This window comes from Phaethon aethereus, assembly GCF_964289735.1.
Source record: "Phaethon aethereus genome assembly, chromosome: 21".
NCBI lineage: Eukaryota > Metazoa > Chordata > Aves > Phaethontiformes > Phaethontidae > Phaethon > Phaethon aethereus.
Window position 1 is genome coordinate 1609920 of NC_138597.1, and position 138445 is coordinate 1748364.

The following is a 138445-nucleotide window of genomic DNA, read 5'->3' on the forward strand; positions in this document are numbered from 1 at the left end:
CTTCAGCTTGGACTTGCTTAGGGTAGCTGGCATTTCCACTTGCCTGCTTTGAGTAAAATAAATCACTACTGTAGTGCCAAAAGTGCTATATTTAAAAAAAAAAAAAAAAAAAAAAATCACAGCTTCCAGCCACTAGTCTCCCAGTGACCATAGCATCTACCTCATTAGCAATAAGGATCTATTTCAAATTAGAGTGTCTCTAGAAAAGCAGCAGCCTGTGGAGGCTGCTCAGTCCACAACACTTTCCTGCTCCAAGTTTCTCTCAGCTTCAGTGGCATTTCTAGCATACATTTGCTCCAGAACAGAGCTTATTTAAGCATATTCTTATTCATTTGCTAGGAACGGATATAAAAATGGGTGCAGTGATGAACAGAATACCCCTTGGAAAAGGGGAAATGGTTTGAAAAGAGAAATCTAACTGGGTTAGCCTTAAGGGTAGCTGTTGGAGGGGCAGCAACAGAGATCAGGTGTGAGGTGGTGTAGGGCCACGCTGGGAAAAGTACAAAGAAAAAAATTACTAGGAAGCTGATAAAAGAGATCAAAGGTGAAGTCTGGAAGGCCACAAAGAGGCAGGGAATATGCATTTTTGAGTTGAAACCAGAATTGGAGTGATTTTTGCACAGAATTACGGGAAATACAGGGCTGTCTGTAGGACTCCGCCACTGAAAAGAAGTGAACCAGCAACTAAGTGGAAAACTCTGGTTAAAGGACGTCACCTCAGCTCTTCTAAAATCCATATTTCTACTGGAGGTGTAAAGGGGGAAAAAAAATCCAGAAGTAAAAAGCAGCTGAAGCGTAAAGACAAGAATTGTGTGTGGGACTGCAGGAAGGGTGACACTGCTGCCTAACTTCATCACTTAATACTGCCATGTGTTGCAGGCAAAAGGCCCCTGAAGTTTGTGTGTGGCTCCACAAGTGCAAAGGGATGATGGATGCACAAGACCCACATTAATTAAATGTTTTGATTCTGTGATGGTTATGGGATCGTTATACTCTGCACCACTCCCTGTGCAAATCCACCACGTCAAGCTGAAAACAGCAGCGACTGTGCCCTCACAGCCAGGCACGCCACCGGCTGAACAGGAGCTTCAAGGCAGAAGAACAAGGGTCCTGCTCAAGCGATCCCAAACAACAGTAATTCTCTTTGGATACTCATTCAGGGATAAACAGGTAAGAAGCTTCTCAGGGAATATTTGATTTTTTTTTTTTCCCCAAAGCACAAGCAGCATCAGAATGTGAAGCTTTAGGGATAAAAGAACAAGGCGACGGGAAAGAGCTCCCCAGCCTGCTGGCAATTAAGACACAGGATGAAACAGAAAAAGGATCAAATTCTCCCTGAGCCAGGCAGACTGCAGGACAAAAATTTATAAAAGGCTTTATAAAAACAAATGCAAAAGTTGAGTTAAAAATGGAAAAACACTCAGGGTGATGGCACCAGAGACAAGGCCTAAATATAATCAGAGCTGAAGTTTGAAGCTGCACGCCAATATTAAAACAGAATTTGGCGACAAAGACACCACACTCACTTAGCTGGCAGGGTCGAGAACATTATCGACAGAAGCTAATTTCAATGTATAAGGTGCACAAAGGTAATTAAAAAAGGTAGTAAGTCTTGTGTTTTGTACCATATGTGGCAGGTAGCTGTTAAGCAACACAAGGGCAGTGCTTAATAAAAACGTTCACTTTAAGTAAAAAATGCGGCAAAATGGGGAAAATATGAGTTGGTGTAGGGTAAGAAAGTTAACAGAGGGGCTTGTGACCCCTGGAATGGAGTTTCTGTGACCAGATGTATTTAAAACAGAAGCACAAGTGGTTTCTTGTTTCTGACAGAAGAACAAGAACACACGGCATTGCACTGGATACGGGGTGGAAACAGTAAATCTCTTGACGTGCAAATTTTACAGCTACACCTTGGGAACAGTAGCAATATGTCTAAATGATCTGGTTTAAGCTGCACAGTACAGTCAAAACCCAAAGCTGCAGGCAAATTTGTAAAAGCTCCAGGGCTGCAGAAAGATGTAATCAAATTGAATGATTTTCAGGAAAAAAAAAATCCACAAACTAGTTGGAATCCTACTAGTGTACTGCACCGGGGAGGGCAGAAAGGCTAATGAAAACGCTTAGTAATTATTACAAGTGCTTAATACTCATTAAGAAGTATTTTATGATGATGCCAGTGCTCTGCACAATCACAGATCAACTCTGACAGCAGCCCCCCGCTGAAATAAGACTCCCTGGCACTGAATTTCCCTGTCCTGCACTGTTCCTTCCTCCTGCGCTGGCTCACAGGTTCCCACAGCTTCACTCCTGCCACTGTCACACAGTGTGCAGTGCTGAGAGAACAGGGAGTGGGACACAAATGACACAAGCCCGCACAAAAAAACAGGGCAGAGGAGATTGAGCAGTGGGTTTTGATCCCTGCTGCGGGATGCAGCTGCCTTCCCCAGGTGTGGTATTTTCTGCAAGAGCCCACCATGGTCAGGCAGGCATGGATTTCAAGATAAAAAGCAGGGAAGGCGAAAACAAAAGGTTTTCTCCTCCTCTGCTTGCATCTCAACATAGCTCTGTGGCTCAGCCAAGGCAGGTGCTGGGGTTTTGCACAAAGGTTTGCAGTGAGCAAGGAGAGGGCAGCTGGCATGATTTCATCTTTTCCTTCTTGGTGTCTTAAAAGCCAGACGGAAAGGAGAACAGTCCCTCTCGCTCCCCTCTCCTCCACCTTCCCATCCCTCCCCTCCTGCCAGAGAGGCACTGCAAGGGGGGAAAGGCCAAAGAACACATTTTTCTGCAGCTGCACGGCCCGCCGTTTCGCACTCACAAGCAAGGCAGGAATGTTTAGCAAAGTGGAGCCATCTGGCTAAGGCACTTCCCGGGCTGTTCGGTGCAGGAGACAAAGGACTGTACGAAAGCAAAGCATCACGGAGATAATCTGGAGTGGAGAAGATGACACTGAGCAAGGCCAGGCCTTGGTCACAACAGCTTGACTTTGCAAGGAGGTGCTCTCGGGTGTAGTATGCTGTTGCAGCAGCCACCTAAGGGGGGAAAAAAAAAGTCATAAAAAGCTTCGCCAAGAAATAGTCAAGGCACTACTGCAGAAACAAGACACCTCCACAGTGCTTTGAGTGGCGTGTTTCTAAAAGGTGCTTACAGCAGGGCTTCCCATCCACGGGACGGATAAAAGGTACCACGGTGTCCAGATAAATGCGTTAGTGCCCATAGAGTCTTCAAATCGTAAAAACACAGGTGGAGAGGGAGAAGTTGGCAGCAGACAAGTACGGATTATGTGCCTAACACAGAGATGAGATGTTGCCTGGGCAAGAGACTACAGCTGAAAAAATCAGTGGCGTATTTGGGGACAGCTTGCAGAAAGCATACTTACAGCAGTAAAGAAAATAAGAATAGGTAGGGGAGGGAATTGAGGAGTTGTACATTAAACTCAAGTGAAGGGAAAGCAGAGGGATTTGGGGAAAGGAAAAAAACCCCACCCACAGGCCTAGGCAAAAAAATAATGCAACCAACTTGGAGCAAGAGGTACACAGAGCAAGCTTCTGTTACTTCTCAGTGTACTCTGCACAGACCTGAACTAACCATGATGGTGAAAATGCCAGCATGGGTCACACCTCTGCTCTGCCTTGCAATGATAATCCTCACCTCGGGCAGCTGAGGCACAGGTAAAGCAGCTGGCTGAAACAGAGCAAACAGAAGGAACACCAAAAATGGGATACTTCCTACAAGTGAGAACTTGTTGACGTGTTTTGACAGAAAATTTCCAGCCTGCAGCTGGATCTCAGCGATGGAATTAATGTAATTGCGGCAGGCAGTAAATTGAACGGCAAGCTGGGTAAAGAGGCCGAGGCAGGAAGGCAGGCAGGCACTGGAGGACCCGCAAAGGGCGGGAGGAGGCCGGAGCAGAGACGCGACGCTCCAGCAGTGGGACGCCCGGGTACACACGGTTCCGACGGGGCGAGGGAAGCCGCGGAGCCCGGCGGGGCTGAGGTGACGGCCGGCGGCGGCCCTGGCCCCCTCAGCGCCCTCAGGAGGCGGAAGGCGGGAAACGCCTCAGCGAGGCGGCGGTGGGGGCGCGCGCCCCGCGCCCGCCGTTGTGTTTGCGGCGCGAGCGCGGAAGGTGAGGGGCGGGAGGACGCCCGCGCGGGCGGGACGGGACGGCGCCGCGCATGCGCGCACTCCCTCCTTCCCCCCCTCCCGCGCGCGACGTGGAGGCGGAGGGGAAAGGGGAGGGAGAGGACGGGCGGGGGGGCGTTCGAAAAATGCCTGCGGCCTCCCATTGGCCGGCGGCGCCGCCGCGGCCCGCCCCCCTACCGCGCGCCACGGCCACACCCCTCCGCGCTCCCGCCTCCCTCCGCCCCTTTGCCCCGGCCCCCCCACCCCCCCGCCGGTTCCCCCGCCGCCGCCGCCATTAGAGGGGCCGCTTTGTGTCCGCCGGGCCTGCTGGTGAGTCCCCCCCACCCGCCCGCCCACGGCGCCGCGGCGGGGAGGGGGAAAGGCGGCGGCGGGGGGGGCCGGGCCCGGTAGGCCGCGGAGTGGTGCGCGTGAGGCGCGGGGGCGGCCTGGCGGGGCCTGCGGAGGGGCCCGGGAACTCCCCTCAGCGCCGCGCCCCCTCCCTGACAGGCCTCGGGGAGGGGGGGTGCGCTGTCGTGACGGGTCGCGACACGCAGCGCAGACAAGGGTGTGCTGTCGCGGTGGGCAGCGCGGCCTGTTTCGCAGCCTCAGAGGCCCGCGGTGCGCCGGGCTCGCCCCCGTCCAGGCCCAAGGAGGCGGCGGCCCCGGCCCTTGGGTGCCGCCGAGCCCGAGGAGGTGCCCGGCTCCGCGGCCGGGCCTGACGGGCTGCGGGCCCCCGGCCCCTTGTCGTTTCTCACAAAGGGGGCGTGGGCGTCAAAACCGCCTCTCCCGTCCCGCTGACACCCGGTAAACACCGGCGGGTGTGCCCTGGGTCGCGGGGGGAAGGTCAGCGGCGGAAGGGGCCGATAGGGGTGCGGCGCGGTAAATAACCGCTGTTTATAAACTTAGGAAGTGCCTTGGCCCCCCGCGGTAGCCTTCCCGCGTTTTGCTTGCTTGGTTGCGTGGTTGGTTCCCCCCCCCCCGCATAAACTCACTTCATCAGAGGCTGGAGAAGTGCTGCCACTGGAGGAAAACCTCTGTCCAAGACTTCAGTGTGTCTCTGCTTCCAAAAAGAAGCTCTTTATCCCTCTCGGTGCTGCTAGAGATGGATATCGGCCTAAGTGTGAGACTACTAGGTGCTTCTGAGTTCCTCTCCGAGACCCTGGGGTGGCCACAGCCTGGTTAAAGAATGTTAATGACCCCTCTTTCCTAATTGCACACACTTCTCCATAGAGAAGGCTATTAAATTCCAGTCTGGAATGGGCCTCTTCCAGAGTGGCTTCCATTCCGGATTTGTTATCCTTATTGCCGCTCTGGACTGTGGTTTTGGGTTAAAACCTTGCAAAGACTTCAGGAGGGAGGGAGCAGTGTACCAAAATCTCAGCTGATGTAAATTTGTGTAGCTCTGGCCAGGGGGATACTGGGATACCGCCAGTGGGGCTCTACCAGCTTACAGTGCCAGATGACAGCTCCAAACCGGGGATGCTGGTCAGGACAAATCCTTCCTGCATATATTCTAACTATTTTGACAGTCACCGGTGTCTGCAAATCACAGGGGCCTGCTCAGCCTGTGTTGCAGGAGAAGAAGAGTTTGGTAATGTGGGATTGTGGGTGTGTTCGCTCCTTTTAAAGTGTAGCAGAGACTGACAGTTTGCTCATATCTGTAGCACTTCACAGATTACTCTTTTCAGGAGTCATACTTGGCCGCTGAATTATTTCTGGGTTAACAACTGTGTCACTTCTCGGTTCTTATCAGGCCCTTTGAGTAATAGTTGCACTCTGATTTCCAAGCATGTGACTTTTTTGTTGTTTGTTTTTACCATAAATAGTATTTTTAGCATATTCAAGAAAGAGTTGGCCAACAATCTTTGGCAAGCAGCTATCTTATTGAGAGGGGAAAGGTTCAGAAGTACTCATGTTTATAAACAATGTCACAGGATGAAGTTCCTCCATGTGAGGACAGTGTGCGTAGGGGGAATAAGAGGGGTAGAAGGTATCGCTGGTGAGCGTCTCTTCTGTTCAGTTAAAGAACAGAGGTGTTTTGATGGCGTGGGCAGGAGAGCACTTACCTTCCTCAGGAGGGATTTAAAGAGATGGGTGGATAGAGTAGGAAATCCTTGGAGATGAGGAATGGGTAGGGGAGAAAAAATACATGTAACTTCTGTTGGCGGGGAAGAATTTGGTGTATATGCCTTGAAAACATGTACTGGCTTTTGCAGCCTTTCTCCCCTTTACCTCCATGTGCCTCCTAATTAAGTAGCTTCTCAATGCATCGTGCACTTTCTGCAGGTAGTAGCTACTTGAATTATTTTTGTCTTCAGAATATCTTTTTCTCTTATGTTTTCCCTTTCAACAGAAGCTGATGTGTGAATCTTCTGTCAGTCATTTGTTACAAGTGACCCAGGGTGTTCCGAGGGTTTTTAACTTAAACGAGAGAGAATAAAAGAAGTTTTACATTGATGGGCTCTAATGTGAGGTGTCAGTAGATTTTTTTTTTTTTTATAGACTTCAAGGAAATTGTAGCTTTTATCGTGTATAGTCTTGTACTATAGAATAATAAGTGATGGCTGAATAAGCAAGAGTTTGGGAAGAGGATTTTAAATTTAATCCATATAAGCAAGGAGGATGTTGCCTATAAAAGGTTCTTACCCTGGTATATAAAGTTAGCAGCCTGAATTTTCATTCAAGTGTCAGTGATTTATTAAAATTCATAGCGTTGGATCCTGGAATTATGATATATCATCCAAGGCTACGAAACTTCCAGCAGTGGATTTTCATGTTGCTGTAGTTTTAAGTTTGTGACCTAAACCTGTTACAAACTTAAAGCTGAGCCCTGTGCACTTTAATATGGGCTATTTCATTCCTTAGTTGCCTGTGGCAGCGACAGTGTATGGAGAATCTGAATAGTGGACCATACTAGCCAAAAATTGTTCAAAACCTGTTTTCCCACAGAGGTTGTCACTGTTACAATCCTGAGCATCCTTGCGGAGAGGGATTAGACAGCTATGTAAGCAGAAATTCTGCATTGTGTTAATCCCTTAGCTGAAGTTTTTGTGAGTTTCTAGGTATGATGGTGGCATAATTTAAGTTGCACACTGCTTGGCTTTGGCTGTGTGTCTGGGGACATGAAGAAGAACTCCTCGGTGTAGGAAGAGAAGATAATCCAGGCCACAGAAATGATCTGCTGTTACAGTCTTCTGTATAGGTCAAAGATTGATGGAGAAAGAATCTGAAACCGATACTGTTTTTTATATTGAAGTAAGCATTCTTGGTGGTGAAGAATAGCGGAGGTGAGGCATGGGTTGTTACTTGTATTTTAGTAAACATCTGTTGTGGATGTCGGTCTCTTCTCCCAAGGAACAAGCGATAGGACGAGAGGAAACAGCATCAAGTTGTGCCATGGGAGGTTTGGTTGGGTATTAGGAAAAATTTCTTCACCAAAAGAACAGGAATTGGAACAGGCTGCCCAGGGAAGTGGTTGAGTCACAATCCCTGGAGGTGTTTAAAAGACATGTAGATGCAGTGCTTAGGGACACGGTGTAGTGGTGGACTTGGCAGTGCTGGGTTAACAGTTGGACTCAATGACCTTAAAGGTCTTTTCCAACCTAGATGATTCCGATTCTGTGAGATTGAGCTGACTTTGAGTTGCCGGTATTATATCCTAGCAGTGATGAGGTGTTGAGCTTGGTCCCAGGTGGGGAGGCAAAGCACCAATCTCACTGTAGTAATAGGCCTTTCCGCCCCCCCCTGTGAAAGCAGCATCTGTGTGTGTAGAAGGGCAGTACTTAATCTTTGTTTCACTCTCTAAAAGTCAACAGGATAGGCAAGGTGTAAGTGAGATTGCATTCGTGGTGTTTGGAGTCAGGGGTCCAAATTCAATGCTACCCTGAAAGGAAGATGTATCTTTAGACTTAGAAAAACCTCTCCTTTGGGTCTCTGTGCATAGGAATGCATTTGTTTGAAAACTAGAAGTGTGAAAGGTTTTTTGCTGTGCTCCCCTAATGTACTTGGGATTTGTTGTTCCCATCCTTAGTGCTGTATAGGGAAGGAGTGGATGGAAATAGAAACTGTAACACTAGTCAAGCCAAAGAATTTCTTGCCTGGCAAGTGGTGAGCTATTGGACCTTTGTATTGGACCACTATTCTTCTTTAATTGAAACAAGGTGGTTTATGATGCTTGTAGCAGCGTGGGGCTCAGATAGCCTGTAACAGATCTCTGGGAGGCTCAACCGCAAGAGAGTTGCAAATACAGCCCTTGTAGCTTAATCGGGAGGCACGCGATTGAAAAGTCCGCTTAACTAGGACACCTCTCGGGAAATCGATGCAGTGTGGTGTCTGTAAGGATCGGGACACTGACGAATGGCACCAAAAGTGATGGGAATGCCAGTTGTGAAGTAGCGCTCAGCCAGATGTGAAACAGGAGTGAATTTCCAAGCAGGTTGCCAAATAAGAATAAGTGGGAACTAACTCATATTCTGTATTCAGTAAGATATTTCATTCCTCTGCACGTTTTTAGGCTGTTTTAAATGACTAAATAGTACTGGTCTGACTTAATCAAGACAACAGGCAGCTCGGTGAACTGCAAAAACAAAAGGGAGATCAGTAAATGCTAGAACATCTTTGTGAAGCAGGCTGTGACAGGCGATCAGCTTGAAACCTTTAACAGACACAAAACTTTTAACAGACAGATATTGAGGGTTTTGCTAAGGTATCTTCTACGTGAGCTGGATTCTTAGGGAAGAGTTTTGAGGATTCCAAAGGGCCAGAAGTCTTGAAAACATTGGCCAGCTTGCAATTTAGAAGGTAATATTTTGTCGTGTTTGATTTGGATTTGCAATAATTTTAATGTTTCCTGTGCTTTTACCTGCAGCTTCCGAGTCATTTAAATTGCTTTTCTGCTCAGGACATTAAATAGTAGTAGATAATCACACAATAATCAATAGCCTGTTTTTGAAATCCAGTTACTTTGCTTTTTAAACCTTTCTGATAATAAACAGTCATCATTCTTGCTTGTGCTGCTTGTAAGGTTGGTGGGTTTGTATCCCTTGGCACCCTGGCTTCAAAGCTGCAAGAACATAAAAAACTTTTTTCTAGCCCTTTTTGACCTGACTTTTAGACTTGCATCGTGTACCGTATACCAAGTCGTGTCTAAGAGCACATCAATCACCGGTGTATGTGTCGTGTGACAGTAAGTGGACACCCTTAATGGCATGGGATTGGATATGCTTTCTCATTTTTCCATTGCATATTTGTTTTCAGTCCACTCAGCCAGTGCACCCTACTCTGTCCTTGTGACTTGGTATTTCCGGCAGCCTGACAGTCGGCTTGCCGTGTTCAAGACCTAATTTCATCCCAAAATATTTTCTCTTGAATGAGATGGAAGTCTGAGATAAGCTGGAAAATCTTATAAATCTTACGGCCAGCAGAAATTCAGAGAGTCAGCCAAACTATGCCTCAAGTTAACTTTTTATTTTTAGGTTCTCATGTCTGTTACATTGGTAGGGGGACTCTACTCTTCTGAACTGTTATCCAAAACGTGTGTGTCTTCCCCTGAAGCCTCCCTTTCTTTTTTCTTTTTTTTTTTTCCCCCCTAACAATGTGCTGATAGCTCATAAAGAAATTGGTATATTTTTTCATAATAGTTCATGGAAAGCTACCTGTACCTATGACTGTCTCTCGCCAGGCTGGGAGACTGGACGCTACCAACCATTCCCACTCATCTAGAACTCCAGAAAGTTGGGGGGTTTTGTTGCTTATCATCTCCTTGCTGGATTACCAGCTTTGAAATTACTAGTTCATGGTAGTTGGAGAACCTGTGAACCTGCAGTTCAAATGACCTGTAGGGAAATGAGTGTGAGTAGCTATGTGGGAGGTTACTATCTGCACTTTCGAGCAATTTTTTGAAAAGATTGGTGTCCTGATGTTTGTTTCATTGCTGCTGTGATTATTTTTTTCTGAGAGTCAATCAGATTTAAGTGTACCCGAGAGTTACCCAGTAACCACCTTGAGAACCCACATCCTCAGTTGATGGCCTCTTCCCACTTTATAAGCACAGTATTTGCTTGTTTGACATTTGTATAAATGCAAAATACAGTTACTACTTTTCAACTCTTTGTTATTAAAAGTAATGCTTGCAATCATAGCTGTGGTACTCATTTAAAGATGTCTTAGTATCCCATACATGAAATAGGGTGTCCAGGTAACAGCTGGTTTGGGCAACTTGATTTTTTCCATTAAATAAATCTACCATTTTATTTGGAGGGGGGAGCGAGAGGAGCCAGTTTTTCTGCATTGCTGTTGCAAAACCTGCTAGTCTCTATCTGTTTGAGAAACTAAATTCAGGCCTGTTTGTAGTTGACACTTCACACGTCCAGAAAACTTCTTTTGATCCCTCTTTGGAAAAAAATAGGCTAAGCAAGAGCAGTCCTTGAGCTGTGATACTTTCACAAGGTGGTGCTTGTGACTTTGCCCCTTGAGAACATCGGTGCTTTGAAATCAATAGGAGATTATCCTCCTGCTCCTTTGATTCCCTTGGCTTTTTGAGCGAGAGATGATTCACGTGTTGCAGAGGGAATCGCCAAGCTCCTGTTTGGGTTGCTCTGAATTTTCGCTGGATGATAGCTTACTTGCATGTATTGTAGGCACTGAAGTTATGAATTGTGTTGTGTTAAGGTTCACACTTGAGAGCAAGAAGACCTGAGTAGTTTATACTGTGATCTAAACAATGGGGTTTTTTAGAACTCGAGGAATTTCAAGTCAAAGTTGGGAGCACTATGTTTTCATGCATGTGACATGCAGGTCACACAGTTTAAAAATAAATAAAACCCACGACCAGGTCAGCCACAGTGCATGCTTGTATGTGTGTGTTAGTAATCCCAGGGAAAGTGTCTTTTGTAGCCCCCAACTGATTTCCCTGAGGATAGATCTGTAATTGGTTATTTTAGGACTCATTTCCAAATACTGGCATTTTTTTTAAAGAGCTTCAGGCTATGCTTGATAGGAAAACCATTTGATATTGAGCTGAAGCCTGGTGACAATTAGTAGTTTTTCCTCTCTCTTTCCACACTTGAGGGAGGAAGGTCCCATAAAATAGAGGGGGGGGGGGGGGGGGAAATGCTGGGCTGTAGTTTGTATGTTCCAGTTGGCCGTTAGTAGTATTTTCCCATCCTGAAATTTCATAAGAATGCTTCATTCATCTCATTTTGTTTTTGGCACGTGGTGTGTTTTGATTTTTCTGTTTTGTCTCAGAAGAACACATCCGGCACTCGTTTGCTTTTACTGGTGCCGAAACAGGGCTAGTTTACTATCATTTTTCAGAATGACTGTTCAGTGTCAAAGGAGAAGTCACAGATGTTGCAGAAGCAGATTGACTGCCTTTAGCTGTCAGAAGCGCCGCGTTTTGAAGGCGGCCAGCTAGATGAATGTCTTTTAGAGCATCTCCCCTGGAAATGCTGCCTAACGATGTGTCTGGTCCTCCTTCACCCATCAGACTGAAATGAAAGTCTCTTGGTCGGGTTGTGCCGTAGGTCTGTGCACCTGACGTGATGCCGCGCCCTACTGCAGCCGCAGGGGATTTAGTTTATTAATTTATCCGTTTATTATTTGGGGAGGAGATCTTGTAGGTACAACGATGTAGCCTCTTGCATCACCAGTCCTTGTGAACCATCGTATCTTAACACACATTCCCCTCGGCTCCTCTTTCACTGCTGCTGGTTTCTGGATGGAAACTACTTGTACAGCTCGGAGGTCTAACAAAAATGGGTTTTGGTTTGCCTGGGAAAATAACTGAGGAAGGGAGAATCCCTCCAATCAACGAGGAGTCCCCGCTGCTGCGTAATAAGAGGACTGTGCTTTTGGGCAAGAATACAGAGTAATAGGGGTGGTATTGATGTGGTACGGAGCATCCACCTCTGCAATGGAGAATGCAGTGCAAAGTGCTGAAACTGTGGTGAGAGTCATCTTGAAAACAGTGCCAGGAGTGATGTTAGGTCTCCATTCAAGAGGAAGACACTCAGGCTGGGGAAAAGTTAAAAGTGAAAATTTATGGTAAGTGTCTGCTTTCTCATCTGAGCAAAAGAAAACATCCAGAGAGGTAGAAGTTGGGAGCATTTGGCTATCCCTCTGTAAGGAAGGGAAGGCGGCAGTGCGGGGGTTGATCCTGCATGGAACCGGGGAGAACGGGTCCAGCCCTGGATTGCTAGAGGTGAGGTTTTGCTTTTGAGGTTTTTAAAGGGGGTGCTGAGAAGAGGACGTGAATGAGAGGTAAACCCTGTGTTTTGCCTCTCCTTAGGAGAGGCTGATGCAGGCGGATGGGCAGCAGGTAAGAAAGGCTGTAGAAGTGTAGTGGTAGTAAGGGGTGAGTCTTGATGAGGGTTAAACTAAGCTTAATCCATTCAGTACCTGTGACTGTGCAAGTGTTTGGAGGAGAGTTTTGCAAAGCTTTAATTTTTTTGTAGAAGGTATGGAGGCTGCTGTTTTGATGCTTATTTTCTTGTTCAAGGACTCCTTCATTTCTATAAATTGCATGGGGTTTAGTTTGGGAGGGGCATGGTTCAGGTCCCCAGTCTATGTATTTTGTGCCTAACAGATTTAATGGTTTAATTCCTTAGCTGATAGAAGCTGGATCAATGTGTCAGCTCCTGCTTTTACCCAAAGTGAATGACTTGACTAGTTACCTCAACGTCCTTAGGCACAGTGCAATGTCTGCTTTTCATTAATGCTTTCATGCTTTCTGTTTAATTTAAAGAGCCTTTTTATTCTTTCAGATATGTTTTAATGGAGCAGGCTGCAGGTCTGGCTTATACCTTTACCATTTCTGCTACATCCATAGCACTCAAGTTTCAAAGCATACATGTTTTAGTGTCTTTGTTGAATGCAAGTGTTGATTGTCAGTTATGTTAGTCATAAGCTGCAAGTCATTTATCCTTCTTTTCTTTTTAATCTTTAGTTTGTTAGATACATGGACGTAGATGTTTTTGTTTTGTTAATTTTCACACCACATCTTTTCTGTACTTTAGGTTGGCTCCTCACTGCACTGTGAAAACCATTAGGAAAAAGTCCTTGGGGTTAAAACCTGGGGCTCCACAGTGTTACCTGCACTTGGGGCTAGAAATTAATTTAAATGGCGACTGATCTGTCTGAAGCTGAACCCGTGCATCATAAGGCGCTTCCACTCTTAACGGGAGCTCAGCTGATCCACACGGACAAGTTAAGTGAGGTAGGGGCTGGCCCATTCTCCAAGCTTGCCCTTGGATCAGTCCTTGACTTCCAGTCCTGCTGAAGGTTACTCGGTACTCTTTTTCCCCTGCTTGTAGGAAACTCAATTGGGAGTCTAATAAACCCTCTAAGCACTCTCCTTCCCCATCCCTGCTTTCCCTGAGATGTTATATTTGTCAAAATCCTCAAATGGTCATCTCACTTAATTTGAAAAAAAAATTCTTTCTTTTATAACTAAAATGTGAAACTGTCCTCTCCTAGTATGCTTCGAAGAAGCTGGCTTGAGGGGTTATTTGTCTTTTAAAATTCTGAAAAATCCAAATGTAACCAGAATATTTCTACATATGCTGCTTGATTTACTTTAATCCCATTTCAAAGACTTCCTGATTCTTTCCAGTGTCTGTACTGATTTTTGTATACTTTTTCTAGAAAGTTGAAGACGACACAATGCCGATCCGTCGCTCAGTGAATTCTTCTTCCCGGGAAACTCCTCCCAAAAGCAAACCTGCTGAAGGTGAAGAGGTCAAAGCGGGTACGGTAATAGTTCTACAGTGGATTGTTAATGTATATCCAAACATAGCCGTGTGTTCTGAAACTCCTGAAAAAACCTTACTGCCATGATTGAAATATTATTAATGCTTAGCTTCTTTTCATAGGCTTTTCCTGGATAATTGGGAAGTTGTATTTTGTAGCCACTCTTTTCAGTGTGAGCCCATTTGTTTCGTCCTTCATATCCTGTGGCAAAGCTCCAACGCTCCAGACATGAAAATATATCTAAATATAGCCCCTTTTAAGCATGCATATTCTTTAGAGTAAAGGTAGAAATTCTGAAGTTTCAGTAGTGTCAGGAAGATGGGTTGAGATCAAAAGGTGGAGTTAATGAGTGGAAAAACAAAATATTTAATCATTTTTTTTCTTTCTTTTCCTGAACAAAAGGATTTTACCACAATGTGACATAAAATCTAGTCTGATATTAATGTGTCTTGCTCTGAGCAGCTTCACCTCAGTTTCTTAGAATGTGTCATTTCAGTGTCATATTCGGTTAGTTTCGTTGACTTTGTTCTCTTTGGTGTCACAAATAAATAACATATGAAACTAACTACTAATACACTGCGTATTTTAAATGCATGATGCATCCATGGGAAAGCTATGCACAAGAACGTAGCAGGAGTGCTTAAGCTTCTTCTCAGAGACAGAGAACCTGTCTACTGTGTGGTAGCCAGCTCTTTACCCAAAAAGTGGGTAATGGCAGTTTATATGCCTCTTATCTAGTAGGCAGTCCAGCTTCGAAGGCCTGTTCTCAGCTAAATATACTGGAGTTAATTTGCTTGATAAGTTGACTTCTGACTGGATTTGATCCTGCTGATAGACAAGTGCTTCTGCAAATGCATGTGCAATCTAAAGTTTTGCCACGTCTGGAAAAAATGTGATCGAATGGTTAAAATCTGTCAGGTACCACAGTGCGTGGCACAGAAACAGCGGTATCTGAAGACTAGTGGGTCATAAACAAAGCTACTTGTATGTATCTATCCAAATTTCTTGTAGAGATGTATGATTTTGCACCTTTCCGAGTTAAAAACATATAAACCTCAACTAGTGTTTCATGGTACTGATTTCCTCCTCCCTTCCCCACGCAGGCGCCTCTGGGGGATGATTGCAACAGGAACTTCTGGAGTTAAGAGGAGAAGACTGGGGGAATTAGTTCATTGTGAAAATGCTACGTGATGTTGTTTGGAGTTATTCTGGCATTTGATGGCTGATTGCACCTTATTGAAGCTCTTTCAGTAGTTTTGTTCACTTCTGAAGTTACATTCAAATCACCTGTTTAAATTAGAGAAATTGGGGGGAAATAATGGGGGGGGGGTGTTCTTAAGCTTTTTTTCTTTCCCCCCTCTGCCTTCATGAAGAATAGAGACTAGTTTTAGGCAGTCACTTGGTGCATTTTCACATCTTTTAGATGCAGAAGTCACTTCTGAGGAGTCTGCCTCTGTTGAAGAAGAACAAGAGAATGAAACCCTGCCTGCTGCATCCAGTGAAGCAGAACAGCCAAAGGAACCTGAGAATGAAGGGAAGGGGGAAACAAAGTCCTCAGAAGAAACCAAAAAGGAGTAAGGCTTGCTTAGTGCTGAATTCAGGAATTTGGGTAGGATTCTGAAGAAAGTGGTGTTCTAGAGATAGAAAAGATGGTGGGAGAGATGGGGAAAATAGGGTGGGTCCCTTAAGATGCTCATATTTCTGAGGAAAAAGCTACCAATCAAGTGTAGCTGCTGTTCTAGAACATGTGTGAGGCTGAATACCAAGATAGGATCTTTTTTTTTTTTCCTATTAGAAACATCAAAATGTTCTTTCAGTTATTTTCAATGTCAAATGTTCTGGGCTTTTTGTTGGTGTCGTTCTGCTTGTTGACTTGTTTTACAGTGTCTTTTGTCTTACTATTGCTTTGTATTTTTTCTAAGCGAGAAGGATCAGTCTAAGGAAAAGGAGAAGAAGGTGAAAAAGACCATTCCTGCGTGGGCTACTCTTTCTGCTAGCCAGCTAGCTAGAGCACAGAAGCAAACTCAGATGGCTGCCACCTCACGTCCCAAAATGGATGCTATTCTAACCGAGGCCATCAGGGTAAGCAGGAGACAAATGTTGCTTTTGTTCATCTGTCACAAAGCAGAATAATTTGTGTGCCTAAAATCCACAGTTTCGGCTTGCTGATGGTACAGATGATAGTGCTGCCTGTTAGCAGGAAGCTTACTGTGTAAGACGTGTATGCTTCTGCCTGGAAGCCCATGGAGCTGAAATGTGAGTCCATGGGGATGATGAGGGGCCCTGTAGGTTATTTCTTTGTTTAGAATGCTTCCCTCCCCAATTACATTATTAGAAACAGCTAGGATGACATAACCTGGTTGATTGCTGTCATCAGTTAATTTGGTGTGCCTTCTAGCCATATTTAACTTGATTTAGCTTGATTAATCCATCTATTTGATAGGCGCTTTTTTTTCAGCGTTAACTGATTCTAGTTCAGGACAGATGGAGATACTGTAAACTAACATTCCAGTGTGGTGTTGGTCTTTGTTTAGTGTATCCCTCCTGTTTGTAAGAGAAGACCTGTGCAGTTGTAGCTGGGCTCCTGCTCCCCCCTTGAGGCTTAGTTCACGCACGTCGCCTTCACAGAAGGCCTGGGCTCCACCAGCCTTAATAGCAAGATGGCCTTTCCAGCTGCTCTATCTTCAAAACATGAACTTAAACTTTGGGTTTTTTTACTAGTTTACTAATGTCTGTCCTCCATTTTCTTTAAAAAATAGCAACTTGTTCTGACTTAACGATTACTCTGTCTGACATTAGTAAAATGACTTACTGGTTGTGCAGTGTTGGTTTGCCAAAAGGGGGCTATATTTTGTAGTAGCATGTAGTGTTTATGCCATTACTTGCAAGTGCTTCAGAATTGGGGAGTAGTCGATCTGTGCTTGCTGTGCGCTTTTGTGTTGTCTGCCCTTCAGCTTCTGAAGGGGAAAGTTAAGTATTTTGTTAGTCATATCTTATACTCTTGAGTCATTGTGGGGAAAAGGCCAGCCCTGGCATCCCGTACTGATGTGCTGGCCTGTATGCATCAGTTCAATCTCTGTTCTTCCAGTCCCACAGCAAGATAATTTCAGTGCAGGTGGTTTCTACTAACCTTTTGCTTCCGTTTTCAGGCGTGCTTTCAAAAGAGTGGTGCATCGGTGGTTGCAATACGTAAATATATCATCCACAAATACCCTTCCCTGGAGCTTGAGAGGAGAGGCTATCTTCTAAAGCAAGCATTGAAAAGGGAGCTGGAGAGAGGAATCATTAGACAGGTAAGAGTTGCTTTGTGGAACAGCACTGGAGGGGGTATTACTGAATTACATAGGAGTTTAAGAAACCCTTAGCAGGTTTCTGGGGTGATCATGTTCTCCCTCGTGGAGGCTGATCACCCTCTGTCTCCACTTTGTTAGACACTGACAGAATTTCAGCATTGTTGTGTCAACCAGACGCTTTGTGCAGTTGTCTTTTGTGCAATTTATGACCGTTTCTTAGTGTTGTGTCATACGGCATTGCAGCAGCATGTGTCTTCAAACTGAGTCCAGCAATGTCACTTGCTGCAGCAGCATGTTTCTTTTAACGCTGTAATTTATGCCTGTGATATCTGCTAGGGTCTCCTGGTCAGGACAGCAGAGTATGTTGTTAATGTCTGGCTGTGGTTTCTGATCTTACTGTGTCAGTGGTGAAGTCTTAAGTGTCAGTGGGTTCAAATCAGGCTTCTGCCATAACCAGGGTGACGGTGCATTCAAAATCTGCATAACGATGTCAATTAGTCTCTTTCAGGTTGTCATTATTCTGAGTTACTTTTGTTAAAGACTGAAATGGACTTTCTTTCAAACTAGGTGAAAGGAAAGGGAGCTTCTGGGAGCTTTGTGGTGGTGTCTAATGCAGGAAAAACTGTTCCAAAAGCCAGAGACAGAAAGGTAAGATGGATCATTTTAAACAATACTCTGAAAAATCTTGCACTGAAACACGTTATCCTATCAAATGCAGCCTAACCTCAACCCAAACAGTATTCTCCTCCTCGCTGTACTTCTCCTCCCCAAGTACTGTAATTAAAACACCCATCCCACTAAAATCAGAATCAGAAAGCTAGTATGAGAAATTAAAACCAAGTAGAATAATCAAAATCTTCGTTTTACGATGTTTACGTTAAACCCCTAGGCTTTGGTTCAGAGGCAGAAAACTGAATAACCATGAAGTTCCTCTTCTGTCTTTACCTGGTAGAGAGAGATGCCTCTCAGGTATTGTAAGAGAGCTTCATGCTACTGCTGTTTCTGTTATATCTGTTGCGTGGATAAATGGAAGACTTCAGTCTTCAGGACTGTCAGATGAACATTTTTCCATCAGCTGTGAGGGCAGAGGGAGGAAGAAGAAAATGTCCTAAGGCTTCTGGACAAAAGCTGCTGATGTTGGGTGTATATTGTTCAGAGGTAGTAAAATGTGATGTGTTTTTTGAGCCTAGTCTTCACAATAGGTCGTGGTTCCAGCACCACTGTTCTCCACTCCCTGCTGCGCTGGGCATATGAAACGCATTTCTAACACTGCAGTTACAAAATGCTTAGCTGGAAATACCGATCCCCTTGCAGCTTAGACGGGTGAACCCGGAGAGTATTGTAATGCCTTGGTGCTTATCTCTTGGCTACGGGGGAGACCAAAAGTCCTAAAACTGAAGGAAACAGTGACGCACTTGGTGTGAGGGCACTGAAGGAAACTAATTGCAGTGTAACTTCTTTTTAAATAGAGCTCACTGGCTCCACGAGAAGTTTGAGCAAGGCACCTGATAACTCCTAACACATCACTTTTCTTGTCTGCATCATATCGGTGTCTTTGTTTGTATTTACTCTCTCTCTGTTGCAGCAGAACAAATAGCTTGCTTTTGTTTTGGTAAATTCAGCTAGCAGTCGAGCAGCTGTCTGGGTGAGCAGCACCCTCACCCATTTGCAAAGCTGCTGTTCAGCATCAAAATCATGAAACTTCAGCACATTTCCCTGCTGTCTTTTCTGTATAAAGAACAGTCTGGTTTTTTTTTTTTCTGATCATCCCCCCCCTCATAGTAACACAGGGATGGAGGAAAATTCAGGAGAAGGGAGTGTTGGCCTCAATCAAGATTTCATTCTGTCAGGAGAAAAAAAAAAAAAAGGCACTTCTGTTTAGCTGTTCATTTTTTGGGAAGATTTTGACCTGTGTGAATGGGTCTTGCTTTTGATGGCTTTTGTGTTTCATATCAACATGTATCATTTTCACCTGTTTCATTGAAGGGTAGCAGAGGAAAATGCCTGTAGAAAGAGGAAGGAATCCATTAAAAATACAGGTGTGGTTAAATACTCAGCAATTTATATTTGTAAAACTTTCCTAAGACTCGTATGAAAATTCCAGACAAATTTGCTCGATTTTTCCTTAAACTGCTACTAAACTTTTTAAATTGTTAATTTAAAGAGCTGCTTTACAGAACTTGATTTTCCAGATCCGTGGCCAGTGTCAGGAGCACTTCTGCCCACCTGTGCATTGCTAGTTCGGACAACCCAGAGTTTTAGGCCCCACTGATGCGTAAAAGTATGTGTATTTCAGAAAAGCACTTCCGCTTCGACTGCAGAGCAACAAGTCAAGCTGGAAGATATCCTGCCGCTCGCTTTCACCCGCCTCTGTGAGCCGAAGGAAGCTTCTTACAGCTTGATCAAGAAATACGTGTCTCAGTATTACCCCAAACTCAAAGTAGATATAAGGTAGGTGCAGGAGGATGCTTTTGCAAGCAGAGCTCCAGAGGGGCAGTGGAACGCAGCCTTCATCGGGCTTTGCCTCACTTCACAGTGATTCAATTCAGTGTTTCAGCAGACTGGCGGGGCTCTGCGTTGTAGAGCCTGCAGGAAAGGTCGAGGAAAAGCTGTGCCTTTTTCTGCATGCCTCCACACCTCATCTTTGTTCCTGACGCTGACATCAGCATTGCTCTAGGCATCTCCATCCTTAACCAAAACCAATCCCTTTAGCTGCATAGATGTGAAGGCCTCTCCTTGGGATCTTGTTCCACTTGGTTCTGGATGCTTGAACCAGCACAAGCTTACAATAATCCTTAACTTTGCCCATACGGAGCAGGTCAAGGCTTGGGGAGGAAGCAAATCTTGGAAAACTCTGTGCATCATCTCTTACAGGGGCTTGTACTCATTGCCCACCGAGTCCAAATGTGCTTTTCAAAATTAATAAATCCTTCCAAGCGAAGCTTGTCTGTTTCTGGATACGCAGTGACACCCAGAAAGCATTGCAGTTGAATTTCCACTAACATACATTGTTCTTCTCATGCAGTCAGCACTTGCTGACAGATCTCCATTTAAAATGTCTGTATGTAGGCAGATACCACTTGTAAGTACTGCTCTACTCACACTCTGTATAAAGCATTGTTTCTCTCTTTGTTTTTTAAGCTGTCAGTGTGTGTCGTAAAGCTTTATCCTCCTGTATTTCAGACCCCAGCTGTTGAAGAATGCCCTGCAGAGAGCTGTAGAGAAGGGCCAGTTAGAGCAGATCACAGGGAAGGGAGCGTCTGGGACATTCCAGGTCAGAGCCAGAGTTCATCTTATTTTGTTGACTGTACTGACCACAAGCCTCGGATATAAGTTAATGTGCCCTCTCCCTACCCAGTTTCATTGGGTACGCCTTTCTTTAGCAGCCTGTCATATTCAGGAGTTGTCACGCTATGAAGCAGTAGGACTCTTATTCTCCTCTTGGTCTACATTTCTGGAGCAGCCCCCTTCTTCCTTGCTTAGCATGCTCCACACTGCTTCAGCTCTGACTCACTAGCACAGTAGGGGAGATGGTGGGGTAAGCTTTCCTTTCCATCACTAATTGTAAGTGCAGTAGGTACCCCAGATGCCTGCAACGTCTCTTTCTCATGTCTGTGCCATAGAAGCCTCTTGGGTACATTTGGTCTGTGGGCTGGAGGAAGATCTGACTTAATTCCTTCCCTGAGCGATAGGCCCTTAGCTTGCCACATCCTTGCAGTGTATTTGGGGAGTAGGACAATGTGTTACCGATAAAAAGCACTCCAGACCAGTTGACTGAATAGGCCTGTCCTCCCAATTAAAGCTGGGAAAGCAGCGTTCCCTGTGCAGTGTTTTAATATAAAACATATCTGTGCTAATGCAGGAGCGCCGACCCACCTGGTGCAGAGGAGCTTGTCCTGACCTGGTTTGGGAGAATTTTGTCTTGATGCTTTTCTCTTCCTCCTTGGAAAATAGCTGAAGAAATCAGGGGAGAAGCCCCTGCTGGGTGGGACTCTGATGGAAGATGCCATCCTGTCTGCTATTGCGGCCATGAATGAACCGAAGACCTGCTCCACCACAGCGCTGAAGAAGTATATCCTGGAAAACCACCCAGGGACCAACTCCAACTTCCAGGGTAAAGTACCGATCCGTGAACCGCTTCTCTTTTAGGTGCTGAAAGAGAGTCCTGCAGCTGCAGATGTGTCTGTGCAGCACCTTTAAACTATTCTGTTGAGCTTGCTGCGGATCTGACAGCTGCTCAGCTCTTTGTGCTGCGGAGATGCTTGGTGTTTTTAATTCCCATTAGTTCCTTTCAAGCCTGACAAAGGCTGGTTTCTGAGACATAATGCATGTTTCTCTTGTCTATAGCATGTTCCCAGGAAGGGGGGATAGTATTAAAGTACTTTATTGTTCTTAAATCATCAAGTTGATTTCATCTGTCCTCTCTGTTTTGAAAGGCTACAGCTTGGCATAAATGCTGTTCCTAGTTGCTTTTTATTTAGAGAAGTTGCATAGTCTGACTTTCAAAAAAAAAAAATCGTGAGCACCCCTCTTACCGGTTTGTTTGAGGTCCTTCTTTGGCTCTCATTTCAAAAGGTCAAGCAAGTGAGGAGAAAAACTAATCTTGTTATATTTTGTAAGGGATTTGGCATGTCTTTGTTCCCAGGAATGACACTAATGTCTGTTTTGACTTTTGCATTAGCAGAAGCAATACTGACAGAAACTTTAAAGTAGAACTTCCAATAGCTTATTTGCATTATTTGGTCCGAGGCCTGATGCAGTTGTTTAGCTGAGGAGCTCATTTGAAGCAGGATGAGCTTGCAATGGTCTCAGCTGGAGTCGAACCTGAAAGTAGATCAGTTTGTTACTGTGGTTTCACAGTGCTGGTGCCATCCCTCAGGACATGGGGCCGGAGAGGAGGTTGCTGATCCTGCACTCTTCACCTGGAGCTGAAGCACAGCATCAGCACTGCTGTCTGAGGCAGAACTCGTCGAGACAGAAGAGCGCCGGTTCCCTCACAGCAGTGTGGGCTAAAGAAGTTGCCCGAGGCCTTTTGCCAATTAGAGACTGATGTCAAGCATGACTACTTAATCTTGGGGCAGGGAAGAGAGTTTCCAGGCTTGCTAAGCCCTTGCGTGATTTTATTTTCAGGACCACTGGAAATTACCCTTGTCCTTAGAGGCCTGTGTTTAGCCAGCCTCCAGCGCTTGTCAGTCTTGCAAGTCAGATAAGGAAATTTCAGCTTGCAATCTGTTGTTTTCTTTCTCCTTCCATTACATAAAAGGAATTTTGATGATCTCTGCTCTGTTTTAAGAGCAACCGGAGGAAGATCTGGTGAGATGTAAAAGCAGACGGGTACGCACTGCAGAGCCAAGTGCTTCGGCACTCCTCCCCATTTTATACCTTGTACTTATAACTGGACTTGACTGGAGTCAAATCCTTTACGTGCTGCTATTGATCTTTGATACCCAGACTAAAACAGCCTTATGTTTTACCTGTTGCTCCTGTTGATGAAAGTGTGGGGTTTTTAAAGAGCTCTTGAATTATGACGATCCTAATGTTGCCACACTAGTAATTTAATGGATACAATCAACTCAGTTAGCTGTGCAAGCTCTTCCAGTGCCATTCAAAGTAAAACATTTCAGCAGAGGTAGCCAGTAAGCTGGTGAAAATATGGCTCTGTCCCAAATGATTCTCTTGCTGTGCAACGTCAGTTCTTGATAAAAGCCTGTTTCGGGAGTGTTGAATAAGTGTCTGGAGTGGATACTCTTGCATTAATCGTACAGAATAGATTCAGATGACAGTTCAGCCAGCATGTTTCTTTGGATTTTTCTCTTTCCACTCCTCAATGTGGAATGTGCTTGGGGACAGGCCTTGCTTTTCCCTTGCTTTGGAGAAGACTAAATATGTAAATAGTCCCTCTAATTCAAGCTGAAAATGGTTTTGAACTTCAGCCCTTCGCCAGAGACAAAAATCCCCTGTACTTGCACAGTTTCGGTTACAATTCTTACACGGTGCACAGTGGGACAGAAGAGTGGAATCAGAAGTGCATTTGTCATATTTCTAGACCAAATATTTTTCCTTTTTAAAAAAAAAAAGGCAAAACAGAATGAGGAAAAATGCACTACATACTAAGTTTAAAACAGGAGGAAGGCAAAAACAGGGTGAAGACTTGTTTTAAAAAACACTTTGGAGAACAGGCTGGAGAAAACTGAGACTTGGGTTAAGTTTGGACAGAAGTAGTTACATGGCGCTGTTGAATGCATTTATAAAGGAGGATCCCTAGATCGTGACGTCAAAAACCTGCACTGTTCTTGACTTCTTCCTTTGGAGCATTTAAAGCCACGTTTACTAAGTGTTCAGGAACAACCACTTGTAACTTCTTTCTGGAAATTAACTGCGAGACAATTTCCCTTTAAATAAGACATACTAAAACTTCTATAATGCAGTGGTCTAGCTGTCCCCTACACAGCGCAGGTGCTTTTTGCTGAGTGCAGAAAGAAGCGTGCGGTGATGTCTTCACGAGTCTTGGGTCTCCAGTTCCAGGTCTCCAGGAACCTGTTTCGTTCCTCTGCAGGTGTCCTGGTCTCATCCTGACTCTCCATCTCTGATTTCAGAGGGCACTGCAGAGAGCAGTAAGGTTAGACAAGTGGATAAAGATAGTAACACGACCTTTCTCTGATTTTTTTTTTCTTTTTTTTTCCACAGTTCATCTACTGAAGAGAACCCTGCAGAAATGTGAGAAGAACGGCTGGATGGAGCAAATTTCTGGAAAGGGCTTCAGTGGAACCTTTCAACTTTGCTTCCCTTATTATCCTAGGTAAAGAGCTTGGCTGTAAAACCACGGTCAAGATGAGTGTTGCATTGGTCAGCCAGAGAGCAGTGCTGAAGTTCATAGGCCAGCCTCGTGATCGCAGGGAAGTTTGTGGAGGGTTTAATAACTGATGAACTGCAACGTTGTCACCCATACTCTAGATAATGACACTACTTGGGTAATGACTGTGAGTGAGCACAAAACTGACGTCATTAGCAAGGGAAGCTTTTAAGGGCAATAAAAATATTGGGCTCAGTATGACAGAGTACCTGAGAATGATGCACCTTTTTTTTTTGTAGGATGGGGGCTATTTAAGCATTCCCATGCTAAAACAAATTCACGTGAGCAGGTAGTGTGGTGGTGGTCTTAACATGAGGATGCTTATAACAAGTAGGACCCAGCTGTTTGCCTTTCTTGATGCCGATGTGGAGGAGAGGTGGGAGGAGGGAAGATGACCTAGATTAGCTACTGTGAGACTAAAACAGCCTTTCTTCTCCTGCTGTGAGCGTATGTTGTGCTGGGCCACGTGGAGCCCAGGGATGGTGACTTAGTGTCCCACGAAGAGCCAAATGGCAGCGCAGTCATTAAAATCTCTGCTCCTCATCTTCTTTTATTGCATACAAAGTCCTCAGTGGCTTCAGCTGCCTTCAGAGTCACTGAAGTCTGATCTTGTCCCTTTGTTGTCTGCCTTCCTGCGTTTGCACAGAAGGAGCAACGAGGAAGAGAACTGGAGAAGGGACAGCTTAGGGCTGGGGTGTTCCTGGTGACTTCTGCCATTGCAGAGACTAAATAATGTTGGGCTCAGACAGCAAACACAGAAGTCTTGGGGTATTTCTGGATTAGGCTTAAAGCTGTAACCTCACAGGCGGATGGGCAGCAGTGCCTGATGAGAGCCAGGGTTACCCAAGGCTTTCTGACCCTCAAGTTGTACCCTTAGGATTAAGTCTCACTCTGACAAGAACCCTCTTGTAGCCCAGATGTGCTCTACCCAGAGAAGCAGCAGGATGAGGACTCTGAGGAATCTGATGAGGAAGAAGAGGAGGAATCTGAGGAGGAAGAAGAATCTGAAGAGGAGGAGTCTGAGGAGGAAGAGCCACCACCAAAGAAGAGGTATGGCAGCATGAGGGATAAATGGGCTCCTTTGGATGAAATAAAAGTGGCTGTCAGAGCTGTAGAGCACACAGGCTTGTCTCTTGCTGTGGTGGTTTGTCTATAAGGCTGTTGCTCGGGAGGTGTTGGAAGAAGATGTTTCTAATTGTCCCTTGTTCCAGAGAGAACAATCTCCCCCATTCCATAATTTGAAGCTAACCTCTTTTTCCTCCAGATGTGAAGAGAGCTTGTATTTATTCTTTGTAATGCCGTTAGTCTCCTAGAGGTTGCCTTTTGCGCTTTACAAAAAGTGTGACATTTCACATGGGACTCTTTGTATTTAATAAGTGTTTCCTTAGGAAAACTTCCCTACAGCATTATTTGCAATTCCGTAGCCAGCTATGAAACCTGCCTTACTCAGAATGTGGGTTTAAGATAAGTATTGTTCATTAAGTAATAAAATTCCGTTTAGAGAAAAGAGAGTGCTTCGGTCTCTGAATTGTTCTGACGATTGACTTTGATTCTTTGTCATTATTTTTATGTTTATCTGCCTAACGAAGGAGTTTGAAACCTTGCTGGCAGAGCACTGTGTGGATTGAGAAGTGCTTAGTGTGGCCAGATCCACCAGAGGAATTCTTGCTCTTTTGGGATTTAGCTAATGAAATCCACTGCATAAAGGAACATCCGTGGTAAAGAACAAGGATGCCAAGATCTGCCTCATTTATGCAAATTGACGACAGCAGCTCTGCTCTGGGTAGCATTTGCGCCTCCACTGAGATCTTGTGCTGTCTCTCTTTCTGACAGGATGCAGAAGAGACCGCCTCCAAAATCACGGAGCAGGGCCCCTCCGATGAAGCGAAGAGAGTCCAAACCCAAGCCAAGAAAAACCCCCGCAGCCCGCCGGGGGAAAGCAAAGCCCCCTCCCAAGGTTAAAACCCCTGCTAAGAAAGCCAAACCAGCAGCCCCAGCCATCAAGAAACCCTCTGGTGGCAGCTCTTCCAAGAAACCAGCAGCCAGCGGGAGAAAGGAAGTGAAACCCTCTGCCAAGGGCAAATCCACCATGAGGAAATCTCTTCGGGCAAAAAAGTAAAATTTTTCCACTTGTCAGGGAATCCCATGGTCAAATCCACAATCTTGTTTTATAAGTCAACGTGCATTTGTATTTTAGTTCTGATGCTTAAACACTTCTTTAATTTTTATTTTTTTTTTTTTTCTTGAATGATGGGGAAAAAGCTGAAAACTAAATCAAACCAACCCGAGCATTTGTTAGATCTCGATGCTGTGCCTCGTGCCTGCCCCTCCCCTGGAACAAGTCATCTTTAGTTTCTGCAATAATTTTAGGACTTTTCTAGGACATACATAATCTGTACATTTTTATGGCGTTCCTCTTGGGTTTGGGGGGGAGGGTTGGCTTTTAAAAATTCTTCAAAGAAGATCTTTATATCTTCAGACAGCAGGAACAGGATGACTGGGGGAAATGTGATTCTTAATGAGAAGGTACAACGGCAGAAGAGTCCTCCCTAGATCCCCCTGCATGACGAGGTTCTTAACGCTTCTGTGAAGAAGCAGTGTATATACAGCACTTGCACTGAGTCCTGGAGGTGCTGCTTTCTGCTCGGCCCTCAGAGCGACAGGCTGAGGAGGCGGCGCGTTCGGCTCCTCCAGACCAGCAAGGTTTGTTTGACGGTGAGTCAGATCGTCAGTAAACGGAGGCTGCAGCGTCTGCTCGTCGTCTGATGCCCGAGGGTCTCCAAAAGGGGTAGTTCTCGGTTAGGCGGGTGATTTGAATTAGTGTTTCCATGCCACATCTGTTACCTTAAAACCAAAATATATAAAAGTCTTCTTGAATCCAACTTTCATATGTTTTTAAGAGATGAAGAGCCTGAGTTTTGTCACCTCTTGTTTACCCTTTTTTTAAAGAAAAGTTGGAGAGCTATACAATTGCTAATGTAGAGATGTTGATAAGTGAAGAACATGCAGTTTGCTAAAATAAAATGAAACTAGATTCCAGGCCTGCTTTGTGTGTCCTTTCTCTTCCTCGTCACAGCTTTCTCCTCCGGGAAATGTAGAGAGGAGGGAATTACAGTCACGGTGGAGTGCTGCAGAGGCAAGTCTTTGTTAAAAAGTACATTGCCAGCGTGAAAGACTGGGGCTGTTTTAGCCTGAGCCCCTGCCAAGCTCTGTAACTGGACGGACTTGTGACCTTTTTCTTCCCCATTTTCTCTGCTGACAAAGGTGAGCAAGAAGAAAGCTCAGTTTGAACCTCTTGCTGCTCCTCTTCTCCCTCTGCCCCCCATCAGTGGCCAGTGGGGACAAAAATATCGTCCCCGCTCTGCCCTGCTCAAACAGAGCAGTGCCCGCATTCAAAACACACTCCACCGCGTCACCAGCTCTCCCTTCGATTGGGGCAGCGTCGGTGATTCCGATGTGACCCGACAGTCTTTTCACTTAATCTGCTATTTGGAAAGAGCTTTGCACGTACCGTGCCGAGAGAAGTTACCTCACATAAAATGCAAAAAAGGAGAAAATAGCCTTACTGAAGTTGTTCTTTTCAGTTGCTGTCCCAGTGTGCAACCCTCTAACAACTGGGAGTTAAAAAAATTCTTACAGAAATGCCCTAAATTGTCCCCAGCCCTGTAACAAGGGTGCAAACAGCAGGTTAAGGAAAATTACAGTTGATGGGAAATTGAGAGTGAAAGCCCTGATGAAAGAGTAATCTGCAGGGATGTAAAGCAATTAGAAACATTAGTTAATGGCTCTTTCCCAGGGATACTTGTACTGAAACTGGGGGTTTTGTTGGCATTTTCCTGCAGGCAGGCACTATGGTGAGCCAAATTTGAAAAACCACTTCTCTCATTGACAGGATATTGATGGGGACGAGGAGTCCTTGCCCAGCTGTGGGGCATCACGCAACCTCCCTCTTCCCGGTACCATTCCCACACCACCAACCCAATGGATACTTGTTAAAATACAGGTCTGGCTAATAGCGGTTTTTTCGCACATGAGCATAGCTTAATTTTGCTGCAGGGCACCTCGAATTAGACAGTTGTGCTAAAAACAGCCATTAGCTCCCTTGGTCATCGCCAAACTCTTTATGGTTGTGGTTTTAATTGCTAATTAGGTGATTTCTGCACACCAAGCCAAAAAAAAACAGCCGCAGGTCTGGTTGCATTTATTCTGAAGGACCGATCCTCTCCACCGCGTCACGTTCCGGCGAGCAGCAACCGGGATGGAACGGGACAGTCTCCAGCCCACGTCGGCATTGCGGGCAGAGCAAGCGGCTGCTCTACCGCCCGTTTGGGAAGGTTCGTACCAGGTCTGCCGCTCGCTCTTCTCCAGTCTCTGCTTCCTGGCCAGACTGGTCTCCGTTACGTTATCTCTTCAGCCCCATCTGTCCTGATTTTTTTTTTCAGGTTTTTTTTTCCACCGTTTCTACGCTTTCGACTCTTCTGGCAGGCTCTGCTGGGGCAGCTCACGGCATCTCGAAGCAGCTGGCGCTGGCAGCGGCCCAAGGTTTGAATGCCGCCGTTTGGGACCCTTTTCCTCGCACGCTGGGGAGCACCGGGGCACAAGACAGGGATTTTTGGATGTACCCTGAGGGGTTAAACCCCATTTCCTCCCCAAACTGTTGCTTCACCTTTCCGGGAGCCAAGCACATCCGTGGGACTAGGGGCAGCTTTCGCTTCAGCCCCGTGGATTTAGCTGGCTGCAAGATTTTGGGGAGCCGAGGGTTTGCACGGCTGCTTTGCAGCGAGATCAGAGTCATCCCTCTTTATTTTATTTTTTTTTTTCTGATGAAAGCAGACAGTGGTGGGCAAAACTCCCCGGGGAATTCAGAAATTGGGGTGAAAAGGGTCTGAGCAATGGGGCAGGGGGTGGCGAGCAAGCGAGCGACCACATGTGTGCGTCAGGGTTAGAAGTTGCTTCTCCTCTGGGCACGCCAGAGGAGAGAGAGGGGAAAAAAAAAAAAAAAAAATCAGTTGCAGCCGCGTTTTCCAAAAAGCCCGAGCGTTTCTGCTCGCCGCCGCTTCCAAGAAACGGAGAAAACTGGGGAGATAAATTGCAGTGATTCATCGCGGGCAGATCGGAGGCAGGAAATGAGAGTTTGCTGCCTGCCCCGTGCCCGGTGTGGGCTCGGGCTCGCTGGGGCCTGGCTGGCGGCGAGGGCCTGACGCCCACGGGTCGCGCATCCCTGCGCCACGGCGGGAGCTGCCGGAGGAGCCACCCCGGGGAGGAAAACAACTGGCCAAGGCCGAGAGGAGCCTGAGCGGGGGAATTTTTCATCTGCGTTTCTCCGGAGCCATCCGAGCGAGCCGTGAGCTGGGGGGGGAGGGGGGTGGGCAGCAGGATGGGGGTCCCTGGGGATGGTTGGTGTCGCGCGCACACGCGCACCCCCCAGATTTTGGGGTCAGCATCTCTCCTTCGGCGACCTCCAGGGTGGCCGGTGGGCTGGGGGCTCCTTTGAGAAATGGAGCGTGGGAAAAAGGGGGCGGTGCTTGGGGGCTGCCTGGCCGCGGATTGGCTGGGGGGGGGGGGGGGTGACCCCCCAAATTGTGCCAGAAAGGAGAGGGGCAACCCTGAGCTTGTAAAGGGGATGGGGGCACCATAGGGCCCCCCCCAATTAGGATGTGCTTGGAGCAGCCGGACCCCCCCTTTCCATGTGTTTGCACCCAGGCAGCTGCGGCACGGCCTCGGTGACACGAGTTGCACTGGTCTCAGCCTGGCCGAGGGCTGTGGAGGGCAAAACCCCTTTGGGTGGCTGGAGAGGGGCTGGGCACCCCCAAACCTGCTGCCCACGTCACTGGTGTGTTGGGGAGCAGGGGATCACCCCCAAAGGGCAGCTTTGTCCTGGGACTCTTGGTGCTGCGTGGCTGATGGGGAGTGGGATGGAGCACTGGGGAGAGGCAGGATGGGGGGGACACCCCAAAATCCCACTGGGGTTCGGGGTGTGAGACTGCATGCTCAGGGCATGGGGACCACTTGCATCTTGCTGGGGGTCAGGACGTGGGGACACTTGGGTTTCATTTGGGGCCGGGATGCAGGGACAGCATGTGGGGTCGGGATTTGGGGACCCTGACATTGATTTTGGGGTCAGGACATGGGGACTACCTGCAACCTGCTCGGGGCAGGGACACGGGACCCTCGCACAGTGCTCGGGGCGGGACACGGAGACCCTCGCGTCGTGTTCGGGATCAGGATGCCAGGACCCCTGAATGGGGGTCGGGACACGGGGACCTTCGCACTGGGGTGGGGGTCAGGCTGTGGGGACCCTTGCGTGGCACTTGGGGTGGGGATGTGGGGCCCCCGGCATCGGCTTTGGGACCCTGGTGTTGGGTTTTGGGGTCAGGACTTGGGGACCCTTTTGCCTGGGGACATCTGCATCGGGGTCAGGACTTGGGGACCACCCTGGGGGGACCCCAGCGTCTCCCCGGGGCTCAGCGGGCTGGAAACGGGGGACGGTGGGCACAGGTTTTGTCCCTCCCGTCCCTCCTCACAGGGACGGTGACTGGGGGGGCCGGATCCAGGCTCCCACCTCTCAATCCCACTCACGCCACCCTGGGTGGTGGCTCCGGATAATTCGGATGCGGCACCGGAGCCGCTCAACTGCGTCCTGATCCAGCCTTCGCCCCGAAACCCCGCTGCCATGAAGAAGAAGCCGGCCAACGGGAGGGGGCCGGATCCTGCACCCCCCCAGCAGCGAGCCCGGGGCATCACCAAGCCGGCGGAGGTGATTTACCCACTGCGGGGGGGGGACCCCCGAGATGAGGTTTGGGTGCGGGTGCATCCCCGTGACCCTCCAAACCACCATTTCGGGGGGGGGGGGGAGGGGGTTTCCTGTTGCCTCGGGGGGGGGGCGAACCGCAGCACCGTGTGGGGGATTGTTGCTGACGCGGGTGGGTTTTTGCCCCCCCCCCCAGTACGTGGGCTCCTTCGCGGTGGAGGACTTGGACCTGCAGCAGCAAGCGGGGCGGCTGGAGGAGCAGCTGCGGGCGCTGAAGGTTGGGCATCCGACACCGCTCCCCCTCGCCGGGAAACGGGGCGACCCCGAATAGTGGGGGGGGGACGCCAGGCGGCGCAGCCTGGACCCCCCCAACGCTGCATCTCTCCCGGCCAGGACTGCCCCAGGAGGAGGTCGGTGCTGCTGAGGTTCAGCTTGCAGGGGCTGAAGGTCTACGGCGCCGACGGGGAGGTAGGGGTGCTGGGGGGGGGGTCATGGGTGCTGGGGGTACTGGGTGCTGCCGGAAAGGTGTTTTGGGGGGGGGGGGGTTGCGCCGCTCCGAGCGTTGCATTTTGCTTGGGAACCCGCTTTGCCTTTGGAAATAGGGTTGCAACCTGCCGTGCAAATAGGGGTGACCCCGGCACCGCTTGCACCCGGGGGGGACGGGACACCCAGGGGTGCCTGGTCCCAGTGACACACACACACACACACACACACACACACACACCCCCCGCCCGGTCCCGTCACCGCAGACGCTGCTGATGGCGCACGCTCTCCGCCGGATCCTGTACAGCACGTGGCGACACGCCGACCGCCAGTTCGCCTTCGTGGCCCGCAACCCCCGCAGCCCCGCCAGCACCCTCTTCTGCCACCTCTTCGTGGGGCCCCCGGGCGAGGTGCGTGGGCCAAACCCCCTCCCACACACCCCACCCCCCAAAATACCATTACTATTATTTTTTTTTAATATTTGCACGCAGCTTCCTTTGCCCCCCCCCAGGTCCAGACCCTGCACCTCCTGCTCTGCCGCTCCTTCCAGCTCTGCTACCTCCTGGCGCACCCCGAGGAGCGGGCGGGCGAGGGGGACGCCCCGGGGGTGCTGCGGGAGCCGCTCAACCCCGAGGAGGTGTCGCGCAACGTCAACGCCCTCGTCTCCTTCCGACGCCTGCCCGCGCCCGCCGGCCTCGGCTCGCTGGGCGCAGGGGTAGGCGCGACCCGCCGGGGCGCCGGGTGCTGCTCCGCCGGCCTCTGCGCCACGCGTGCTCGCGCGCCACGCGTGCTCGCGCCCGGCGTTTTGGCGCGGCCTCCCCTTGCACGGCGCGTTATCGCGCGGCGCGTTGTCGCACGGCGTCTTGGCCCGGCCTTTTCTTTGCGCAGCATTTCCGTCACGGCCGTACGCGCGTGGCGCTCGTCGCGGGGCGGTTTCTGGCGCGGCGGTATTTGCGTGGCGTGGTTTGCGTGCCGTTTTGCCTGGCAGTCCTTGCGCAGCCGTTTCTTGCACAGTTTTTAGCACGGCGCATTTTTGCACGGCGCGTTTTTGCACGGCCCGTCCTGCACAGCCTTTTCTTGCACGGCGTCTTGCACAACCTGGTTTTAATGGCATTTCGTGGGGCAGGTTTTTGTTCAGCATTTTGCACAGTCTTTCCTTGCACATAATTTCGCACAGCCTTTTCTTATCCGGCGTTTTGCACCGGGCATATTTGCACGGCATTTTTTTTTTGCACGGCAACTTTGCATGGTGCTTCGCAGCACATTTTTTGCAGCGCGCTTTTTTTGCGCAGCATTTCTTGCAGAGCGCTTTGCACCGTGATTTTTTGGCTGACGTTATTTACCTGGCGCTTTTTGCAGGGTGTTTTGCGTGGTATTTTTTTGGCGCGGCATTTTTCGCAAAGCGTTTTTGCAGGGCGTTTCTTCGCGTGGCATCTTTTGCCCGGTGGTTTGCATGCCTTTTTTTGCCCGGCGTTTTTGGGGCGGCACTTCTTGCGCGGCGTTTTTGGCGTGGCGTTTTCTTTTTGCACGGTGTTTTTTTGCATGACGTTTCTCCCACCAAGTGCCCCCCGAACCTCCCCCACGGCCCCTTCCCTCTCCAGGAGCGGCGGCCGGAGGCGGAGGGCAGAGCCGGCGCCTGGCGCCCGGGGAACCCCTACTGCTCCCCGGTTCTGGTGCGCAAAAAAGCCATCCGCAGCAAAGTCCTGCGCTCGGGGGCTTACCGGGACTGCGGGGCCGAGAGCCAGCTGCACCAGCCGCCTCGCGACGCCGGTGAGTGCCCGGAGGGGAAACTGAGGCACGGGGAGGGGAGAAGCCCCGATTTCGTGGGGGTTTTGGGGGCGAAGAGGGGATTGACGGGCTCCCGCAGCGGCGGCGGGATGGGAGAGCAAAGGGGCGAGGAGCGTGGCCTTCCTCCCCGAAAACGAGAGCGTCCTCGCCGAGAGCGTGTGGGCCTTCGCCGGCATCGCCAGGTGAGCGCGCGGGAGCGCCCCGCTCCTCGCCGCGCCGCCCCGTCCCGTCCCCCTCGCCCGCGCCCACCCGCCGCCTCGCCCCCTCCCCAGGGACGGGGGCGTCGCGCTGCTGCGGCGGGACGTCCCCGGCGCCTTCCTCCTGCGCCCCGAGCCCGGCCTGGCCAAGCGCTGGTGCCTGTGGGTGCGGGCGCCGTGCGGCGTCGTCCCCTACTGCCTCTTCAGGACCCACCAGGGCAGGTTCTGCGTGGAGGTGAGGGCGCGCGGGCGGCGTGGCGCGCGGGCGCGTTCGCCGCGCGGTCGCGGCTGGGTTCGGCGCGCGTGAGGCGTCTGGGCGCGGACGCGCCGGTGCGTCCGCGCGTTTGACACGCGGTACGCGTGCCTTTGGCGCGTGGATGCACTGGTGCACACGTGCATTTGATGCAGGGGTGCGCAAGCGCATTTGCTTCACGGCTGCGTCTGCGCGTCGGCGCAGGGGTACACCGGTGCACGTGCGTCCGCTTCCTACGTGCACGGGTGTGCAGCCCCATTTGCTTCGTGGGTGCACAGGGGTATCGGCGCGCGGGCACGTTTGATTCACGGGTGCATCGGCGCATGGTGCACACGGGTGCCGACGGGCGTGGGTGCACGGGTGCGTGCACGCTGTGCTGTGCAATAACATTTGATTCGTGGGTGCACAAGTGCATCCATGCATGGGTGCGCGGGTGCGTTGGCCTGCGCGCATTCGATTCATGGGTGCGTTTGAGTTGTGGGTGCGTGGGTGCACAGGTGCCATTGATTTGTGGGTGTACCAGCGCACGGGGTGCATGCGGCCGTGTGCGGACGCACGGTGCACCAGCATGCACACGCGTGGATGCGATGGGTGCACGGGTGCGATGGGTGCACGGGTGCGTCGGGTTCAAGTGCGCACCGGCGCCTTGGATTTGTGGGTGCTTGCTGCAACAGCGCGTGGGTGCTTCTGCACGTGGGTGCGCCTGCGCGTGGGTCGACGGGTATTGGGGTGCACGGGCGCGTGGGCACCCTGGCAAGGCCCGCCGGCCGCCGCGGCCTCCGGCCGAGCCGCGGGCTCACCTCTGCCTGCTCTCCCCGCGCCGGCGGCCGCGACGGCAGCACTCCAACGCCGAGTTCACCAGCGTGGCCGCCCTCCTGGCTCACTACTCCGGGACGCCGGGGGGCTGCTTCTGCCGCCTGGCCCCCGGCCGCCGCAACCCCGGCTACGAGGAGCGCGACCCCGGCGGCGCGGCCAGCGCCTGGGGGGAGGCCGCCTGGGCCCCCGCCGCCCCCGTCGGGGCACAGCACGAGCGGGGTTAGGCCCGGCCGCCCCCCGCTTAGGCCCGGCTCCCCCCCAAAATCCCCACTTAGCTTTAAATCGCCGTCTGCCTTATTTATTCCCCTCCCGCGGGCTGCGCGCGCGCTCGGCGGGCTGTACGGCGCGCCTCCGGCAATAAAGCGGCTCTCGTGCTACCGGAGCAGAGGTCTGCTGGCGGCCTTTTATTCCCGCTCCCCCACCACGGCGCCGCGTGCAAGCGCGCGCGCTTGCACGCTCTGGGGCACGGGCACCCTCGTGAGCTCGCGCTCGTGCGCTTGCGGTCTCACGCGCTTCTGCTCTCGGGCACGTGCACACCTGCGTACCCGCACCGCGCACGCCCGCTTGCACGCACACCCACGCACACGCCCGCACCATGCGTTTGCGCGTGCACTCCCGTACTCGCGTGCACTCGTGCACTTGCACGCCCACGCGATCTCAAGCCCTCACGCTCCCGCACCCTCGCGCGCTGCTACAGCCGCGCTCGCCCGCTCCCGCACGCGCAGGGGTCACGCTCGTGCACCCGCGCGGCTGCGCACCCCCGCCGCCGCACGCTCGCGCCCCCGTGCACCTGCACGCCCACGCGCGCGTGCCCTCGTGCACCGCCAGCCCCTCCCCCCCCGCCGCGCACACGTGCGCTGTGATGCGCGCCCGCCCGTGCACACCCGCGCGCGCCGCCGCCCGCCCGCAGTCACGTGGCTCGCGGGGCGGAGGGCGGGGCCTCGCGCCACGCTGCCCGGTCGCTGTGGCAACGGCGTCGGGCCGCTGCGCGCATGCGCGGTGGGCGGCCGGCGCTTCCCGCCTCTCCTCGGCCCCCGGCCCGGGATCTCCTCAGCCCCCCGGCTCCCTCCGCACAGCCCGGCTCGCCTCGGGTTTCCTTCCGCTCCCTCAGGCTTGCCCGACACCTACAGGTTTACCTCGGGTTTTCCTTCGCCCAGACCCCCTTGGGCTTGTCCCGGCTCCCCAAGGTTACCTCAGGCTTTCCCGCCCTCAGGCCCCTCGGCCTGCCCTAGTTCCCCCTCAGACTTGTTCCAAGTCTCCCTCTTTCCCTTCATTCCTCCCAAGCTTTTCTCCTCCTTAGCCTCCCCTTCTCCCCCAGCCGTTTTGTGTCCCCCCTGGCTCTCCTTCCTCATGCCAAGTTGCAGGGGGTCCATCCCCTAAGCACCCCCAGCAAGCAGTGAGTGCTGCACCCCGCCGAGGGGTGCAGGCCCCGGGGTTAGGCTCGCCCCAGCCTTCCCACAGGCCTACCCAGGCCCTGATGCCCCCAGCCCTGCCAAGTGAGCGCATGTGGGGTTGAGCTGGGCCTTGAAAAATGGCCTCAGAGGCAGTGAAGGTGATAGTGCGCTGCCGGCCCATGAACGAGCGTGAGAAGGCTCTGGGCTGCAAGGCGGTCGTCAGCATGGAGAGTGCGCGGGGCCAGTGCTTCCTCCAAAACCCCGCCGCCGCTGGCGAGCCCCCAAAGCAGTTCACCTTTGACGGGGCGTACTACCAGGAGCACAACACGGAGCAGATCTACAACGAGATCGCCTACCCGCTCGTGGAGGTGAGTGGTGCCCGAAGCAAGCTGGATGCAGCCCACATGTAGCTCGGGATGTGCGCTGAGGAGTTTTACGTGCGTGGGTGATCCCTAAGTGGAACTGATTTGTGGACAGAAACAGCCTTGTCTGCTGGTTCAAGAGGCTTAGCTGCAACCCTGGGGTGCAGAGGAGGGCAAAACAGCATCCCAACAGTAGGCTGGGCAATTGGGAAGAAAAAAATCCTTTTTCAGCAGCCAGCGGGGCACGGAGGGTAGAATTACATGAATTGTTTTAGGCGGATGTTTATATGAAAGATGAACCCTCCTGAGGAGGCCCTAGAGATAGTAGCTGGACAGAAATTGCAAAGGAAAGTGATGTGAGGAGAAAGGGGACAAACAAGACGTCTGATGATTTTTAGGGACATTTTTACTGTCAAGCAAGAAACCTTAGAGAAGACAGGGAACTTCAGCTTGGTTTAGAATAGCAAAATGAGAGGGGATATGTTTGTTGCTCGTTAACACAATGACACGGTAAACAGCTAGTGTGAGAAAGGAAGCAGTCAAGCAAAAAAATCCCAAGCCCCCCCCAGCCCCCTAATTTTCTTAGAAAAAGAAACAGGGATGAAATGGCCATTTTAAGATAGAAGTTTCTGACTGAGAGAACAACCAGGGTCTGAAACAGTAGATTGTTAGGTTAATAGATTATTTATTTTTCTTTTTATTTAAAACCTTAAGACATCCAAATATCTTCTGTTCCTAGCATGCTGCTTTGAAATAGGAACAAGTGAAAGTGAGGTCTTTTTTTCAGCCAGCTTTCCAAGAAGAAATTATTCTAAGCTAGAGACCATCCTTTTGGCCACCTTACAATCAACAAGCATTCTAGTTGTCTCTCTGGGTTTCATAAAATTTTTCTGTCCTACGGCAAAAATATTCTGGTCTTGTAAGCATTGTCAACTGCCTTTCCTCTTTTCAACACCTGCATTTCTTCAAGTTTTCCATTTCTTCAAGTTTTCCATTTTGAGAGGAAACCATCAATTTATATGCATTTTAAAATTATTATTATACTCTCATGGTATATGAAGATCAAGCAGCTGTTTGAGGTTTACTTCCAGCTCGTCCTTTAAAATACCTTTTACAAAGTGGGACGGAATCTGGACAGTGTGTTTCCAATTATGCAAAGGGTGAAGATAATGCCTATTTTACTTGGTTTTCCTCCATTTCCAGAGTGTCACCGAAGGCTACAATGGCACCATATTTGCCTATGGCCAGACCGGCAGTGGGAAGTCGTTCACCATGCAGGGTATCGTGGATCCTTCTACACAGAAAGGCATAATACCCAGGGCATTTGAACACATTTTTGAGAGCGTACAGGTAGGTGTGTAAGGGTGTGAAAGAGATCCTGCTGTAAGATGGCGTGATGCCAAGAAAGATGATGTTTGTGTCATACCCCAAGGACTGAGTGCCGATCGCGCTCGGGAGCGAGAATGGGGACAGGCTTTTGGGTATGCTGCCTCTCAGCCTAAAGCTGGGACCCCTGCATAGTCCCATGAACTGCACCTTCATCTCCGCTGTCTTCATGGACTCGCGCTTGAGGTATTTAAGGACTGAATGTCCCTATAGCGAGTCTGTTGAGTGGTTACACCTGGGAAGAAAATGCCAGGAGAGATTTGATGAAGTGCTGAAGGGAGGTAGGCACCCAGCTGGCATTGAGGATCTACGTAGGCTGCCTACTTGCCTTAATTTTGAGAACCTTACCTCAAAATTGTTCCTGTTTTGTGCAGTGTGCTGAAAATGCCAAGTTCTTGGTGAGAGCTTCCTACCTGGAGATTTACAATGAAGACATACGAGACCTTCTAGGAGCTGATACCAAGCAGAAGTTGGAGGTGAGGTGGAGTCAATGAGTTTTAATTAGGAAGTGCTTTAGTTTGCTCGGATAAGTGTTATCATGAATGCCTCGCAGAAGTGCAGTAATATGCTCTGTCAGAAGCTGAACGCCAGAATATGAAGATACAGTGATGAATATGGAAGCCAAGAGATTTTGAGGGACTTCAGTGAAAGTTTTGTGGCAGAAGGATCTAGTCCCATGTGTCCTGCTTGATAGAAGTTGGTAGCTTAGCAGAAGCTGTGTGAAAATCATTACTGGACAAGGATGGAATAAAGGGCTCATGGGACAATTTCTTCCTAATCCTCTTCATCTCGCGGCCGTCTCTAAAGCAGGAGGATTCTGTGCCTTATAAATGTTTAATCTGATCCAGTGTAGCTGTGGATGATCTCATTATCTGCCTAAAACAAAAAAGACTGATCCTTTTTTGAGGGGACAGAGCAGGTATTGCGCCCCATGGGAACGCATGGGGAAGGGCGGTTTCCAGGAACGCAGGAGGGTAAACTTCCCTGGAATCCTAATCAGGGGGCTGATTTTTATAAAATTTTACCTCTTGCTGGCTTTGCAGATCTTTTTGCACGTATTCCTGGGGGAAGCTGCAGATCTCCTGTCCTAATTTACTTCCCTGCAGGACTGCCCTGGTGAAGAAAACCGAGGCACTAGCACCATCTGCCGCACAGACAGGCCGAGATGGCGACAGACCCAACGGCCTTTCGGGGCAGGTTTTATATTTTTTTTCAACAGGCTGCTGGCTTTAAGGGAGACAAACCCCTCTCCGCTCTGTGTTCCAAGCGTGCTTCGCCCGTTGCGTGTTGAGATCTGGGACTCGCTGTTTCGGAAGGCGCTTACTGTGGTTTCCCATCCTTTGTTCCACATCAGCAGTGACATCCGTTTCCATGACGACCGCAGTTGGCGCTGGGAGGGCAGGGGTTGGGCAGAACAGTTACCAGGGTAACACCATCACACCGGTGACAGCCGCTGCCTGTTGCTGCCTCCACCAAGTAATTAAGGGATTCATGTCCTGCGGAGACCAAAAGCGCAGGCTGACCCACTGCTTTCTTCTGTGTCCCCCAATTCTCCTCCAAAATCCCATTTCTCTTTGTTCCTTTCCCTTTCAACATCAGCACCTTTGGTGATGCCGAAGCCCCCGAATCGCCTCCTGTGAAGAGCAGGTTTTACGGTGCTCTGCAAGGAGAACGCCCCCGTCGGTCTGTCGTGGAGTTAAACAATAGCCATGTCCTCGTTGGGGGTTCCTCAGGGACTCTACAGCACCCCCAAATACAGCCAGGCCAGCCGCGGGGTCCTCCTGCTGCAAAGGCAAAAGTCACAGTGTATGAACAGTCGGGCTGTGATTCTGTAACTGGGAAGTCCTGGCTTTAGAACAAGTCTAAAATCCTGTCTAGTTTAGTTTTCAGCCACTTCTGCTCTGTTCTGTGCCAATTTTTTTACAGCAAATGCTCTGTTTTACATTGCTGCTTGTGGTGCCTGCATCACTAAAGTATCTAAGGATCTTCTTTGGAAGTCACACCGCCAAACGCGGTGTCTGTCGCTCCATGACACCCAGTCATGACAACCATATCTTGATAACCCAGCTGACACGATAAAGATGGAGTTTTGGTTATGAGTTCAGCAGATATGGGGCGTAGCATTGTTGTTGAAAATGAATTCAGCTCATTTAAAATTCCCAGTGCGGAGGGAGCTGGTGTAGGAGTGCAGGGATCTCTCAATTGTTTTGTATTTTTTACGTAGGTTTGATGGATCATTGAAGATTTCGAACCTTTCAATCGTTTATTAGCATGCTGTATGAAATTTTTCTTCTGCACGATTGATAATTGCTGAAAAGATGCTATTAGGTATTTAACAGTCTGTTTCTACCCAGGTGCCTAAATAGGATTTTAGAGCATCTTAAAAAATGAACTGATCTGGAAAGAAATTATTATAGTCCGCCTGTGCATGATGGGTGTGACTTTGGGAATTTTGTCAGTGAGATCAAGACGCCCTCTCAGAGTGGAGGGGTTCAGCAAAGCACCGGTGACAATACCCGTGACTATTGAATCTGTGCTTTGATTTTTAAAAAGCTCCCTATGACTGACGAGATATTACAGCCTTTGCCATAATTGGTGAAAAACATTTCAGTTCTTTTTTTAAAACATGCAGCTTAATAATAGGGGAGGTAGAAGGTGGCTCAGCGCTGGTTCCTTGTGGCCTGGGAGATGTCTGAATCAATCAGAAAACTTTTAACTTCTATTCTTTTTGTCTGCAGAGCCCTGAAGGTGGTTCCCTCTTTTTGTGTGGTTTTATTCCTCCTTCAGAAATACTATGGCTTTTTGGCGGCAGCCGGATATGTTTTTGCCATACTGCAGTTTAATTTCTCCGCATACAAAACTCGCGTAGCCCTCAAGCTTCCGGACAGTTTCCAGCGTGCCTTCCCCCTGTCTCACTATGTCTTGTTCTAACCTTTGTTGCCTTGTCCCTGTTTGCAGCTGAAGGAGCACCCAGAGAAGGGGGTGTATGTGAAGGGGCTGTCTCTGCACACCGTGCATAGCGTGGTACAGTGTGAGCGGATCATGGAGACAGGCTGGAGGAACCGAGCAGTGGGTTACACCCTCATGAATAAGGATTCTTCCCGCTCCCACTCCATCTTTACTGTCAATATGGAAATCTACACCGTAGGTAGGTAGCTGGATGTCCTGCATTAGGGCTGGGCCTAGCAGAGTGCACGATCTGTGCAGTCTGACCAGCCACCCCACATCAAAATGTACATCCTAAAGGATTTTAGGTCCAGTAGAAATCAGAATTGTGCCCCGACATGGACATTCTTCACAGTGTGAAATGGCTGACTGTTCAAAGTCTTTTTTTTTTTCCCCTCAATTCCCTCTTGGGAAAGAAATGTCTTACACTCTATCTGGGAACATATTTAATTCTCCTTCCATTTCTTTATCTTCTTAAACCTTTACACAGAATCACACACAGAATCACTAGGTTGGAAAGGACCTTCAAGATCATCAAGTCCAACCATTAGTCCAGTGCCACCATGTCCCCTAAACCATGTCCTGAAGCGCCACATCCACACGTTTTTTGAACACTTCCAGGGATGGTGACTCCACCACCTCCCTGGGCAGCCTGTTCCAATGCCTGACCACTCTCTCAGTGAAGAAATTTTTCCTAATATCCAATCTAAACCTCCCCTGGCGCAACTTAAGGCCATTTCCTCTTGTCCTATCACTAGTTACTTGGGAGAAGAGACCAACACCCTCGTCGCCACAACCCCCTTTCAGGTAGTTGCAGAGAGCGATGAGGTCTCCCCTCAGCCTCTGCTTCTCCAGACTGAACACCCCCAGTTCCCTCAGCCGCTCCTCGTCAGACTTGTGCTCCAGACCCCTCACCAGCTTCGTTGCCCTTCTCTGGACACGCTCCAGCACCTCAACATCCTTCTTGTAGTGAGGGGCCCAACACTGAACACAGTATTCAAGGTGCGGCCTCACCAGTGCCGAGTACAGGGGCACGATCACTTCCTACTTATTTCCAGCAAAGGGTGCTAAATCTCAGCCCATACAATGGCTTGGGGTTCCTACATTGTACAGCCTGGAGAAACTTATACCATTATCTTGTCTGACCTCTTTTACAATGCAAGTCAGATCGTTTCACCCAATGATTCCTTCACTGAGCTTAATCATGGGACCCATCTTTTAAGCAAACAGCTAATCTGGGTTTTAAGATGGAATAAAAGAATCTTAATAATGTTTTAATGACTAATTTTCCTTTCTTGAGTGTCTCATTTCCGCTGGTGTTTCTTTAGCTGATCAAGCTGCCTCACTGGGTCTGAACACAGACCTCGAAAGGGTTTTTTCTGGAACTAAGAAAGGAATTAGTCTCCTATATTCTGCCTAGTCCTTGACCCCGGCTGAGGCTGTGAACAGCTTGGCTTCGTTTTCTTTGGCTGTTTCAGTCATGGGGGATGTTAAACAATGTTTTCCTAAATTGTGGTTCCAGACAGTGACAGTACCTAATTTTCCTCTATCCAAAATAGTGTGTGTGGGATTTAGGGAACTTCTCAATTAGCACAGCCGTTGGATGCTAATTGTTGCATTATATGGGTCTGTAAAATCCCAACTTTAATCCTAACAAGGAAAAAGAAGTATTTACATTCCTCTTTGTGTTCCAGATGGGTGCAGGGCTCTTAATTTAGCCTGTAACAATTTATCTGATTTAAAGCTTTGAAAACTTGTTACATGGAACAAAATGACAGGTGGGGAAGCTTGCAGTTTTGGAGGTTAAATGGATGACAGCAGGAATATTTGAGGAGAAAGTTGAGGGTTCCGGCACAATCCCCGTAGCTGGATGGTTCTAGTATGGTAATCGTTAGCTGAAACAGTTAATGAAGTTTGTATTTATGTTGTCATATTTAGGCTTCATGAAGAGGTACATGGGGAAGTTCAAACTTATTTTCCAGTTGAGCCTGTAGTAGACTCTAATTTACAGGGAACTGATATTTTAAAGGATCTCTTTGCAATTATGTGGACTAAAATTACTCTTTTTTTTTTTTTTTTTTAAAGTAACAGGTTCAGGAATTATGGCAAATACCAGGCCCTCTGGCTGCAGATGTTTGAAATGTGCAAATTCCCATCAGTATTTTTACTGTGTTTAGAGTAGCAGATGTTTTATTCCTTTACGCTGTGGTTAGGGATTGATTTGTAATGAGAAAGGCGCCATAGATTTGGCCACTGCTTATGCCGCCAGCACTAGCTGATGGGCTGTACGAGAATTAGACGGGCAAGACTTTCGGGCTGCTGCAGGCATTTTAGCAAGAGTCTGGGGACCTTGTTACACCATGGAAACTAAACCACTAAGCTCCAAGATTGAAACAAACAGTTGCCCTGGGTAAAAGGACTGGCAGGAACCAAGCCGACTTTTTAATTGCCTGTCAGTGTTTACATAAACTGGGGAAAGGAGGGTTAGAAAAGGCTAGAAAACCTACTTTCTGTGACTGCCCACTCACCCCAGCACTCAGAAAAGATAGTGAGAGGGTGCTCTGTTTAAGCTCTGTCTATTTTTTTTCCCCAATTCTCCCATGTCTTGACATGCCAGAAAGATCTGGAGTGAAACAAGTTTGCTTGGCAGCAAACGTTAAGTTCCACGGTTAACGATCTATTGTTGTAACTGGGGAAATATCCTGGGGCAACAGATTTTAGATTTTGTTGGTGTTTACCTGTGAACTTTTAACTTTCCGCCATGCATCAGATTATTTATTGCTCATGTTTAGGTATTGTCCACAGCCGTAAATCTTAACTCTGACTAAACTCAAGGCTAGATTTTGTAGAAGTCTGGAAAAGGGCAAATGCTGTTAAAACCTTGATGCTTCCTGTGCTCAGAGCGCTAAAGGAGCTCTTCCCTTGAATTTGGGTTGCAATCTTAAGGAATGATTGGGACGTGGACATCCAAGAGTGTGGTCCAGCACTTAGGAGACTAGTAGGTGATTTGAGAGTGTGTGTCCAACTTTTTTCTCTGCACGAGGCTGGGAGACAGCGAAACGGAGGGGTTCCTAAAGCAACCAGATGCACACTGTCTTCGTAGGGAATTTGTGTCATCACATTAATTCAGCCTCGAAATGCGGGTCAGGAAGCAGATACTACACGTGTGCTGTGTGTGTCCAGGTAGCTGGGGAGCTAGCTGTTAACTTCAGCTCACATCTTCTCCTGCCTTGAAGCATTACGATGGGAATGGCACCAGCTTACTGGGTCTGACTCCTCACTCACTGAGATCCAGCTCCTCATCCGGGTGGTTCAGGCTGAGTGCAGTCCTGATTTCCTGCAGTTTTCCTGTTTCTCGCCTGTGTTCCTCCATTTTACTTTCTCACTGAGAATGTCATGAGTTGAGGAGGAACAGATGCTGCCGAGCATGCCGGTGTGCTGAGTCACGGCGCAGTTCTACAGCTATCTGGGCGAGAGGGGAGAAATGCCGGGCTTCTTGAACACTCGAGCTGTCTCGGGACCAAAAGCCAGATGGTGGACCTTGGCGGTATCTGATAGGATGTGTTTTTTGTTTTTTGGTTTTTTTTTGAAGCACAGCAAGAAACTTCTTGAATACATCCATTGATTAGGGTAGATTGGATTCCAGTCTTGAGAAAAGCTGGGAGTTGGGAAAAGTTTGGGAGTTTATGGAAGAACTCTTTCCCAACGAAGTGCCTACTCCGGCCTTTGCATTGTTGTCTGTGAGGTGACCTTCCTGCCCATCTCTCCACATCTCTCCACATCACGTAGGCGTTCAGGGAGCCTGCTCTTTTGCCTGTGCTCTCCAACTAGCCCTTCTCCAGTTGATACCCGTTGACTCCTCATTTCATGCTTCCTCCCTCCTTTCTCCAATTGTCAGACATTGTTTAATGCCATGAAACAATCTGAGGAGGGAAAAAAGTTGTATAAACTTATGCCCTGATGTTGTTACTTGTAGAGGGCTTTGCATAGAATTCTGAACACTGTGGAAATATGTGGAGCGAGGGTCTGTGTGTGTGTGTACTCTCCCAGAGCTTACTGGAAGAGTAAGAACGGGTGTGAATTCTTACTGTGCAGGATCTCATTCAGGAAAACACTAAAACGTGTAATTCTAATATTAAGCGGGTATATATTTACTTAAGGGCCCAAACGCAGACAAAGAACAGGGCTTGAACTGGAACATAATGCCAAGAAAGTCCTGTTTCTAGACTGTTAAGATACTTCCTCTTAAGAAGAGCCTAACTCAGAATTATTTTCTTGCAGATGAACGAGGGCAGGACCACCTTAGGGCCGCAAAACTCAATTTAGTGGATCTGGCAGGAAGCGAGAGACAGTCAAAAACTGGAGCCACGGGGGAGCGGCTCAAAGAGGCCACCAAAATCAACCTCTCCCTCTCAGCTCTGGGCAACGTCATCTCGGCCCTGGTCGATGGCAGGTGTAAACACATCCCCTACCGAGACTCAAAATTGACCAGGCTGCTGCAAGACTCCCTTGGAGGGAACACCAAGACTCTGATGGTAGCGTGCTTATCTCCAGCTGATAACAACTATGACGAAAGCCTCAGTACTTTGCGCTACGCTAATCGAGCGAAAAACATCAAGAACAAGCCCTGTATCAATGAGGACCCCAAGGATGCTCTGCTGAGGGAGTATCAGGAGGAGATTAAGAAGCTGAAGGCCATTCTAGCTGAACAGATGAGCGTGAATAACTTGTCAGGTAGGAGAGCCCTTAGTGGCTCCAGAGATGTTTTATCTTTGACAGAAAAAAGGGGTTTTTACATGTAAAATGCTCACTGGATTTAACCTCAACCTGCCCCTTACCTGCTGGAGGAAGAATTCTCCATTCTGGTAATGGACTTTTCCTCCTCTGTTGCCAAATTGACCTTATTCCACTGGTAAAGACCATCTCAGTTATCCAATATTTTCAATAATGACAAATTCTGTTAGAAAATGCTGATGTGATTAAAATCCTCAGCTGCTCTTGGTCTAGAATTTCATCAATCACAGCAGAGAGGTTTCAGCTGGCAGAGCAAAAATGAGCTGCGAAAGAAATAATAATGTAAAATTCTTTACTAAAAATATATATATGTTTTCAAAGTTAGCATTCAGACCCTGTTCTCCTACACTGTGAATTTTTGACATTACAAGAAAATTTTGCCCTGCTGATGGCACTGCTTATGGAGAGCAGCACTGTCCTCTCTTTGAGGAATCAGTCCAGCTTCGGCAGACTCGCTCTTTGCTGTAAGTAGGAATAGCGAGTGTGGGGACCAGTGGGTAAGAGCAGCCTGTAGGCAGCTGATCACCCTTTGAGAATTATCCCCTAAAAAAGGGCAACTTTCAGCAGAGGAATAAGGCTGTCAGGTTATTCCCCCCACCCTGCTTTCTGCCACCTTTCAGAAACAGCTGTGAAGAAAGGAGGCAATTTCCTTGCACCTTTCATCTCCTTCCCAGTGTCTTTTATCTTCCAAATCTGTTAGCATAGCCCTGGAAACAAGTCTCCTGTTATTCTGTGAAAGAGATTAGATTTATATTCACTTTTATATACCTGAGGCTTAAACCTCTCCCCCTTTGCTTAGCGCCGACTCCTTCTCTCCCCACACCTATGGGGTCCCAGGCTGGTGGGCATTTTGGCAGCACAGATGCTGGCACACGAGTGCAGTTTAAAGGAGTGTGTGGATTGCGATCTTCTTTGCTGGCAGTCAGGTTCTTTGTTCTCTTTCCAGGCATTCTACAGACAATCCCACCCAGTAATTGCGAGTGATTTTTATTTCTGCTTTGCTTTGTAGGTCTTCTACCTGCTGAGACTGCTCACCTGGAAGCGAAGCCAGCTCCCCTCCTCAAATTTCAGTCAGATGTTGAAGCAGAGAAGCAGCTGATCAGAGAAGTAAGTCAGGAGAGGACATCCTGTAGTGTCTTTGACTAAGGCTTGTGGGGTTTTATAATAATCATTACAAGTATGGTATAGGGCTGTGTGTTCAGCCTCTTCAGCACACTTCTCTTCCTATTTTTTGGTCCTTGAACTTCTCCTATGGACAGAACGTGTGTTGATGGAGGCCTTATTTACACTGCCACTTTCTCTCAGCATTGTTCCCACCTTTCTGGAGATGAGAATCCATCTGTTGGCATCCATTCCATTTTGGAATGGATTCCTGAGAAGAATTTTTGAAGTAACTGCATGTGAAACTTAGATTCCTCCTGTCAGAGGAGGGAGAAATAGCGGGGAGGAAAGCAGTAGACAAAGATATTAGGAACAGGACAAGGATGAAGATGAAGGAGGCATATGGAGCCAGGAGGAAGAATGAGGAGTTGGCACCAAGAAAAAAGAGAGAGGGACCAGACGAAATAAAACTCTCTCCTTGCTCTTCACAAAGCTCCTTCCAGGGCACCACATCTGCCCAAGACAGCTGTTTCTAGGGCTAACTAGTCACCTTCCATCAATACTGTGTCGACAGATAAAGTCCATGAATACAGGACAGTAAAGTTTTATTGGGGTGGACATAAGATGTGACCTGGAATGGACTTAGATGCGACCTTGTGTTCAGGCTGTCTGCTGTACCTTTCAGGAGTATGAAGAGAGGCTGGCCCAACTAAAGGCCAGCTATGAAGCAGAGCAGGCGTCCCGTGCCCACCTCGAAGAGGACATCAGTAGCCTGAAGAATCACTACAATCGCAAGCTGTCCGCTCTCGAGGAGAACCTCAGGAAGGAAGCAGGTGTGGACAAGGCAGGCGGAGGGTGTGCAGCGCAGACTGAAGGTTCCCTGATGCTGTATATATACACGAGGAGGTTGGCTTTAGGCACGAGCAGAGACGGACTGTTTTTGTAAAGTCAGATTTGTGACAGCTGTTGCAACCTTTAAAGTGGCAGCGACTGCTACTGCAGAAAGTGCTGCTTGGCAGCAACAGCAGTCCCTGCTCTCGGGCCTCTGAGCGGTAACTCTGGCTCTCCCAGGACATTCATGAGACTCTCTGTCCCAGCCTTCTCCTCTTCCCTATTTCCCTGACTTCTTTTCCCTGTCAGGACCAGCCTGGCCCTACCCTGTAAGCCTTGAGGCGATGACATGCGCTTTTCGCCCATGTAGCTGCGACTGTCTTCTGACTTAGCATGGCATTTCTCTCGAGCGGAGGTTTGAGCTGCAGAGATGACTGGTCTCGGCAGGCGCTGCCCTGTCTTGATCCGATTGGCTTTGCATAACTCACACACCCAAGACGAGGGTGGCTGCGGCAGTCTCTTCTATCGCATGCAAATGTGATGCAGCCCTTGGTTTCCCGGTGGATTATCGACACCATCGCTTTGCTGGAGGGTGGATATTCCTCTGACATACCTATAAATTGTTGCCAGCTATCCTCTCCATTACTGCTTTTCATTTATACTTCCGCAGTGCCTCAGAGCATGTTTTGCAATCTGCTTGTACAGCGCTTATTGCCCAATATTAATTCTTGAACCTATCGTCTTAATTTTTGATGCTATCACTAAGATGAGAAGTTCTTTTTTGCTCCCTCTGATAACAAATGTGCACCCCCTCGGCCTCTCACATAGATTATTTTTGTGTGAACATGAGGACCCAGGGCCCCCCAACCCTGTAAAATCTGCATTCCTTACCTGATGTGCCTTCTGTGTCTTTGACGGCTTTTACTGACCAGCATAAATAACAAGCCTTTTCCTTCCAGACACATAGTTTTTAGCTTTTGATGAAGATGTGTGATGTTTTCACAGATCTATGCTCTAGTTTTGCAGAGCTCCTTCTTACACCGTGGGTATGCCCTCTTTTACTTTTCAGCTGCCATGAGGACTGAAACTACTCCTGATGAGACACCTTTGCCTGATGACACTGTTACTGCAGCAGACGAAGAACCAACATCAGCACAGGTACCCTGCAGGCTACCTTTTCCCCCTGGGCTGAATAAACCCAAGCAGGCAGTGTCGTGCTTCATCTATCCCAGTACTTGCACTGCATCCCTTTAGAGCCACAGCCTTTGGTTTCCTCTTGTCCTCAGGATGCAGCAGCACCTCAGGCTGTCCAAGACACTGGCGGTGTGAGCAGGGGAGGTGCTGGAGCAGAGGTGGCTGTCACTGCTGAGGGGATTTCCATGCCTGCAGACCAGCACCAGGTGCTCGCCAGGTCAGTGACTACGCTGCTCCTGCTGCCTCTTCTGCATTGCTTACGACACACGCAGGCAAGAAGCAACCCTGTCCTTCCACGATATTGCAACTGTCGAGCTTCAGCTGCGAGTACAGCGCAGCACAAAACTAGGCAGATACGTATTCTTTAACCCCAGAATTAACTTTGTCCTATTTGGGCAGATAAATAGCTCTTGGCTATGGCATTCAATGATGTGCCAGAATTAAGAGAGAAAAATCTGGAGAGGTCTGTGTCAGCAGATGTGGATGCAAAAAAAGCGTGCTTTCCTGATAACAAGTCCTGCCTAGATCTGTAGGCACGGAGGTCTCTTCTCTGGCTTTTTGTACGTGTAATTTATGAGGAGTTTATAAAGTGGAGTCTGGCAGTTGCTGACAAGAGCTTAAGTGCCCAAACAGATACTGGAGGTGGCCTCCTTTTCCTCTTAAAAATGGTTCTTGAAGGGCACTTAGAGCCTTCTCCTATCAGTGCAAGTAAGGTAGCAGGCCTTCCTGCTGCTCACTGTGCATGTGGATGGACGAGTGTGCATCCTCTCCTTTGTCACTGTGCCTCTAACACACACATCTGACAACGTTTGCAAGACGTCAGCCAGAACTGGCATCAAAGTTTCCCCAATAATCACATTTTAGGGGCAGCGCTAGACCCAGGGCCTGGAGCACAGGGCTGGGGTGTGAGGGCTGTTTCAGAAATATACACTTTAAGCAAATTCTGCCGATTTCTCTCTTCTACTCTGTTGCGTGGAATTATATTAAAATTAGAAATAATCAACATATGATATATTGTGGATGGTAGAGTTCAATTCTGAAAAGTCTCATGTTTTTTAGCCAGTCTTTCAACATTACTGAGAGTTCCTGTGGCGCGCGCTCGCTCTGTTGGGCCTCTCCCAGCTGAAAGAGGAGCTATTAAGAAATCTAGAACAGCAATGTCTGTAATTTGCGGGCAATTTTGTCTATTAATGGAGAGGTCTCCAAAGAAACCAGTCGGTTCAACTATTTATCAAATCTTAATAGTCCTATTGCAGTGTTCCTTTTTGTGACAAACAAGCGAAAAATGCTCTTCCAATTCCATTGTTAAAAATCAAAGTTCTCTGCAGATTAGGCAGGAGGGTTTGGTTCCGCAGGCATGGGGATTTTCAAAGCTGCCTGTTAAAAGCTTTACACATCAGGACGGCTGTGAGATCTCTGACACTCGTTCAGCAGAGCGAGGATTCTAGTGCACATTAAGCAAATGAAACCGAAGGCTACTTTGCAAGTGCAGTAAAGTAGAATAGCAGGTCACCTCTGGTGGAGAATGAGCTTTTTTGGATGGGTTTGAAGATAATTAAGAGTCTATTATCAACAGAGGTTATGTCAGCAGTGGGATTTTCTCCAATTTGAGCCAGCGCTGGCCAACCTGAGCTATCTGCTCTCCTGCAGATCCCTGTGCAGACAAAGAGAACGGCTCTGGAGCACAGCTTTATTTCCGTGCCGGAGCGTACGGGGCTGTACGCCGTGCACGTGAGACAAGCTTGATGTCAAATACGGGTCTGTGCCAGCGCTCAAGCAGAAACGCTGAGATCACGCAAGTCATCAACCCTGGCTGATACTGCCCCAAAAAAGTACCTGTACTGTGGCTTCCAGCCGTATCACTCCCATCTCCACTATTTAAAATATCTGTTTGTGTAATTTGGGCACATTTTGTGCTTGCCTTGAGAGTCTTTCAAATCAAGAAATAAGAACTGAAACATAAATTCCACAAAACAGGGTTTTTAAAACAAATTCTGTGAGCGTAGATGCAGATTTCCGGACGTACTTGTTGACAAAGGTGCTCAGAATAACACGTACTTTGCCTTGGGTCCACAGAAGTATCTATGACAGAAACTGTTAATAAAAGTGGAATTTTCCATGATTACTCAGGGCAGCAAATCTCATCAGAAATCACTATTTTCTGTACTGTGTCTTCCCCAAACGTCATTCAGGTAAGGATGCGCATCCTCCACGCTTACGCAGACGGTTCTTTGTACGGCTGAGCTAAGAGAACCGTTTGCCTTTCCCAGGCTGCAGATGTTAGAACGACAGGTTGTAGGCGGGGAACAGGCTAAAAACAAGGACCTCAAAGAAAAGCATAAGCGCCGGAAAAAATACGCGGATGAGCGGAGGATGCAGCTGGTGTCCGCGCTGCAGCAATTGAATGAGGACAGCAGCGACTGGGTTCTGCTTAACGTCTACGACTCCATCCAGGAGGAGGTTCGAGCCAAGAGCAAGCTTCTGGAGAAGATGCAGAAGAAGGTGAGCAGCTCCCTCTTATCCCTGCTGAAGATTTAGGGAGCATCTCTTTCCTTCTCTGCGTACCCAATTTTTTTTTTTTTTTTTAGGTTAAGGAGGTGTTTTAGGGCAGTATGTTTAAAGAATGACTCTGGCTGCGTGAAATGTTTCACACGTGTCCTGCATTAGTACCTATAAGGTTGCTTGCATGTATTTTTATGAAATATCAGATGCAGCAGCCCTCAGGATGGTGAATTAAGTTGTTGAAACCCCAAAACCCACCTGTTTTAAAGGCCGGTCTCCTTGTTGTGCAAGAGGCTGGCTGGAGGATCATGTCTGGTGATGGGAGAGGATGCGACTCCCTCTGCTGACCTACACAATATTGCACAGTTTCCTCCAGTTCTGGTCACCCCAGATATCACACCTGGGTTCCTGGAATAAATTACACCCTGAAAAGTTTTCGGGGGTGGGAATATATGTAAAAGCAATGCTCTTAAATGTTAGGCACACGTGAAAAATCAGTTTTGCTCTGACGAGGCAGAATCAGAGGAGCTTCAAAAAAAAAAAAATTTCTCTGTGTGTGCACGTGCAATCCTAAATCTGCACATTAAGAACTTGCCTTATTTCTGTACTTTGGTTATCAAAGAAATATTGCACCTTTGTCACTGAAGTTAGGGACTCCCAAGAGTTCATTAGCAATGGACGCAGACCGCACTAGTAAGATTAACTTTGAGGTCCACTCAAAGACTCGGCACTTTGGAGGAAGGCAAGAAGTCTTTCACTGACACAGACTTGCCACACATCTCATCCTAATTCTTAATTATAAAATAGAAATACCCTCAAATGCTGAAGCTTTTGTGTGCATCTTCCCACCCCTCTGCCTGACGAACTCCTGTACTCGCAGTAAGCATCGGTCTTGCTCCTTTATAATCCCTTATATTGGCTTATTTTGGTTTAATGTCCCAGCTGCAGGCTGCTGAGACCGAGATCAAAGATCTGCAATTGGAATTTGAGCTGGAAAAAATTGATTACCTCAGCACCATCCGCCGCCTGGAGCGAGACCTGATGCTCTTCCAGCAGCTGCTGGATCAGGTGCAGTCCCTCGTCCGGCGTGACTGCAACTACAGCAATCTGGAGAAGATCAAGCGCGAATCTGTCTGGGATGAGGAAAACGGCTGCTGGAAAATTCCAGAGCCCGTCATTCAAAAAACCCGCCTGCCCGCAGGTAAGAGGAGCATCTCGATGGTGCCGCTGGCATGTGGCTGCTTCCAGGCTCGGCAGATCGCGTTTGGACTCCACTCGCTTGTCAAATCTTCCGAAAGTTTGTCTATAAAGTTTGAATAATAATGTCATCTAACACGAAGCGCGGTACAGATCCTTCTGGAATCTCTGTGAGCCCGGTGAGGGGAGCAGTGGTGGGGATCGGGGCGCGCAGTCAAGAGAACGTTAATTGTTCTAGAGACAACGATCCTTTAATGCCCGCCTCTCCTCACAGCAGTGCCAGCCCTGCCGCAGCCCAAAGCTGCCCAGAAGAGCCCCTCGGCCGAGAGCGGAGAGCTAGCGGTACGGTGCATTTCTCCTCCCTCCCGTATCATCCTTTACCGATTTTGCCGTATTTCTATGCTGTAACTTGAGGGCTAGCGCAGAGTCCAGCGCTGCTGACGCCGTTTTCTGCTTCCAGCCCGAGGAAGACCGCTACAAACTGGTGCTGAACAGGAGCGACAGCGAGACCATTGCCAGCAACTACTTCCGATCCACGCGAGCCAGCCAGATCCTCCATTCCGACCCAACCAAGCACCGAGGTAACCCCCTCTCTCCCCATCGATCACTGGCATCCACATTCATCTTCCTCATTTTTTTTGAGGCAGCGCTTTTTGGGGGCTCGGTTCCCTTGACCTCCACAGGGATCTTTCGCAGTACGAAGCCTGTTTTTGGCGTCCTGTGAGGACCAATGCCCACCGCGGCCCCCTTCCTCTCCTCTTTCAGCTCCCCCGGGGCCGGAGGGGGCTCTGAGCGGTGCCTCTGCCATGCCCCCGCCCCGGCCCTTCCGCCTCCAGGCCCTCACCTTGGCCCCGCCGACCACCACCACCACCAAACGCAAAAAGGGCAAAGGCGGCTCTGGCATCCGCCCCCTCTGACTCCGCCAGTGCTGAGGGCGTCTGGCAACAGTGGAAGACGCCAAATCTATGTGGTTTTGCACCAAACCGTTCTCGCTCTATATTGGGTTGTGGGGCAGAGGCTGAGCTTGCTGTCGCCATCTTCTCTCACGCCCTGTACCACATCCCACCCCGCCCCCGCAATAAACCAGTCTGACACCGCCATTTTGAGGTCTTTTATTGGGAACCTGCCCCCTCCCGCGCACGGGGCGGCGAGGCCGAGGGGGGGAGCGGGCCACCGCCATCTTCCTCCCCTCAGCGGCGCTACGGTGGCCGCGCGGGGGTCAACGACGTCTTTCCGGTGATTGGCCGGCGGAGAGGAGCTGTCTGTCGGTAATTGGAAGGTGTGGGCGTGGCGCCTGGCGCTGATTGGCTGTTCGTGGCCGGCCGCTACCGGGGGAGCTTGGCGCCGGTGAGCAAGATGGCGGCGGCCGCGCTCCGTCTGTGGTGGCTCCTGGCGGTGGCGGCGGTCGGGGCTGAGGGGGGCCCCAGCACCCTGGTGCTGCTGGAGAACGGCAACTTGCGGGACACGCACTCGCTTTTCTTCCGCAGCCTGGCGGGTAGGGCTCGCGGAGGCGGCTTGGGGACTCCGCGCTGGCAGAGGGAGGAGATTGGGGTCCTCTGGGGGCTGGAGGGGGGCGGCCGGGGTTCTCTGGTCAGGCTGAGGGAGGAGACTGGGGGGCGGTGTTTGGGGGTCCTCTGGCAGGGCTGAGTGAGGAGATTGGGGTCCTTTGGGGGCTAGGGGAGTCAGCTGGGGTCCCCTGGTCAGCCTGAGGGAGGAGTTTGGGGTCCTCCGGAGGGAAGGGCAGCGGTTGGGGTCCCCTGAGGGAGGAGGTCGGCGTTGTTTCCGCAGCCGTGCGTGTATTTTGGGTCCCCTGCGGTGTCAGTCCCCCCTTAATGGATAGCAATGGGGCATTCTTGCAAGAAAAGGGCCCTTCAGAGGCACATAAAACCAAAGCCTAAGCCAAGCCCCGAAGCCCCTGTGCCATTTTTTTCAAAACACCGTTGTTCATTGGGGAAATAAAACTCAGGATCTTGATGCCGCTTTGCTGCTACATGTGTGGATTTCATGACACACGAAAGTTGGCGATTTTGTTTTGTGGCTGCAGACAGGGGCTTCGATCTCACTTTCCGGACGGCGGATGATGCGGGCCTGTCCCTGATAAAATACGGAGAATTTCTGTATGACAACTTGATCATTTTCTCGCCATCCATAGAAGGTAAATACAGGAGGGGAAAACACAAGCGCTTTTATAGCTTGGTGGCATTTTTGGAAGGGGATTTCCAACTTCTGTGAATTTTAATTAAATGTTACACTTTAGATGTTATATTTTGTGTCTTGCACCCGGTAGCAAACTGCAGATACATCTGGGCCTTTAACAGTGGTTGTTTCAGCCACAAGAGAGATGATTTGGTGTTTTACTGTGGTTTAATTCTGTCGTGGTATTATTTCTGTGAACTAGTCATGAATTTCTGGCATGCGCTTTCAGATTTTGGTGGAAACATCAATGTGGAGACTATCACCGCTTTCATTGATGGCGGTGGCAGCGTCCTCGTTGCCGCCAGCTCGGACATCGGTAAGTACAAATGCTTGTCAGAGCAAATTAGTGCATTTCAGCCACTTCTTGTAACGGGTACCTCCACTGATTATGCTCAGCAGCGAGCAAATAGTTTATTCATCCTTTTCTGAGTTCCTGCAACAAAACTGTTGAGAAGACAGTTTCTTGTTGTGAACCTTAAGGTTTGTACTGTAAGGAAATGGGTGATAAATACCTTTTATTGACATTTTGAATGGGCATTTAGCTAGAGGAGGTTGTATTGCTCCTTGGGGTTTGGGTCGTAGAGTGCCGAATGCGTGACTCTGAGCTGAATTTAGTTTTTGAGTGTCGAGACTGGTGTTGCGTCCTGAACGCGCTGCGTGATGGAGGATCCGTTCTGTCCTTCCAGGTGACCCACTGCGAGAGCTGGGCAGCGAGTGTGGGATCGAGTTTGATGAGGAAAGGACAGCTGTCATCGACCACCACAACTACGATGTATCTGATCCCGGCCAGGTAAGTGGATTTGTCAGCACATGTTGGGTTTTGTTAATGAGAGCTTAGGCCTAAAGGTTTGGGGATGAATCTTCTGTCCTTGTTTTCCCTTTTTTCCTCCATCCATTCTCCGTTTTCTTAGCTTCCTCCCAAGAAAGTCATAAATAGTTCTGCTTGATGTCATGACATAACGCTGCAAAACTCTGCATGTTTGGAGTCTCTGCCCTCAAATCCACCTTTCTGAATTTCCTGGCTTTGATCTTTCTGCTGCCCTGAGTAGTTTCAGATTGTCACCGTGTCTCAGGCAGTTGCACCACCATTAACAGTGGTTTTGAACCACTCTGAAGCACGTGGTGGGGAATTTTGCGGGTGGGGGAAGCGCACTGGACATGGAATGCGATGCTTCAGATGTGGGAAGGGAGGTTTTCAGTCCCAGAGATCAGGATAGCTAGAAATGTACATGTTTCTACGATTTTTTTCCCCCCAGTGTCATCCAGTACTGTAAAATTGAAACTTATATTAAGGTCTGAACTAAATATATTACGCTAATTTTTATTTAAATTAAACTGTTGAAGCAGTACATGGATGTTGTCCTAGTTTAAGGATGAAAGTTGCTAAATACAGGGAAGTAGAATACTGTAGGTATTGCTGTCTGTATCACAAGGTGGTTTACATTTCCATATGTATCAGTATCAGTTTAATTTGATCATAATTAAACAGAGAATGCTGGGTTTTTTGGTTTTTAATTGAATTGTAATGTTCATCCAACAGCCGCTCGGTTTTAACTGTCTGTAAAAGCAAAGCTAGCTTTCAAATAATGAGAGAAGCTGTTCCTCACCGTTAGAACCTAACGAAGATCAACCCATCTGCCTGCACAGCGCTTTCACGCCGATCTCTCTCCTTTCCTCCCAGCACACGCTCATCGTCGCTGACGCTGAAAATCTCCTGAAGGCCCCTACTATCGTGGGGAAAGCGGCGCTGAACCCCATCCTTTTCCGAGGAGTCGGGTAAGCGGCCTGCGGCGCAGCGTTGGGAGGGAGATGAGGTGGCTGCTGTTGGAGAAGCACCGTGAAAAATACCGGTGTTGCTCTGAGGGAGGGTTTGCCGGCGGTGACTCTTAACACAAGCAATCTCTCTTGATTTCAGGTAATGATAAAATCTCCAAAGCAGCTTAGTTGTTGACTTAGGAATGTTTCTTAACATAAGTTAGCGAAGCTTGAGTATATATTTTGAGGAAGTGTTTCATTTCTTGGTGCGTGCGGTTGTCCTGCCATGTCCGAAGGGTGAGGAGGTTCGTGCAGTTGAGTTGGCGGCTGCGTATTCCTCTGGGCGTGGGGGGCACCAGGGGGTCTTCGTGCTGCTCAGCGTGCCTCTCCCCACAAGGATGGTCGCTGATCCTGACAACCCGCTGGTGCTGGATATCCTGACCGGCTCTTCTACCTCTTACTCCTTCTTCCCAGATAAGCCTATTACTCAGGTATGCTCCGTTACTTTTTCTCCTCTTTTTGGGCTCAAATTTAATTAAATCCCTCAAATTTCAGTAACTGGGGGAAAAATCCTCGAGCGTTTAATCTCCTGATTGATTTTGAAAGTGTCAGGCTGTCGTCTGCTTTCCGACATTGCCCTGGGAATCTGCCTCTTTGCTTCTTGTTGGTGGGAAGGTGCCCAGCGCGAGGGTGCTTTGGAAGAAAGGCCAGCCTAGGCCAGAGCCTGATCCTGGTTCCACTCCAGTCGGAGAGGGCAGAAGCAAAACACTCTGAATCCCAATACTGGTTATTCTGAGCTTCTTGGCTTCTGCTTCATCGCAGACTGTGCTCAGTACAGTCAGCCTCTTCCACCCCCCGCGGCAAACCGGAGATTAACTCTCCTTAAGTCATCCCTAAATTGGCTAAACTCTCTTGGAAACGCCTTCCTTTTCAGTACCCGCACGCAGTCGGGAAGAACACCCTTCTCATCGCAGGACTCCAAGCTCGGAACAATGCCCGTGTTGTTTTCAGTGGCTCCTTGGATTTCTTTAGCGATGCCTTCTTCAATTCCGCTGTGCAGAAAGCTGCTCCTGGCTCCAAGAGGTACTTTGGCTTCCTGGCATCCCTGGCTGAGGAATATTTGGGGAGCTGTTTGATGAAGAATATTCTGGGAAATAGGAAAAAAAAAATTCACATTATGGGAAACAGCAGAAAGCTGGAATTAAATCGGGGCTGACACTTTCCTTTGGCCTCATGGAACAAAGTGCTTTGGGAATTAATTCCCTCTTTTAACCCTGGCTAGCTTTTTGTTGCTTTCACATCGATTAATGGTTGGGGGTTGGGGTTTGGCATGCGGTGGGGTTTTTTTTGGCGTGGCTGCCACGTTTCTTCAGCCTTCCTTCGCCCGTAGATACTCACAGACGGGTAATTACGAGCTGGCTGTCGCCTTGTCCCGCTGGGTGTTCAAGGAAGAGGGAGTGCTGCGTGTCGGAGCAGTGTCCCACCACCGCGTGGGGGAACTCACGCCTCCCAATGCCTACACCGTCACCGATCTCGTGGTAAGGCTGCCCACTTGGAGCCGAGGCTGTGGGCAGGAGGGGACGTGGGGGCTACTTCAGAAAAAGGAATTTGGGAAAATCTGAACTGGGAATGGATCAAAGTTCGTTTTCAGGCGTCGCTCGTTAACTTCGTGCGTTGCGGGTTTCCTTGCAGGAGTACAGCATTGTAATCGAAAAGCTTTCTGACGGCAAGTGGGTCCCCTTCGACGGAGACGATATTCAGCTGGAGTTTGTCCGCATTGACCCCTTCGTGCGGACCTTCCTGAAGAGGAACGGTAGGTTTCCCTCCCCGCCCCAGCCCTGCCTTGGCGGGTGTTTTCGCCGCTTGGCTTCCGCAGCTTCTCGCATCACCTGAATGTCGCCGTCATCTCTTTCTCAGGCGGCAAATACAGCGTGCGCTTCAAGCTGCCAGACGTCTACGGAGTGTTTCAGTTTAAAGTGGATTATAACCGGCTGGGTTATACCCACCTCTACTCCTCTACGCAGGTAAGCGCAGTGGGAATTAATCTCCGGAGAGGAGAGGGTGGCCGGAATGCCGGACTCACAGGGCTGCTCTCTCCCCTCCCAGGTGTCCGTGCGTCCCCTCCAGCACACGCAGTATGAACGTTTCATCCCCTCGGCGTACCCGTACTACGCCGGCGCCTTCTCCATGATGGTCGGCCTCTTCATGTTCAGCATCGTCTTCCTGCACATGAAGGAGAAGGAGAAATCCGACTGAGCTCCCTGTGGGAGGAAGAGCCTTTTCCCCGGTGCCAGGCAGGGACGGGCAGCGCCCGGGACCCTTGTTTGTAACCGTGTGAGGACTGGTAGGTGCCAGACACGCTGCGGTTTTTTACACACGGCAAGGGATTTAATAAGAGGGAAAATGACATTTTGGGGGGAAATCTGTTGCCAAAGCGTCTGCAAAACGTGGAAAGGAGATGCTGTTTGTGATGTTTGTCTCGCCCTGCTGTCAGGATGATTTTGATTCGGGATTAACTTCTTTTCAGAATAAAGTCTTGTTCCTCTCCTGGGTTGAAGTGAAGTGAATTCACAGCGTGGGGCTTTTGGGCACGGACTCGCGGGTGTGTGTTACCCTCCCCGGCTCAGGGTGTTCCATGGGGTGGGCTGTGAGGGAAAAGTCGGATGGCACCAAATCCAGACCGTGACGAGAGACAAAATGGGGAGTCTGGGGTGTGTGGAGGGGCTTGGGGCGCCCCAGAAAGCACCCCGAGGGGTTCAAGGTGTCACCAAAAGCACACAGAGGAAGACAGGGCACCCCAAAACCCACGCTGTGCCCCAAAAGGCAAATGGGTGGGTGCAGGGATGCCCCTAAAGGCTCACCAGGGACCTTGGAGCACCTTAAAATGCACACTGAGGGGTGTGGGGAGGAAAAAGCATCCAGAAGATGCGATTCCAAGAAAACCGGGATGAAGCAGAAGAGGCAAAGGGGTGGTAGGGGCTGGGGGGCAGAGCCGAGTGGTTTTTGGGGCGCACTGGGGCTGTTCTGGGGTGCGCTGGGGCGCTTTTGGGGAGGAAGATGGGGAATGGTGCTGGGGTTTCCTCCGTCCCTGCCTGGAGGGCTGCAGGGTCTGAGGGCCAGCGGTGAATAAAAGGGGTGCAGGAAGGGGACGGGGACTTGGGGGGGCAGCATTTGGGGCGCAGGGGCACAGACCCCGCCCAAGCGCCACCGCAGGGGGAGGGCGGCGCCCTCTGATTGGTCGAGCGCCCCTGATTGACGGCCGCCCCCTGACCCGGCGGGGCGGGCGCTTTGCGACGGCGGCGGCGCTTGGCGGCGGCGGCGCTTGGCGGCGACGGCGGGTCCGGTGGCGGAGGCGGCGGGTCGGCCATGCTGCTCACCGTGTTCTGTCTGCGCCGCGACCGCAGCGAACTCACCTTCTCCCTCCAGGTGGACGCCGATTTCGAACTGCAAAACTTCCGGGCTCTCTGCGAACTGGAGTCCGGTATCCCGGCGGCCGAGAGCCAGGTCAGGCCCTGCCCCGCCGACGCCCCCCCCGCCCCGCGCTGAGGACCGGGGAGGGGCCCGGGCGTTACCCCCCGCACCCACCCCCGGGGTTGGGGTCCTCCACGCAAGGAGCGGCTGTGTCCCCACCACGCAGGGTCTGTGTCCCCTCTTTAGCCCCCGGGGCCTCCGCCCCGCCGCATCCCGCAGGTTGGGGGTTATTGGGGGGTGGGGTGGGTGGTCCCTCCCCGCGCCGACCTTTCGTTTTGGGGAGAAACGGGTCCTTTTTGCCTCAAAATCCTTCTCTTCCCCTCGGGAGGGGACTCCGGGTCCCCGATGACTCGATGTCTTACAAGGGTCGCTCTGGGAAAGGCTCGGTCTCCTCCCGCGGTGGAGCTGAAAAGGAGAAGAAAATACATGTTGGGGTTTTTTTTAATTGAGTTTTCAGAGGAATTTGGTGTTTTAATAAGGAAGGACTCAGAGCGCGAGGAATGGGAGTTGCAGAGCGGGGAAGGTGGTGGCCCAGGGTCCCCTCAGACCCTCAGGGAACAAGGCAGAAATGTTCGGAAAAGGGTTTATTTATCATATCAAATTCCTGCCCGCAGTCTGGGGCAGATTGAGGTTTTTTCCCCCATTTTTTCTTACATGTGCGGGGACTGAACAGCGTGTCCATGTGGTTTCCCCCAGCAAAGATCTCCCTCCGGCACAAATTCGGGGCTTGCTTGTCACGAGCGTGCCAAAACACAAGGCAGGCTGCTGTGTGGGGGCAGCTCTCGTCCGTCTGTCCGTCCATCTGGGGTTTACTCACTGTTTTGGGTTCAGTCATGCTTTTTCCATGATTTCTACCTGCTTATCAGTGGGGCGATGGGTTGCTGTACAGGGCAATGTCAACTCCTTTTCTCGGGGCGCTGGCCGCGCCTGGCAGAGTTTGCGGAATTTTGTGGTGATCGCTTTTGCTTCCCGAGCCTTTTCCAAGTCTAAATTAATGAAGTATTTTTCCAGTCAAGTGAATATTAGTCAGTGATAGAAAAACAGCTGAACAGGCAGCCCTCGAGGTGGACGGGCTCCCTCGCCGAGCTGGTTCCCCACGCTCCTCTTGCAGCGTTTTGCTTTACCTCTACCTTTGGTGCGCCTTTTGTTTTGGGCTGAGAGGTTGGTCTTGAGAGAGAAGCTGTCTCCAAAGCAGGGGAAGAAAATCAAGGTTAGGTGGATTTTCCTTTAGGGGAAAAAACTTGATTTTTGGTAGAAAGCGAGGAACCACCTCATGTAAAGGTTCCCATCTGCTATGTTCTCTGAAGCCCACCCGTCCGCGTCGCGGCCGCCAGCGAGGCACCCACATTGGTGGCTGGTAACAGGGACAACCTCTACGTGTGGGACTCTGCAAGCGCTCGGTGGCTTCAACATCTCCGGGCGCGTGGAGGGTAAACACCTCGTCATCAGCGTTGTCCCCCTTGCGTCACGGTAACCTGCCAGCCCCGGGTCTGTTTTAGGGTAATGGGGGGTCACGGATTTTTTTTGTCGGGAATTCCCTTGCTTTGAGTTTTTGCTCCACCGCAATTAAACAGCTGCGGAGTTCCGAGGTTATATCAGCCGCAGGTAACAGGGATTGGCGCTGTGCTTTTTGTAACCACCTCTGCTTTCCTTCTGCTCACCCATCTGCCATCTCTGCATCATCTTGCTTCCTTTTTTTAATGTTTTCTATCCATGTATTTATTGCTCCTTTCTCTCCTGTCTCTGCCCAGTGTTTGTGAAGTGTTTTGAGGACCTTCAGTGGGGAGAAAGTTATAAAACCACAAGTTCTCAGTGAAGCAGCTTGTTGTGTAGAAGGTTTTGCATGCTCAAACCATCCCCCACAAACAGGCAGAATTACATTTACCAAACCTGGTAGTTTACTGCCGTTCTTTACTGCTATTTTTCCGTAACCAAGGCACACGTTGCATTAAAGGTGTCATGTTGGCACAAAAGAGAGGATGAATTTAATAGTAAGGGTTGTGCAGGGTGGAGTAAAACACAGCTGTGCGTGGAGGAGGAGGGTTAATCCCAGTCTTATTCTTTGCTGTTTTGCGAAATTAATTTGGGGTGGAGGTGAGCAGGGGACTGCGAGGTTTCCGAGGGATGGCTGCGGTCGCGAGGCAGGGATGGCGGCATGAGATAATGGGGACAGCTGCTGGCAGGCTGTGGTGATAAGAGGAGCTGGGCGAGGAGAGGGGAAATAATACGGCTCGCTGCGGTTTCCTCCGCGCATCAAGGCCGTGGCTTTTCTGGAGAGGAGATGAGGAGGCTCTCAGCAGAACTGCGTTCTTCTGGCAGCTGTGTTATTTCCTTCGTTTGCCTTTTTTTGCCCGCCGTGCATCTCCTGTCCTTGGCTGTGCGTGGCCGTGCATAGGAAGATTTAACGGGTTCTGAGTTTGGATTGATTTGCTGGTGGTATCCAGCACTCTTGACTGGGATTCCTTGCTCCATAAGATGGTTCCACCCTATGGCATCGTGCAAAATCCAACCGTCGTGCGGTGTCAGTGCCTGTATCGCTGCCCAGGTTACCTCCAGAAGAGCCTGTGTCTGGTACCTGGCCAGTGTATAAGCTCACTTACAAAAATATGCTACAAACCAGATAATCAAAATGCAGCGAAATTAAACCAGTTTGTTTTAACAGCAGAGCAGAATGGGTCAAAAGGGTATTAAGCTGTGCTGCTAATGGATGTAGAGCGAGTGCCGGGCGCTTAATTCATTGTCTGAAGTGTTAAGGCCGAACGCTCATAAATCCAATCCCAGCGAGAAGACTGAGGTAAAGCCTCACTTAAACTGATTAACTCGTCTCTCCCAGAGTGTCTGCGCAGGAAAACTGCCATTTAAGATTTGCGCGTGCAGTTCAGATTTATTACCAGCTTGCTTTCTCTGCGGGCAGCGGCGTTACTGTGCCAGGCTGGGCGGGACGCGTCCGGTAACGTGAGAGGATGCACTGGGACTCTTCCCATTAAGCTAACCTTAATTATGCCGGTCATGTCTTGTGAACCGTCGCAGCAGAGACTGCGCGCCTTAATACAGCTTGCAAACGGACCCGTGTTTGCTTAGGAAGGGACCCAGTCTGGTGCAATAGCGCTGAGGCTGTGAAGTGTGTCATTAATGAGAAGGTAGAAAGCTCGTGCTTGTTTCTAATTGCGTGTGTTTCTCTAATTCTGATGGCTCTGATTGCTGTCATTCGTGGTGCTTATTATTTTTGCTTTTTCTGTCTTGGCTTTGGCACCACCGCTGACGAGGGATCTCCGCTTGGAATGCATTAGTGTCATGTGTCCGTGTAATATTTCTGAGTTGCTGCAGTAAAGCAGTGAAAGTCTGTAGCATCTTCCAGACCTTAAGACGTGTAGTAATTGTTTTTTTTATTTTAATCTTCTTTTTGGATCTGCTACTTGCGATAGCATTGGGTAGAGCCGTAGCCCATCCAGGCAAGGACTGCGAAAGCTTCTCCCACGCGGCTTTGCCAGTCCCAACCTGTGGCAAACCTGTTGTTGCTGAACTGGCCTTTTCCAGACCAAGAGACACGCGGTCTTGCTAAACTAGGTGGTAAACGTGAAATTCGATCGTGTGCCCGACGGGTTTAGGCTGAGTTCTCCAGCGCTTCTTGCTTTGGACTCCTGCCAGGGGTAGGCGGCTGTTGAACCGATCTGCCCAGTCTCGTTGTGCTCTGATGAAGGCACGGAATCCTTAACGTTTAGCAGATACTGTTTCTGGGAACTTTTGTTCTCATAAAGCACATCTTTATTTCATTTGTCTTGCCTCCCTATAATTTAGGACATTTGTAGGTATTACAGATCTAATGTTAATAGAAATGTTCCCATAGCGATTATTCATTTTTATCTCAATACTTTTTATGTTTAACCTGCGGACCCCTTGTTAAGTTGGATTATCATAATAGAAAATGAGGTGACTTTGTGTTTTATAGTCAAAAGGAATTAATTCCCCACTATGGCCTGATTGCAGTCTTGGGCATGGTATCTTTGGGTGCTGAACCTTTGAGTCTGGATAGAGTTACATTGCTGAAGTAAACTGGAAATCACTGAGCTAAATGTTGAGGTCCCTCTAAAACTGGTTATTCTGGGGAACCGTGTTGTGGGAAAAGGCAGAGATCATAGATACTGGACTGCATCATCTGTGGATCTACCCCGATCGACGCTGCCCGCATGTGTGCGGTTGGTCCGTGGTCAATAGGTGCTGACTTGAGGGGAGATGATGCTGTAGAAGACAGCTGTGACTTGAGTAATCGTAGGGACTGGATTTTGGAAATGGGTGGCAAACAGCCCTGGTGTAAGGCTTGCTTTCCTTTAAAAATCTTGGCCTCTAATTAAGAGAGACCAGCCCTTGTCCGAGATGCTGGGTTTCGAGGAACCACTGCCAGGTTTCAGTAAGACCAACTCTGTCTCGTCATCCAGCCGCTTACTTGTTGAGGTCTTTCTGTGCCTGAGGTAGAGGTGCTTTGGCAGGGCCTGCCCGCGCCCGTGGCGAGAACTGCGCACCTTCCCTTCTGAAGCTTGAGATGGGTCCAGAGGATTTACTGGAACGCTTTCCTGACAAAATTAAAATTAAAAAAAGAGGCAAGATGATGTCTGCTTTGTCATGCGCAGTGTTTTTCATTGCACTCTCTCCATGAACAGATAGTCTATGCTGAGCGGCCTCTAACTGACAACAACAGATCTCTGGCCTCCTATGGCTTGAAAGACGGGGACGTGGTGATTTTGCGACAGAAAGAGACCGTGGAGCCACGGCCCTCCATCCGTTTCCCAGGTGAGAAAGGATTTGTGCTGACTTTTGCTCAGAGCATCTGAAGATCTCAATGTACATCAAACACCAACTCCATCTCATGTCAGTCTCCTTTAGTACCTCGCTAGGGAAAACGTTTAGGAAGGAGGGTGGCTAGGGGTGAGGCGGGGATCTTTTAAAATTGGCTAAAGGACTTGTTATTTAATGTGGGCTTTTTATTCTAAGGAAGCAAATACCGGTTTACGTTCTTTTGGGGAAAGACAGAGAAAGCGAGGAAGGTAATTGGTTGAGAACAGCAGCTTTTTTAAAGGCGTGTGAATTTTCATACGACAGCCGGTTCCCTTCCCGCTCGGTGTAATGGCACAATAATACGTGGTCTGTGCGGCTCTGACACATTAAAAGGCTGTTGCGATGTGCGCTCTGAATCTGTACTGTGACAAATACCCAGAGAAGCCGCATCTTAACAAACCCAGTTACACAGTCATGCATGCACCTGAAAGACTGCTCGGATAACGTTGAGCGGAGCCCTGCTCCTCTGTCCTGCCTTCTGCAGCGATTCCTAACAAAGCCCAGTCATAAAATATCACTGGAAAAGAAGGTACTGCCAGCTGAGAAGGGCGTGGGAGCGTTGCTTGAGGTCTTCATCCTCCTGCCTCAGCTGGAGGATTGGTACCTGCAATGCAGGTCTGCAGAAATGTTACCTTTTTTTTTCCCGCCCCCTGGTTTTTATATTTTTAATCCGAGAGATTCAGAAGTGCCTTAAAGACACTGGGTTTAGCCTTGCCATCCCTCTGTGTGGTATTCGCATTTGTGAAGCTGGAAGTAACTAGTCTGTGATTCAGTAAGTGCATTTCAGGGGATAAAAAAATGGGCCAGATAAAGGGCTAGACAAGTTACATAAATACGTGCTAGCATTCCTAACCCAGTAACCCGAGTACGTGGCTGTGCTTCTGACACGAATTGCTGTTCTCAGAATCCGGTTTAATACTGTAGCATTAAGAGCAGCTCATCCTTCCTGCAGTTTTTCCACTGCATTTTTCAAGCAGAATTGTAAACATGGAGCGCCAATGCCTCTGACCTCTTTTTCCCTCAAGGTCTGCCGAGGATAGACTTCAGCAGCATCGCGGTTCCTGGGACATCCACTCAGCAGCACCAACCGCCAGCACAGCGCCTTCGCCCGTCGCCTCCCGATGCACCTTCGTTCCCTCAGGGTTTGGACAATCCGGCACTGCTACGGGAGATGTTGCTCGCGAATCCCCACGAGCTGTCCCTGCTGAAGGAGCGCAATCCACCCTTGGCGGAGGCGTTGCTCAGTGGAGACCTCGGTAAGTTGGGTTTTTAATCTGTGGGAGGTGGTTTTAAACCTGTTTGAGCTCAATTTTAATAAAAGGCAGCCACAAGTTTTTAACTAGCTGGGATGTTCGCTGCCAGCTCCTTGATGATGCTGATAAAAGGTGCCAGTACTGCAGGCAGAGTTCCACTCTCTGACAAGACCATTTCTGTCAAGTTGGGCATATTTCTCCTGCTTGGCTTCTTTAATATCCTCTATCCCCTACTTTGAAATATCAGATCTGTGGATAAGATGAGTTTCTGTGAAAACAAGTGGCTCAGCTCACAATTTTTATGCTAAGACTCTCTGCACGTTTTCCAGTAATGGTGTTGCGTTTGCTTCATCGCAGAGCGCACTGAGACCTCAGTAGAGAGCAGTACACTATAAAACCAACTCTGTCTGTAATGGTTAGCTGCTATGGAAGTGGAAGTCAGAAAAGGAGAGGAAAAGGAACAAGTAAATGGTGGCTTTAGGGAGCTTTTCCAGTAAGGAATAGTCATAAGCATTTAATGTTAATCCCGAAAGCATTCATGTATTTTGAGCACAGTGGAAGCCTACAGTGTCCTTCACTTCCTCTGCAGGTGAGTAGCTGATGTCAGTCCCTCATTCTTCATGTGATGAAAGCTTTGAACTCTGGTGTCCTTTCAGTATGAAACCAGAGCAGTGTTTGGGCATCAGAAGTGTGCTTCTAAACCTTTGCAAGATGTTTAGTTAGGAAACAAATCCTGTTGAGTTTGGGGAAATGAATGAAGAGGAGGAGCTTCTAGCAGGAGACTTTTTTCCACTTGCCAGGTTACATCCTAGTGTCAGGGATGTCCTCTCAGTCAGAGGAATCTAGAAAGCATCTTGCATGCATATTTAATTTTTTAATTTTTACTTCTAACTCTGGATATGAGTGAGCAAAACCATGTCCTTTGCGTTCTCAAGCTTCTTCACACTTCTTGCGAGTGCTGCGTCTGTAGTGCAGGAGAGAAGTTTCTCCCATCACCTTGAGAAGATGTGCTGCTGTTGGCACAGGAAACGAGAGGTTAAGCCCAAGACACCCAGAACGGCCTCATCTGCTGATCTGTCTTGTCTTGTGCACATTAAACTTGGATTCAGGTGTGCATTTTTAGTCCCAAATCGCTGTAGCGGCATGTCAGAAGGAAGTGGTTTGATCTGGTTGCGCTCTCAGCGTTCTGTACTGCTACTGTCGGTGTTTGGGCACAGATCCAGTTTGGCTCTGGCTCTGATGCCCAAATATACACATAGATACGTGCCATGTGACTGCACTGCAAGCACTTCAGAAGACACCTGCTATTAGAAGCCTAATTTAAAAAACAAACAAACAAACAAGAAAACTTACCCAGTGTCTTCCTGAAGATGTAACAGCCTTTGAGCCGGAGCGCACCTTCATGGGAACTGCATTTCTGGAAGTAAACCCACAACCTTCTGTTTTTACAGAACTTAATTTATTGCCAAGTCCTTTTGGGAGCGTACGTGATCGCATTCAAGTTGTAACAAATAGCCAGAGGCCATCCAGAAAAGTGGGGATCCAAAATCTGTGTCCTTAAAACGTGCAGCTTTGTGAAGCAGGTGTCCTCCCTAGGACCTCTTGATTTCAGTGGTAGGCATTCAGCTTTAGGGATTCTGATGTCTCTGTCTTTGCCTACGTTGCTTGGGTTTAGAGTAAGTTTTGTTGTTAGCTTCTTTATGTCTTACAATTTTGTGTTTGCTCTTTGCTGGATCTACAGACTTATTTTACTGGGGATTGCTGAGTGTAAAACGTGATAGATTTTGCAAGCTGTTCGTGTAGGTGGGCCACCTTACTGACAGCTATGAAATCTCGCTTCTGTCTCTGTCTGAAGCTTTTTCAAAATACACGTGCACTCAAGCTTCTCGTTAGAATTGTGCAAGTTCTGTAGTCCTGCTTTCTGCTTCAGGTCTCATTTATCTGCTGGTTTAGCAGCTGGTGTTTTTGGAGTATTGTAGGCAGTTCTTGCTGCAATAGAAGAATGAATTCCTGTTTTAATGGCAGGTCTTTTGTTTTAAATATTGTTGTCTTCATGTTTTTTCCATTTTTCTTCCATATAAAAATGTATGCCCAAGGAAATTTGAGTTTGATTGTGCTGAGTTTGGGTAGCAGTCACAAGGAGAAGGAGCTCTGTCCAGTCACTTTTCACCTCAGTGGGTTCCCAAGTTTGCCACCGATCCTTTGAGGTCCATCCACACTGCCTTCAGATTAAACCTTTTGTGCCTGTGCTGCTGAGTCTACCCCTGAGTGCATGCTGGCATAAAAAGAAGAGTTTGCTGTGCCAGAACTTGACTTGTAAGAGTAATTTCCAGTAAAAAGCATTTCTTTATCTCCTTGTTACTGCAGAGAAATTCACCAGGGTGTTGCTGGAGCAGCAGCAGGACCGAGCCCGGCGGGAGCAAGAGAGGATCCGACTCTATTCAGCTGACCCTTTTGATCTCGAGGCACAGGCCAAGATAGAAGAAGACATAAGGTAGCAAACCAAAGTCGCTTGCAGGCTTTGGACGTCTTCATGGCGCTTTTTTCCACAGGATGCTTCCATCCATGCTGCTTTTTCCTTGGAGGATGCAAGGAGTGTGTGGAGATCCTGCCTTAAGATGCCTGCAGGGCAATCATAGAATCATAGAATCTTTGGGTTGGAAGGGGCAATGCTCTGAGCCACCTTTGCATGTGGGAAGGTTGGGAATCGGGGACATGTAGGCACACCCCATCCTGTAGATGTATGCAGTTGAGCACGGATCATGAGGTGGCAGCACTGCTGTCCATGTGTGTGATGTCCCGGAGCTGTCTAAGCTGGGTCACTCTGAAACAAGAGCACTTCTGGAAAGCACTTAGCCAAGATCCTCTTGAGAGGTGGCACTTGGGTCTCTCAGGCATGTTTTGAACCGGAGAGCTGGGCCCGTGTTACTCTAAGCTGAGCTCTCTGCACAGCAACGTGGCGTCATTTCTCCCAGTGACCTTCAAGATTTGGTTTCATGTACTGCTAATTGTTTTGTCTCTCTGGCTAATTCCAGACTCTGAGCATCACTGCTGTCAGAAGAGACGGTCTGTAGAAATGATGTTCTGCTGATCAGCGCTCGCTCCCTCTTGCAGTCTTCCAAATGTAATTGCAGTGGGCTGAGGCTTGATTTCTTAAATTGAGTGATAAATCCTTGAGTCAGAACATGACTGATGTGTTTTTTTCCCAATAAAGAAATGTCTTTGTGATAGAGGCTCATAGCTGGTCATAACCAAAATTCATTTCTGATAAGAGTCATTCTTGTGTTACAACTGACAAGGTGCTGGTGCCGGATAAATGCTTAGCTTAGCAATGCAGAAAAATACACATTTGTAGATAGCAAAACATTGCTCAGAGGCACAGGAACGTTTTCCTTCTTCCATAGATGAGGGGACAGATAAAAGTGATGTGTCCAAGGCTGTGCAGCTGTTAGGGAACAGTTTGGGCATCTAGCAGTCCCCAGATTTCACACCCCACTTAGTTTTTCTGAACGCCTTGCTTAATTAGATGCACTCTGCCCAAGACTGATTGGAAACTATTGCAAGCATCGGGGGTTTTTTGAGACACGTCTCTGGCCTTCAAGTGTATCTTAGGTGGAGAGAGTGTCAAGCACCTCAGAGAAAACGGAATAATGGATTTGACAAGAAGACAAACTGACGATTAACCACTGTAGATCCGATTTAAGCTTAAATAGTAAAAGACAGGACAATGTGTGTCTCTGTTTCACGAGTATATGAAGCGGGACAGACTGGCTGCAGGGTGCTTTAGCTCCCAAGCGAGCCAGGTCTCGGATGCCGTTAGCTGTTTCCCTTTCCCACCAAGAAACCACGTCTACTCATCTTGTTGTGAGAAGGCTACTACAGTACAGAAGGTGGGTGAGAGAGGAGCTTGGGGGTTTTTCCCCTTCCCCTACTGAGGAGGAGAAGTGAAATGGCATCAAAATTGGAAGCACTTTTCCCTTTTTGGTAGATAAAGCTATTTCGGATGCAATTGCTAAGAATACCCATCACTTCCAAGATTACTATAGTGGCTGTGATGGGCTTCTTGAAGAGCGTTTCTTCTGCAGGCTTTAATTTGCACCAAGGACTTGTGCTCAAGGTGGTGGTCTCGCTGTGGTTTTATTCCCCGCCCTCCCTTCCTATGCCTGGGAAGGAAAGATACCAGGGAAACGTTGGAGGATTTTAATGTTCAGCTGCTGTGTGGGATTCCAGCATTGTAGCTACTGGCAACATCTTCATCGTGTGCCCTCAATGCTTTATTTTAGAGTGACTAATAAATACGCAGGTTTTTTGCTCACAAGTTCTGCAGGTTAACTCTGTGGTGACAGGTTTCCATTGCTACCAGAAGGTCATCTGGTGCTGTAATGTGAGTTAGGCAAGGTCTTGCAAGGAGCCGTCTTCATGGCTTTGGGGAGCAACTTGGTGTCTCTGGATTAAGCCAAGATCATTAGTAGCAATCCCCCTGCTAAGAAGCCTATGTTTAGCTAACGAAGCAGTCTTTGCTGTGGTTTAAATGTGCTGCTTGTAACGTGAACTGCAGCGGGTGGGATTACCAGATTTGTTTGTAAGTCAGAGGGATGCTTTTAAGGTCTTGCTGATGGAAGGTCTGCTTTTTCTCTCTCTTCTCCATTAAATTCAGGCAACAAAACATTGAAGAAAATATGACGATAGCAATGGAAGAGGCCCCCGAGAGTTTTGGCCAGGTAGTGATGCTGTATATTAACTGCAAAGTCAATGGACATCCAGTGAAAGCCTTTGTTGACTCAGGTGAATTGCCGTCATTTTCATATCTTTCTCCGCACTCTGCTTTCCCTCACTGAGGGAGACAGTAAACGCTCCAGATGTTTTGCCCAAAAATTCCATAATAAAGCACTGTGTTACAAGATTTTGAAGCACCCGATTAAAACCTGAGAGCAGTCTGGACATTATTTAAGGCGAACAGAGCAAACTGTTGCAAGAAGCAGTATGCACGCGTGCTTGAACACCCCAGATCAAGGCTCCTGTCAGAATTTCTGGGGCTGCGATGCCAGAAGGGTCACTGCCACGTGTGTGTCTTACCTCATTTTACAGATGGGGGGATTTCGCATGCCGTTAATGCAGTGTTTCCCATCCACAGCCTTAGAGGGAAGATACTTGGGATTATTCCAGCTCTACAGTAATACATACTTTACTGTCAGTGCTGGTCTGTGTGCATACAGTCAATTCAGTGCAGTGGGATTCACAGGAAGCTTTTGTGCCCTAATGCAGTTCCCTGATGCAGGCGGGTTGGTTTCCCGGCTGCCGAGTGCAAGGTCTTAAGCTCTTCCAGGAGAGAATTTTAATTTGTGATGAGCTGTCAGGATTTAACACCAATTCTTTTGCTGGTAGGTGCCCAGATGACCATCATGAGCCAAGCTTGTGCTGAAAGGTGCAACATAATGAGGCTGGTAGATCGGCGGTGGGCTGGCATTGCTAAAGGTGTAGGGACGCAGAAAATAATTGGCAGAGTGCACTTAGGTAAGTACTGGCATTCTTCTTGGGGCAGCTTTAGCAGCAGTTTGACTGCATTTCCCGCAATCTTGGCACTGAGGAGTATCTGGTTTAATGCTGTAATTGTTAGAAATTCCCACAGTAAAAGAAAAGTGCATCTGCAATATGTTATTTGTCTCAGTCACAGTAGTCTGGCTTCTGTCTCATATAATGCTTTTTTAATGGAATTGCCTTAACACTTTTAGGTGAGGGAGTCCTCAGCTCAGAGAATGTGTTCACTCCACATGCAAAAAACAGGGCTAATGTGACGTAGCAGGATCTTTTCTGCTTGGGGTGGGACTGTTCCTCTGGGAGGAGAAGGGTCTCTGTGCTCTTGCGCAGGTTTTCTGGATGAGAGAAGATTGTCCTTATTGTCTGAAAAATCGATTCTTTTCACTGTTGTTTCTTCTTAGACTTGTGCTCTGTATGTATGCAGCTCCTCTAGCTTGGAGGGTTAGATAAGCAGTATTTAGGGCTCTAGAGCAGGTCAGCTTTTAAAATAACTAACTACCTGAGACCAAGACAGGCCCGATAGTCCATGGGGCTTGCACAAGGCTGGACTTTCTGTGACCAGATCAGTAGGTCCGAGCTCTGGTTTCAGATTTACCCAGCAGGTTTGTGCAGACCTTTCCCAGGAGATGGAAGAACAGTAAGCAGATTTGTTGCACTGTAGCGTAGCAAGGTAACTTCTCTCCCTTGCGTTTCAGCTCAGGTCCAGATTGAAGGGGATTTCCTGGCATGCTCCTTCTCAATCCTTGAAGAGCAGCCCATGGACATGCTTCTAGGACTGGATATGCTGAAGAGGCATCAGGTATCTTTTGAAACAGTCACTGGCTCTTCCAAGTTAATTGCTAAATGCAACATAAATGCCCTGTGAAGGTTTTTTTCTGGGGTGACTTGACGTTGGATTATCTTCCAGCCAGTTGTGAAAAAGGAGTACATACACTACATACATCATGGATAGCTATAGGGTGTCTGGCTGCTCCCTGAAGTTTTTTTGCTCTCATCAAAGATGCTCAGAGCTTTCCAACTGAATGATTTATTACAAATCAAGCTATATGGAGCCCTTTGCTTATAGCTGGTGCGCTTGGCCCACTTTACTTAGCTGCCTTGAGCTGTTCCCATTGGAAGTGGATTGTCTAACCTTGTTTCTCCTTCTTCTCTGGGAATTGACTGGCTCTTACGCAGGCCCCTGATGTCTCGATGCTCTTTCACAGTGTTCGATTGATCTCAAGAAGAATGTACTAGTGATTGGCACGACTGGCTCGCAGACCACTTTCCTCCCAGAGGGTGAGCTCCCAGAGTGTGCCCGGCTGGCTTACGGGACCGGGCGGGAAGACGTGCGGCCGGAGGAGATTGCAGACCAGGAACTAGCAGAAGCAATACAGAAGTCCGTAGAGGAAGCAGGTACCAGGAGGAGCCCAGTTGAAATACTAACCTGCATAGTTTTCTTGCTGTGTATCAGGATGTCTGTCAGCAGTCCCCCTTCTCAGCTCCTAGGAGATATAGTCTAATGCAGCATCAGCAAGTAAATGGTGGAGAGAAAGGGGCTTTATTCTTGTTTGTGGCCTCTAACTGCACTTCTCTCTTCCTTTCTGTACAGCAAAATCTGTCTGCATGAAGGCATGCTTGCTGTTTGATTTGTGCCCTCCTTGCAACTTCCTACCACTCTGGTTTCTTGGAATTCAAAGGTGTGGAGATAAATGGTTGTCTCTGGCACTCGTTCACCTGGATTGAGTTGTAGTGCCTAGTCAGGGACGTGGTTCGGTTGTGTGATATTAGCAGCCTCGTGTAAGGACAGCTTTGTGGAGGCTTCTGCAAATCCTGTTTTTAATAGCTGCACCATATAAAAATAGAGGAGCTGTAGTACAAATCTCTGGACAAAAGTTCATGATAATTTTTACAAATAGTACTATTTCAGCAATTTTTCCTTAGAACGGGGCTTGTGCCCTTGGAAGGTGAATTGCTTCTCTTACTGAAGATTACTGTTGCTCCACATTTCAAAAGAAGCAGCTGAATTCACATCCTAATGTCTATCATCAGCCTTAAATGTGATTTGCAAAGAGAATTTTCACCCTCCCCGTACGTTTTATTCCCTGTGCCTCTGGAATCCATAAGCTGCACAAATGCAGACTGACTGGGCTATGGAAGATTTTGGTAGCTGCAAAATTTAGTTAAGTGGAGATGCCAAAATAGCTGAAAGCTGAGCAATGAGCCAAACTGTCTGAAACTCAGATTTTCTGTTTAACTCCTCCCTTAACTTCAGCATATGCTTTTGACTAAAGGAAAGCTTCATTCTTTTTTCCCCGCTATTACAGTGAAGCTGTGAGTGCCTCACAAAGCGTATTCCTTAGATCTTTTCCAAAACTTTTAAAGATAACATTTTATATGCAAGTGTTTTATAGAGACTTTTGAGTTTTACTGCTAATTGTTCCTCTGAACGCAGGCAGTAAGATTCTGCTTCCCACGCACGTGCAAAACTCTTTGCCAGGTCATGTTTAAGCTGATAAAGTTGATTTCTTAACATTTTTATTGCAGATTCTTTAAGCCTCTAGCATGCCCATATTTAAACTTGAAGTGCCATAACCAGAGTTAAATGTATATATTAATATATATAATAAAATAATATTACATATTATATAGTTATGTGTAATAACCAGTTGTAATGCACTGACATTTTTCTTTAACACTGAAATTTTTCTTTAAGACTTCCCCATTGCTGCTTGATAGTCCAAAGCGTAAGCAGTGACTTTCTTGCAAACAACAAAGTTGTTTACATTAAGGGGAGCACAAGACTGCACATATTAGTCCCTTTGATCAATTTTCTTCCATTCTAAGAATCTAAGTTTTCCAGAGACATAAAAACCTCAAGAGGAAGGCCTGGCTTTAATGAATCAGCAAGAAATGGTTTGCATGTTTTGTTTTTTAAAGCCGAATTTGAATGCTTATTAACTTAAGTTGCAGCAAGTAGAGAGAAGCACAAACGTAGATTTGACCTTGTCCTTGTCAGGTTATGACATAGCTAAAGGTCAGACTCAGTAGCTTGGGCTCATATCTTTTCACATAACCTGGCAGAGAAAATGCGTAGATGTAAATATTAGTTCTTTTCCTGTTAAGACTTTGAGCCTGATGAAGCTTGGGTTGGTTTTTGCAGTATCTCTCCATTTCGGATGAGACTTTGCAGACATCATAGTTGGTTGGACTAAGTTCTCTGCTGAAAAGGTCAAATAAAAAGCAAACCTCGGCCCAAAATATATGAGTCTTTACAATAAAAACATTTTAGTCAAGTGCTTTAAAATGAAAAGTGCTTAAAATGACTTAAATCAAAGCTGCTTATGTACCAATACAGTTCTAAAGACCACGTGGCTTTGTTCAGAGTAATCAGCAGTCTACTGTTCTCCATTGATGCTGAGCCCTAGAGGAATGTAAAAGATTTATAAGAATAGGAAATCCATTTTGTGTATTCACTTAATGCTTGTAGAACACCTGTGCACAAAACTAAGGTAGGTCTTGTTTAGATTGACTGCGTGTAAGTCGTAGACATATTACAAGCCTCTGGCTCACAGGCTATATAAGATGTCAGAATATTAATGTATACCCTCTTCCTCTCTTCCAAAACTATTAGCTGCTGCTAGATGGTACCAGGAAAACCAAGTGAAAGAACAGGAAACTGGAGAGGGAGAGAACATAATGCAGCACCGAGGAAGCTCAGCTCCCCGCAAGGCTTGTGTTCTTTTATAACAGCTTGAACTTTTGCTGCTTTCTGGTAGATGGTACAACACAAATCACTGCATACATCTGTAGGCTATTAAAGTTCTCATTTTGAATGCACCTGGATTATTCTTGAGCTTTATTTGATCCCCTGAAGCCCACTTTAGCGAGCCTCATGATTTCTGTCAGCTGACTCGCTGGTGTTTCAACACCTACGGCAAGGCAGCCGAGGTGGTAGTGGAGCCCTGGTATGTTTTACTGCGATCTAGATCCTCCACGTCTGCTTCACTTACGCCTGAGAGCTTGCTCTTTTCTGCCAATATGCAGTGTTTTCCACCGCCACGGGGAAAGTTGGTGATTGTGGAGGATTTACAAAACTGGCAGCAAAACTAGAGTTGCTTTATGAGGAAGTGTATCCAAGTAGTTTACCCCATATACAGCTTTTCATCCAGACAGCCTGGATACAAGAAAGGCACTGCCACCACATACACAACTCAGGCTTTTCCTAATAGAGAGAGGAATTTATCCCTGATGGTGCGCTTTGTGGAGAAGAGTTTGTTCCGGGTGTTAGCTGGATCGATATCCATGACGGGCCTGGGATTTGGCTGCTGTAGATGCCCTGGGAGGAGGATGACAGAGTGTCTCGGAAGGATGACGCTGAGGAGTGCTTGGCAGAATACCAGCTACTGCTGCTGTCTAAATGACTTCAAATCCCTGATGTGTTTGACCAATAAGACCCTTATTACCTATCCACTGAGTCAAAAGATGGTTCTGCGTCCTCTCTGAAGGATTGGCTTGGGAGCAGAGAGTGTGAACGCAATCCTACCACATAGAAACAGAAAAAGATCCCTCCAGTTTTCATCCATATCCCGTGTCACAAGCCTCTTTGCCACCCTTAGGAAAGATGAGCAGTCTGAACATCTACAGGATAATTCTGGCTTTTTAATACTCCAGCATCGCCAAGTTGTTGCAGCTGCGTTAAGACCAGATGTGCAGCCAACAGACAGGATTGCTCTGTGCAATGGCTGCTGTATTTTATACCAAAGCGTATCGATCAGAGGTGTGGTATCGCAGCATGTAGTGCACCATTTTTATTTAACGAAGAATAAAAGAAACAAGTAGCTGAGGTGAAAAAGGCAGACACCTTCCATGGTGTGGAACTTAAAGGATATCCTGGCTATACACGTGAGCAGAGTTAGCTGTGTCCCAGTGCACCTGGGTATCTGTAAAAAGAGAAAGACTTACGGTAAAACAGTGGTATATGTTTAAGACCGCTGAGTTTGGAGGCCTAGGGAAAGGGAACTAATGCAACAAATCATGCAGCACAAAATCTCGATTGCTATTTGGATATCTGACACTGGACAGAGTAGGGCTTTAATGGAAGAACAGACACTCTTACAGCAAAGGTCATGTTAGAGATTTAACGAGAACATGAGAGCTGATACATTAGCAAGATTAGACTATAAGCAAGATAAGTGAACTTATTTATCGTTACCATCCTGATAACGAGACCCAGTGTTTGTGCTACTGATAGAGATGTGCAATTCATCTGTTCTCTGTGTGGAGAAGGAAACAGTGAGCTGGGTTTGACTTCTGGCTGTCCCTTCCTTTGCTTTGCTCTTCTCTGCCTCGGGCAGCAGTTCTTTTTGGGGATTTCTGCCTTCCATCCCAAGATCTTTATGCTTCCCTTTTGTAGCAAGCTGGTGTTTGCCACCTTTTGCCTGTGATGACACTAGCCATTGCAAGGCCATAGCTGCTGGGAGCACAGTCCAAGAATTGTGATGCCCTCTTAATTCTCATTTTCCTGAAATGTGGCTGCTGAATATCTTCAGCTGTACGGAGAACAAACCAGTATGGTGCCATACACATGCCTTGTGCTGCATATATTTTATCAAGCCTGTAATATCACCCACGGACCACTCTGCTGCATAGAGAACAGCCTTTAAATTGTTCTCCAGCAGAGTTATTTTTTGAAGTAACAAATTTCCCAGGCAGAACCCCTTCTGGAAGGCAGTGAACGTGAGGAGCTCCTGCTGTTTGTACACTGTCTTGATGGACAGTTGGGAGGGGAGCTGCGAGGTCACAGGACTATAACCGTGCATGTGGTGTGCTCTGAACACTAACACAAGTTTGGTGTGTTTGTTTCCTAATCCAAACAGAACGTCAGAAGCCTTGATGCATGTAGTGTGTGTTTACTGCAGCTGGAGTGGGCCACAGACCAGGTATTTATAGCCATTGGTTTATGAGTTTTTGGTATGACAGTGAAAACTGGTTCTCATGTGTCCTGACTACTTCTTTCTTTCCATCTTCTATTAGAGAATAGTGACAAAGAAACTACCTCACTGGAAATGCCCTCATTACCAGCTTCTGATGGGTTTCAAAATCTAGTCCAGTCTTTGGGACTAAATTCCAAGATCTGTAATCCCACAAATCAATTACTTGATTGTTCTGTCTCTGCCCCTGCTTCAATTTGCTCATCCAAATCTAACCTCGCAGAGCCCATTGATCCTAGAGCCGTCGAGTCTTTTGAGTCTTCAACTGAATGCCAGATAACCCCAGAAAAAGAACATCCTCTCTTATTACAGCATCTGTCCAATAACGCTTCCTTGGCAAATAACGACCTTTCTCCCCAGACAGGGGAGGTAACCTGTTGCAATCCAGCTTGCCTTTCACAGAAGACACTCAAAGAAACATTTATTGCTGACAGTCTAAAGGAATGTAAAGCTGAAGAACAAGACTGTGGTCAGGAACGTCCTTTGGAAGTGACAAAAGAAAATAGTTTGGCTGACACCGCTGCTAAGCATGGGCAAAATAAAGATATATGTCTGTATGCAGAACAGGAGCAAAAGGATGAGCTTCCCATAGACCATCAGATATGCAAAGAACCAGAGAAGGAACATCTGGAGAAGCAAACTGAGACAACTGACCCAGAACCTCCTTGTCGTGTTGGTGGCATTGAGAAACCTGTTGTGGAAGAAGCCAGCCAGCCAGAAGATCCTCCTATGGAAGCAAGAGGAGATGGACTGGAGAAAGCAGGCCTTTCCTGTGCAAAAGGGAGTATCCAAATGTCAGCCTCCCGTAGCTGTATGCATACGGAAGCCTTCATGGAAATAGATGTAGTTGAGCAGTCTGTAGCTGAAGCACACAGCTCAGCAAGCGAGCAGAAGCAGCAGGCTGAGAACAGAAGTGTATCTGACCTGAACTCGGACGCGGTTTCTATGGAGGTGGAGCTGCTGAAGTCTGCATCCTCCTTGAGTGATCCACTTTCCACCAGTGATGTCCCACAGTCTAAAAGCACCAGTGAAATTCCTGCAAAGTATAATGAGTTGTCTAATTTAGCAGCTGAAGACAGCTCTTCCCCCTCCAGCATCCATCAGCTGGACATGGACCCAGGAAGACCTTTAGAAGAGCCGTGTTTCTCTCTAGCATCAGCCCTGAAAGAGCTGCACAAACTCTTGATTATCAGTCGGAAAGGAGAGTGTAAAATCCTTGCATCTGAAGAAGTCTCCCAGCTGGAAGTGGTTCACAAAGAGCCAGCAGCACAACAGAAGGGGCTTTCTGACAATGAGCAGAAAGGCTCAGACCCAGTCAGCCAGGAACAGTGTTGTTCCTTCTGTGAGGTGAGGTCTGAACGTGGAAGAGTAGAGGGGAAACAGCCTTGTGATTCTGGCAGAGAAAACATCAGCATTGGGTCTGGCAGTCGCATGCAGTCAGCTCTCGGAGAAGGTGCTTTAGAGAGTCAGAAGGTTTCAGGTAAGAGTGAGGTGGTTGTGGTGAATTCTGCAGCGACATCTGACCAGCAACAGAGCTCTGAGCAGGCAGAGGTTTTGGCAGAAGGTTATCAGAGTCCAACTAGTCCAACTTTGGAGCAGAACTCGTCCGTTTCCTCTAAACCTGCTTCGGATGAAGGTGCATCTCAAGATACTCGGAGCCTGTTCACAGGAGCACCGGGGAGAAGCAGCAGTTCTGCTCCTGAAGGTCTGTGGCCGTTGGGCGGGTGTGAGGAACCACTGCTGAACCCACCAGCTGGCTGTACTGGACTTACCTTGGGCGCTTCTCCACCACCCGCTTTCCCTGCGGCTGACGTTGATCGGATCCTCAGCGCTGGTTTTACCGTGCGGGAAGCTCTCGAGGCTTTGGAACGAGCGGATGGAAACGCAGATCTTGCTCTTCTCATTTTGCTAGCCAAGAGTATCGTTGTTCCTACGTAATTATGGAAGAGGTAGCTGACTGGGGTGTCTTTTCTTTCAAAGGATGCATCTAAATTATACACCATAATGTACAAGCAGAATGTTGAGCCAGATTTTTTAATTGTTTGCAGCCAAAGTAACTTGTCTCTTCTGTTTCACTCGTTAGATTTGGCCTTTTAAAAGAAAGAAAATGTCCTAGCATTGTGTGGACAGGATAGCTTTTAATTATGCATACTGGATTAAAATTCATGGTTTTATTTAAATGTACAATTTTAGAATAAGCTCCAATGTTACGAATAAAAAGCAGAAGCCATTAAGATCACCGCCCTGTCCAGCGCAAAGCAGACTGCGAAGTGAAATGACGGTGCGTGCGTGTGCACAGGACAGGAGGCGTACGCCGAGTTCGGTATGGTGCAGACGCAAAACGGCGTGTGTCCAAACGGACTTTGTGAATCTGTTTTAGCTCTCCTGCGCTTTGTGACCCAATGTCCATCTGTGATGCTGATGAAATTATTATGGCAGCTACTAAAGGTATGTAGATGCCTACAGACGTGTAACGCTTTGCAAGAGGAGCGAGGGGTGGAGGGGGTTCTGGAAGCATGCGTTTTTGTGTGTGCACGGGGAAGGCCGATGCCTATTTTTGCCAAACCTTTTTATGTTCTTGGGCCAGTGTGTTCAAGTTTACAACATGGGGATAGAAGAAGGGAAGGGATAGAATTTGGTGCTACCAAAACTTGAGACATTTTAACTTATTTGAAGATGTGCTGGTATTAATTGTAAGGGGGGGGAAGGGAAAAGGAGTGTTTTTCTAGCCTTGCCTACATCATGTTTCCCCCCATACAAAAGAACAAGCTCAACCACTTTAAAGCAAAACCTTAACGATGAAACTTTAACCAAGCAACCATGTGTTACGGCTCTTAATCCCCTTCTGCCCTTGGAAGAATGAACTGTTTCAGTGAATACATTCTCTATGCACCGAGCAGGGATGTGATCAGAAGAATGAAGAAATCTGCTTTGCACTCATTGATCTCAGTGTTTGGGGATGATCAGCCTCTCGGCTGTGGAAATGCAAACTGCGGAAAGCCTGTAGTGGCTGGTGGGGTACTAATTTAATACCTCTTAAAAGAGCGAGGGCTCCCCAATAGGGTTTATGAAACAAATGCACTGACGTGGCTTCTGCATTTATAACCATCGTGGCCTTCTGGGAAGTCCCTGGTGAGTAGCCTGCACGATGAGGACTCACCGAGGCTGTGCTGTAGGAAGGAAAGCATCCATTTCCAGATGCTTTTTTTGGGGATGAACTACTTTGTGATGTTCTGCAAAGCCCCAGAGCACTGTTGGGGCTGGGGAAGGGGAAGGAAAGCGTGGCTGAAACGCGATACCAGATTTTAAGTAGGAACTTCTACTTAGTCCCACTTGCAAATCTCAGAAGTGGCTTTGTGTCAAGTGTTCATCATGAACCTTCTGCTTTGAGCTAAACCTGAGGGTCAGCAGCAGCTGGAAACGTGTTTTTGTTCATGGCTTTCATTTGTTGTTACCATTGTCTCAGGCCTGTGTTCCTGGGTGTTTTGTTTTCCCTGTTGCTTAGTAGATTTGCCTACATGTATGCTAGGCTTTTTTTCATGCAGGGTGGCATTAGAAAACAATGCAAATTTGGTTTCATCTGTGAAGGCGCAGGAGTTTCTGATGTCAGTGAGCGGTGGTTGTCAGATTTTTCTTAAGACACTTGGGTAGTCAGGAGATCCTTTAGAACAATGAAGAGGTTTAAAGCATTCCTGTGTCTGTGGAATGGAGCTTCTGTGTGAGCTGTGAACGTACCAGCTAGGCCTGGGGCTCCCAGACACGTTGAGCTCGTATCCATTACTCGTGATGTCAGCAGCAGGCGTTGCTCCGTGTGTACGTAGGAAGCAGTGCTTGGCTGTTTGGGGACCCCTTGCTGGAGCAGCATCGAGTAATTCACTTGAGGCTCTGTTCAAAATGAGGAACTGAGGCAGGACTACAGCTTTATGGTCTTCACCAAGCAGGTGGTCAGAGTTGCCCCTGCTGAAGTTTTTTAAATATTCTCCTTACAATGAGCACCTCAAATTGGTGAGAGGCCCCTCTGTAAAGGGTAATGCTTGGGCTGGTACAGGAGTACAGTGTCATCAGATCTCTAGAAGCCGTAGGAAATGAGATGTATTAGACCCATCCTCATCTACATCTGGTTCACTAGCAAAAGCAAGAAGAATGAAGCTCCCAGCTCTCCAGTCCAGAGCATCCTCAGTCTAAACAGCCAAATCTGCTCCTGATTCACGCCACGGGTCTCAGGGAAGTGGTCCTGGGAGCAAGCACCCATCTGGTACGCAGATACCAGCTCTTGGGTGCACGAGAGCTGAATTTGTGCCCTTAGCCTGCAGGTTCATCTACTGACAGCTTCTTGAAGCATCAGATGTTAGCCATTCAATGTTATACCCTTTTCGTATTTACACTTTGTTTTTAGAAGCAATCGCTAATAGCTAGACAAAGTACTGCTGCTTTGCACCAAACTGGTTAAAGGCTCTAGTTTTATGGCCACGTTTACTTAGACTGCATATACAGAATTTATGCTATGAAAGCTTTAGAGCGTCAGCCAACTTGCTTCAACGCTGTTTTATTCTTCGTCAAATATAATTTTTGAAATCTGCCCTTCTGCCAAAGCTATACTGAAGCATTTATCAATAGTGCTAGAATTTCCTGGGTAACTTTCTCTGAACTTCTAGAAACAAAGCCTGACCCCCAACTGACAGACACTTGTAAAAGTCTCTTATCAAGTTGGTCCAAGCCTGGTGATTTTAATCTCTCTATTTCAGAGCCTTTTTTTGAGTGAATGGCTACATGCTGCTAAATTAGAGAATAATTTTTTTAGGAGTAAGATTTATGTTGGAGGAAATTTGGGCTGTGGTGAGTATTCAAGGTTAAAATAAAATGTAATAGAACATGTATTTAGCGAACGATGTCTAAAAGTTGTCTTCTGTTTTAACGTGCATGTGTCCCCTCTCTGCTGTATGCACGCATCCTTTGCTCAGCCTTTAGCAACCCCTTAACTGGTCTCTGTGCTTGCCTGGCCCACAAAATGAGAATACTTCTATTTAAGCAGGGACGGCAGACTGCTACAGCTTGTTGGCTAGAGCAAGGGATAAAGGTAACGCCAAAAGCTGTTCAGGTTTCCAAGGAGCCATGTACCCTGGCCTAAAATAAGGCTCTTCACTCGTTTCTTCCCCCTCCTCATTCATCAGTGCTCCAATGTACCAGTGTCACATCAGCTTAGCAGAATTATTTCAGAGAATAAAGCAACGCTCAAAAGCTGCTTCATAAAGATGCCAGCGCCTGTGGGGACCCTGGTGCGTCTGTAGAGCTTGTTTCTGGGTGTTTCTGAAGCCGCTGTGGTCACGTACCTTGCTGTTGGCTTCTGAGATCTTTTCCTTAAAGATACTGAAGGAATGTACTTGGCCTCGCTGAATGCCTGTTTCTGTACGTGAGGCTCTAGATGAGTTTAGAGCTGATGTTTAGTGAAATACCGACATCTGAAAGTTTCTGGGCACAGATAATTCTGACAAGAGGGGAAATATTTGATGGTGATGGTCCCTGGCATGTTTACCTGCTGCTGGACAGAGCTGAGCTACGCTGCGTTATCGTGACAATCTCTGCCTTGTTGCGACGTATGTTCAACTTTCTACATAGACATTTGGTTTCCAGGACTGTTAACCTTGTACCTCCTAGATATGTTCCCTCCTTTATTTCTCTGTCTCTCTCTCTTGCTGTCTCCTTTCCTCAAAAGTAGCAATATTGAAGTGTACTTGCTGAATGCTTAACTTCCAGATAAGTTTTCTTTAAAACACTATGCCATTTACAAATAAAAGGAGGAACAGATCCTAGAGGTTTCTTCACCAGACTTGGACTTCTTTGCCAAACGGGTCCCCAGAACTCTTAACGTGAATTCAAAGAGGAGAAATCAAGAGGTATTTTTGCCTGCCTCTCTCGGAAGTCAGCTTGGGAAGTGGGGTTGGTTTTGTGTACATCATTCCCTTCTGAAGCATTCAAGAGATTTCTTCCTGCACTGTGTTAGACGAGGCTTAGTCTGTGATCCAAATGTGTAGCAGTTTGGGTTACTCTTTGACTGATGCTTTTTAGCTTAAGAGTTTTACAAACTCACTTAAGGAACTTGAGGGAATCAATACTCAGGAATCCTAAAGCTGGTTGCATTTGTGTCATTTACTCTTCTGGGCTGAACATACTGCGGTTGTCCTTGCAGGAGGCCGAAGGGGAGGAGTGGTTGTGTCATCAGAAAATGGGATGTGGTTCTGCCCAAAGTAATACACACTTGATCCTTTTTTTGATTTTTTTTTTTTAATATTGGGGGACTGTTTATCAACAAAATTGATGTGTAAAAAATAATTTGATATTTAAAAAAATGAATAAACACTTTATCATAATGTTGCTTGATTGGTCTGTCTGTATTTCTGAGGTCAGCATCTCTGCACTCAAATCCCTCTCTGGCTTTTTTTCCAAAGCCAATGGAATTTCCTTAACATAAATGTTGCCATTTTGAACATAAATGAGTAGAAATCTGTGGTTAAAATTATTCCAGTTGGCAGGGTCTGAGAACAGGCATGAGAAATTCCTGTATTCCCCTTCTACGGAGATGGGCTGTTGAGTCCTTCAGGCAGGACTTGGAAGAGCATTAGAGTACGATACACAAGATAGCACTTGGCCGCAGCACTGTCTGCTGGAAGAGATGAATGAGGCACTCTTCCATGTCTTCGATGTAAATACCTCATTTCCAGCCAGATTAGAAGAGAGTTGTCTTTCGTTTTTCTTCTGGGGCTGGAAGTTAATCTCTTGTGACATCAAAAAATTGGCATTTATATCCCTAGAAAGCTCAGCTGACAGTTTTAGTTAGAAATAACTTTTTAAAAAAAAGTCCCATTCTCTTAGCATCATGTAATAGAACAGGTTTTGGAAAGGGGGAGCAGAGTTTTTTCCTCCTCTGAAACCTGCAGTGCAGTCAGCTAACCCTAAGCAGCAGCATTTGTGTCACAGAGCCAGTAATTCCTTCTTCATATCTTGAAAAACATGCATTTTTCCTTGAGGCAAGCACTGAGGTTTTGACCATTTTAAATCTCAGATATTGAGACAGCAGTCAGTCTTAGTACTAGATGAGCAGAGACACTCAAAAACCCAAACGCTTATAAATCAGTTGCTGTGACAAAGCACTTCTTGGGCAGTGGTTTCCTCCTCGCGTGTTCAGAGCTCTACATGTGATGCTGGCGTCGCTGTTCTAGGTAAGTTCTGTCATTAAGGCAGATATTAATTAGGAGGGCAAAACTACGCTTTGAATCCTGGTCTTGGGGTGGGAAAGGGGAAGGTTTTAACGTGCGGGCTGCTACAGCCCCGTTCATGCATTGGCCAAAATGTTGTTTGCGATTTCTTCTGCAGGGAGATGATTTAAGGACTAAGTGCTGTGTTTGAAAACTATTTTGAGCACTTGAGCCTTGTCCGTTCCGCTTTACGAAGATTATTTTCTTTTGGTAGTGTGTACAAGCGCAAATTTACTACAGTGTTAGGGTTGCGTTCACGTTTGGGATTGTCGCAGTCTGTCTTTATCGGGGCATTAGCACTTTTAAATCTGCAGCCCCTTGTATGGCCGAGAGAGGTTCAGACCCTATGGAATAAATCTGAAGGTTACTGCAAGTCGGTTTGCTTTCCTTGGTTATCTTTTAGGGATGCTCTAGAAGTAGGACAAGGGAGGCTTAGAGTTTAAAAAAAGACAAATGAAGGTGTTTTTTGAGTAGCCACGTGGGTGCAGAAGCTGCCTTAAGAGCAGGAGACGGATGCAGGGAGGTGAGCGTTGCATCATACCGCTTCCTGCACCAGAATAGTTCAGAGAATGGTCAGCAGAAGAAAGGGGACTGAGCCATCACTGACAAATTCCGCCGTGCCACTCGCTGGGGTCCACTGCCTTGTTTCTCTGCAGTCTCATGGTTTTAGCACGTGCCTGGTGGTGCTTTGTCTAGTGAACCATTTTTTTGGGCGGGTATGTCACCAGAATGGGATTTGAGAAATCGGGCTGGCCAGCCTGGCTTTTGATTCACTCCGGCCTCACGTCAATTATCTGCTCTACCTCTTTCCCTGGGGGCAAACGGGGGGTGAAGGACCCCCTCAGAAGCGTACTGCAATGATCGCTCCACTATTACACAATTGTCTCTGATGACCAAGCTTACTAATTACAAGGTGTTGTCATGATTGCCAATAAAAGCATTGAGTCACACAGACAAGGATGCGAGTGGTTGAAATCCCTCACAACAGCAGCTGCCAAAGGAGTGTCTAGTTCCGAGTCTCTTCGTTAACAAATGAAAATGGGAAGCGTTTTGAAATCACAAACACTTGTGCCTGGTTGTGGAAATGGAGGTGTGCTCACAGGATTGCATGTTGGTCATGAGATGCAGGGCTCGCTGTTTACTTATCCTGATAAGCCTGCACTTTCTTCCTTGTTTTTTCCTAATGCTAAATCTTTTCTCACCTAAATCGATACTGCTACCTCCTGAAACGTTTCTTGCGTCTCCTTAATTGCCTTCTGGATGGATCACTGGTAACCTTGCTGAAGTGCCCCACGACTGCGCTGCGTGGTAAGGTGTGTATCTGTGGGTGGGTTGACCCTGGCTGGAGGCCAGGTGCCCACCAAAGCCGCTGTATCGCTCCCCTCTCCCTGGACAGGGGAGGGAAAATAAAACGAAAAGCTCATGGGTCAAGCTAAGGCCAGGGAGAGGTCACTCAGTAATTTCCGTCATGGGCAAAACAGCCTCACCTTGGGGAAGTTCGTTCAGAGTAGGGTAATGAGACTAAAACCAAATCTTAAAACCCCTTCCCCCCACTCCTTCTTCCCGAGCTCAGCTTCACTCCCCATTTCTCTCCCTCCTCCACCCGAGCGGCGCAGGGGGACGGGGAATGGGGGCTGTGGTCAGTTCATCACACGTTTCTGCCGCTCCTTCCTCCGCAGGGGGAGGCTCCTCACCTTCTGCCCTGCTCCAGCCTGGGTCCCTCCCATGGCAGAGCACCTACCACCGACTTCTCCAACGCGAGTCCTTCCCACAGCAGTTCTTCACGAGCTGCTCCAGCCTGGGTCCCCCACAGGTGCCGTCCTTCAGGAACAGGCTGCTCCAGCCCGGGTCCCCCCACGGGTGCCGTCCTTCAGGAACAGGCTGCTCCAGCCCGGGTCCCCCAGAGGTGCCGTCCTTCAGGAACAGGCTGCTCCAGCCCGGGTCCCCCCACGGGTGCCGTCCTTCAGGAACAGGCTGCTCCAGCCCAGGTCCCCCACAGGTGCCGTCCTTCAGGAACAGGCTGCTCCAGCCTGGGTCCCCCACAGGTGCCGTCCTTCAGGAACAGGCTGCTCCAGCCCGGGTCCCCCCACAGGTGCCGTCCTTCAGGAACAGGCTGCTCCAGCCTGGCCCCCGCGGGGTCCCAAGCCCTGCCAGCAAACCTGCTCCAGCCGGGGCTCCTCTCTCTCCCCACGGGGCCACAGGCCCTGCCAGGAGCCGGCCCCAGCGTGGGCTGCCCACGGGGTCTCGGGCACCCCCCTGCTCCGGCGTGGGGCCCTCCCTGGGTGCGGGTGCAGATCTGCTCCCCCGTGGAGCTCCATGGCCGCAGGAGCACAGCCGGCCTCCCCAGGGGCTTCCCCAGGGGCTGTTGGGGACCCTCTGCTCCGGCTCCTGGAGCCCTCCTGCCCCTTCTGCTCTGGGCTGGGGGCTGCGGGGCTGCTCCTCTCACACATTCTCACTCCTCTCCCTGGCTGCAGTTGCACTGGTGTTTTTTTCCCCTTCTAAACTCCGTTACCCCAGAGGTGCTGCCACCATCGCTGATGGGCTCTGCCTTGGCCAGCGGCAGGTCCGTCTTGTCGCCGGCTGGCATTGGCTCTATCAGACACAGGGGAAGCTTCTAGCACATTCTCACAGAAGCCACCCCTGCAGCCCCCCACTACCAAAACCTTGCCACACAAACCCAATACAGTGTCTTAGGAAGACGGTATCTTGCACTTAACGCACTTCACTGCAGGAGCTGAGATGCACCTCGGTAACCCATTCTGTCCTTCCTCGCTGTCCTTTGATGACCAGCTCTTTGTGGGTAATGTTCTTCATGCTAACTTCAGGCTGCAAATATCGAGCAAAATATTTTATATAGTTTTATACTCTGCCCCAAAATGTTAAAAATCTCTTGGGAAGAGGGTAGGAAGCAAACTAGCATGTGTTGGGAGTGGGATGGTGCCTTCTGAGCTTGTCCCAGGAGACTGGGGGCTGTCTTTAAATGCTGGGAGCAGTGAATTATCCATGTAAAGCCATAATTGTGTGGTGGGTGCTTTAAGGGATTACAACCAGCTCATTTTACTTGGAGTAAAACAGAGACTTGGGGCATTCAAAACATCCAGGAAAACTGTAGGAGACCAGGAAGTCTGCTGTACCATGGGATTGCTTCTAGTGCCTCCAGAGCACCGGAGAACACAAACAGATGCACTTACCTGCTGGCTGGTGCTGTACAGCTTGTTTTCTTTACACCCTGAGCATGCCTGAAATCTTCAAACTCGCCAGTAAATTAAAAAACAATCTATTGTGCTTCTTTAAAAGGGCTGGCTTTAGCTTGCTGGTCTTTCCAGAAACTTGTTAGGGATCAAGCCTAAATGTTTCATGCTACTAAGTAGTTGTCTGTGTATTTTAGTGGGGTCGTGTCCCTCTCATCTCCTCTCTGTTCAGGAGAAGAGGTTGACCTTCCTCACCAGGTGCCGAGACAAGCTCTGATCCTTGTTGGGATCTCACTCAATGGAGTACTTCTGCTTCTCCAGCTGCTGGTGGGGAGCTGAGAAAAGAAGAGGAGTTTATGGTTTGGCTCTGTTTTAACCCAAGCACTCATGAGCTGCACTCTCTTCCCTTCCCGTAGTTTCCAAAGCTGTTAAACTGGCTGGGCCGTTCCTGCAACTGCAGGGAACGAGCAGGCTTGGCCTGGCATGTTTTCTCCGTGCAAGTCTTTGCTCAGCCCATCCCTCCCTGCCAGCAGGTTATTTGCAGAGGAGGGGTGGGAATGGTGCAGGGAACGTGCTCCTGAGGGCTGCTGGCTTTTCCTTTTTTAATTGCTCTTACTTTTGGTTCCATTTTCAGTTATCAGGGTTGAATGTTGCAAGGGCAATAAGCCCACCCTGAGTCACAGCCCCAGCCTTTCACCACAATCTCAGGAGGAGGGTTTATTATTATCTTTTATTTCTATAAACCTCCCCCAACTAAGCCTTTGCACCAACTCCTAGCTCTGTCCTGTGATGGCGAGTGGGGCTTGTATTTGGGGGTTTTAGGACCAGAGGAAGCATTGCCGAAGCCCTCAGTAGTGGGGTGCCATGTGGACCCCCTCATTTTTCCCTCACGTCACTGAGTACTTCTCTTTCCTTTGAGGCTGTCCTCAGAGGAAAGAGAAAGCCTGCAAAGCTGCAGGCTGAGCCGTGGCTCGAGGGCTGGGGGTCTGCTGGCCATCTCCCCTCGTGTCCCCAAACAGGGGCCTGCTGACCCCCACAAGTCCTCTCAGTGGGCACTGACACTGTCATACCCCCGTGTCCCCTCAGGGGGCCGTGAGGGACCCAACACCATCTCCCCTTACATCACTGACTCATGAGGGACAGAATCATAGAATCATTAGGGTTGGAAAAGACCTTTAAAATCACCAAGTCCAACCATCAACCCAACACCACCAAGCCCACTAAACCATGCCATGACGTACCATGTCTACACAGTTTTTGAACACTTCCAGTGACGGTGACTCCACCACCTCCCTGGGCAGCCTGTTCCAATGCCTGACCACTCTCTTGGTGAAGAAATTTTTCCCAATATCCAATCTAAACCTCCTCTGGTGCAACTTGAGGCTATTTCCTCTTGTTCTATCGCTGGTTAGTTGGGAGACGAACACCCACCTCACCACAACCCCCTTTCGGGTAGTTGCAGAGAGTGATGAGGGCTCCCCTCAGCCTCCTCTTCTCCAGACTGAACATCCCCAGTTCCCTCAGCCGCTCCTCATCAGACTTGTGCTCCAGACCCCTCCCCAGCTTTGTTGCCCTTCTCTGGACGGGCTCCAGCACCTCAACGTCCTTCTTGTAGTGAGGGGCCTGAAAACTTAAACATCAAGCACACCATCATTTCAGCTGCAGAGGAACAACAGCAAGTTTTTCAGGCCTGCAAGTCAGCGCTTGAAGTCACAGCTGTCATCCCTCTCCAAGAACAGCAACGCTCTGGACAGACGGATACCTTCTTCCCTCTGCGCAGACACACATCTTTCCAATTCCTTTCCAGATAGATGTCCTTAGTAAATCACCTGCCAAGTAAATTATCTGCCATGTCAGATGCTAAGACTGCTCATGTCCCCTGTAGTGGTCTGAGATTTCATGTCACCATGACGGCACACGCATGTTTGGTGGTGTAGTCTGATAGCTTATGGTGACCACCCCAAGCATGATACCCAACTCAGGGACCTGGATTTAAAGCAGCTCCATCCCAAGCTCGCTGTGCAGAAATTTACTCACAGGTTGAACTAACACTGTAAAACCTTAGAGCCTTCAGCTGCAATTGTCGTATTCCCAGGATGAAACCCTAACACCATCTCCCCTCACGTCCCCTCGCTCAACCCAGGGCTGAGAGGGACCTAACACCATCTCCCCTTGCGTCTCCTCACTGCCCCCAACGGCATCTGCCCTCACGTCCCCCAAGTCATGAGGGAGCTAACTCCACCTCACTTATGTCTGCACACTGTCCCCAACGCCATCTCCCCCCACATCCCCTCACTCAGCCTGGGACTGCGAGACGCCCGATGCCATCTCCCTTCACCGCCGCCCTGCATCCAACACCATCTCCCCTCATGTCCCCTCACCGGGTCATGAAGGACCCAACACCATCTCCCTGTCATCCCCTCACATCCCCTTGCTGAGCCCAGGGCTGTGAGGGACACACCACCATCGCCCCTCGTGTCCCCCTCACTATGCCCAGCACCATCTCCCCTTGTGTCTCCTCAGCAGGTCGTGAGGGTCCCAGCGCCATTTCCCCTCACGTTCCCTCACTGGGCCACAGGGGACCCAGCGCCACCTCCCCTCATCCCCCTCATGTCCCCTCACCATGCCCAGCACCATCTCCCCTCAGGCCTCCTCACTGGGCCCAGCACGATCTCCCCTCACACCCCCTCACGTCCCCTCGCTGTGCCCAACGCCATCTCCCCTCAAGTCCCCTCACTGAGTCACAAGGGACCCAGCGCCATCTCCCCTCACCCCCCTCATGTCCCCTCACTGGGCCCAGCACGATCTCCCCTCATGTCCCCCCACTGCCTCATCAGGCACCCACCGCCATGCCCGCCCGCCGCCGCCATTCGGGGCGGGCGGCGGCCCGGCGGGGCGGGCCCCGGTGCCGGCGGCCGGGGGCGGGCAGCGCCGTTCCCCTCCCTCCCGCCTGACCTCAGTTCCTGGCGGAGCGCGGCGCCCGTCACGAGTGCGGCCCCGCTCCGCTCCCTCCTCCCCGCGGGGCCCCGTTCGCCTCCGCGCCCGCCGCGGGGGGCCCCGGCGCGGACATGGCGCGCTGAGCCGCGGCGGAGGCCGCCACCCCGCAGCCGGCGGGCCGGGCCGGGGCCGGGCCGGGGCAGCCGGCAGGACGGAGCCGGCCGGCGGGGGGCGGCGGGGCGGCGAGCGGGCCCGGCGGGCGGGCCGGCACTCGGCCTCCGCCGGGCGGGCGCGGCGGCGGGCGGCGGCAGCGGCGGCGGCGGGCGGCGGCGCCATGGAGCCGGCGGAGGTGAAGGACCGCATCCTGGAGAACATCTCCCTCTCCGTCAAGAAGGTGGGCGGCGGGGGCCGCGCTGTGGGGCTGGGCTGGCTCTGGAGACCGCCCCCCCCCCCCCCCCCCAGCTCTGACTGGGCTGTGGGGCTCGGGACTCCCCCTCTGCAGGGGCTGTGGGGCTGGGGACGGCCCTGGGGACCCTCTGTGCAGGGGCTGTGGGGCGGGGGACGGCCCTGGGGCCCCCCTCTGCCGGGGCTGTGGGCCTGGGGACGGCCCTGGGGACCCCGCTGGGGACTCCCTGTGCAAGGGCTGTGGGGCTGGGGACAGCCCTAGGACAGCCCTGTGGACCCCTCTGCCCTGGGGTGTCCCTGAGGACTGCCTCCGCCTGACGTGTGCGGCTGGGGGGCACTCCTGGGGACCCCCCAGACACACACTGCCACCAGAGATGTGGGGCTGAGGGTCAGTCCCCAGCCTCCCTCACCCCCCAAGGTAGGGGCCTGGGAAGACCCCAAGGGACGCTTTGGGACAGGAGTGTGGGGTCAAGGACACCCCACCATCCCCTCCGCCAGAGGCAGGGGACACCTTTAGGGGTTCCTTTGTGTGGGTTTGGGGATGTCCCCAGGGACCCCTTGTGCTGGGGGTGTGAAGTTGGAGGCGTCCTTTTAGGTGGTACCGTGGGACACCCCGGAGGTGGGGTCACCTCCTGGCCCACCCTGCCAGGGTCCCCCCCAGAAGCCTCTGTCTCTGCTGGTTGCAATATACTGGGGTTCCCCCGTGGGGTTCCCCCCTTTCAAAGGGTTTCTTCTCCTGGGGGGGATCCCTTTTTTCCTGGAGCTGTATGGCGGGGCCATCTGGACGAGTCCAGTGTGAAACCCTCTTTGCAGAGGTCCTGCCTCCAGCCAGGCATACGCCGTGGTTTGGCAGTGCCCTGGTCTGAGCCCTCAAAACAGTGGCTCTGAAGTCGTGTGCCGTCATACCTCGTCTCTCACCTTGTCCTTCTGCTTGCCCCTCATTTCTCCTTGCCCCTCGGCATCTGAGAGCGTTTCTTAAAGCCTGTGGTGGGGAGCATCTGCATGCTGGCGTGAAGGGGACCCGGACACTGGAGTCTGTCTGGGGCAGTCGCAGGAATGAGTTCTGAGGACGTGCTGGAAGTTTTGGGTTGGGCCGTGTGTCCTGCCTGGGCCCTATGTGAGCTCCAGCCGTGTTTGGGAAAGAACACGAGCTCTGTTTGAGGAGAAAAAGGGAGTCTTGTTCCAGTTTTCATCCCAAGTTTTGGGGGAAAGGAGGCTTTCTGGACTCGCTGACATTTCTCCAGTTGTTTGGTTTCTGCTGCCTTATGGAACAGGAGTTTTCCTGTGGTCTGCAGTGTGCCCTGATGCAGATTCATCCGTGAAAACTTGTCTTAGGAAGACCATCACAAGTGAATTCCCAGCACTATTAAGGAATGGATGGTTTGACGTCGCCCCTGGGATGTAGGATGGATGTGCAAACCTCTCCCAGACTTTCTCTTTTCTTCCATGGGTGACCCTGTCCTCTGGCCTCTCCCCTTTCAGTCCCCTAAAAATTAAGGATAATCTTTTATCTGCCTGGAAATCAGCGGGTGTTCAGCCTGCTCCAAGCTCTGTCACAATGCTCTGCAGCGCTACTACCTCAGTTTCCCCATATGCATAATAAGGATATACTACTTCCCACGCAGGATTTGCTGGACGTAATTTATTTGCATTCAGAAAATCCTTGGAGGATCCCTGTTGGAAATGCTATAAAATCAACACGGTGGTTATTTTAATTATTATCGTACTTGAACGGGACTCCGCAACTACAGCTCTGCCAACACACCTCTGCCTTGGACTGCCTCGATCTCTGCCATCTCCTGTCTTGGTCCAGCGGCAAAGAGCGATTTGGGGATTTTTCAATCCTGCCCCTTTTGCTTTCCTGTTCAGCTGAGGGCAAGAAAGCTCAGGGAAAAGTAGGAACCTATGTGAGGCTTCAGGCTGACAGACTTATTTATACCGTTCCAGTGAAACAAAACTCAACCACGTGGCAAGAGTCCAGTGCTGGCACACCCCTGCTTTTCAACCTCAGGAGGCAGTTCTCCTTCCTCGGGGATGTTGCTCCCCTTCAGCTATGGAGCCGCTAATTTTTCCTGGTGCTTCCCTGTCTGACTTCAGCCCTCAAGTCCCTGATATTTCTCTTTTTCTCTGTTAGTGGGAAGAGTGAGGTAGTAGGTATGGGGAGCAGGTACACCCTTCCCATGCCCTGGGAAATACTGCTCTCGTTCTTCCTCCTCTCCCTACCTCTGGATCCGTCTTGAGTAACTCCGCGTTGCTGGGATCATCACGTGGCATTGGAGGAGTTTTCCAAATATCTTGCCTCTGATTTCAAAAGCTTCCTCGCTGTGTAGGCTGCTCGCTCTTCGCTTTCGCCGTCGTTGAGGGTTTGAGTCGTAGAGCGAAGGGTCTGGATGTGTTCACGGTGATGTCCGCTCCTCTCCATGCCACTTTCCGGCCAGGTGATAACACGTTTTCTTTTCTCAGCTTCAGACCTAAAGAGGAGTTTGTGGACTCTCGACAGTCCATCGTCTGCAAGTCAAACGTTATTTTCGAAGTCAGCCAGGACTAAACCCCACCTCAAGACTGGGTAAACTGAGATAAGCCACCGCTGAAGGCCGAGGTACCTGGTTATGATGTAAGGATTTGAGTAGCAGCAGCAGCAGAAAAAACACCTTATTTTCACCCAGCGGCCCCAGGAAAACCATGCGGATGCTTGTCAGCTTCCCCCTGCCTCGGATGGGGAAGGCAATGAGCAGCAACACAGCCCTGGGCAGGGTTTGTGCCACGGATACCTGTGGCTGTGACTTTGCCTGGCTGTGGCTTCAGTTTCTCCAGGGTGCCACTAAATTTTGGGAGTGGGAACTCAGAGGACAAGCAGTGAGTGAATTCTGTACAAATCGACAGCAAAAATAGTGCTTCAACTCCAAGCTAATCCCTCAAGCCTCAGTGAACAGGACTGTTTTTCTCTTATTTTCGTGGAAGTATGTGAGGGATGGAGCACAGCTGGAAAAGGTAGGTATGCAAAGCTGCTTGGAGAGGGTGGTTACAAACCTTTGGGTCTCTCTGTGTGATACCCAAGTGCCAGATCCGGACCGTTCATGTACTTCACCTGTATCTCGGACATCAGCGGTACCGTTGCTGTTGGCTGCAGAGATGTGGCATCACAGGTGTGAGATCAGGCCTCGACTGCAAAGAAATAAAACATCTAATTTAGACAAAATTGGCCTCTCCAGCTGGAGAGATGTCAAGAGGCTTCTGCTCTTGGTGGCTTCAGGAGAGGTTGGGAGAGCTCAGCAATAGCGAGGTGGGTCCCAGCTTCAATTCCAGCACACGTGCAAGGGAACTGTGAGTGTGATGTTGATTTTCAGCTTGTCCTCTCTGTCTTCCCTGGGAGATACAAATTCATTCAGAGGGCAATGCTTTCTGCTCTGATGACGTGGACAATGTGATGCCACGGAGCTCGTTGCTTCTGTCTCATGACTGCTTCTTTTCCCCTTTGCCATCCAGTGCTCCCTCACCCTGCCCTCTGCTAAGAGGGCTGTGCTCCAGCTCAAATCATTGTGCAAATTGATGCCTAACCCTTATTTCTTTTAAAGAATTAGGGCTTTATAGAAGGAGAAGGCTGGAGATGGACGTGTTATGGCTCCGTGTGCATTCACCCCTTTCTGTACATCCTCTCTCAGTGGGGTGCAGACCCTTATTCAGTGAAGTGCTTGTTCTAGGGGATATTACTGTGCGTGGCAGCAGTGGGATGAGAGCTGGCTCCTCGTGCCTCCCAGTTGAACCCTTGCCACGATAAGCACGCTAGAAATGCCAGCTACTTCTTGGGCATCCTTGGCCAAGCATCTCCTGGTAGCTAGGAGCTATCACAGGTGACCTGGTCCATACAGAGCCTGATAGCGTAGATGTTTTGTATTCTCTTGTTGGATTTCCATGCCCTCCTGGAAGGTAGGAGAGATTTATTGCTGTCCTACTTGTGATTAGGTGGCAAAAACGCAAAGTCCTTAAACAGTACTCATGGTTGGCAATTCCAGGAGCTAAACATAAAATCAGAAAAGAGATCAGAATCCAAGATCTTTGGGGCTCTTCTCTGTTTTTCAGGCTTTCCTACTGGCTTTGAAGGACACTCATTCCCATGAATTCGAGAGCAGCTGATCCTTGGTGCATGTCAGTCAGGTGGAGCGATGGTTTTTGCCGATGTTGCAGGAGTTCTTGCCAGAAGCTCTGGCTCTGCTCCCTTTGTGCATGACTTTGGGAAGGTTTCCACTTCCCCCAGTGAATTAATGCTATGCCTCTTCTGCTTGTCTCTGGAGCAGGTTTTCAGCTCTATACCGGTGAAAGGGCTTTGCAGTCCCCCAGGCACCCTGAGCTCTGCCTTGCCACATTTGAGGAAATGGCCTCAAGTTGCGCCAGGGGAGGTTTAGATTGGATATTAGGAAAAATTTCTTCACTGAGAGGGTGGTCAGGCATTGGAACAGGCTGCCCAGGGAGGTGGTGGAGTCGCCATCCCTGGAAGTGTTCAAAAAACGTGTGGATGTGGCGCTTCAGGACATGGTTTAGGGGACATGGTGGTTCTGGATTAATGGTTGGACTTGATGATCTTAAAGGTCCTTTCCAACCTAGTGATTCTGTGATTCTGTGATCTCTACTTCTCCTGCATGGCGAGAGAGGGGAGATTTGGGGATGGCTTAGTGCCCCCGTGTCCTGGAGAGAAACAAGTAGCGCTGGAGTGGAGTATCCCTCTTCAAATCACGGAGAGCATGTGCTCATCTCTGGCGGGGATTTATTTAGCCCAGCCACTGTGACACAGAGGTAGCAATTCTGGAGATGTGAAAACAGCTAAATAGCGACTTGCCTTCTGCTTCCCGTTGAGGGGCACCTTGCTGGCTCTAAGACCACGGAGGGGGTTATCTCTGCCAGGGTATTTCCTCTCGCTTGTGTTTGCTCCAGGCCACATCCACTGCTGCTCTGGGTAGCACGCAGCAGGGATCGACATCGGTACGCACACGCCGCTCCGCTTGGCAGTCCTGGCCTGCCCTTTCACCGCGTGTACCAGGCGTGCCAGACCTTCAGAAGCCCGTGGCTGAAGCTAGCGGCAATCTCACAGAGCTCATAAGTCAGCCTCGAAGACACAAAGGTCGCTCATGTGCTTTTAAAGAAGTCTACGAACGCTTGCAGCTCCGGCACTGCGTATATGGCGGTCTTCTAAGGGCTTTGCCTCTCTTTGGCAAGCGAACAAAGCCGTTTGCTGTGGTTCTGCTGAGAGCGCAGCAGTGTATTTCTTGGGTTACTTGAGTATTTCAAGGTTTATCTCTTTGGAAATTCCTAATGCCATATGCTGGCGCGGGTCTGGTGACGATATAAGGTTTGTCATCCACAGTTGCAAGGGGATTGGATTCCATGGGTGCCTAAACTGATGTTTGTCTCTCTATACTCAGGGGAGGCGTTTCTGAAAATCCACTGTGGATCTGCTGGTGGACAAGGCTAGGGTAGCCTTTTGGGGACAGAAAAAGCCCGTTTGTTCTCCTACCGCTAACACCAAGCGTTTTGCTGGGAGAGTGGTTGGTTTAGGAGGCCGAATTTTGGTAGTGGGTTTCGTACGAGGAGCTGAAGCAATGCCTTTGAGCCTCTCTGCCTCCAGCTGCACGATTTTGGTGGCTGTTGAGTGATTTCATCTTTCCCCACTTCTGATATCCTGGTCCAAGAGGAGAAACCGAAATAACTGCGGGCCAGAGGACTTGGTTGACGGCGAGAGAGTCAAAGCCAGCCTGTGAGTAAGCAGCAGCTCCCTGGGAGAGCAGCGCCGTTACCAAGACTTGCAGGGCACGAGCACCCTGCGCTCGCTTGTTTTGCTGTGTTTACCAACCAGACTTGTTTTTTTTCCTTCCCGTGAAGTCTGTTTTTTCTGTTGTGCTGACCATGCGACCTTTCCATCTGCCTTCAGTGGGCACAGGGTTCCGCAACAGCCAGCTCCGTGCCTGTCCCCTGCTCCAGGCGCTCCGCTCGTCGTGACACAGGAATGGGATGCTCCCTGCGGCTTGCAAGGTGTCACCGCTGGAAAAAATCATGTCCTTGGCTGAGCCACACACGGGTCCAGCCTGCTGCAAGGTTCGCTGCTCAGAAATAATGAAGGAAAGCCCTGGAAAAGCCTTGAGGGTGTGGGAGCCGACAAGCGTACGTGTCCCAGGAGGTGACAGCCTCGCTGGCACTGGATTGCAAATGCTTCAAAGCTCTGCGTTTCCAGCCACGGAGCATCTTTGCTGTGGGTTTCAGCTTCACTTATTTCAGGCTCCTGTCTCTGCACACCACAAGCACGCCCTGTTTCTCTCCAGGCTGCTCCAGCATCACTTGTGGTGCCTTCAACGTACTGATGCTCTCAGCGTGCCGATGCATTTCATCGGGAAAGCCACAAGACCCAGGCAAGGTGTACAGAAGCCGGGATGGGAAGCTTGGTGCTGAGGCTGGTACTGGTTTGGAAGCTTGTTGTAAGAAATGTTGAGTCAGATCATGTATGCAACCTTCAAAATGTCCTGCTAGAGCTGAAGTTTCAGGGCTTTGTGTTATACAAGAGAGAATAACAGCCCTGCCTCGAAGTTCAGCCTGCTTTTATGGGTGGTATGGAAGACTAGGAGTTCAGCCTCCTCTTTATCCACTTACCATTGAATGTCTGTACTCCCCCGAGCAGGTATGAGAGTGCCGGTTCTTATGTGTCTGTCCTGTCCCTTCCCATTGCCTCTTCCCTTGGGGTTGTGCTGCCATCGCTTGTTTGGGACAAGGTATCCCCTGCCAGCTTTCTTTGGTGCTCCGTGGAGCTCCAGGCTTGCTCCTGAGGGTGCATAGCTCTGAGTGCAGCCCCAGACTGAGTGCCAAGACCCAGAGCCAGCTTCTTAATCAGGATTTTTTTTTAATTGTGTTGTTAGACAGCTTTGCAAGCTGCGTTCACAGGAAACCACGTGGGTTTGCTCTTCCTGCAGAGGGTTATTCTGTGCGGTCCGGGAGGTAACGTCCCACCAGCCTTGTCTAGACGTGCAGCATGGTGGAAAAGCAAGCGCTGGGAGCAGGCTTGGGAAGGGCTTTGGGTCTAGCAAAGGGTTGCATCTCCAGCTGCCTGCCTGGATGGCTCATGAAATGCTGTCCTCAGAGAGAACCACCTAGCTGAAAACTTGGAGAAGGTGTCTTTCCAGGTGCTGGGGTGGGGAAAACCCCTCGCCAGTCCTGTGCTGCGGGTGGGAAAGCGGCTTTCGAAGCGCCTTTCCCATGCAGCGAGCGGCGTGGTTAGGGAGCCGGAGGAACGCCAAGGGTGCCCGACTGGGCTGTCTTGGTTTTCTTTCGCCATGTTTGTCCTGCCAAGGAAATACCGAGCAGAACACGGGAAATGAACTTGGTGTTGGAAAGCCGCTAGTGAAACATCTGCGGGCCAGATTTACGGAGGGGAGATGGAGACTCGGGTTGGGTTGTGGCCAACAGGTCAGGAGACTGTATTTCAATATTGCAATAAGGTTGTAGAAATACTGGAGAGATTTCAAAGGAGAGCCACGAGAACGATGAGGTTTGGAGAACGGACTTTACGATGTGGCTGCCTGATTGTTTTTTGGCATCTCTTGCAACACGGGGGCTCTGCAGGTAGGCCTGGAGAGCTTCACACTCATTGAGAACGGGTGCAATTAGCAGGCTATAAAATTGTGCAAGGAATATCCTTTCTCACACGTGCCAGAGTGGGGTGTGGTGTATCACTGCAAAAAAAAAAAAAATCAACTCGTGATCGATAAACAGCAATTAAATCCACCTTCTGCTCAGTGGGGACGAGGGTTAGGAGCGCAAAAACTGCGTTCCCCTCAGTGCAAAGCAGCTCTCTGTCCCCTTGGGACAAATGCCCTTTTCTTCTCGAGTGTGTGTCACTCGCCAGCCTCGAGTGTTTGGGTTTTGTAACCAGTTCACCGAAGCAGGTTTTGTCCCACGCTGTCGCAACACCGGTGCTCGGACCCAGCTGGGGCTGCAGAGTGGTCTCGGTGAACGGCAGGGATGCCTTCTGCATGCCGACAACGCTTATTTTGGCCACAGGAATGTCTATAAATAGCCCTGGGTCAGGGCTCGAGGCGTTTGCCGTGCCCCACACGAGTCCTGTGTCAGAGTCAGCCTTCAACCCTTCCTTCTGGTTTTGGAGCACAGAGGAGACGAGGGGAAAAAAATCTCTCCAGAAAACCCAGAGATGACCAATGTTGCTTTTGGTTAATGCTTTTTAACCTTATTGCTTTCCTCCTTCCTGATTTTCTTTTTTTTTTTTCCCCCCTGGCTCCAGCCCGACTCGCTGCCCAGGTATGTCAGGGAGCTGCTTCATGGACGCTTCATAAAGTTTGGTCACCACCTCCCAAACAGGTCCGTCTGCCACGCTGTGATTAGGGAGAGGTTGGTTTCAAATTATTAATTTGTGTTTTATAGCGATTTACAGGAGAGAAATAAATGCTCCATATATATGCCATTTTTTCAGGGCAGTGACACGTCACTCCTGCCTGTGCTGCACGATCAGGGTCAGATGCTGGGACCATCCGTGGTCTGTGCCCCTGTCCCAAGATGCTTGTGGTCCTAATTCCTACAGGTTTGGGGCGAGGTGGATCTTGGAGCATGCCAGCGGGCCTTTGGGAAATGGTGCAACTGGATTTTGTTCCCCAATTGGAAAAGCTATTTCATCATACCTTTCCTCCATGTGTGTCTGCACCCTCCTTCCCAAGCCGAACACGCCTCCCCATCAGCTTTTGCAAGTCTCAGCCTTTTGCCACCCTCGCCACGGGGATGACTCCACCCAGGAGATCCTGAGGCTTGTTCTGTCTTGTTTCCTCCCTGGACACGTGGGAGCTCGGCGGGGATTCACTTGGCCGATCTCTTTTTGGGGCCTGTTGTGCTCCGGCAAGCCGTGCCCGTCCTTTGCTCGGGGCTGCAAGCCGTTGGCCACGTTTAATTTGGAGGGATGCTGGAAACGACCCCGTCCCTTGACGCAGCACCCTCCGGGGAACGTGTCGGCACATCTTTGCGCCTGCGGGTAGGAGCGAGCCCTCGGTGCGCTCCCCTGTGATCGACGGCTCCTAAAACGCCGTGACTCGGAGTGCCCGAATCCAAATCCGAAACCGCTGAGCGTGCGTTTCCCGCTCACAGGGTCCCACGTGCGCCGGGCTGGCGTGACCCTGTGACTGAGCGAGGCGCGGTCACGCCAGCTCCTCCTCTGGCTCCTGACATTGCAGTGGGGCAGACTTAAGCCTTTTGGGGCAGGTTTGCTCTGGACATCGCTATGGGGCTGGGTTTGTGCGGGGCAGGAGGCTGCGTTCTCCTTGCAGAGCAGCTAAAAGTAACACCAAGACTTCACATAACGCAGAATGAGCCCTTCAAAAGCTAGGTCCCTTCCTGGGGGGAAGATTTGGCTTTTCTAGGGAAGAGAAATCTGTTTTTCAGAAATTCCCTGGTGCTTCTCGATGTTCGGAGACGTTGGGAACATCGTTGGGATGAGACAAGCACCCAGCTAAGCGTTTGCCTCCTCTGATGATGGGAGCAGCTCAGTCTGTAGCAACAGGGAGGGTTGGGAGCTGTGAACTGGCTGCGGGAAGGACTGTAACAAAGATCTAAGTTATTTTTGAAGAAGGAAGGAAAGAAAAAAAGAGGAAATGCTTCTATTTGCTCATCTCATTCTCTGCCTAGTCTTGGAGCCTCTCTGTCACGGGGAATTCCTCCAGTCGGTGGCACAGACAGGCTCCAAGTTCCCTCCGAGATGACCTCCCCGAGCTGTGTGTGCAGAGCTGGCTGAGCCGCTCCTTGTTTTTGGTGGTAAGCTAATGTACAGCCTGGTTATTTTTGGTTTTCCCTAGCTGTCTCCCACAGCTGCCCTTCCTCAAGACAGCACAGAGCCTGCAGAAACACCCCGGACAGAAACCCTCCTCCAAGGGTATCCCAGCTCTCTGCAGAGGCAACAGCCTGGTCGGGAGAAGCTGGGAATTTCTGCCTTCAAGCCCTGCCTCACGTCCCGTATGGCAGCGGCTTTGCTTTCTGCCTCTGTTTCTCCAAATTGGGATATTTTAGTGAGCTCCAAGCAGCTCTTGGAGAGCATCCCCTGTGGCTCCGTTTGTCCATTGCCAGAGGGATATGGCTCTAAATTACGACTTTGTTTCTTCCTCTAGTATCCTCGCTCATGGGAGTGAGCTTAAAACACTGGCTGCAGGTATCTTCTGAAATAGTTCTTGAATAATGGGATTTTAGGGCATTCTTCTCCCTACTTGGGAGAAGAATATTAATAGTTTAAAACTTCTAGAACAGCTTCCTCCCCAAAACAGGTAAGAGCTGCTGAGCTGCAATGCTTCGGGTCTCGCCAGGGTGTCATGAAAAAGTCTGCGTCGCCGGAGCACCCGTGGGTGGCTCTGCAAACAATACGTTATTACGTATTTTCTTCCCCAGGGGATTTACCTTCTGGACTAGACGGGACAGGGACAGACTGAACTGCGCTGTGCGATCGGATGAGGGAATTTGGCCACGATTATTCTGGCTCAGCAGTTCTTTCCAACGTAAGGGCTGGGACCTGCTCCATGCAGGGACACGCCTGGCTCTCCCATCTTACCCAAGAGCTCCAGAGGGAGTCAAAGTCTTCAAGCCAGGAGGGTGTTGGAGCTAGATACATTAATATTTTTAAAAAGGTTGTTGGGAACAATTCCCCAGCGGCCATGAGGTGTTCCCTGTCCCGTTGATAACTTTTACATCGAGACTGGATGATTTTTCTAAAGGAGCTTCTCTGGCCTCAGTAATAATTCAGGAGGTGAAACCAGTTTCTGGGGACAGGTCAGACTTGACAAGCACAATACCATCAAATTCGTGTTTTTTAGATCTACCGTCTAACTGGTGAGGTTTAGCAAAGACCTGTTGGGTCACCAAAATAATATACATACGGGTGATGCGTTGTCACGGCTGAGCTGAACCACGCTGGCTTTGTCGCCCGCTAGAGCAAATAAACATGGCATGTACAGCTGAGATGACATCCTGGGTGAGTAATCTCCTGCCTGAAGGCCAAGTATGTGCGAGACGGGGACCTAAATAGAGCTGTAAGCTCTAGGGGCAGGAGGAGGCCGGTGGGTCAGCGGGGAAGGGAGATAGGATTTGAGCGTAAGGGGATTTCTAGCAGGTTTTGCAGAGGCAGAAGAGCAATTTACGCTGTTTCGAGCCTCCAAGGGTGTTGTCAGCGGAGCATGGGGCCAGCACTGACTTCAGAGCTAACTCTGCAGCCGCGAACGGGTTGACCGAGGATGAGTCAAGCTGTCCTGACTTTTGAGAGAGCGGCAGCTATGAGACATGACGCACCATAGCGATGTAGCCTCGCCCCAGCGGAGGCAAACGAAATAGCGATTAATTGAGCTGCCTTTGTCCCATATGCACGTGCTTCCGTCCGTACCTGTGCTGCTCTCTGCACCCTCCGAGTGCCCGCTGCTGTGCGGCCAGGCAATCCCTGCCAGCCTGCGTTTGAAAGCCTGGGGCAGTTCTCAGCTCCCTGGCGTCGATACCCAGCATCGCGGCGGTTACTCAAGCCACCTGTAACAAGAAAACCTCTGTCTCTTCCCGAGACACTGAAACTGCGCTGAGATTTCGCACAGATTTAGCACCGAGCGTGCCTGCCTCAAGGATGATGCTCCTGGGCTCGGAGCATCGTTTATACCTGGAAGCAACGTCTCTCCCCAACCAGGGTTTCCCATGGCAAGACCCTGAAACCGAGGAGGGGACTCGCCCGTGGCAGAGCTAGAAACAGAGCCCAGAGCCCTGATTTTTTTTTCTGTTCTGAACTGCTTTGGGATGGCTGCACTGCTGCAGAGGAACTACCAAAACCTTGCTGTAAAGGAGGAGGCTGTGCGGCTGCGGCCACGCCACTGGCTTGTCTCCGAAACGTGGAAGAGCCTTTATGGGTGAGGTTCTCCTTAGGAGTTACTGCCTTCAGGGTGCTCTTAAAACCAATTGCTACACCCTGTAAGTAACCTGCATCAAAGTTTAGCAAGCTGAGAGATTAAAAAAAGCTATTTCATCCTGGCTGTGAGTGTGTCGGCATCTCCAGCTGCCTCCTTGGTGGGCTGTAGAAGGATGTTTCAGCCATCCTCTGTCATCTTTTTGCAGCTGCAGAGCTACTTTGCTGCCTGTGAAGATGAGACGCCAGCCATCAGAAACCATGACAAGGTCCTGCAGCGGCTCTGTGAACATCTGGACCATGCTCTGCTCTATGGGTAGGTGTGGAGCCTCCCTCTGGGAGGCTTTTCACTGTGCTTTGCCTAGCGTGTAGCCTCAGCGTGGGGAAGCTACCTAGGCAGCAACTGGGATGGAGATAACGAAGCCCTTGCTTAACTTTCCTCTGGGCTTCTTTCTTCTGCCAGCCTGCAAGATCTTTCCTCGGGCTACTGGGTGCTGGTCGTTCACTTCACCCGCCGAGAAGCCGTCAAACAGATCGAAGTGCTTCAACACGTGGCCACCAACTTGGGACGCAGTGAGTAGTAGCAGGCGCTGCCCCGGCTCCAAGAGCAAAGCTCAGTTTTGGGGACATCTGGCAGGAGGCCCAGGCAGGTTGTGCTGGCCGTGTGTTCGAGGGCTGGGGCTGCAGGCAGATTTGAGGGAGCCAGTGGGCAGCTCCCTGCTGAGTCCGGCTTGCTTTGGCCAAGGAGGTGGGAGTCCTGGCATGACGGCTCTAGAAATAATTGCCCCGTGCCTCAGGATCAAGGGTTGGGTCAGAGACGTAGCCCTGCTTCCGCTGCCAGGAAACCGAAGCAATCTGCTGGGCTGTGCTCTTGGGAAGGGTTTCTGGCAGAAGGGAGGCATCACCTCTGTCGCCCCAGAACATCTTGCTCTAGCTGTCGTTTGCCTGATGCTGCTTCTCCCCTGCTGCGAGTTGTCTGTAGCAGATGTTTGGGACCATCGAGGCTGCTTTTGACCTAGGACGGTGCCCAGAGACTTCCTCTCTGCCTGATTATCCCAACACCCTTCATCTCCCGAGCCCCGTACCGGTGAGAGCGGAGCTGAGCGCAGACTCCACCATCACCTCTCTCTGCACAGGAATTTGTGTAATATCTCAAATTGCACCTGCGCTGATTTAGAGCGATTCTCCCTCCATCTCTCCTGTCTCCTGATCCCTGCTGGAAATGCCAGTAGGGCTCCCATCTTGCTGGAGAGAGTGAGTTGTGTGTCTGCTTCTCAACCAGCTACTACTATTATTCTTATTCCCACTCTGAATCACTTATCTGCCCCTTCATCTCCCGCTGACGTTCTTCCCCATGGATTTCCCCGCCAGTCAGTCGCTCCCCTGAAATGATGCGAATGTGAAAAAATGATCTGATGTGTTTTAACTGTTTTGAGATTATTTCTAGGCTTTCTCCGCTTCTCGGGCGTTTCCCCACAGATAAATCTCTCTGCTGCTTTTCTTTCAGGCCGGGCATGGCTGTACCTAGCCCTCAACGAAAACTCCTTGGAGAGTTATTTGAGGCTGTTCCAGGAGAACCTAAGCCTGCTGCACAAGTACTATGTCAAGTGAGTATCCCATCTCGTTCTCGTTTGGGCACTGATTGCTGTCCCTTCTTGTCAGGAGCAAACCCTCGTTTTCCTGTGGGGAACAAGCAGTTAATCAGGGTCTGATCTTTCTTTGTGGGTTTTGCAGAGGTTTTGCATGATTAATTAAAAGGTCCCAGATGTGGACACACTGCCCTATATAAGGGCTTGCATGCATCTCTCGTAGTTAACTGCTTTTACTCCCAGTCCCAGATGTAACCTCTATATTCTTTCACATTTTCCAAGGAGCTGCTGAGCTCTTGTCCGGGGACCCAGCTCCAGTGGATGCCTGGAAATCTGGCTGTAGCTGGGTTTGGGGACAGCGCATCATGGATGCCCACCTGCTCTGAGCCACGTATACCTGCCCTTAAGCTCTGCCATTGCTCTTAGGAGGCAAACAGCAGGCTCACAGCTCTGGGGCTGTTTATACGGCAGCTTGGAGACACACAGAGAACAGAAAGGGCGCTTGTAGCTGTGTCTGCTCTTTCCCACATCCCTAAAACTTTTCTGTTTTCTTCACACCGCAGGAATGCCTTGGTTTGCAGTCACGATCATCTCACCTTGTTCTTAACGCTGGTGTCCGGGCTGGAGTTCATCCGCTTTGACTTGGATCTGGTGAGTGTTTTATTTGTCTCTCTTGGGAGAGGAGGGAGTCCTGGGTGCGACAGGTCCCACTGCTTGGTCCAGGGTGTACCTTCTCATTGACCTTCAGCAGAAAACGTGAAGCCGGCGCTTCTAGGAAAGGCTCTAGGCTGGGATCTTCGGAGATCCGGCAACGGGATTTATTCCTATTGCTCAGTTATTCCTCTGCACTGTTCAGAAGAGGAGCAGGGCAGGTGTGGGGAAGCCAGCTGCAGGGCAGATTGATGGGGATAAAGGAGCTGAGCTCTGCAAGCGTGGTACGAAATGCTGGCGTCCCTCCAGGTAAACACAAAGCTGCTGGCTAACCCTCGGTGTCGCAGTGGAGCCGTCGGGTTTCCTCTGAAAGGTGGCAGAAATGGACAGCCAGAGGACGTTCGAGGACAGCCCTGTTGTTTCAACTGTGCTAACAACTGTGTGCGGTGACTCAGAACCTGACTCGCCCCACGCTTCCTTCTCTGCAGGACGCTCCTTACCTGGATCTGGCCCCGTACATGCCAGATTACTACAAACCTCAGTACCTGCTAGACTTTGAGGACCGCCTGCCCAGCTCCGTGCACGGCTCAGACAGCCTGTCCCTCAACTCCTTCAACTCGGTCACCTCCACCAACCTGGAATGGGACGACAGTGCCATCGCTCCGTCCAGCGAAGGTCAGTGTTTTTTTGGAGACGGGTGCGGTCAAGGTTGTGTGCCCCCACACCTCCTTTGGCTGAGCTGCTGGACCGGACGAGACGCCGAATGAGGTGGCAAATGGTGGGCTGGAAGAGACCAAAGCGAGAGAGCCAGCAGTTAGGCTGTGAATCTCTCTTGTCTTGCCTTGGGAGGTGCTGGGATTTAAGCTGCCAGCTTCGCCTCGAACCAGGAGAGAAGGGCTTCCCATGCTAGTCACCTCAGGCCACGTTTCCATCCTGGGGGGTGCGTTTTAGCAAGAAGTGGAGAAATTTCCCTATGGAGTGAAGCTCGTGTCTGTACCTGAACATCGCTTCCGGTTCAGAGCAGGTACACAGGGCTGCAGAGGACCTTTAACGGCTTATTTTGCAGTCCAGACACCCAAATATGCTGGAGGTGGTGGGGAATAGTTTCCAGAGTCTTTTCTCCATGCCTGCAGTCTGAGGGAAAGGCAGCCAGTGGTCTCTGAGGTGCTGGTTTTTCCTCTTTAAGCATCTTAACTTGAACAGCCTGATAGTTGTCACACTCACCCCCTTATCCCTATCAGAGAGGGCTGGAGGTTGTTCCTGACAAACCGAGCAGACATGTACCTTGTGCCTGCCCCCTTAACCTGCTTCAGGCTGGAGCAAGGAGCTGTTACGCTGCGTGAAGCACGTTCACATGAAGGAACAGCTCTGCTGCCGCTGTTCCTAATCCAAAATATGTTGGCCCTGTTCCTTTTTTGATGTCAGTTTGAACAAAGCCAGATCGGGGGATTCTGGAACAGATGGGGTGATACGTGCGGTTAATTGGATGCAGTGAATTCGGGTCTGAGTCCGCAGATGCACGGGTTCCCTCTGAGACAGGGGTCTGCCAGTTGCTTTTACATGCAAGATAGAAACCACAGACATTAAAGATGCTGAGAAGGAACAGCCCGGAAAGCAAGACGCAGATGTGGGCATGGGCGTTAGCATCACTTTAGCAAAGGGCTTTGAAGCACAGCACTGTTTTGGGCTCACCCGTGGCATCTGCGCTCATGCTGCATGCGTGAAAGCGTTTCCTTTCGGGGACTTGCATATGCCAAAGCCCCAGCATCCCAGGTAAGTGGAAATGGCACGAGGAGCCTAGCAATAAAAGTCACGGGAGGAAGCTTCTCTGACCCCAGAGGTTTGGCATAAGCCACCGTTTCAGTGCTTGCTGCACCCCCGGGCTTGTGTTCCTTCCGTTACTCCCTCAGCAGAACAAACCTTAGTGCCAGCACATCTACCTGTCCCTATTGACTGGGCAAGCGGTGTTACCTGGGTTTGGCTACGCTCTCCAGCCCATCTCGTGAATGGAAACTTAATGCTCAAGAGAAGAGGGGTTTGGAGTAGAGATTTTTGAGCTAGATTTTGGTTTTGGCATTGTCGCAAGCTATTGCATGTGTCTGGGGCAGCGGTTGCGGTCTGTGTCTCAGTTTCCCCATGCGTAGAGGGGTTTGGTGCTGATGTAGAAGCGCCGTCTCCTCTTGCAGGACCAGGACGGTGGAGGTGTCTGAGCCCAGGAGGGCAGGCATTGCCGCTGTTCCTCCGGCGTGGAGGGATTTCACTTCAATAACTATTTCACTGCTCGTCATTTCAACAGGAGCATCTCGCTACCCTGGGAGTGTAGGTGGAGCTGGGGATTTTAGGATCAGAGGACAAGTTTTTCCCTTTAATCAGACCCCTGGCTTTGCAAACATTAATGAGTCAAACATCACAGTATCTATGGGAGGTAAGTGTGACGTGGGGAAACTGAGGCACAGAGCGATTAAATTGCTTCCCAGAGGGGATCCCTGATTAAGTACACAAGCCCTGGATGACACCGAACATTTATCTGTTTGAACTTTCCAGCAGCTTGCATAATGGGGCCTTCATCCTTCTCTGGTCCCGCTGTAGCTCCCGCAACGCAAACATCCAGCAGCAACAATGATTAGTGCAGCTGGTTTCCATTCGCCTCCATGTTCCCTAACTATTTTCTCATGCATTTCAGATACTGGTGGAAGAATGTTTTGTTTCTCTCCTTTCCCAGCTCCCTCCCCAAATCCCCTTCACACTCTCCCTTGTCCCCTCTCTCTCCCCACTACCTGTATTTCTAATCCTGAGTTTTATCCCTCGTTTTTGTAGATTATGATTTTGGAGATGTCTTTCCAGCAATGCAGACCATGCCCAGCAGAGACTGGGAAGGTGGGACATACTCATCTGTTACAACATTTTGTTTTTCTCTCTGCATTGCTGCCACCTGAAGCTTGCTGCATGCTCCCCGGTTCATTTCTTTAACAAGCCACCACCACATCTTGATGGAATTCAGTAGGGGCAGAAAGGAGCAGAAAAGACCCCCCAAGGTGGGAGGTTGTGTGTCTCATTTGTGAGACCACGTGCAAAGCTTTCCCCAACTCCTGGCCGTATATTCCGGAGCGGAGGGATGTTTTCCTGCCTCTGATGATGCATCCGTGTCTTCTAGACGTGTCTGCCCCAGCGCTCAGCGTCGCAGACGCGAGGCTGGAGTTTTGAGTACGGTTCTGTGGCTGCTCGATACGTTACAGCCTGTGTTGATAAAGGAGCCTCTATACCAGGTTACAAAAGAAAAGCTACAAAATCGGCCCCGGCGTGAAGCTGGCGGGCAGGGATGAGTGTCCAAAATGTCCAACGTCCAAAATGAGCGTGACCTGACGGCTGTAGATTTCCTCTTTGGGGTAAAGCACGCAGGGTGCTGACTGAAAAACTGATCCACCTTTACTGATTTCCTGAAAGCCTTGGAAAACAGCCAAGCGAATTCTGTTTTCTTTAATTTTGAGCCTTTTGCGGGGATAAATTTGGGAGGGTTTCACTGAATCATTAAGGTTAGAAAAGACCTTTAAGATCATCAAGTCCAACCATCAACCCAACACCACCATGCCCACTAAACCATGTCCTGAAGTGCCACGTTTGTTTTCCTTGGACCCAGCTCCCATGTATCAAAACTTCTCTCTTGAAGCCACAACATCCAGCACATCCCTGTGCTCAATTTGGATCACTACATGTTTTTGGTTTTGTTTGGGTTTGGTTTTTTTTTTAATTTTACCACTTTTAAAACCAACTTCTCAGCTATGTCTGGCCTTTACGGTCAAGAGCACATGCCCACTTTAGAGGAACTTGTTCTCCTTCCTCCACATGCAGTCCCTGCACGTACCCTTTGCATGTCACGGGAGCAGGAGACCTCTCTGCTTTACTCCCAGAGGAAATACACCCACGCTTTGTCCTTTGCAGTTAAAAGCTGGATGGAGCCTTGGGTCCAAATGGCCTTGGCCAGTATGGCCTGAATATTTGGGGAAATTCTACCTGAATTCCATGTGGATGGCTCTTGGGCTCTAACACGCTCCCTCTCATCTTCTTTCTTACCCCACGCGGAGAGATGCTCACAGAGATGGTTTACCGTGCCCCTGCAGCTTGAACGTACACCCAGAGAGGACAAACCACATTTCCAGACCCAACGCCCACCGGGCGAGTTCACCGTAGGTGTTAGGTGCAGGCTGGCAGAAGCCAAGGGACACTGGGAGCAAATCCCTCTGCTTTTCAGAGGCATGCAAGGGGTTAAGAAAGTTGAGGCAGATCCTCGTTTTCAGCAAATGCATTTTGGGGAGAAATTTTGTATTTTGGACAAAGATAATTTTTGTCTCGACGGAACCAGCAGGGTTTAGGCAAAAGAAGTGATGTTCATTTTGGTGATACAGGCTAGAAGCCTGGGGCTGAAATAGCTTTTAAACGTTTTATTTTCCGTTTAATGTAGACGTTAAATCTACCCGACTCGCTTCCCTCGATACAGTTCACACGGGGCAGGCGTTCCAGCAGGAACAAAGCAGCGTTTTGAAATCGGCCGTCACAAAACGGCCTTTATTAGACTTTTATAAGAGGTTTCATTTTCCTACTCAAAACCTACGCCCCCGAATCAGTCTGCCAGGGCTGTGGTTTCCTTCAGAAGGGATCTTCCTGCCTAGACAGGGGTTTCTAGCTGGCTTTGGAAATAAAGGGTGCTGGAGAAGAGAAGGGCATGGGTAACCTTCCTTTAACCGTGACTTTGTGGACGGATAACTCCGAGCATGACTCCTGTAGCCCTTCTCCACTGCTCCTTTTCCCTCTGAAGACTAACATGGGCCAAGCCGGTTGTGCTACGACCTGCCTGTGCATCCTGCTGTCCTCGGACCCCGGTGAATGCTGTGTGTCCCCCCTCCACACTTCCAGCCCCCCTTACGTGTCTCACGCAAGCTGAGAAAAGCAGCCGGCTCCGAAAAGATTGCGGCTCTACGGGCTGGCTCCGTTTCTGCCCGACACGAGCGAGCGCCTTCCTAAGACCCCGTCACAGGGGAGAAGCAGCAATGTGGGGCAGCAGCCTCGTTAGCTCGCTCTCATCTTGCTAAGGAGCACCGTGGCCCCAAGACCCCTCCAGTTCCTTCCCGAGGACGTTACCTCTACTTCTTAATCCGGCTGCCAGCTCCTGGGTGACCGAGCTGTTATTTCCAGGCGTTGCCTAAATCGCAGCGGGTGCAAAATGCAGAGCGACGCTGGGTCGCACGCTGGCCTCTCTGTCCCTCCTCGCAAAGAGCCTGCTGCCCGCAGCAATCTCTGAAGCTAAGCTGGTCCGACGGCTCTGCCGGTGCTCGCAGTGGTGTCACTTGCAAGCAGTACGGTGACCACGTAGTGCCCCGAGCCCCCAGCACGCAGCTTTGCTTGACTTGACTTGATCCAGGTGCCCGAGCTGACGTTAATCCTGCTCTTCCCTTCTTGTCTTTGCAGACGGAGACCTCACAGACACGCTCAGCTGCCCGCGCTCCACCGCCTCGGAGGCCAACGGCAGCAAGGCCTCCGTGAAGAGCCCGACGCAGCGCTACAACCCCTTCAACGAGGAGAAAGCTGACGCGCCGTCCTCCACCGAGACCACGCCGGTGCACACAGCTTCTCAGGAGAAGGCAGAAGCCACGCCTGAAGGAACGGACCAGTCCGAGAGCTGCACGGAGCTGGAGGTCATCAGGTAGGGACAGAGCTGCCTGGCCTGGAAACGTGCCCCTGAGTGTCATCTGTCACCAGAGGTTGATGATGTGCCATCCCTTCTAGCCCAACAGAGTCGGCATCTGTGGCGTAGCCTTTATACAGTCGTGCAAAAGTGGTTTTATACCTTCACACACCACCTGATGCTCTGTGGGTATCAACTGAGCTGGTCCCTTGGGCCTGCAGAGCTACAAGCTGGCTCGACATGAACACCTTTGCCCAACAGTCCATATTGTAGAGCTCAGAGGAAGCCGTGGGCTTTTATTTGAAGCTTTCTCCAGCTGGTGGCAGGTTTGCAGCAACTCTGGGTCTCACATCTCTTCTCCTGTCCTTCCTCTTGTTTGTCAATGAGCTGTGGCTAAACCAGTCGAGGGAGATGCCTCCGCGGACCTGCGGGCCAGCGTTTGACTCTTGCAGAGGAGATCCCCAGGGGTCCCTCAGAGCCTTTAACCCAGACAAAGAGCTCAAGGCTCCGTCTGCTCATGGCCAGCGACGCAGGCACCCCAAAACCAGCCCAGCAGGCCTGTAATTTGCTCTCATGCCTGGTTTTTCCTGAGAGGAGTAGAGGAGCTGGGTTACATCGCACCCAGAGCTCCAGCAGACATGAGGGAAGGGGAGCACCGTGCTCACTTCCCAAACAAGAGTGACCTGGCAGCAGTTTGGGTGCCATGGGCGGCCTGATCACTTCCGCGGCCGGCATCCCGGTGTGCCGTTCGGCTGGAGCGGGTTCCAGCCTGCATCTCCCTCTTCTGGCAGCTGAGGACACAGCATTCCCAGGTCTTCTTGAAACCTTCTCCTTTCCCAGAGTCTTGCTCTCCGGCAGGAATTTTTCCAACATGACTTTATCTCCACATCCATTTGTGATCCCCTTTGCAGCCAAAGGAAGCCCAAGATGCTGCGTCCAGCAGCCGATGCCTCTTTTCTTTTTTGGATAGGTAGGAAACGGTGTCCAGCCCTGCTTTTCTTGTGACGGCTGGCATGGAGACAGGGGCTCTGTGTGGCTGCACGTTGAGCAAAGTTCCTGATTTCTCTGCAATAGGGAAAATTGCAAGGGAGGGTTGTTGGGAAGGGGTGTGACCCTTGTAAGCAGGCACGGATGAGTGACATCTCTATTGGTCTGTCACCATGCAGGTTAGCCAAGAAGAAAAAAACGGGCAAGAAGAAGAAAGCGAAGCCAGAAGAGCTGGTGAACACCCCTGCGCCCATAGTGCCCGAGACCCAGCAGGCCAGCGGAGACAGCGGCGTGAACGGGCTGAGCGACAGGGAAGAGCCACAGAAAGACGATGGTCCCGCTGCACCGGCTGGTGAGCCACGCCCGGGCGGGCAGGAGGAGGGTCGCGAGCGCTCTGCCCTCAGCCAGCTGGCTTTACGCATCCCCGAGATGAAGGACACTTCCATGGAGAGCGTGGGGCAGCCGCTGAGCAAGGTGATGGACAGACTCAACGGGCAGCTGGACCCCGGTGGCTGGAACGCCCCCCTCGAGCCCCCCGGGCAGTCCTTTCGGACTGGCACGCCAGGGGAGACCCCAGATGGATCGTCCTCTGGCGACTTTAGTGAGGGGATTTCAGCCCCCATGGACTTCTACCGCTTTACCGTTGAGAGTCCAAACGCTGCTGCACCAGGTGGTGGCCACCATGACGCTCCAGGGCCTGGCCAACCGCCACATGTTCCTGGTAGCCCTGAGGCTCCTGAAGAAGAAGAAAGCAGAGAGGGAGAAGCAGTTGGGGCAGTAGAGGAGTCTGGAGGGGCGAGTGATGAACCCCAAACTCGCCAGACAGAAACCACCAACACCCAGGCTCTCCACGAGCCGAAGAAGGAGCAGCCCAGCCCTTCCCCAAGCAGTGCCGAGGACTCTGGCGTGGAGGAAGGGCAGGGCAGCCCTTCAGAGCTGACCCATCCGTCCGAGTTCAGGTGAGGCTGGGTTTGCTCAGCAGAGGGAGCATCTTCCAAATAATCTTGAGGTAAAGCTGGCACCTCTCCCTTTGTCCTTGGTTTTGGGGGCAAAGCCCATCCTTTTCCAGGATGAATATGATGCACAAGGTCAGGAGGAGAAGGTCTTGGGGGACCAACAGGTGCCCAAGTCATGGACAAGTTCAATAAAGAAGGGAATTGATGTTCCTAGACATCCCCCTCCCCCTCCAAAAGCCCCACGTCTGTGTCCATCCTCTGCTGTCTCTCTTCACAGGGTGGATAACAACCATCTCCTCCTGTTGATGATCCATGTCTTTCGGGAGAACGAGGAACAGTTGTTCAGGGTAAGGCTGTTGCGACCGATCTCCCATGAAGGACCGGCGCTCTGCCTGCATGGGCCGTGGGCTGAGAGCTCTTCTCTCTCCGCACAGATGATCCGAATGAGCACCGGGCACATGGAGGGGAACCTGCAGCTGATCTACGTCCTGCTGACAGATTGCTACGTGTACCTGATCCGGAAAGGTATCCCATCCCGACAGCCTCTGTGCTCAGCTGCAGGGAGGGAGGCTTGCTTGATCGGTGACTTGTTCATAAATTAGGGCACCGTAGCTCACTACCTTCACTGCCAGATCCCTCGTGTCCCCCGGGGCGGTGGCAGAGTCTCAGTAGGGAGCTCAGGTTGACTTGTGTCCCAGGGTTTCTCGGGGGACGTGCCCTGTGGCTCCGTGCTGCCTGGGACACGGCTTGGTTTGCAGGATCCGGGCAGCGCTGGGCTCCTTTGCCGCTACTTCACGCAGCTCTTTGTGTCTGTGCCAGGGGCAGCGGAGAAGCCGTACATGGTGGAGGAGGCTGTTTCCTATAATGAGCTGGACTACATTTCGGTGAGCGCAGCCTGGGTCGGGTCAGCCCTTTTGGGGTGAGCAGGAGGCTACTGGGGGTCACTCCTCACCTTTCCGGCTGCAGGAGTGTCAGGAGCATCACGGTGGGGTGTTTCTGTGGGGCACTCTGTCCCCAGGGAGCATTTTGGCCAGGGAACCTTTGAGACTGGGAGAGTTTGAAGTGACCCTCCCACCTCGAATTCCACCTCTGTGGGTGCCCATCTTGCTCGTATCTTCACATGGGCAGCAGAGCGACCGCTGACCTTCTCCCCCGGGGCCAGAAGCCAGGTTCAGCCCTGCTTCGCTGCCCCTCGTCCCCCGCGCGGCTTCCTTAACTGGTCATGTGTGGCACAGGTTGGGCTGGATCAGCAGACGGTGACTCTGGTGTGCACCAATCGGAGGAAGCAGTTCCTGCTCGACACCGCGGACGTGGCTCTCACCGAGTAAGCAGGGACTGGGCAGCAAACCGCGGCACAAGCGCGGCGCTTTCCTCCCGGGGCGCGGGACCTCTGCCCAGCGCTCCCGGCATGACTTGGGGAACGCAGGAGGCTCCAGTGACAGCCCTTCATGACAAAGTCCTGTGACCAGAGGGTGTTTGGGGTTTGGTTTGATGCCACCAGCTAAATCCTGCAGGCACTGGGCGATGCAGACTGCGTGTCCTTTGCATCACTTGGGATGAGTAGGGACGAGGTCTTGAGTTCCAAGGCACGTCCCCAGGTCTCTCTGCGTGCTGTCAGCTCAGGGTGGTCATACTGGGATCTGTGTTGGGATGAGCGTCCGTCTCCCAGTCTTGCCCATCTCCTTCCTGGAGTTCAGACTTTGCAATCACCTTTCGTCCGGAGACTGATTTCGAGACCCTCTGTTCTGGAAGACCAGAAGCCCATGTTGAAGGGAAGCTCCTTCAATATCAGAGCACATGAAGGAGATGAAGGGCTCTTTGCTCTGGCCTCATCAAAGATCTCTGTCTCCCTCTCAGGTTCTTCCTGGTCTCCTTGAAGTCAGCCATGATCAAAGGGTGCCGGGAGCCCCCGTACCCCAGTATCCTCACGGACGCCACCATGGAGAAACTGGCACTCGCAAAGTTCGTAGCCCAGGAGTCTAAGTGTGAGGTGAGTTTGGATTTCCCAGCCATCACTGCATGTGGCGGAGGCTCACGGGTGACTCGCTCCTGTTGACTTCTCCGCCTGATTCTCGCAGGCCTGCGACGTGGTTGTGCGTTTCTATGGCCTCGTTCACTGGGAAGACCCCATGGACGAGGCGCTGGGACCCTCCAACAATAGCTACACCTCTGCCGAAAATGCGGTCACCAAGGATGGCATCCTGCACTACAAGGCGGGGACCTCCTACCTGGGCAAAGAGCAGTGGAAGACCTGCTTCGTGGTGCTCAGGTGGGTGTCGGCGCTGTGGGTCAGCCAGGGCTCATCGGAGAAGGTGCTGGGACCTGTTTGCTTCTCAGCAACTGCTCGGGAGATGGAGAGGACTCATCTTGTCACCTGGGAGGCTAAAGCCACCAGCTGTGGCTGCCCAGCAGCAGGAGCACAAGCCCACGGTGTGGGTGGAGGGCAGGGTAGGAGCAGCTGTGGGACCGAAAGCAGGGGGTGTTTGTGCAGTTGCCGGAGCCGAGCTGACTCTGGTTACGCCTCTCTCATCTTCCCAAACGGCAGCAACGGGATCTTGTACCAGTACCCGGACCGCACGGATGTCACCCCTCTGCTCTCCATCAACATGGGGTAAGCGGCTGGTGGGACGTGGGCCCGGACTCGGCGGGGATCTGGGGTTCAGGAGTTCCTTGGGATGTTCAGGGAGCTGTTTCGGGGCAGATCGTGCCGCAGGACTCCCTGCTTGCTCCTGGCTGGGTACAGATGCCCGTTTGCGTTGGCTCCGGTGCGTGTAGCTGGAGACGGGCTCAATTCCTCCTGGTGTTTGCACGCCAAGCCCACCCTTTGATGGGGAGTTGGCCTGTGAAGGGCTGACATACCCCTCCAGAGCCACGCCAGGACCCACCGCACTCAATTCCGGCTCTACCACGACGTGCGGAGGCAGAGCCCGTCTTTGGAGCAACCGCAGGGGATGTCACGGATGGGACACGAGTGCTTGTGGGGAAAAGGGGTGACGTGCCGCGGCAGGGAGGGCAGACGGAGGCTGGTGCTGGCTGGTCCGTCCTGCTGATCTCCATCCTCCCTCCTCTCTCCCAGCGGCGAGCAGTGCGGCGGATGCCGGCGCTCCAACACCACCGACCGGCCCCACTCCTTCCAGGTGATCCTGACGGACCGGCCCTCCCTGGAGCTGAGTGCCGAGAACGAGGAAGACATGGCGGACTGGATGCAGTACTTCTGCCAGGCTGTCTCCAAGGGGGTGAGCCGGGGACAGGCCCCCAAGCGTGGGTGCATCGACCCCCTCCTTCGCCTGGAGCCGCCGACGGGAGCGGGGATGTCTGTCGGGGATGGAGCAGGCGGTTTTCTTCCCAGCCAGGAGGGCTTCCCCATGGGGCACCCCATAGAGATGGGGCTCCTTCGTGCCAGATTTTAAACCCCTCCTTTTCCCCACCCCATGCAGGTGATCCCCCAGGGTGTTGCCCCTACGCCATGCGTCCCTTGCTGCCTCGTGCTGACGGACGAGAAGGCCTTCACCTGCCACGAGGACTGCCAGACAAGCTTCTTCCGCTCGCTGGGCACCGTGGAGCTGACGGACATCACCGCCATCTCCACGGAGGCCGGCAAGGAGTACTGTATCTTGGTGAGCGTGGTGCTTTGGGGCCGGACGGCCCAGGGCTGGGCAAGGACCGCGGTGGTAACGGCCGGCTTCTCTCTTGGTGTTTAGGAGTTCGCTCAGGACCGCAAGCAGTTCCTGCCCCCCTGGGTCCTCTACTTTAGTTGCACTACAGAACTGGAGAGGTTCCTCTCGGCGCTGAACGCCGCGTGGAGGAACATCTACCAGGTGAGCGTGCAAGGCTGCGTCACACTCCTCCTCTGGTGAGGAAGGGCAAATGGGGCCAGCACCCTCCGAGGAAGGAGGGGGTTAATTTTTCCCTGCAGGGTGAACCCAGCTTTCTTCCCACGAAGGGCAGGAGAGCCACGGGGCTCCTCTGTGTCCACGTAACTGTGGGATGTGGGGTTTGAGTCCCTGGGTAAGGTGGGCCATGAGCATCTGGGGCTGGCAAGGGAAGTGGGGAGGAACCTGGCTCAGCCCCGTCCCCCTCCGTCACCCCTATTTATGACACAGGTGACCTTTCCTGTCTGTTTTTGAGGTGGTTTTACGACGAGGGGGAGAAGCGGCTGCCGTTCGTTCCCCTCCTGACCGCCTCGTGCGTGTGTTTCAGGTCGACCTCCTGCACAAGGCCATTCTGGACGCCACCGTCAAGAAGAAATGCGAAGACGCTCAGAGCCTCATCGACAGCGCCTGGCAGCGCAGCGACAGCCTCTGCCGCGGGCGAGCGGAGCGGGACCCCTGGTGTTAACCCCGGCCGGGGGCGAAGGACGGCTGACGGGCCCATTTTTGGAGAGCAGGGCCTTGTATCCGGCTGCCCCGCAGCCAACTGGCACCCCAAAACCTCCTGCCACCGCTCGGTACCTGCCAGGAACATGCCTGCAGGTGTGGACCCCGCACCCCATCCCCACTACACCAAGTCAGGGGACGTCCAGCACGTTTTGGGGAGCAACCGGACGCTTCACCACACCGGAGGCAAGGCCGAGCTTGGCCGCTTTCCTTGTACAGCCGTGCAAGCGAGCCTGTCCCCTCCTCCTCGCTCCAGCTGCCGCGAGGCAAAATAATTTGCCTTTCACGGAATAATATCCCACTAGTAGTGAGGGAGAGAGTGGGAGCGGGGCGGGCTGGGGCTGAGCATCCCCCCGTCGTGGCGGGGAGCGGGACTGAGGAGTTGTTCATTTTAGAACAGGGTAGGGCGCGGAGGTGGCGAGATGGGAACGCTCAGTCCGTACCGTGCATGTTTTCTCCTCGCTGATACAATCACCAAGTACGGCACCGCTTCGCCGCCTCCTTCTCCCGGCACCTCCCGGGGCCCCGTGCCTCCGGCCATCACAAAACCACTCCCTAGCCTGGCGGTGAGATTTGAGGGTAAGGAAGAAGGAGCGGGGCCAAAAATTTGGCCTTGACTATCCCAGCACCGTTTTAAGGAGACCTCAGAAGTGGGTTTGAGGTTTGGGCGCCGGTCCCATGCGCCGGGGGAGAGAAGAGATGGAGTCTGATGTTCTTCAGGTGTACTGAGGGACATTGTCACAGGGCTGCCACCGGACAACGTCCCCATCTTCTTGGCTTGCTGCGGCCGAGACCAGCGAGGAGCCGTCACCGCTTGCCCTCTACAGCGAGCCCTTTAGGGCGCAACCCCAGCTTTTAAATAATAATAATAATAATCTGGAGACCTTCTCTTGTAATATACGTTCACGGGGGCCTTTTTCTGGGAGGAAACGTACGTGACTGAATGTATATGTATATACATCTCCTTCCTTTCCCCCCTCCCCAAATAAATATTCATTGGTAACTCGGCTTTGGCCCTAGGACAAATTCCCTTCCTCCTCCCCCCGTCACCCTGGAGCCGCGCTTTGGGGCAGGGAGGAGACATTTGGGCCGGAGGGACGTGCACCCCTCTGGCTCCCGGCTGCACCCCTGGGGCCTTACCCCAGCGGCGGGGCACGTTCGCGGCTCCAACCCCCAATTATCTGTCCCGACGCTGCAGCCCTGTTTATCCCAGGATCTGGGAGCTATTCCCAGTCTAGACAAGGAATAAACAGCCACAGGGCCAACCCCCAGCAAAACTCCCCCTCCCTTGGCTTTTGGGAGCAAAGGGGGGGGATTTTGGGGGGATATTGCGGATGGGGCAGCCAGTGGTGGGGGGGAACTTCGGGACCTTGGGGGGTTCTCCCCCAGCAATGACCGAAGTCCCATTTACACCGCAGCGTAAACCCGGGGGGGTCACCGCGCAGCCCTAAAAACAGAATTTGGGTGGGACACACACCCCCCCCCCCCGCCGCAGCTTTTTGGCCTGAGAAGCTCCGACCTCAAAGCATTTCGGTAACCCCGAAAGGGGCTGGCACGGAGGGCGAGACCCCCCCCGCAAGTCTTTCAAAGCCACAAGCGCAATGAGTTGGCCAGTCCTCATGCCCCCCCCCAGCTGGCTGCGGGGGGTGGATGGCTGCGTGTGACCCCCGACCCTCCCGGCTTTTATTTCCATTTTATTACGGGGGGGGGGGGGTTTCCCTGTTTGCGCCGGGGCAGCGCCAAGTCACGTGAGACGAGGACGCCCGGCCGGGATTTGGCTGCCGGGCGCGCGTCGGTGCCGGGAGGGGGGACACAGGCACCCCCGGGCTTGACCTTTGCCCCATATCCCTTCCCCAAATTGGGGGGCGGCTTCGGATTGGGGGGGGGGGGTGTTGGTTTGCGGGAGGCGGTGCCGGCTCCCCCCTTTTTTCCCCTGCGGCGTCGGGGGGGGGGGGGGGAGGTGGAGCCTGGGGCCATCCCCGCAGGCAGGTGCCGCATGGCGGCGGGTGCCGGGGCCCTCGCACCCTTCCCCGGGCCCCCTCCCGCCTCCCTGCATGAATTCCCTTATCCCCCCCAAAACAGACCCCGCGTGGCTCGGGGCTCCCCGGCCGGTGGGGTCCCGCCGGCCGCCGACCTGGTGCTGGGAGCGACGGCCGGGTGCCTGGCCTGCGTCCTCACCAACCCGCTGGAAGTGGTCAAGACGCGGCTACAGCTCCAGGGCGAGCTGCAGCCCCCCGGCACTTACCCCCGGCCCTACCGGGGGTGCTGCGGGCGGTGGGGGCCGTGTGCCGGGCCGACGGGCTGCGGGGGCTGCAGAAGGGCCTGGCCGCCAGCCTCCTCTACCAGGGGCTCATGAACGGCGTCCGGTTTTACTGCTATTCCTGCGCCGAAGACGCCGGCTGGACCGGGTACGCCGGCGGTACCGTGGCCGCCGGCGCCGTGGCCGGGGCGGTGGGAGCCTTCGTGGGCAGCCCCGCGTACTTGGTGAGTGTCGCTCTGCCCCAGAAGCCCTCGGGGGGGGGGGGGGGGGGAGGGGGGGGGCAGTTTGGGGACAACTCCCCCCCCCAAAAAGATTTGGCCAGCCGGGAGCTGGCTACGTCCTATAAACACCGGCTCGGTGCATCCCTTCTCCCCCTGCTTTGCTTTGCACCCCCAAAAATATGGGGCTGCTTTGTGCACGCTCTCCCCCCGCCCCCGCTTCCTCCCCCAAATCCCCCCCCCTCCTGGAAATCTGAGTGGAGACCCCCCCTCATAAGGAGATCGGGGTGTTTTTCCCCTTTTTTTGGGGTCTCCCCCTTGATCGGGGCACAGAGCTCAAGGGGGAGCTGCAGCGTTTGTGGGGGCCTTTGCCCTGGGGCGGGGGGGGAAGAAATGGGGTTCACAGTCTGGAGGTGCCGCTTGGCAACACATCTGGGCACCCCACATCTGCCGGGGGGGCTCAAAACACCCCCAAGAACCGCTAAGAAGAGATGGGGGGAACGGCAGCCCGTCCCGGCGTGTCCCGGGGGGCGGTTTGGGGGGGGGGGGTCACCCAGCTTTGTGTGTGTGTGTGTCCCAGGTCAAGACCCACCTCCAAGCCCAGACGCTGGCGGCCGTGGCCGTGGCCACCAGCACAACCATGAGGTGAGGGGGGACAGGGTCGGGGGGGGGACACGACACACGAGTCGGTGGCACCTTGGTCGTGCCCGCGCCGGGACCCGGTGAGGCCAACGCTATTTTGGCCGCCGGGTATTTAAAGCTGCCGTTCAGCAGCTCGGCCCCGAACTGACGCTATAAATAACGGCGCAAGGACGTGGAGGGGGTAGCGGGCACGCGGAGCTGTGACACCGGATCCGGACACCCCCCAGGACCGGTGTCACCCAGCTGGAGCCACGGTGGCTTCGTGCCACCGACGAGCAACGGGGTTTTGCGCGCGGGGGTGGGAAATTGGGCCGGGGTGGGATGCCTCCGTTCCCGTTTTTCCCAAATTTCCTCTCTTCCTCAGAGCATCTCCGGGGCTTTCGAGAGCATCTACAAGCAGCACGGGGTGGCGGGGCTGTGGCGAGGGGTGACGGGCGCCGTGCCCCGCGTGGCGGTGGGCTCGGCCGCGCAGCTTGCCACCTTCGCCTCCGCCAAGGACTGGGTCTGCGAGCGCCAGGTGAGGGGGAGCGCGTGCCGGATCCGGCCGCCGCCGGCCCCACCGCCCCGTTTTTTGGGGGAAGACCTGACGGCCGGCGCTTCCCGCAGTGGTTCGGGGAGGGCAGCTGGGCCGCGGTGCTGGCGGGGGGCATGGTGAGCGGCGTGGCCGTGGCGGTGACGATGACGCCCTTCGACGTGGTCAGCACCCGTCTCTACAACCAGCCGGTGGACGTGGACGCCGACGGCACGGTAAAGCCATTCGGGAAAGGGCAGGGCGGGGGACGCGGCTTTTCCCGGGATTGCATCCGGCAGGGGTGCGCAGCCGGCTCCTCTCTCCCCAGGGCAAGCTCTACCGGGGTTTTTTGGATTGCATCCTGCAAATCTCCAGCAAAGAGGGGCTGCTGGGCTTGTACAAGGGCATCGGTGCCGTCTACCTCCGCCTCGGCCCCCACACCGTCCTCAGCCTCTTCTTTTGGGATGAGCTCAGGAAGATGGTGCAGCACCAGCAGCCCCCGGGGCCGTAGGACGGGCGCCCGGCCCCGCCGTGGCCGTTAATAAAGGGGTTTTTCTATTTTTGGCGTCGTTTTGGGGGTCTTTGGGGTGGTAGAAATGGGGAGGGGGGCGTTCGTGCCCTGCGAAGCCAGGACCCGGAGTGCCGCGATGTGTCGGGCTGGCGGGGGCAACGCCGATGCCGGGGCGGGGGGATTAAGGACGCTGGTGGGCCACGTGCATCCCATCACTGCATCCCTCTCGCCACCCTGATTTTCCCCTCCACGGGGCCCTCGCTTGCCCCGGCAATGATTTACTAGCCGGGGGGGCCGCTCCCAGCCTCCGCCCCGCGGACCTTGGAGCCACGGCCTGGCCACGCCGTGGCTCCTCTCCACCGAAAATGTTTTCTCTGGGGTCTTGGCTGCCGACGTTGCCCGGGCTGGCGTGGGGCTGGGCGCTGCTGGACGCGCTCCTGCAAGGTGAGAGCCCCCGGGGCGGCTCGGGGACGGCTCGGGGGACGCCGGTGACCCGCTGCTGCCTTTTCCCTGCAGGGTTGGTGGGTGCCTGCGCCGTCTCGGTGCTCTGCAGCCTCCTGAAGGTTTATCTCTACATCCAGTGCCTGAAGTAAGCACCGGGCCCTTCTCCCCGTTTTGGGAGCTGCTGTTGGGATCTACTGTCGGGAGGGGCGGCTCTCCGCACCCATGGGTGCTGGCGGTGGCCTGAGGATCTCCCCGCCGCAAAGCACGGGGGAGGTCTCCGAGGCTGTCACCCCGTTTTTGGGGTGGCGGAGGAAGAAGGGGACATCCCGCCCGGCTCAGCGTCCGCCACCGCTTGTCCCCAGCGACCCGGAGAGGCAGGCGGCGAAGGAGGCGATCCGGACGCAGCGGCGGGCGCTGGAGCCGCTGCACGTGGTGGTGCTGACGGGCGTGCTGGCGCTGGTGGGCTCCCGCGTGGCCGCGCTGGTGGTGCTGGAGTTCTCCCTGCGCGCCGTCTCCACCGTCCTCTCCCTCGGCAAGGTGAGAGGGGACGGGGGAAACTGAGGCACGGCAGGGCGGTGGCGTGGAGGGGGCCGTGAAACGGCGCGTCCCTTGCGGGCTTGCAACAACTACGGGGGCTATGGGGGCCGCGGCACGGAGGAGACCGCGCACCGCTTCGCAGCCGCGCGTCCCCTCGCTGCTTTGCGACCTCCGCGGCGGCTGACGGTGCCGTCCGGCTCTCGCAGGGCGCCCACAGCAGCCAGCTCTACCTGCTGTGCCAGTACTCGCTGGGCTGCGGCGTGTCCTGCGGCCTCAGCTTCTTGCTGGAAGGGGCTCCCCACGGGACCTGCAACCTGGCGCTGGCGGCGGGGCTGGCGGGGCTGCTGGCCGCCTACGCCCGGCGTCTGGCTCGTCACGTCTGCACCCTCTACGAGCTGCACAGCCGAGCGCGTTACTGCGGCGTCTGCATCCTCCTCCTCGCCGCCGGTCACGGCATCCCTCGGCTGCTCCGGAACGCTTTGGCCGTCACCTTCGCCGTGGCCGACCTGGCCGCCGTGGCGCTCATCAACCGGGATTTCCTCTCCACGGCGGAGGCCGTCCGCTTCTGGACGCCGCTCACCATCTGCTACACGCTGCTGGTCATCTACATGCAAGGTGAGAAGGGGACCGAACCCCTAATTATGGGGGTTTGGGGAGGGGCATGCCCCAGTGCGGGCCGTATGGGGGGTGTATGGAACTGTAGGGGACATCCCGGAGGTATATGGGGGCACAGGGAGCCACCTGGGTCTACATATGGGATATATGGGGCAGTATGGGGCATCCTAGGGTGGTATGGGAGCACAGGGGGACAGCTGGGGCTGTATAGGGGCACATGGGGCATCCTGGGTGTGTATGGAACCATATGGGACATCCTGGGGCTGTATGGGGGGACGGGGGGCTTCCCTGGGGCTATATGGAACTGTATGGGGTATCCTGGGGCTGTATGGGGGGACGGGGGGCTTCCCTGGGGCTATATGGAACTGTATGGGGTATCCTGGGGCTGTATGGGGGCAGAGGGGACACCCTGGGGACACATGGGGGATGCTGGGGGTATATGCGAAGCCACCCTGTAGCATCCCCGAAATGTACGGCGTCCCCCGGTCGTGGGGGTCGCGGACCCCCCCGGCGTGGCCACCCCGACACCGCGTCCTGGCAGAGGAGCCGCGGCAGAGTGCCGGCGGGGGACCGGTTTACCAGACGGTGCTGGTCCGGATGGGCGGCCTCTTCATCCTCCTCCTCACCGTCGGGCGTTGGACCGACATCCTCCACGTCCTGGTCTCGCTGCTGGGAGAGCTCTGGTGCCTGCTCCGCGCCGGCGCCATGCTGGAGGCATGCCGGCGGCAGGTGAGATGGGGGTCACCTCCCCGCCAGGACGCCGGGGTGAGGGGCTGGCGGCAGCCCCGAGGCTACGGTGAGGGGCCTTTCTGCTTCTCTTCTTCCATCTCCTGTAGGATTTCACCCAGCGGTCTCGGGCGGGTAGGCGGTCAGGATCAGGATCGGAGGAGGCATCTTGATGAGCCGCGGGGTGTAACCGGGCATCAGAAACTCAGGGGGGCTTTGCCCGGCTCCCCGAAATGCGGGCACCCCCCAAATCCTCCCCGTCGCAGATCCCCCGTGGGGACGAAGGAAAAAGGGCTCCTGGAAGGTGCTCGACCCCATCCCACGGGGTGGGGGGGGTTGGAGGGAGGCTCACACAGCCCCTGGTTTTTGGGGCGACCCCACAAGGCTGTGGCGGTGCTGGGGGTTTGCTCCCCCGTCCCGCCGGGGATGCCGGGCACTGACGGATGGCCCCGTCCTCGGCGGCGGCGGGGCCACACCATCGCGGTGCGACGGCCTCCGGGGGCTTATACATTTTGGAAAATAAAGTTTTTTCCAGCAAAATCTGCAGGCAGAGTCAGCCGGAGAGGGGCTGGGGGACGCCCGCGGTGCAGCTTTTTGGAGGAGGTGGGCGGTGCGGTTCCTCTCCAAGAAGGGAAACTGAGGCACAGAGGGGGTGACTCTCTGGCTGGGAGGTGGGCACCCTGGGGCTGGGTGGGGGCACACGGGTGTCCTGGGGGCACATGGGACAGGATGGGGCATCCTGAGGGTATGGGGGGGTATGGGGGCCACCTGGGGCTGTATAGGTGCACATGGGCATCCTGGGGGTGTATGTGGGGCAACCTCCAGGCACATCGGGCAGCCTAGGGGTGTTGGGGTATCCCGGGCTGTACGGGGCACCCTGAGGTCCCATGGAGCACCCTGGGGTGCATGGGGCACCCTAAGGACCTATGGGGTACCCCATGTCCTATGGGGCACCTTGAGGACCTATGGGGCACCCCAGGGTGCATGGGGCCAACCTAAGGACATGTGCCCCCGCGCCGGGCCGTGGGGCAGGCAGGGGGGAGGCGGAAGGAAGGAGGAGGAGGAGGAGGAGGGAGGAAGGGGCGGTGATGCCGGGCGGCTCTGCCTCCCCGCTGCCCCCGCCGCGCCGGGCAGGGCGCGCCCGCGGAGCGCACGGAGGGACCCGCACCAGCTCCCCAGGTAGGGGACAGGGACCCCTCCCCCGAAGGGCAGGGGGGGCTGCAGGGCTACCCTCGGGCAGGCGACCCCCGCCCGGGGAGGGGACCCGCCCCCCCTTAAGGTAGGACCCCCCCCAGGTGGGGGACAGGGGACACGCCCAGGTGGGGGACACCCCAGGTGTGGGATTGGGGACACCCCCGGGTGGGGGGGAGGGGGGTGTCCCGGCAAGGAGGGGGGGGCACGGTGGGGCCACCGCCACGTCATGGACGGGTCACCCCCGGGTAGGGGGTGGGGGACACCCCCCAGGTAGGGGGTTGGGGACACGCCCAGGTAAGGGACGGGGGGGCTGTGGGGCTACAGGGGATTGCGGGGGGGCTGCAAGGCCACCCCCCAGGCAAGGGACAAGGGGACAGCGAGGGCTGTGTCCCCCCACCCCGTCCATTCTCCCCTGGGCATCCTCAAAGCGCCCTCCAAGGGGTCCCCAGGGCAGGGCACAGAGCTGGGGGACAGTTGTAGGAGAGCCATGTCTCATCCCAACTCGGGGAGGCATGTGGGGGGGTGCCCCATAAGTGTCTCCGTCCCCGTCAGCCCCACCTGGGCTCGCACCCCAGGAGATTTTGGGGCGATGCTTGTGGGAAACCAGGGGGGCCCTTCCCGAAGTGGCCTGGGCCGTCCCAGCACAGGACGGAGCTACGTGGCGGGGGGGACACCCCATTGAAAAAAGGGGGAGGGGGGCGAACCCCATTAATGCACCCCTCAAGCCTCGACCACCCTGACGGCCCCGGCTGCGGGGGGACGACCCGGGGGGTGCCACCGATGGGGCCGCCGGGATCCCATCAGCCCCGGCACAAAGAGGAATGCGACGAGCACATGGTTCCCATTAGCCCCAGCGATTTTTCTTTTTTTCTTTTTTTTTGGGTTGTTTTTTTATGATTTTTACTTCCCCCCACCCCCCTTATTTTCTGCAGCTCAGCCAGGGAGGAGGAAAGCGGCGGATCCTGCGGGCGAGGATTTGAACGGCCGGGCGAGCCGGGGTTTCGCCGGCGGGGAGGGAGGGAAAGAGGGAGCGAAGCCGCTCGGGGTTTTTTTCTTTTTAATCCCTTCCCTGGCTTGAGTCAGAGGTTGAAGTCACCGGTGTGCCCATCCCGAAGCTGCTCTCCCCAAAAGGATGCACTGACGCCCGCGAGCGGGATTTAGGGGGGGAGCGGAGCCGCCCCGCAGTGGGGTATGAGACCGGGCAACTCGTCACACAGGTATTTTTCAGGCCGCCGATTCATCTCAGGGGATGGATCCTTCTTCACTGACGCGGTGTCCCGGCTAACGCCTCGGGGTTACCCCCCAAACCATCCTGTTTGGGAAGGGGAAGCTTTGCCCCGGCTGCTTTTCCCGTTGGGAAGCTGAATAAACAGCCCTTTTCCTTCCCGAGCGGGGTTTATCGGGGTCGGGCGCATCCTGCCTGCGCCGCCGGGCGATGCTCGGGGGCCGTTTCGGTGGCGGGGACGCGGCGATTTGTGGCATCGTGCCTCGGTTTCCCCATCTGCAAAAACAACGGGAGCGGGGGGGGGAATGCCCCGAGCCGGGAGTGATTAGCGGAGAAAGAGGGGTAAGCAGGGAGGGAACGGGGAGCCGGGGACCGAGAAACGCCCCAAAAAAGGGTTTGGAAAAGCAGATCCTGTTGCAACCCCGTTTTTAAGTGGAAAGGTGGGTTTTTCCTGCTGCTCACGGGGCGTTTAATCCCAGGTGGGGGCAATAAGAGGAAATAAAGGGGGTTAAAATGCTTACAAAAGGGTGGGGTTTGGTCACAGAGGCACGAAATTGGGCAACTTCGGATGCTGTTTTGCCGGGACCCTTTACGCTGCATCCTCCCAGGCACGAGACCGTTTATCGCCGTGACGTGGGACGGGGACGCTCGTTCCTTCTCCCTTTCCAGGAGGGCGAGGAGGGAGGCGGGTTGAGGCCGAAGGGCAGCGCGGCCGCAGGAGCTGCCGCTGTGCCTGTGGGTTTTGCTCTCTTTTTGATCTTATTTTCCCTAAACCCGAATCCAGGCCCGGCCCTTCTGCAGCTTCGGCGATGCTGCCGGGGAAAGCGGAGAAGAGGATCGCTTCGTCGGTCTTCATCACCCTGGTGCCACCGCGGAGGGAGGCGGCCACCAAGGAGAAAACCCAAAGGGAGACGCAGCCGGACAGTGCCGAGGTCCCGGGCACCCATCACCCCCGGACCCCGCCGCCGCAGCCCCCCGCATTGCCCAACGGAGGTGAGGGGTGTCCACGGGGGGGCTGCGAGCGGTGCCGGGAGGATGACGATGGTGCCGAGGGTGCTACGGAGATGCTTTGCTAAAGGATGAGTGTGCAGGTGGAAGGGGATGTGGGGTTTTTGGGGGGTTATTCCCCAAATTCCTGCACCCATCCCGGGATGGATCCGGCTCCTGGAGAAGGGCTGTGTTTACTCTCCGCCGCCGTTATCGGCGCTGTTTGTCCCCTCCGGCCGGGCTGGCGTTTGCTTTTGGGGCAGGTCGGCGAGCGCCGCTGCAAAGCTGCCGGGGCGTTATTGCGACGGGGCGTTATTGCGACGGGGCGTTATTGGACGTTATTGCCCCCCTAAACCCACCGTCTCTGGCTTTCGCCGCAGAAACCCTCCCAGCGGCCCCCGTGCCTTCGTCCCCGCCTGTCCTCGTCCTCTCCGAAGCGCCCCAGCCCTTGTCCGCAGAGGCGCTGGCTCCGGCGTTGCAGCAACTGGACCTTGCAGCACCCGCCACGCTCCAGGTGAGGACGACGGGGTGCAATCGCCCCAGTGCCTCCGTTTCCCCACCTGCAAGAGCACAAATGTAACGCGCCTGCGCCTTCCCCTGCTCACCAGGCCCCTTCCGCCTTCCCCGCCGAATTGAGGCCGCCCAAATTTTGCCAGGAGCAAGCAGGCAAGCCGCGGTGGCAGGATGCGAACGGGTACCCGGAGAGGGACGGCTCCAGAGGTAAGGGGGGGGACCCGGCTGCGTAGCGCGGGCTCGTTCCCGTTTGGGGAAACGGAGGGGCGCAGCACCCAGCCCCTCTCCCTTCTCCCCGCAGACGTCTGCGCCTTCTGCCACAAAGCGGTGGGGCCCCGGGAGCCGACGGTGGAGGCGATGCGGAAGCAGTACCACGCCGACTGCTTCACCTGCCGGACCTGCCACCGGCTCCTGGCCGGCCAGCGCTACTACCAAAAAGATGGACGCCCCACGTGCGACGCCTGCTACCAGGTACCCGTCCTTCCTCGGGGACGACCGGCACCCTCGGCGGGGCGGGTGGCAGGAGATGCAGTTCCTCGGGTGGGGGGGAGCTGGCACCTCACGGCGTGTCCCCCCCCAAAACCCCAGGCCACGCTGGAGAAATGCGCCAAGTGCCGGGGGCTGATCGCGGAGCGCATTGTCCGTGCCCTGGGCAAGGGCTACCACCCCGGCTGCTTCTCCTGCGCCGCCTGCGGCCGGGCCATCGGCGCCGAGAGCTTCGCCGTGGACGAGCGGGACGAGGTGTACTGCGTGGCCGACTTTTACAGGTTGGGGAGCGCAGAAATGGGGGAACATCCCCCCCCCCCGTTGGGGGCGTTTCGGCTCGCCCCCGTCACCCCACGTGGCTCACGCCGCTCCCGTTTGCTCCCATCAGGAAATACGCCGTGGTCTGCAGCGCCTGCGAGCACCCCATCGTCCCCCGCGATGACAAGGACACCTACAAGATCGAGTGCCTGGGACGCAGTTTCCACGAGAGCTGCTACCGCTGCGAGGTACGGCCCCGGCGGGGCCCCGAAAGCCGCGGGGTTTGGCACTGAGCCTTTTCAAAGCACGGCCACGGGGCTCGCAGCACCCGGGGTTATTTCCTAGCCAACAGTTTATCCTGCAAGCGACGGGGAGGGGGGAGAATAAATCAATCGCATGAAAAGGACGACGCGTTCGGTCGGGAGAGCTTCAGCTTTTCACGCTTTTGATGTAGCGCGTTGCTTTTTCCGAGTGCTGGTGGGTTTTGCAGGGAAGATGGGATGCAACGGCACGGTGTCTCTCGCGTGCGGTGCGGCACGGAGAATCCTAAAACGCGGCCCCCCCTTCCCCTCTCGCCCACAGAGCTGCGGGACGCCACTGTCACCGGAGCCAACGGAGAACGGGTGCTACCCCCTGGACGACCACCTTCTCTGCAAGTCCTGCCACGTCCGCCGGCGAAACGAGTCGTCCTGCTAAAAACCCACGGCTTGACCTCCGTCTCCCAGCACCGGACACCAAAAAGGGGGTGCACCCACAGGGATGCACCCCAGGGCCGGTCCCGGCTGCCCACCACACCCCCAAATAGCTGCAGGATCGGAGTTTTCCTCACCAAAATGTACCCAGGACCCCGTCCTGCCGGGCTGGCCAGGCAGAGAAGCGCAGATGATGTGTCCCGGCACGGCTCTGCGCTTGTTACAAGCGTAGAAAGCCCTGGCAGAGCAGCGGTGGTGGAGGAGCTGAGGTTTTGTTCACTTATTTCTTTTTTTAAACTCCTTTTCCGAGGCCGGTTTGGTTTCCTTTGGTGTTTTTTTCTTTCTTCTCAAGCTTCCTTGGGGTTTCACTGAAACATTTCTCTCTGCGGTGATGCAGAGAGCAAGCACTGATTTAGTTACTCGCAGTTAAATAAAACCCCGAGTTTAAAAACCTTCATTTCTTTCATCCGCCCTGCATCCCAAACCCGTCTAAAAATAAGTCTAAAAATAAGAAAAAAATAAAAAAAAAAGAAAAAAAAAGAAAAAAAAGAAAAAAAGTCTAAAAATAAGAAAAAAGCGCCACTTTTTAGATTTTTACAGGCGTGGCAAAAGTCAGGTCGCTCGGGGCGGTGACGCGGCTCATTTTGGGGTGCAGTGATTTGGCAGATGCTGCCGTCACCCAGGAGGAGAGCGGAGGGTCGATTTTTTGGGGCCGGATTCGGGATTTTGCGATGTGCCGTGGTGTTGATGAAGGGGTGTTTGGTGGTGATTTTTTTTTTTTTTTTTTTTTTTTTGCTGACAGCCTGCGCTGTCCGGGCTCCATCTCAACCAAGTCCCGGAGCCGGCAGAGGGCAGCCGGAGCACAAATTCCCCCGTCAGACAGAAAAATCTCCAGCTAAACGCTGTCTCTCCTATATCCGACAGCGCCGGGATGCCGGGAAAGACCGACAGCCCCATTTTTGCCCATTATCCAAGATAATATCATTCCATCACCAGAAACTTTTTGATCTTCTCTCGGTCCGAGCCCCAAACCAGCAGAAATTAAACCATTTCTCTGTGTCCAACATCTGTGCAACCGATGTCACCGGTGCTTAGCGGGTTTTGTTTGTGAGGGCGTTGCAAACCAGCCGGAGAAAGAGGGGTTTTCTTTTCAACCGAAAGCGCTTAAAAAGCCACAAATTGAGAGCAGAAAATAGCAAGAGCATCTGAGACGATGTTTAATGCCTTCCTGATTTTAAAAAAAGGGAGCTGCTAAAAAAAAACCCCAACCACCAAAGCAGCAACCATATGCTTCTAGGTCACGTTGTATAATGTCTCTCAAGCGCGTGCTGTATTTATGAATTAAAGGGTTAATGTATGGTTAATGTATGCGCTGGAGTCTGGCGGGCTGGTTGATTAATCACACCAACCCCGCAACTATTTCCTGCCGACTCTCCTCACCTACAAAGCCTGTTACTCAACGTTCGTTAATGTGGGTCTACGGCCCATCAATCAGGTCAGAACTCGCTATAAACTTACTTATAAATAGGACGTTAAAGTAAAGTTGCGGTCTGTCCCGGTCACGTAAGTAGGTGCCTTTGGGTCCGGCTGGATGGGGACTCCGTGTCCCACACCGGGGAATTCCCGTGCTTGAAGTCAGCTCTTGCTTTCCAAAGCCTCTCGCCCTGTGGGGAAAACCAGGCACCAAAATGATGCTAAAAAAGTAAAAAGACGTGGGCAGACTTGGTGGTGGCCAAAGGGAGCGGGGAAGGGAAGCCCCAGAGAGCAAAGCGTTGCTTGGTTTTTTTTGCGATATGGGTATTTTTCCAAACGAGGCTTTTGGGGAGGATGGAAATGCTGATGCTGAGCAGCATTTTGGATGTGTTATTGCACTGCACGCTGGCTTAGTCCCTCTGCGCAGCACCCTTGGGTGCTCAGCAAACTACGCTACTCCTCTGCAGAGCGAACGGTGGGAAGGGGTCGGGTATTTCCCCCACAGAGCAAGCCAGGATGGGCTGTTAGCACCGGGACTGCGGCAATTTTTGGCCGGAGGTAGGCAGGGAAAGGTTTTTATCAACATGAAGCCTTGGAGAAGACGCTGGAGGGCGAGGAGAAGGGCAAGGCGCAGCTGGAGGGTTTGGTGGCGCGGCGAAGGGACGCAGAAGTGGTCAGATTTTTTCCAGGAGTGGAGGATGACAAAGGACAGGGATGGATGGACATGGAGGTAAGATGACAAAAGACTGATTTAAGCCATTTCCTTCTCGGGTAAGGGGAGAAGCATTATGAGCCGAGGCACGGGGAGCGTCGCTATGCCTGAAAAGCACGACCCCGCGTTTTCCCCGGGGAGAATCTCGAGGAATTTCCAGTGCCGGCCGAGCTGCGTGGAGGACGTTTTGCAGGGAGGAGGCTGCGGGAGCTGGGTCCTATCCTGCCGCCGGGTGAGCCCACGTCAGCTGCGACGGCTCAGCCCGTCCTTGGGCTCCTCGCCCCATTGCAAGCGCTTTTGCAAGCGCCCGGGTTTGCTAGCAAAAATAAAACAAATACAGATCATGCACAGAGCAATGCGAAGCTCCTGCTCTGCCCTGGGAGCTCCCCCAAAGCCTTTGCCCGGGCGTAAAAACCCACTCGAGGTCTTGCTTGTCTCCTTCCAGCAGCGGTGCAAAAGGGCAAAGAGGATCGTACGCCTCCGAATCACGCGGCCGCGGCCCTGCCCTGCTCTCGGCTGCTGCAATAAGCCCGTCTTTCCTTGCAATCCCTCTTGGCAAGCCCAGGAGAGCGGGGAGGGACCTGGGCGCGCTCCAAGGAGAAGCAAATGCAAATATTTCTTCACTTCAGGCTGGGCGCGGCCGGGGGATAAAATTTCCCCAGGCTTTCCCAGCAAAGGCATCCGATACCGTACCCCGCTACAAGCCCAATTTGTTCCCAGGAATACGATAGTGTTATCACACTAAAAAAAAACCCCAAAGGTTATCTTGCAACTCAAGGGACACTCTGGTTTTTAAAAAGAGCTTTTAAATTAAGGAGAAGCTGACAGGCACGGCTGTAGTATTTTTAAATCAGCGGTCAAAGTTGCTTCGTAACAAATAAGGCCTTTTTGCAAGGTTTTGATCGCGAGCCGAAGATTTTGGTGCGGCACGAGGAAAGCGAGCCTGTAAAGGGAAAATGGGCTGGGAAGTGCCTTTCCTCCCGGTCAGCCGTGAGAAACGTGAAGAGCAGAGAGGGAGAGATGAGCCAGATTCCTCGCGTGCCTTCGCTCTGCCATCACCACCTCCAAGGTGCCGGGAAGGAGCCGGCTGCTGAGTGGGAAACGCTGCGGGAAGGGAAACTGAGGCCGAAGCGGCCGCCGGGGTTCTGCTGGCTGGAAAAGGTGCTGGGAGGAGGGTTGGGTGCTTAGTGCTGATGATGGTTTGGGGGTTTGTTTTTTTTTTTTAAAGGGATGGAGAGAGCTGGAGGAAAACTGGGTTTTTCCTTTGGTTGACCTGGGTTAATTGCAACTGTATTCCAGCCGGCTTGCTGCAGCGTCGTCCTTCCCTGCAGCATGTTCAGACCCATTTTCTGCACTTTCCCACCTTTGCCACAACCTAAAAAATGAACATTTCTTAAATGGAAAGTGGTGTGATCCTGCTGGCTAAGGGAAAGTGGGGGAAAACCAGCAGGGATTACTCTGGGAACAGCCCAAGCCCTGAATTTCTCCAGGTTCATTATGCAGCACAGGCGGAGTATATTAAAAAAATAACACAATATTCTCCTTTTTTTCCCGTTTTTGCTGTAAAACTGAAACACCCAGCACCACGATGTATTTTTAAAGCACACCGTGCTTTTGATAACACAAGGTGAAACCGATGCAGCCAGTTACGCATGTTACTAGGCTGCAAGCGATATGCTGGGTTATTAGAAAAAAAAGGGGAAAAAAACCCCAAAACAACCCACCCTGTTTCTGAAAATAGATGCATATGCCTGCAAGCAGGGCTTTGACATTTTTTTCCCAGCTTTCCTTCATTGTACCAGCACTGATCACAGCATCCCGCAGCTGTATTTCCCGAAAAGCAACAGTTTTCAGCCAGACCTGCCTTCAAGCAGCTTACGTCTTTATTTTGCTGGAGTGTCCATTACAGTCCATTAAGTGAGGGGTTTTACTTAAAAAAAAAAAAAAGAGAGAGAGAGAGAAAAAGAGGTATTTCTGTCAGACGTTATCCTGTTTGTCAAGGCAGCTTATTGACCTTGGTGATTTATCACTCGGAGGAAAGCTGGAGGGAAAAGCGAAGGACAGGGGAATAGCTACTAAAAATAAATATATCCCTTAATTCTCCGTGTAGCTGAACTTTCCCTCACAGCCCAGCCGGGGGAATATACTTTAATCTCCATTATCGGATTGCTTCGTCCGCGGTTAAATCTTCCTGAAGCCATCGGCCTCTGCCCGGCGTTTTAAGCTCACTACGTTTTTGCGCAGAAAAAGAGAAAAGCGCGAGAAGGGAAGGTGTCCGCCTGACAAACGGGAGAAGGAGGAGGAGGCCGGGGGCTGCCCCTCACGGCCCGGCCCCGCCGCCGCGGGCTCCACAGCGCCGCCTCGCCCGCGGTACTGCAGGAGCTGCCCCTCCCCGCTCGCTTCACAAAATGGCCGCCCGGCGGGGCCACGGCGAGTGGCGCCCAGGCGACAAAATGGCGCCGGGCGGGCAGCGCGGGGGAAAAAGGACGGACGATGCGCGGTTGCGGGGGTCGGGGCGGCGAGCGTGGGCTTCAGTCGTGCCAGGAGCACGGCGGAGGGGCTTCTCCTGATGTGCGTATCCCCTCCAGGCAGGCAGCGAAAAGCGCTGCGGGTGAAACCTGACCTTCCCGCCTTCCCCCCCCTTCCCCCGCGCCGCCTTTGCAAAAGGATGAAAATGCCCAGAAACGCGCATTTCCACTCGGCTATGCGGGTGGCGGAGGCCTCAGCCTCCCTCCCCGCTGCCTTAGGGGCCCCCCGAGGCGGTGTCGCTGCCTGAGGGCCCCGTCCGGCGCCATCGCCCCCTCATTCCCCTCACGGCGCAGCGCGCCGGCCCCGGCCCCTTTCTGGGTTGGTTTTTGTTTGTTGTTTTTTTTTTTTTTTCCCCTGCTAGCGTGAAGATTTTTGGCCCAGAATTGCTCTTTCCACATGCACCCCAAGGTGGGTAGTTTTATGCCTAATTCTTTCTCTTCCACCTTCTTCGCAGGGGTTGAAGCCGCTGCCTCCCGCTTTCCTCACGGCACGGAAAATCCCCACATGCGCTAAAAAAAAAAAAAAAACAAACCAAAAACCAACCCCAAAACACCCGAGGATTGATTTATCTTCAGAGCCGGAGTGGCGCAGGGAAGAAGCCGTCGCCGCTCGCCTCGCTCCCCACGACAACCTGCGCGCCTTTCGGTTAATTAAAAGCATATACTTGGTGTGATCAGATGTGGCAAGACCATAAAAAAATAATACCCTGTAACATCCAAACGTTCGTTGTTGGAGGCTGCAGCCAAGGTACCACGTATGCTCTTTTTTAATATTTTTTTAATGTTGCCTTACCTTTTTTCTGTAGCACAGTGTTGTTAACAGGCTGTGTTGTAACATTGCCCCTCCTTTGTTAAAAAACACATGCCTAAAATACTTTTTCCTGGAATTACGTATTTAGGCCCATACAGATGCTCTTTTACTTCTACATATATAGAAATATTTATATATATTTGCTACATATTTCTATATATATTTATCTCCTTTTCCCAGGGGCTGATGACAGAATACGAAATAAACACACCTAAAACAGTATAATTTAATTATATACGGGCCAAAATTACAATGATTACATATATATTTGATTTTATATATATATATTACCTGTTTTCTTCCATTGGCTTTCTACTACAATATATCCTAAAAGCAGGAGAAAAAAAAATGCCATAAAAAAAAGAACAAAAAGCAACCCATCTCTTTTTTACAGTCCACGGTGGAGGTTTGTGCCTGTATGTTTTATTTGTTCCACAGAGATGTAGATTTTCCTTGGGAGATTTGGGGAGGATTTTTTTTTTTAATTAAAAGAGGAAAAAACACACCCAGTAAAAAACAATGAAAGAGAACCAAAAAGAAAAAAAAAAAAAGTACACAAAACCAAGCCCGAGTAACCGAAGCTGCAAATGCAATCAAATAGCCCGGATCAGACAATTCATTGCAACCAAAAAAAAAAAAATATTAGTTCAACTGAAATGGCAGGGCTTTGCTGTAGATCCGGGAGGAGGGATCAGCTCTTTTATCCCCCCGTCTAGCGCTCCAACGCCACCATTTTTTTTTGTGTGTGTGCTTTTGTGCTGGGGCGTTTTATTTAAAAGCCAAGCAGGCTGTAAAACCCCACCGAGTCGGGGCTGCCAAAGCCGCTCGTGGGCTTAATTTTTATATATATCTATCTATCCCCCCCCCCCCCGCACGCACCCGATCCTTGTGCAATCCTCTCCCTTTTAGTATGTGCTCTATTGCTCGGTTTTTGTTGTTCGGGTTTGTTTTTTTTTTTTTTTTTTTTTTCTCGGCGGGTATAAAGGTTTTTCTCCTCTCCCCAGCTTGGCTGCTTATTCCAGAAGTTTCTACGGGGGAGGGGCGCGCCCACTGCGGAGCCTTTGCCGCAGCGCCGGGCAGGCGTGGTCCCTGCCGCCACGGGAGGAGGAGGAGGATGCAGAGGATGCACCACCTCTCCCTGCCTTCCCTCCCCTGCTGGCAGCCTCTCCAAGCCTCTCCCCCTTGCTAGATTTCCCCATCCTTGACAAGGGTGCTGGGAGGTGTTCGCAAGGTTTGGGTTTTTTTTTAATTTTTTTTTTTTTCCCTCGCCCTTTGCTAAATAAATGAAAAGCAGAGATGTCTCCGGATGGAGATGGATGAGGCTGGGCTCGCAGCAATGGGGTTGCTTGCTCGCATGCACTGTCGCAGCCTTGATCTGGCGTAGCGAGGGTACCGATGGCAGAAGTGACCTTTCCCAGGCGGCTTCCCCCCCGCCCCGACATGCTCTCGTTTGGAATTCATTTTAAATAGCAGGGTTATTATTTTTTATTTTCTTTCCCCCTTTGCCCTTGAAGAACAGCTTGCTCTTTCAATGATTTTTTTTTTTTTTTCTTGGTAGCCTGTGGGTTGAAGCTTCCTCATGATCGTTTTTTTTGGGGTGTGTGTGTCTTGAATTGCATTTTAAAATTGCCCAGCTGGAGACAAGTCTTGATTAGAGCTGGAACAATAGCTCCATTTTATTAATAATGGGAAGGATTTACAATCCTACAGCACCTTCCTTGGAAGGCTTGCAAAATAATTTGCAAACACTCACAAATTTAAGATCTCGCAGCTCTTGGCTGTGAGGTGGGTAAGTATTTTAATGATGCCACCACCAAAAATCATGTCAGTGGCAAATCTTCATTTCTGAGGGCTTTAAAAAATGACAAATTTGGTGGGTTTTAGGGCTGCAAAGCTGAGCGGGGGAGAGGTTGGTAAATGAGCCTGGCTAAAAGCTGTAACCTAAATCTGTTCGGTGTTCTGTGTAGTTGTAGAGTATTTTCCTGCGTCCGGGGAACTGGGCTGTTACTTCTTCGCCTGCTCTGTGCAGACGACCGTGCAGCTTGCCAGAGCAAAGCTGTGGACTTGCCTGCTTGTCAGTAAACATCTGCTTATAGATTTTTTTTGTTAACTTTTTATTTTTTAATTCACTACTTTTGTAGTCCCTAAGTGACCTCCTTTAGTCCTGGTTCCGCTGTGGTTTGACCACAGCTTTGCATTAAAGCAGGCTGCTAGGGCTAATGTGTCTCCCTGTGAGCCAGAATGACCTTGCTTGGGGGACTGGGCCCACCGAGCTCGTGCAGATGCTCCGCTTCCATTACAGAACGCTGCATGCTGTGTTTTCTTCCAGTGCATCCCTTCCCTGATCCAGGTAGCACAGGGGGATGTTGTAATATAAAGAGTGAAAGCTGTCTTCTGCCTTATTTTTTTCCCTTTTTTTTTTTTCCTATTCCTTCCCAGGGAAATGCAGGATTGTTTGTGTAACCCCTCTCCACAGCAGATACCTTCTCTGTGAGTATTATAAACATGCAGGGATCTAAGAGCCATCTGGGCAGCTGGATCTGGCCTTGCTGGGGAGCATAAAGCACAGACCTCTGCTTGTGCAAGTGTGTGTTGTACACGGGCCGCAGAAACCCACAATGTTTCTGTGGTTACTCCTGTCCGGATAGCATGAGTAGGTCCCTGGGCTTCCCCTTCCCACCGTTTACTATTTCACAAAAGCAAAGGCTGGTGCTTCTGGAGAAAGCTCTGCCTTGTGGCCTTAAAAAAAACCAAAAAAACCCAAAAAACCCAAAAAACTGCTGGGGATTAGTCATCCTTATTTTTAAAGGAAGCTGTGTTTGCCAGTCCTGTCTGTATAACGCATGTGCGTGTGATATTAACTATTAGCTTTATTTGTGAAGGCTGGTAATACGCTCTGGTCGCTGCTCTTTGGAGCCGTGCCACCAAGGCTCCGTCAAGCTGCTGCTGGCAGGTGGAAAAACTGACAGTCCGACTTTTCATACCCTTCCCTCCATTTTGCTTTCTCAGTGCTGGCACCTCTGCATTAGCAGGTGTGGGAATGTACAGACCCTAACAAAAGTAAGCAAAGACAGATGAGCTGTCTTCTGGGGTCACTCCTAACTCCAGGGAAGAAACCCTGGTGATTTATATTTTTTTTTTTCCTCACCTGTGGTAGCTTTTACTCTAAGCTCCACTGTATCTTGTGAGAAGACAGAGTTTGATCCATTTGGGTGCTAAAAATGGCACCAGTTTTAAACATCTGTGGTGTGTTTTTTTTTTTCCTTTCCCTGTGGTCACTTAGAAGAACGAGCCATCCAATTAAAATGGTATTGGAAAGGACAGCTCCCTCCCCCTTTCCCCTTTCAAAAAAGCCTTCCAGAGTTGTGTGCTCCTGAACTGCTGCATAGGCAGAAAACATACAATGCAGTTGTCAGCATTGTGCTGATGTGTGGCACATTAAAAAAAAAAAAAAAACACACAAAAAAAACACACAAAAGGGGTGGGGAGAATGGGTGCCTCCAGGGAGTAAAACTGTGGGGCCCCTTTCCCTACAAGCGAACAGACCTACATGCGATAGTATATTACTCCTAATTTTGCTCAGGGAAAGGCAATGGGCTAACGTTGGAGGGAGCATTGCAACATCCTAAACTGTGTTGGTGACGATCGGGGTCCCCTTGAACTATTTTTTTCCTGTGAACTTGCTCTCCATGAGATGCTGCTATTTTATGACTTGATTCCTCAAAGTTGTGCTTTGAAGAAGAATGAAAATGCTTCCTTATTGGGTGCAATTTCTTTTGTTGTGTTGCAAAAGGTAATAAAAAGCACTTGGTGCTGGTTTCTCCTAAGTCACACATGACTTCAAGGTGCAAGAGTCCCAGCAATCATTAGTGTGCAAGGAGTATTAGGTACCGGCGCCTTCTCGTTAGCCTCCCTTAATGAGAATATCGGTGTCGGTGTTGGCGTGAATGCCTCTGGTTGACCAGCGGAGAGGCCCTGTCCTCCTAAGCTAGAGCAACACCTTAGGAGAAATGCAGTGAGTTCACTGCCAGTGAGGCAGTCCGGATGCTGATTTATAGCACAGCTATGACTTTATGCTTTCTTGGCAAAAAATTTAGTGGAGGGTAAGTATGAGGTGTCCGGGCCAGGTTTCATACCATGCTCCCTGCGG

The 138445-nt window shown here is 51.4% G+C and overlaps 9 protein-coding genes across 10 annotated transcripts; all 9 read left to right on the forward strand.

Annotated features, from left to right (window-relative positions):
- Positions 1 to 13237: 13237 nt before the first annotated feature.
- On the forward strand, positions 13238 to 26779 carry HP1BP3 (heterochromatin protein 1 binding protein 3; the record flags this gene model as incomplete). Of its 2 annotated transcripts, XM_082009428.1 has the most annotated exons (12): positions 13238 to 13333; positions 13762 to 13864; positions 15290 to 15440; positions 15789 to 15948; positions 17016 to 17159; positions 17727 to 17807; positions 19456 to 19610; positions 20343 to 20433; positions 21114 to 21273; positions 23847 to 23958; positions 24925 to 25062; positions 25846 to 26779. In XM_082009428.1, 12 exons carry the CDS (start codon positions 13238 to 13240, stop codon positions 26129 to 26131), a joined length of 1677 nt encoding a protein of 558 aa, XP_081865554.1. In that variant the 3' UTR covers positions 26132 to 26779. The 2 variants fall into 2 exon arrangements, with proteins under 2 accessions (XP_081865554.1, XP_081865555.1); XM_082009429.1 differs by lacking the exons at positions 24925 to 25062; positions 25846 to 26779 and having other exon boundaries at positions 13765 to 13864; positions 23847 to 24216.
- Positions 26780 to 30685: 3906 nt separating this feature from the next.
- On the forward strand, positions 30686 to 34524 carry SH2D5 (SH2 domain containing 5; the record flags this gene model as incomplete). Its single annotated transcript, XM_082009476.1, has 9 exons — positions 30686 to 30769; positions 30960 to 31040; positions 31157 to 31231; positions 31513 to 31656; positions 31758 to 31961; positions 32848 to 33016; positions 33114 to 33216; positions 33307 to 33466; positions 34324 to 34524. 9 exons carry the CDS (start codon positions 30686 to 30688, stop codon positions 34522 to 34524), a joined length of 1221 nt encoding a protein of 406 aa, XP_081865602.1.
- Positions 34525 to 35689: 1165 nt separating this feature from the next.
- On the forward strand, positions 35690 to 52924 carry KIF17 (kinesin family member 17; the record flags this gene model as incomplete). Its single annotated transcript, XM_082009210.1, has 14 exons — positions 35690 to 36062; positions 37260 to 37406; positions 37817 to 37918; positions 40401 to 40590; positions 44670 to 45122; positions 46192 to 46289; positions 46969 to 47116; positions 48184 to 48272; positions 48401 to 48525; positions 50579 to 50810; positions 51753 to 52011; positions 52282 to 52349; positions 52468 to 52588; positions 52773 to 52924. The coding sequence occupies exons 1-14, from the start codon at positions 35832 to 35834 to the stop codon at positions 52922 to 52924; spliced, it is 2415 nt and encodes an 804-aa protein (XP_081865336.1). The 5' UTR covers positions 35690 to 35831.
- A 439-nt stretch (positions 52925 to 53363) lies between these two features.
- On the forward strand, positions 53364 to 58235 carry DDOST (dolichyl-diphosphooligosaccharide--protein glycosyltransferase non-catalytic subunit; the record flags this gene model as incomplete). The annotated part of the gene is made up of 11 exons (XM_082009360.1): positions 53364 to 53502; positions 54052 to 54162; positions 54433 to 54519; positions 54890 to 54993; positions 55885 to 55979; positions 56356 to 56449; positions 56893 to 57041; positions 57349 to 57496; positions 57651 to 57771; positions 57876 to 57982; positions 58065 to 58235. The coding sequence occupies 11 exons, from the start codon at positions 53364 to 53366 to the stop codon at positions 58212 to 58214; spliced, it is 1305 nt and encodes a 434-aa protein (XP_081865486.1). The 3' UTR covers positions 58215 to 58235.
- A 1089-nt stretch (positions 58236 to 59324) lies between these two features.
- DDI2 (DNA damage inducible 1 homolog 2) lies at positions 59325 to 79423 on the forward strand (the record flags this gene model as incomplete). Its single annotated transcript, XM_082009211.1, has 10 exons — positions 59325 to 59462; positions 64088 to 64217; positions 65288 to 65518; positions 67883 to 68009; positions 70173 to 70300; positions 70901 to 71029; positions 71749 to 71852; positions 72259 to 72448; positions 77588 to 78372; positions 79406 to 79423. The coding sequence occupies 10 exons, from the start codon at positions 59325 to 59327 to the stop codon at positions 79421 to 79423; spliced, it is 1980 nt and encodes a 659-aa protein (XP_081865337.1).
- An 11317-nt stretch (positions 79424 to 90740) lies between these two features.
- PLEKHM2 (pleckstrin homology and RUN domain containing M2) lies at positions 90741 to 116914 on the forward strand (the record flags this gene model as incomplete). Its single annotated transcript, XM_082009285.1, has 21 exons — positions 90741 to 90800; positions 102923 to 103029; positions 103177 to 103286; positions 104221 to 104320; positions 104866 to 104953; positions 105442 to 105628; positions 107250 to 107378; positions 107771 to 107830; positions 110417 to 110651; positions 111800 to 112579; positions 112854 to 112923; positions 113011 to 113101; positions 113396 to 113460; positions 113812 to 113900; positions 114434 to 114566; positions 114655 to 114845; positions 115122 to 115187; positions 115653 to 115812; positions 116014 to 116193; positions 116278 to 116394; positions 116777 to 116914. The coding sequence occupies 21 exons, from the start codon at positions 90741 to 90743 to the stop codon at positions 116912 to 116914; spliced, it is 3156 nt and encodes a 1051-aa protein (XP_081865411.1).
- A 2034-nt stretch (positions 116915 to 118948) lies between these two features.
- SLC25A34 (solute carrier family 25 member 34) lies at positions 118949 to 121094 on the forward strand (the record flags this gene model as incomplete). Its single annotated transcript, XM_082009316.1, is given in 7 exon segments — positions 118949 to 119213; positions 119216 to 119436; positions 120011 to 120050; positions 120053 to 120075; positions 120437 to 120589; positions 120679 to 120819; positions 120912 to 121094. Coding segments are annotated over 7 exon segments (1026 nt in total).
- A 365-nt stretch (positions 121095 to 121459) lies between these two features.
- TMEM82 (transmembrane protein 82) lies at positions 121460 to 125590 on the forward strand (the record flags this gene model as incomplete). Its single annotated transcript, XM_082009212.1, has 6 exons — positions 121460 to 121538; positions 121611 to 121683; positions 121901 to 122075; positions 122282 to 122690; positions 123232 to 123551; positions 125543 to 125590. The coding sequence occupies 6 exons, from the start codon at positions 121460 to 121462 to the stop codon at positions 125588 to 125590; spliced, it is 1104 nt and encodes a 367-aa protein (XP_081865338.1).
- A 1054-nt stretch (positions 125591 to 126644) lies between these two features.
- FBLIM1 (filamin binding LIM protein 1) lies at positions 126645 to 130212 on the forward strand (the record flags this gene model as incomplete). Its single annotated transcript, XM_082009353.1, has 7 exons — positions 126645 to 126828; positions 127203 to 127336; positions 127431 to 127542; positions 127637 to 127806; positions 127924 to 128102; positions 128210 to 128327; positions 128662 to 130212. The coding sequence occupies 7 exons, from the start codon at positions 126645 to 126647 to the stop codon at positions 128773 to 128775; spliced, it is 1011 nt and encodes a 336-aa protein (XP_081865479.1). The 3' UTR covers positions 128776 to 130212.
- Between the last annotated feature and the right edge of the window lie 8233 nt (positions 130213 to 138445).